The 144179-nt window shown below is 44.2% G+C and overlaps 1 protein-coding gene across 1 annotated transcript; it reads right to left on the bottom strand.

The window, feature by feature from the left end:
• Window positions 1–31396: 31396 nt before the first annotated feature.
• On the bottom strand, window positions 31397–118687 carry LOC138301608 (chitinase-like protein 3). The gene is made up of 12 exons (XM_069242122.1): window positions 118564–118687; window positions 115848–115877; window positions 111449–111653; window positions 104446–104502; window positions 81667–81832; window positions 79749–79873; window positions 70603–70726; window positions 70314–70499; window positions 49234–49356; window positions 46481–46624; window positions 32626–32764; window positions 31397–31461 (listed from the first exon to the last, which is right to left on the bottom strand). The coding sequence occupies exons 1-12, from the start codon at window positions 118685–118687 to the stop codon at window positions 31397–31399; spliced, it is 1488 nt and encodes a 495-aa protein (XP_069098223.1).
• Between the last annotated feature and the right edge of the window lie 25492 nt (window positions 118688–144179).

The raw sequence follows: 144179 nt of genomic DNA, 5'->3' as shown, positions 1-144179 counted from the left end.
AGTCACAGAGGTCTTGTGAAGGAGGTGGGGGGTCGATGGTGCATGATCAGGGGTTGGTGAGTTCTTTGACGATGCTGAAGAGCTCTTTGCTGTCGTGGACATTGTTGTCGGTGCAGTCTTTGTAGAAGGATCTTTTGGTGGTCTGGATGAGCTGGTGGTGTTTGCGGGTGGCAGTCTTGAGGGCGGCGAGGTTGCTCTCTGTTGGTTCGTGGCACCACTTCTTGATTTTCTGGCATTCCCGCTTCAAGGACTGAAGGTCAGCAGTGAAACATATGGCCTTGGATCTGGTGTGGTTGTTTGGGGATTTTCTGAGCCGAGCCAAGGTGTTGGCTCAGTCGTCTAGCAATTGTCTGAGGTTGAGGGCAGCTGTGTTGGGGTCGGTGGTGCTAGGTGGCGGGACCCGGGCGAGGGTCGAGATCAGTTGGTCTTCCGAGACCTTGTTCCAGCTGCGGCAGGGGATCTGTTGTGGGCGGTGGTGAGCGGTGGGTTTCTGGAAGGTGAAATGGATGCAGTGGTGGTCGGTCCAGTGAAGTTCGGTGGTATGGCTGAAGGAGACGTGGCTGCTGGCGGAGAAGACAAGGTCTAGCATGTGGCCAGCGGAGTGGGGGGGCATCATGACCAGTTGTTTGAGGCCGAGGTTGGCGAGGTTGTCGATCAGGGGGGTGGAGTTGCTGTCGTTGGCGTTCTCAAGGTAAAAATTCAAGTCGCCGAGGAGAATGTAGTCTGAAGAGGCAAGGGCCTGGGTGCTGATCATGTCGGCGATGGAGTCCCTGAACTAAGGTCAGGGGCTTGGGGCCTTTAGACGAGGGTTCCTCTTAGGGTGTTGTTGGCGTTGATGTGAATCTGGAAATGTAGGTGTTCGGCGGTGTCGAGGGTGTCATTGGCATTGGTTGAGATTCTGATGGTGTTCTTATGGACTATGGCGATCCCTCCTCCTGGTCTGTTGGTGCAGTCACAGCGGGTGATCTTATAACCTTCGGGGATGGTTATGGCAATATCTGGATCGGAGGAGGGGTTCATCCAGGTTTTGGTGAGGTAGGCGACGTCCGGGGATGATGAGGTGAGAAGGTCCCAGAGTTTGACGGCGTGCTTGTGGACGGAGCAGGTGTTGAGGATGATGCAGCTGAGGTGATTGTGTGTGGTTGTGACGTGGTGTTTGGTGGTTTGGCGGCAGGCAAACTTGCAGGACCGGCAGGAGAAGGGTCAGTGGGTGTGCGTTGGGGTGGCTTGGACGCAGGTGGTGGAGTGGCCTGGGTTGAGGGCATGAAGTTCGTTGGCACTGTAGCGGTGATGGGTGGCGTGGGGGGAGTGCGGGCCAGGGGGTCTTGCGCTGGGTGCGGTCCATGCGCAGATGGGTGCAGATGGGCTTGCCTCTGGCATGCCAGCGGGCGCCATTAGAAGGGGAGGAGCAGCTGGGAGGCGGGAGCGGGGAGCGAATGGGAGCGGCTGGGGGCATGAGGGGGACGGGGACGCAGGGACTCTGGGACACAGTGGCGAGAAGGAGCGGCTGACAGCTGAAAAACGGGGGAGAAGCACTCGAAAAAGAGCGGCAAATAAAGGCACACAGACAAAAGGCATAAAAGCACAGAGACGGCACAACCAAGAACAGATGGCACACAAAAAGACACAAGACAGAGACAGATACAGTAACAAACATGTAATACTCACAGAACCCACTAGACACCAGGGATGAGGTCCTTAAACTTGCAGCAGTAGCGAGGGCGGGGTGAATGGCACAGGCACAGTTAGGTGGAGCTGCGCGGCGTGTGGAGCGAGCTCCTAGCCTAAAAGCATGTCAGGGGTCACTCAGAGCACTACGCAGCAGGCGCCATTAAGAAGGGCAGGTGGGAAGGAGGAGCAGCTGGGAGGCGGGAGCGAATGGGAGCGGCTGGGGGACTGAGGGGGTGGGGCCGCAGGGACGCATCGGCGAGAAGGAGTGGCTGAAAGCCGAAAAACAGGTGGGAAGCGCTCGAAAAAAGCTGCAAATAAAGGCACACAGACAAAAGGTGCATAAGCACAGAAACGGCACAAACAAGAACAAATGGCACAGATGGCACACAAAAAGACAAAGACAGATACAGTAACAAACAGGCAATACTCACAGAACCCACTAGACACCAGGGATGAGGCCCTCAAACTCACGGCAGTAGCGAGGGTGGGGTGAAGGGCACGGGCACAGTTAGGTGGAGCTGCGCGGCATGTGGGGCGAGCTCCTGGCCTTAAAGCAGGTCAGGGGTCTTAACTATAATGCAGAGATCCACCATATTGTGCTACCTTCAGCATGTCCTCTTAGAAAATACCATTGCCACAGAAAAAGGCCTCCAAACATATTAGTCAGAATCACAGCCACACATTACACACCGGGGGAAGTAAGGCCCAAGTGGTAGCACTGAACAGATTTTCAACATTAAGGCATTGCGATAAAAATCTCCCCATAGGGTGGCGAGGGAGGAGTTTCCACCTCTATTGTGGGTGAAATAAACTACAGACCCACAGCTCAGAAGAGCCTGTTTCTCTGCAGATGGTGCATACAGAACAAAGACTATCATAGCAAGCAAATGAGGATATACTGGGAGAGGGAGCCACAGTTATGATTTGGGACAGTATCGCCATGCTGGCTCAATATGGGGGATTTGATTTGGTTTGATGTGAAATTTGTAAAGCGCACAAATGCCCAAGGGCATGTTGGTGCTAACATTATCCTACATCTAACCTGATACCTTAAACGGGGTGGCCAAGATGGTGTCTGCACTGGTTGCATAAGACCGGAGCTCCAATTGGGCCTGGCAATTATCCTGTAATACAGGCTGGCGTCCATACTCCAAAGGCCCCTGAACAGCGCGGCCAGCCACCGGAGCCTCGGTCAAACTGAGGGGGCCAATTGAGCGGTGGTAATGGAAGCGGCTGTCAGGCCGCAGACGAAAGGGCCACTGGGCTGCCAGCGAGACACGGCTGGGAGACATGAGTAGAGACGGAGCCTGGGGTGGGAAAGAGGCGGTTGGAAAAGGTGAGCCCGTGCTGCACCCTGACTGAAGGAACGGAACCTCGGCCCTTTCCCCTGTGACTCCGGGGTGGTGTTTTGACCACCCCGGGCCTAGTTGGAGGGCAGGACAGAAGAGGTGTAGGAAAGTACCATCTTGCCTGGCATGTTACCCCCATATTTCACTGTATATATGTTGTTTTAGTGTATGTGTCACTGGGACCCTGCCAGCCAGGGCACCAGTGCTCATAAGTGTGCCCTGTATGTGTTCCCTGTGTGATGACTAACTTCTGAGGCTCTGCTAACCAGAACCTCAGTGGTTATGCTCTCTCTGCTTTCTAAATTGTCACTAACAGGCTAGTGACCAATTTCACCAATTCACATTGGCATACTGGAACACCCTTATAATTCCCTAGCATATGGTACTGAGGTACCCAGGGTATTGGGGTCTCAGGAGATCCCTATGGGCTGCAGCATTTCTTTTGCCACCCATAGGGAGCTCTGACAATTCTTACACAGGCCTGCCACTGCAGCCTGAGTGAAATAACATCCACGTTATTCCACAGCCATTTACCACTGCACTTAAGTAACTTATAAGTCACCTATCTGTTTAACCTTTACCTGGTAAAGGTTGGGTGCTAAGTTACTTAGTGTGTGGGCACCCTGGCACTAGCCAAGGTGCCCCCACATCGTTCAGGGCAAATTCCCCGGACTTTGTGAGTGCGGGGACACCATTACACGCGTGCACTGGACATAGGTCACTACCTATGTACAGCGTCACAATCGTAACTCCGAACATGGCCATGTAACATGTCTAAGATCATGGAATTGTCACCCCAATGCCATTCTGGCATTGGGGAGACAATTCCAGGATCCCCCGAGTCTCTAGCGCAGACCCGGGTACTGCCAAACAACCTTTCCCGGGGTTTCACTGCAGCTGCTGCTGCTGCCAACCCCTCAGACAGATTTCTGTCCTCTTGGGGTCCAGCCAGGCCGGGCCCATGAAGGCAGAACAAAGGACTTCCTCAGAGAGAGGGTGTTACACCCTCTCCCTTTGGAAAAAGGTGTCAGGGCTGGGGAGGAGTAGCCTCCCCCAGCCTCTGGAAATGCTTTGATGGGCACAGATGGTGCCCATCTCTGCATAAGCCAGTCTACACCGGTTCAGGGATCCCCCGGCCCTGCTCTGGCGCGAAACTGGACAAAGGAAAGGGGAGTGACCACTCCCCTGACCTGCACCTCCCAGGGGAGGTGCCCAGAGCTCCTCCAGTGTGCTCCAGACCTCTGCCATCTTGGAAACAGAGGTGCTGCTGGCACACTGGACTGCTCTGAGTGGCCAGTGCCAGCAGGTGACGTCAGAGACTCCTCCTGATAGGCTCTTACCTGTGTTGCTAGCCTATCCTCCTTCCTAAGTAGCCAAACCTCCTTTTCTGGCTATTTAGGGTCTCTGCTTTGGGGAATTCTTTAGATAACGAATGCAAGAGCTCATCAGAGTTCCTCTGCATCTCGCTCTTCACCTTCTGCCAAAGGATCGACCGCTGACTGCTCAGGACGCCTGCAAAACCGCAACAAAGTAGCAAAGACGACTACTGCAACCTTGTATCGCTGATCCTGCCGCCTTCTCGACTGTTTCCTGGTGGTGCATGCTCTGGGGGTAGCCTGCCTCCTCTCTGCACTAGGAGCTCTGAAGAAATCTCCCGTGGGTCGACGGAATCTTCTCCCTGCAACCGCAGGCAACAAAAGACTGCATCACCGGGGTCCCCTCTCAGCATGACAAGCGTGGTCCCTGGAACTCAGCAACTCTGTCCAAGTGACTCCCACAGTCCAGTGACTCTTCAGTCCATGTTTGGTGGAGGTAAGTCCTTGCCTCCCCACGCTAGACTGCATTGCTGGGTACCACGTGATTTGCAGCTGCTCCGGCTCCTGTGCACTCTTCCAGGATTTCCTTTGTGCACAGCCAAGCCTGGGTCCCGACACTCTAATCTGCAGTGCACAGCTTCCTGAGTTTTCCTCCGGCGTCGTGGGACTCCCTTTTGTGTCTTCAGTGAGCTCCGGTTCACTCCTCTTCATAGTGCCTGTTTTGGCACTTCTGCGGGTGCTGCCTGCTTCTGTGAGGGCTCCCTGACTTGCTAGGCGCCCCCTCTGTCTCCTCATGCAAGTGTCAACATCCTGGCCCCTCCTGGGCCACAGCAGCATCCAAAAACTCTAACCGTGACCCTTGCAGCTAGCAAGGCTTGTTTGCGCTCTTTCTGCGTGGGAACACCTCTGCAAGCTTCTTCACGACGTGAGACCTCCATCCTCCAAAGGGGAAGTTCCTAGTCCTCTTTGTCCTTGCAGAATCCACAGCTTCTACCCTCCGGTGGCAGCTTCTTTGCACCCTCAGCTGGCATTTCCTGGGCATCTGCCCAATCTCGACTTTGTTGCGACTCTTGGACTTGGTCCCCTTGTTCCACAGGTACTCTTGTCTGGAAATCCACTTTGGTTGCATTGCTGGTGTTGGTCTTCCTTGCAGAATTCCCCTATCACGACTTCTGTGCTCTCTGGGGAATATAGGTGCACTTTACACCTACTTTTCAGGGTCTTGGGGTGGGCTATTTTTCTAACCCTCACTGTTTTCTTACAGTCCCAGCGACCCTCTACAAACTCACATAGGTTTGGGGTCCATACGTTATTCGCATTCCACTTTTGGAGTATATGGTTTGTGTTGCCCCTATACCTATGTGCTCCTATTGCAATGTATTGTAACTATACACTGCTTGCATTACTTCTTTTTGCTTTTACTGCATATTTTTGGTATTGTGTACATATATCTTGTGTATATTTGGCATCCTCATACTGAGGGTACTCACTGAGATACTTTTGGCATATTGTCATAAAAATAAAGTACCTTTATTTTTAGTATATCTGTGTATTGTGTCTTCTTATGATATTGTGCATATGACACCAGTGGTATAGTAGGAGCTTTGCATGTCTCCTAGTTCAGCCTAAGCTGCTCTGCTATAGCTACCTTCTATCAGCCTAAGCTGCTAGAAACACCTCTTCTACACTAATAAGGGATAACTGGACCTGGTACAGAGTGTAAGTACCCCTTGGTACCCACTACAAGCCAGGCCAGCCTCCTACATTGGTCGTGCAGCGGTGGGATAAGTGGTGGGATAAGTACTTGCAACTACTTACCACTTTGTCATTTTGTACTTTTCATAAGAGAATAATATACAAAACAAGTTCAGTGTATGTACACCTAACCAAAAAGTTTTGCTTTTATTCTCTTACTCTATTTGCTAAGTGCTGAAAAGTACGTCTAAACTTTCTAAAAGTTTCTAAAAAGTTGAAAAAGTTTTTTTTTCTGTTTCCTTAAAAAGTCCTTAAACTTTTTCTTTCTTTTTTCTGTCCCTAAACCCTTTTCTATCATGTCTGACACAGGTCCTACTCTTGATCTGGTCAGCTCAGCTTATGACCACCTTAGCTGGAAAGGTTTGAGGAGTCTCTGCATTGATAGAGGTTTAGAGGTAGGGAAGAATCCCTCTAACATGCTTATTGAAAATGATAAGGCCTTAGCTGGCACATCTGTTGAGAAGTTAGGAGATGGTTCACACTCTGACTCTGGGGCACCCCCAGTAAGAGTGTTAGATGGCAACCTTCCCAATCTGCCCCTTAGCAGACCACCTAGCATAGCTGTTACTAATGTGAGCTGTCATCACAGTAGGGATGTTATTCCTGCAGGCCAGGTTGTTAGAGTGCCAACTGTTAGGGACATTTCACCCTCTGTTCATTCACATCATTCTTCTGTGTCAAAGCATGCCCAACCCACCCACCCTGATGACAGAATGTTAGAAAGGGAGCTCAATAGATTTAGAGTGGAAGAGTCCAGGCTGAAGCTTAAACAGCAACAGCTGGCTCTAGACAGGGAATCTTTAGACTTAGAAAAAGAAAGACAGAGGTTGGGGTTTGGACCCCATGGTGGCAGCAGCAGTATTCCAAATAGTAATCCTGTGAAAGAGCATGATTCTAGGAATCTGCACAAGATAGTTCCCCCTTACAAGGAGGGGGATGACATTAACAAGTGGTTTGCTGCACTTGAGAGGGCCTGTGTTGTACAGGAGGTCCCTCAAAGGCAGTGGGCTGCTATCCTATGGCCATCTTTCAGTGGAAAGGGTAGGGATAGGCTCCTTACTGTGAAGGAAAGTGATGCCAATAATTTTACAGTTTTGAAGAATGCACTCTTGGATGGATTTGACTTAACAACTGAACAATACAGGATTAAGTTCAGAGAAACCAGAAAAGAGTCCTCACAAGACTGGGTAGACTTTGTTGACTATTCAGTGAAGGCCTTGGAGGGGTGGTTACATGGCAGTAAAGTTTCTGACTATGAAAGCCTGTACAATCTAATCTTGAGACAGCATATTCTGAATAACTGTGTGTCTGATTGGTTACACCAATATCTAGTGGACTCAGATCTGACCTCTCCCCAAGAATTGGGAAGGAAGGCAGACAAATGGGTCAGAACAAGAGTGAACAGAAAAGTTCATACAGGGGGTGACAAGGATGGCAAGAAGAAGGATGGTAAGTCTTCAGACAAGGGTGGGGACAAATCTAAAAATGAGTCTTCATCAGGCCCACAAAAACACTCTGGTGGGGGTGGTGGGTCCAAATCCTCTTCTAATCAAGTAAAAAAAACATGGTGCTATTTATGTAAAGTAAAATGTCATTGGACAACTGATGCCAGTTGTCCAAAGAAAAGCACCAAGCCTCCCACTACCACAACCCCTACTGCTACACCTAGTGCCCCTAGTAATAGCAGTGGTGGTGGGAGCAAACCTACTAATAGCCAATCCAAGGGAGTAGCTGGGCTCACTTTTGGTAATTTAGTTGGGGTTGGTCTTGTTAGGGAGACCACAGAGGCTGTGCTAGTCTCTGAAGGTGCCATTGATTTGGCCACCTTGGTTGCTTGTCCCCTTAATATGGATAAGTACAAGCAACTTCCCCTAATAAATGGTGTTGAGGTTCAGGCCTACAGGGACACAGGTGCCAGTGTTACCATGGTAATAGAGAAACTGGTACACCCTGAACAACACCTACTTGGCCACCAGTACCAAGTGACAGACGCTCATAACAACACTCTTAGCCACCCCATGGCTGTTGTAAATCTCAACTGGGGGGGGTTACTGGTCCAGAGAAAGTTGTGGTTGCCTCAGATTTACCTGTAGACTGTCTACTAGGGAACCATTTAGAGACATCAGCTTGGGCAGAAGTGGAGTTGGAGTCTCATGCAGCAATGCTGGGCATTCCTGGGCATATTTTTGCTTTAACCAGGGCTCAGGCCAAAAAGCAAAAAGGACAGGGTGACTTGGATCCTGGAAAAATTGACCAAGTGCTCCCTAAAGCTAGGGTTAGTAAGGGTAAATCCTTACCCACTATCCCTCCCTCTACAGATGATTCAACTTCTGAGCAAGAAGAATTTGCCCCCTGTGCAGAACCTTCACCAGAGGAGCTGGAAGCAGACACTGCTGAGCTTTTGGGTGGAGTGGGGCCTGCCAGGGAGGAGTTGAGTGTGGAACAGCAAACCTGTCCCACATTAGAGGGTCTACGACAGCAAGCTATCAAACAGCAAAATGGGGATGTCAGTGACTCACATAGAGTTTACTGGGAGGACAACCTCTTGTATACAGAGGCAAGGGACCCAAAACCTGGAGGAGCCAGGAGATTGGTCATTCCCCTGCAATACAGGGAGTTCCTCCTAACTCTAGCCCACGACATTCCCTTGGCTGGACATCTAGGGCAAATTAAAACATGGGAAAGGCTTGTCCCCCTGTTTCGTTGGCCTAGGATGTCAGAGGACACAAAAGATTTTTGTAAGTCCTGTGTCACCTGTCAAGCCAGTGGCAAGACTGGTGGCACCCCAAAGGCTCCCCTTATTCCACTGCCTGTGGTTGGGGTTCCCTTTGAAAGGGTAGAGGTTGACCCTCCTACTGCTTCAGGCAATAGGTTTATCTTGGTGGTAGTGGATCATGCCACAAGATATCCTGAAGCAATTCCTCGTAGGACCACTACAGCACCTGCAGTGGCAAAGGCCCTCCTGGGAATCTTTTCCAGGGTGGGTTTCCCAAAAGAGGTGGTATCAGACAGAGGTAGCAACTTTATGTCTGCATATTTGAAGGCCATGTGGAAGGAATGTGGTGTAACATACAAATTCACCACTCCTTATCATCCACAAACAAATGGACTGGTAGAGAGGTTTAATAAAACTCTCAAAGGAATGATAATGGGACTCCCTGAAAAACTCAGGAGGAGATGGGATGTCCTGTTACCTTGCCTCCTTTTTGCTTACAGGGAGGTACCCCAGAAAGGAGTGGGCTATAGCCCCTTTGAACTCCTATTTGGGCACCCTGTAAGAGGTCCTCTAACACTTGTAAAGGAGGGTTGGGAACAACCTTTAAAAGCTCCTAAGCAAGACATAGTGGACTATGTACTCGGCCTAAGATCCAGAATGGCTGCGTACATGAAAAAGGCCAGTAAAAACCTTCAGGCCAGCCAAGAGCTCCAAAAGCAATGGCATGACCAGAAGGCTGTTCTGATTCAATACCAACCAGGACAGAAGGTGTGGGTCTTGGAGTCTGTGGCCACAAGAGCACTCCAAGACAAATGGAGTGGACCCCACATCATTGTTGAAAAGAAGGGAGAAGTCACCTACTTGATTGACTTGGGCACTGCCAGGAGTCCCCTTAGGGTGCTCCATGTCAATCGCATAAAACCCTACTATGACAGGGCTGATCTCACCCTGCTCATGGCAACAGATGAAGGACAGGAAGAAGAGAGTGACCCTCTCCCTGATCTCTTCTCTTCCACAGAACAAGATGCTCTAGTGGAAGGTGTAGTTTTGGCAGACTGTCTTACTGCTGAGAAGAAAGACCACTGCATAAATCTCCTGGGTCAGTTTTCTGAACTCTTTTCTACTGTGCCAGGCACCACTTCTTGGTGTGAGCGCACTATAGATACTGGAGACAGCATGCCAGACCATGTCAGGGACTGCATAAAACAAGAGGTTCAGAAAATGCTTGAACTGGGAGTGGTTGAACACTCTGAAAGCCAATAGGCCTCTCCTGTGGTGCTTGTACCAAAGTCTCACTCTAACGATGGGAAAAGAGAAATGAGGTTTTGTGTAGATTACAGAGGTCTCAACCAGGTAACTAAAACTGATGCTCACCCTATACCCAGGGCAGATGAGCTCATAGATACACTGGCATCTGCCAAGTATCTAAGCACCTTTGATTTGACTGCAGGGTATTGGCAGATCAAGTTATCAGAGGATGCTAAAGCAAAAACTGCATTTTCGACTATTGGAGGGCACTACCAATTCACTGTAATGCCCTTTGGTTTGAAAAATGCACCTGCCACTTTTCAGAGGTTGGTGAATACAGTCCTGCAAGCGTTGGAGGCTTTTAGTGCAGCATATCTAGATGATATAGCTGTCTTTAGCTCCACCTGGGATGATCACCTGGTCCACCTGTGGAAAGTTTTGGAGGCCCTGCAAAAGGCAGGCCTCACTATCAAGGCTTCAAAGTGCCAGATAGGGCAGGGGAAAGTGGTTTACCTGGGACACCTTGTAGGTGGAGAACAGATTGCACCACTTCAGGGGAAAATCCAAACTATCATAGATTGGGTTCCCCTACAACTCAGACCCAGGTGAGAGCCTTCTTAGGCCTCACTGGGTATTACAGGAGGTTCATAAAGAACTATGGCTCCATAGCAGCCCCTCTTAATAACCTCACTTCTAAGAAAATGCCTAAAAAGGTATCGTGGACAACTAGCTGTCAGAAAGCTTTTGTGGAGCTGAAACAGGCCATGTGCACTGCACCTGTCCTAAAAAGCCCATGTTACTTCAAGAAATTCATTGTTCAAACTGATGCATCTGAATTAGGGTTAGGGGCAGTCTTATCACAACTCAATTCTGAGGGCCAGGATCAACCTGTTGCTTTTATCAGCAGGAGGTTGACCCCTAGAGAAAAGCGTTGGTCTGCCATAGAGAGGGAGGCCTTTGCTGTGGTCTGGGCACTGAAGAAGTTGAGGCCATACCTGTTTGGCACTCACTTCATTGTTCAGACAGACCACAAACCTCTACTTTGGCTAAAACAAATGAAAGGTGAAAACCCTAAATTGTTGAGGTGGTCCATATCTCTACAGGGAATTGACTATACAGTTGAACATAGACCTGGGAGTACCCACTCCAATGCAGATGGACTCTCCAGATATTTCCACTTAGACAATAAAGACTCATCAGGTCATGGCTAGTCTTATTGTCCTTCGTTTGGGGGGAGGGGGGGTTGTGTAGGAAAGTACCATCTTGCCTGGCATGTTACCCCCATATTTCACTGTATATATGTTGTTTTAGTGTATGTGTCACTGGGACCCTGCCAGCCAGGGCCCCAGTGCTCATAAGTGTGCCCTGTATGTGTTCCCTGTGTGATGACTAACTGTCTCACTGAGGCTCTTCTAACCAGAACCTCAGTGATTATGCTCTTTCTGCTTTCTAAATTGTCACTAACAGGCTAGTGACCAATTTCACCAATTCACATTGGCATACTGGAACACCCTTATAATTCCCTAGTATATGGTACTGAGGTACCCAGGGTATTGGGGTCCCAGGAGATCCCTATGGGCTGCAGAATTTCTTTTGCCACCCATAGGGAGCTCTGACAATTCTTACACAGGCCTGCCACTGCAGCCTGAGTGAAATAACGTCCACGTTATTCCACAGCCATTTACCACTGCACTTAAGTAACTTATAAATCACCTATATGTCTAACCTTTACCTGGTAAAGGTTGGGTGCTAAGTTACTTAGTGTGTGGGTACCCTGGCAGTAGCCAAGGTGCCCCCACATCGTTCAGGGCAAATTCCCCGGACTTTGTGAGTGCGGGGACACCATTACACGCGCGCACTGGACATAGGTCCCAACCTACGTACAGCGTCACAATGGTAACTCCGAACATGGCCATGTAACATGTCTAAGATCCTGGAATTGTCACCCCAATGCCGTTCTGGCATTGGGGAGACAATTCCATGATCACCCGAGTCTCTAGCACAGACCCGGGTACTGCCAAACAACCTTTCCCGGGGTTTCACTGCAGCTGCTGCTGCTGCCAACCCCTCAGACAGGTTTCTGCCCTCCTGGGATCCAGCCAGGCCTGGCCCAGGAAGGCAGAACAAAGGACTTCCTCAAAGAGAGGGTGTTACACCCTCTCCCTTTGGAAAAAGGTGTCAGGGCTGGGGAGGAGTAGCCTCCCCCAGCCTCTGGAAATGCTTTGATGGGCACAGATGGTGCCCATCTCTGCATAAGCCAGTCTACACCGGTTCAGGGATCCCCCAGCCCTACTCTGGCGCGAAACTGGACAAAGGAAAGGGGAGTGACCACTCCCCTGACCTGCACCTCCCAGGGGAGGTGCCCAGAGCTCCTCCAGTGTGCTCCAGACCTCTGCCATCTTGGAAACAGAGGTGCTGCTGGCACACTGGACTGTTCTGAGTGGCCAGTGCCAGCAGGTGACGTCAGAGACTCCTCCTGATAGGCTCTTACCTGTGTTGCTAGCCTATCCTCCTTCCTAAGTAGCCAAACCTCCTTTTCTGGCTATTTAGGGTCTCTGCTTTGGGGAATTCTTTAGATAACGAATGCAAGAGCTCATCAGAGTTCCTCTGCATCTCGCTCTTCACCTTCTGCCAAAGGATCGACCGCTGACTGCTCAGGACGCCTGCAAAACCGTAACAAAGTAGCAAAGACGACTACTGCAACCTTGTATCGCTGATCCTGCCGCCTTCTCGACTGTTTCCTGGTGGTGCATGCTCTGGGGGTAGCCTGCTTCCTCTCTGCACTAGGAGCTCTGAAGAAATCTCCCATGGGTCGACGGAATCTTCCCCCTGCAACTGCAGGCAACAAAAGACTGCATCACCGGTCCTCTGGGTCCCCTCTCAGCACAACGAGCGTGGTCCCTGGAACTCAGCAACTCTGTCCAAGTGACTCCCACAGTCCAGTGACTCTTCAGTCCAAGTTTGGTGGAGGTAAGTCCTTGCCTCCCCATGCTAGACTGCATGGCTGGGTACCGCGTGATTTGCAGCTGCTCCGGCTCCTGTGCACTCTTCCAGGATTTCCTTTGTGCACAGCCAAGCCTGGGTCCCCGACACTCTAACCTGCAGTGCACAGCTTCCTGAGTTGTCCTCCGGCGTCGTGGGACTCCCTTTTGTGTCTTCGGGTGAGCTCTGGTTCACTCCTCTTCGTAGTGCCTGTTTCGGCACTTCTGCGGGTGCTGCCTGCTTCTGTGAGGGCTCCCTGACTTGCTGGGTGTCCCCTCTGTCTCCTCATCCAAGTGGCGACATCCTGGTCCCTCCTGGGCCACAGCAGCATCCAAAAACCTTAATCACGACCCTCGCAGCTAGCAAGGCTTGTTCTGCATGAGAACACCTCTGCAAGCTTCTTCACGACATGCAACATCAATCCTCCAAAGGGGAAGTTCCTAGTCCTCTTCGTTCTTGCAGAATCCACAGCTTCTACCCTCCAGTGGCAGCTTCTTTGCACCCTCAGCTGGCATTTCCTGGGCATCTGCCCAATCTCGACTTTGTCGCGACTCTTGGACTTGGTCCTCTTGTTCCACAGGTACTCTCGTCCGGGAATCCATTTTGGTTGCATTGCTGGTGTTGGTCTTCCTTGCAGAATTCCCCTATCACAACTTCTGTGCTCTCTGGGGAATATAGGTGCACTTTACACCTACTTTTCAGGGTCTTGGGGTGGGCTATTTTTCTAACCCTCACTGTTTTCTTACAGTCCCAGCGACCCTCTACAAACTCACATAGGTTTGGGGTCCATACGTTATTCGCATTCCACTTTTGGAGTATATGGTTTGTGTTGCCCCTATACCTATGTGCTCCTATTGCAATCTATTGTAACTATACACTGCTTGCATTACTTCTTTTTGCTATTACTGCATATTTTTGGTATTGTGTACATATATCTTGTGTATATTTGGCATTCTCATACTGAGGGTACTCACTGAGATACTTTTGGCATATTGTCATAAAAATAAAGTACCTTTATTTTTAGTATATCTGTGTATTGTGTCTTCTTATGATATTGTGCATTGGACACCAGTGGTATAGTAGGAGCTTTGCATGTCTCCTAGTTCAGACTAAGCTGCTCTGCTATAGCTACCTTCTATCAGCCTAAGCTGCTAGAAACACCTCTTCTACACTAATAAGGGATAACTGGACCTGGTACAGAGTGTAAGTACCCCTTGGTACCCACTACAAGCCAGGCCAGTCTCCTACAAGAGGTGCTAGGCTTATCTGATCCACAGAAGGAGGAAGAGACTGTGCAGGTGGCCAGCACCCCCCGAAATAACTCTCCACCCCCGGCCAACCGTACACCTGGAGTAAATGAATCGCCCACCTGAGCTCAGGCCCTTGGACATTGTTTGGACATTGGTTGGCAGGGTGGCCCTGGTGGTGAGGGGGAGACATTGCGAGCCCTGATGGAGTCTGGGCAGGTGTGCTTTGACTCTGCCGCGGCCTGGGGCACTGCTAGGCTTCTGGACGCAGCAACCCAGGTAGCCGAGGGAGAGGTTCAGAGGCTGCTGGTTATCATTGGTGACTGAGACACTATTGTTGGGGGCACTGCGCCGCACCTTGGGCTCGTTGCTGCACAGTAGCGAATCCTGCGAACTACCTCGCTACGGATGGTGCTACCTTGCGGATGACCTAGAGTAAGTGCTTTGCCACACTACCTTGCTGCGGGCGGAGGTCTACCATGATGGGGAAATCTAAACTACTTAAATCATCAGTGGCGGGGTCAGGTGAGGGTCCACACTCTACTAACCCATCAGACTCCACATTGGAAAGTCTCCGCCATCTTGAAACTACGCTTCAAACACACTCCGTGAAGTTTGACAAAGTGCTACAAGCTAACCTGGATACACAAACTTCTCTTGAATCTCAGATTGACGCAATCTCTACAGAAGTGAATCTACGTCACGCAGATCATCGTAAATTAGTGGAAAGGTTGGAGGAGGCGGAATCCACTCTTGCCATGATGCGGCCAACGGTGCAAGATGTCCACACCCGGCTGCAGCAAATGGAAGATGATATGGCTACATTGCAGCAGAGAGCCGAGGACGCAGAAGGGCGCTCCAGGCACAATAATATTCACCTATTGGGTTTCCCGGAGCGCGTTGAGGGCCCCAGTGTAGAACTTTTCCTATAAGACTGGCTCACAAAGGCGGTGTTGGAGGGCAAGGTACCAAAATTCTTCTCCATCGAGAGAGCACACTGCACACCGGGTCGCCCTCTGGCGCCCGGGCTTCGCCAGCACTAATAATAGCACAGCTGCTTAATTATAGGGACGGAGACTTGCTTCTGCAGCTGTTCTGAACTCTGGCAATATGACAATGCTCCAATTACAGCATATCCGGACTTCAGCATGGCGGTGCAACAGCGACAAAATTCCTACATTAAGGTGAAACAACGTCTACGAGAGGTGAATTTTAAAAATGCCTCGCTGTTTCCGGCCAAGCTTCGCGTGATAGATGGTGAAGTAAGTCTTCTATTCACCGGAAGACGTATGGGCCTGGCTGCACGCCAAGAATATAGCAAGCACGTTATCGAAGACTCAGGAGCCCAGAAACTGGCTGACATCCACATCCAGGACTCGGAAGAGAAGATCACTCAGGGCTAAACCGACTAAGGATCAGGCAACCGCAGAGCAGGTGCGGGCGGTCTCTGAGGCCTCTCTCTGCAACACAAATCCGTACACGGCCCTGCGGGCTGAGCGTGCGACTAACTCTGGCTCTGATACAGGTGGCTCTGGTACTCCACTCCACATAGGGCCACAGTTCACTCCAAGATCCGCAGACGACCGGTGAAACTGTTCCTCAACCATATGGTATACACGCAGGAAGATCCCACATTGGTCTCGTAGCAACAGATGATCTGTAAAGCCAAGGCCCCAGCAACTGTCTCTTGTTGTACACGGGCCCACACTGAGCACGCTTGGTTCCTTCCTTGACTTTGCCCTTAGAGAACTGTTCCATAAGGACCTGCTTGCCGTAAGGCACTGACTAGATATTTGCTGTTTGTTTCTCTACTAAGGGCGGCATGGTGTCCTTAAGCACTCAGGCATGGGGAATGGGAGTTCTTTATGATGTTTGCTTTATAAAGGTTTATGTTACTGTCTGGAATACGCGATCGTGGCATGCGAGAAATGGAGGGACCGGCCGAGAGAGGGGTCAATAGTATTGACTTGTTTTTGCATAATTGTCCATGGTGCTCATGAGTGCAATGTATAATGTCCTCACATGGAATGTTAGGGGTATAGCAGCGCCACATCGTAGGCACAAAATATATGGATACCTCAGGCGCCACCATATCCACTTTGCTTCTATTTAGGAGACCTACCTCACCAAGAGTGAAATGGCCAAGATTTGCAAGAGATGTGTTGGCCAAACCTAGGGAACAGGTTATTCATCCTATGCCCATGGTATATTAATCTTGGTTGCGCCTGAGGTTCCATTTATATCTGTTAGACTTGGCATCCTTGGAATGGTCTCCCCTAACTTTTTGCCTCTGTTTCCCAGTTTGTTGATGTATGCTGGACTCTGTTTTTTCTGTTTTTGTTACTCTGGGCACTTTACCTCTGCTATCCCATACTAAAGTGCAAGTGCTCCTATGTAAAATGTATGTGTAATTGACTTTCCATGATTGGCATATTTGATTAACTAGTAAGTCCCTAGTACAGTGCACTAGAGGTGCCCATGGCATGTAAATCAAATGCTTCTAGTGGGCCTGCAGCACTGGTTGTGCCACCCACATAAGTAGCCCAGTAAACACGGCTCAGATCTGCCATGGCAGTCTCTGTGTGTGCAGTTTTAAACTATCAATTTGATTTGGCAGGTGTACCTAGTTGCCAGGCCTAAACCATCCCTTTTTATACATGTAAGGCACCCCTAAGGTAGGCCTTAGGTAGCCCCAGGGGCAGAATGCAGTATATTTTAAAGGTGGAACATGTACTTATGTGTTTTACATGTCCTAACAGTGAAATACTGCCAAATTTGTTTTTCACTGTTGCAAGGCCTATCTCTCTCATAGGTTAACTTGGGGGTTGCCTTTAAATATTATTTAAGTGCAGATTCCCTTTGGGAGCAGATAGAAATGTGGAGTTTAGGGTCTCTGAACTCACAATTTAAAAATACATCTTTTAGTAAAGTTTGTTTTTAGATTGTGTGTTTGAAAACGCCACTTTTAGAAAGTAGGCATTTTCTTGCTTAAACCATTCTGTGACTCCGCTTCTTTGTGAATTCACTGTCTGGATCAGTTTGACAGTTGGGCTGTTTGCACCTCTCTCTAGACAGTGACAGAAAGGGAGCTGGGGTGTAGCCTGCATATCCTGATGAGCCATCTATGCTAGGAGGGAGGGGAGGAGTGGTCACTCACACCTGAAAGGGCTGTGCCTGCCCTCCCACAATGCAGTCTCCAACCCCTGATGTGTGTCTGGGGTCTGGCCTGGGCAAGACAGTATCTTGAAAACAACAGAGATTTCTCTCATAAGTAGGCCTACTTCAAAGGTGGAAAGGGGTATAAGAAGAGCCCCCCAAACCCCTGAAAATTAGTTCACTTCTGGAATCAAGAGGAACCTCTACCAAGGAGAAAAGCTGATGAGAAGTACTGCCCCTGCTTGTGACTGTGCTTTGTTTGGCTATCCTGCAGTTGCTGCTTCTGACTGTGAAAGGGGACAAAGACTGGACTTTGTTGTGCATTCCTGCTTGAGAAGAACCTCCAAGGGCTTGAACTGAGCTTGCCTTCTGTTGTCGAAGTCTCTGGGCCATCAAAGACTTCCTCTGCCAGCACCTGAACTCTCTGCTAAGACTCCTGCCCTGGCAAGTGGTGCCCGATCCAGTTCCTGGGCCCTTGAAAGGTGAAGTTGGCAGACAAGAACTGAAAATCCAAGCACAGACTGCAGTGCGGGGAAATTTTCGATGCACCTTCTGTGACGCGGTTGACAAACGACATGCCGCCGGCTTTGCGGCTGAAATCAATGGTCCACCTGCATCACAGCTGGAAAGTCGATGCAATGCGGCTGGAGAAACAGGTGTGGAAAATCCACGCAAAGCCTGCCCAGACACGAGATGCCTGTCCAGATCGACACATCACTCTCTTGCGGGAGAGAAGAAACGACGCACGCCGATCCGACTGGAGGAGGAACGACGCACGGTCTCGCTTGCGCGTGAGAAATCGACACATCGCTGGCATTTGTGATGCACACTCGCCCGTGCAGCTTTATTTTGACGATACCCAAGTACTTTTGTGGAATAACAGCATTCTCACTGTATTTTTTTAAGGATTAAGACTCTTATTCTTTTGAAAATTCATACCTTGTCTTGTGTATGTTGGATTTTTGTTTAGATAAATATTACCTATTTTTCTAAACCTGTGTTGTGTCATTTTGTAGTGTTTTTACTGAGATACTGTGTGTGTTGGTGCAAATATTTTACACATTGATTCTGAAGTTAAGCCTGTCTGCTCATGCCAAGCTACCAAGGGGGCGAGTGGGGGTTAGCTGAGGGTGATTCTCCTTTACCCTGACTAGAGTGAGGGTCCTTGCTTGAACAGGGGGTAACCTGATTGCCAACCAAAGACACAGTTTCTAAACCAATCCAATAGGATATTGTCAGACCCTGATGGTAGAAATATAATGGTAGAGGCTACCTGAGACGGTCGTACTATATATTTGGTCTCCTTATATGCCCCCAACACTGCCCAAGCTGCCTTCATAGACACCCTAACCCCTGCCAAGTTGGCAAGGCCGCAGGTCCCGGGATTTTGAGGGGTGACTTTAATTGTACACATAATTCTGACTGGGACCGATTGTTGCCCCCCATGCCAGGTTCAGCAGGGGTCTCAGCAAATAAACATTTCCAACAATGGACTGTGAACCTGGACTTCCATGATGTTTGGAGACTAGGATACCCTGATGAAAGGGAATATTCTTACTACACTCCAGGTACATATGCATTTTGATTGTCTCCTCCGCAATTCTGAAAATTGGCCAATAATACATAGTTCTGAATACCTTGGCAGAACTCTATTAGACTGTAAACCACTTAAGGTCACATTTCGATGGGGAAGGCCACATCCAGTAATCCCCTCATGGCGCCTTTGAGTCGAGGCTCTCCAGGATGCGGTATATCGCACCACATTAGCTTCAGCTATCTCTGCTTATTTTCAGGAAAACTCGGGGATGACTAAAGGGTTGGAATGGGAGGCCATGAAGGTGGTTATGCGGAGACATTGTATCTCCACAGCATGGGGCGTCCGCTACACACTCACACGTAGTGGACGTGAATCAGAGAAGCTTTTATACTTGTTAGAAATGGAGGCGGTCACCATACCGACTGTGTATCAGAAACTGGTGGCCCAGCGCCGACACTACTGGGAGGAGCTCAATAGACTAGATGATCTAGATTATAAGTCCTATGTGGCCCACCAACACGCAGATGGAGAAAAGCCAGGACATTTATTAGCATGGCTGCTGAAAACAGAGACGGCTAGGACCATGACAGGGGCCATGCGTGACCACATGGGGATTGTCCAGAACACTCAGGCAGACATTAACAAAGTATTCACTAAATACTACAAACAATCATACACTGTCCCAGAGGCTCCTTCCTCATTATCTGCTTGGCTTTGTGCGGGGTTGCTTCCCACCCTGTCCATAGCGCAACAGCAGGAGCTGGAGCAGTTCCTTCAATGTAAGGAAATCACATTGGCAATTCAGCAAATGGCACAGGGCAAAACACCAGGCATGGATGGGTTCCCTGTTGAGTCTTATGCGACCTTTGGATCCTTTTTAGTCTCTCATCTCCTTGCGATCTACAATGAGGCACATCAGGGTGGTATACTGCCTGAATCGCTTTGGGAGGCCTTGATCGTTGTGCTGTTGAAGCCTGGTTGGGACCCCTTAGAAGTGAGCTCCTGTAGACTGTTGTCAATGCTAAACCTAGATTATAAGATCTTAAACAAAATTCTTACGAACAGGCTTCTCCCTATAATAAATACACTTATACACATTGACCAGAGTGGTTTTGTCCCATGGAGGGCCACACACTCCAATATTAGACGGCTATATCATAAAGCGGATGCCCTAACTGGGGGGCAGGTCTGCCAGTGGCGGCCTTGTTGGATTTTGAGAAAGCGTTTAATACACTGGGTTGGGAATATTTGATACAAACCCTCTGAGCTTTCAGAGTAGGACCCAACTTCCTCAGATGGTTTAAGCACTATATATGGATCCGAGAAAGCATGTTCATACAGGCCACTACATCTCGCGTTCCTTCTCCATAGGACGGGGCACCCAACAGGGTTGCTCCCTATCACCGGTCCTGATTGCATTGGCCATTGAACCACTGGCTATAGCACTACGTTCCAGAGGCCCGGAATGGGGCACTCTGTTAGGACCCACACAGCACGTCATATCATATGCTGACGGCATTCTTATATATTTATGGGATCTCGCCACCACACTGCCACATTTATACAACTCACTCACGCACTTTGGGTAAGCTGCAGGCCTTAAGATAAATTGGGGCAAATCCTGCATATTCCCATTGCGGAAGGTGGCAATAGAACACCGTGACCAGCTACAGGGAGGACGACTCCCCTGAGCCTTTGACACCTTCCGTTACTTAGTAGTCAATATTTTTCATATGTCCAGGGACTTGGTGGAGGGAAACCATGAGGGGGCATTGTAATTTCTATGACAGTCAATGCACTTATGGATGCGCTTGCTTTTGTCTCCCATGGGCAGGGCATTGATAATTAAGATGCTGGTGCTCCCTCATTTGTTGTATCTTTTTGCTGCTCTTCCAGTGATGACGCCCAAGTCCTTCTTCCATTCTCTACGAGTCTGGAGACGGCCCTAGTGTGGGGATCGGCACATAGGAGAACCTCACTGATAATCCTAGAGAGACCCTGTTCAGAGGGAGGCCTGGGAGTTCCTGATTTTGAACTATACTTTGCTGCAGCACAGCTACAATGGCCTATGTGCTGGCTAACAGATACTGGAGTGGGAGAGGTGCGTCTGATGAGAGCTAGTCTGCGCAATGACAGCCTCCTGACAAGGTTGTTTTCTTAGGATGGGCGGGTCTGTGGACCTGGGCTGCTGCTACGCGCGGCCAAACTCACCTGGCCACGTTACATAATGTCCGATGGGCACCACTCTCTTATGCACCGGAATTACCTTAATGGGACCTACCAGTCATAGGTAGCCTATTGAGTACACATAACGCCGCCCGGTGGAGGGAGGCTGGGCTGACACACTTAGGTGATTTGTATCATGATGGTGTCTTACTGTTCTTTTTGGACCTACGGGAGCAACATGATATGGGGACGGGCCTCTTTCTTACTTAGCCATCAGAGCGAAACTTGCTAACATATCGCCCCAAGGGACATCTGAACCTCCAGTACGTGCAGGGCTACAAAGCATTGTTACGCATCGCTTGGACCGTAGAGCTGTATCGGCTCTATATAAGGCACTTTTTCAAGGGAAAGGTAACCCACCATCTGAGAGCAGGGCACAATGGGAGGACTTCCTAAACATAGAGGTCACCACCACACAATGGGATATGGCCCTCATACAGGTCAAGCAGGTTTCTCGTAACGCACGTTTGAAATATACACAATTTAACTATGCACAACAGGCTTACCTTACACCCCACCAGCTAAAAAAAATATTTCCAGGGACATGTCCTAGATGCCCTAGATGTAACCTCAAACTAGCCACTTTCATACACATGGTTTGGGAATGTCCGCCACTTCTGCAGGCTTGGACTGAGGTCATGACACGGATATCCGAAATTGTAGAGGTCCACATCCCAACGACCCCACTTAATTGTCTTCTGAGAATATTGCCACATACAAAACTCAATAAATACTACCTGAAATTCCCTGATCTTGAGACAGTGCTCTATAGGCGTCTAATTGCCAAGCACCGGAAGGCACCTCATCCCCCCAAAATAGATCATTGGTTGCGAGTGAATCACAAATGGATTTTGGCGGAAGCTAAAGCCATGGCTCATGACCGTCTGCAGCACGGTGGAGACACTGCCATTACAACATGGGGTCTTTACAACACCCGTCTACATACTAATTGACATCCATGAAGAGACACCTGATATTACAACGCGATTGACACCACTCACATTTTGACGACTATGTGTGTTCACTTTTGAGGCTTTTAGAATGACCATTAAGATAGCTACGCCCAACTTCTCGTTAGAAGTGATCCGTCACCTGGGGATATTTCGCTAACCCCAAGGCTCCCTCGCAGTGAGTAGAACACCTCCTTCCCCCACTTTGTTTTCTCGCTCTGAATCCTAATACATATGTGATAAGCCATGCTGTCGAGATGGTTTATTTTGTTTTTATATCGTAGTACTGTTGAAGCTATGTAATAACATTCTGTTATGTATTGAGACCTATTGGCTCATCCTGCGACACTACCGACATACAAGGATCACACATTCCCCTGCACGTGAACCGAACACCCCGAATAATGTACTGTGCCTTTACACTGCTCCTATGTGTATGTTGCTGTAAATTTTGAGACAAAATGCCAATAAAGAAATATTTTTTTGAAAACTCTATAGGGAAAACGAGAGCAGCCAAGATTTTAAATGCTTGCAAAAGCTGAGAAAATTGGCCTGACTTTTGAGATGCAAGGGTGATCTGTTCCAGAGGTTAAAGGTGGTATAAACAAACCTTTCTTAATTCTAGGAATAATCACTGAACTAGAGGCAACGGATCGTAGCAATCTTTTAGGGGAATACCATCTGAAGTTACTTTTAAAATACTTTGGTCCGGTTCCACGCAAAGCTTTATATGCCAGCCATAGGTCCTTGAAGGCAATCCTTTTCCTGATTGGGAGCCAGTGAAGCTTCGCAAGGGTACCCAATACCGACTTAAGTGTGGGTATTTTCTTAAGTAAGCTGCAGCCAGCATTCTGCAACATCGGTATCTTGCTAAACAACAACAATCAACAACACCTAAGAAGGAGTAAGACGTTAATAAAGGGAAACCCTCAACTTCCCAATTTCTAATACAAAATATACACAAGGGAGGGTGGACCCAAACTCTCTAAATTCAGGGCTAGATTTTCAAGGCCCTAGCGCCACCACAGCATCACTTTTAGTGATGCTCCGGTGGTGCTGTGCAGTGCACCAAATTTACAAGGTGGAGCTAAGCCACTTTTTGTGGCTTAACGCAGGCTTGTAAATGTGGGCCCCTCTGACGCAGTTTTCAGTGGCAGAGTGGCATGCAATGGGTGTTGCTGTGGGCATTCCACCTCAACACCCATTGCTTTTGACGCTGCCACAGATTTACTAGAAGGCATAAATCTGTGGCAGCGCCAAAAACTAACTCCACCCAAAGGGTGGAGTTAGCATGGCACAACAAGGAAGAATACTTTTATTCCTCCTTGTTTTTTGCTTTTTCCAAGTGTGCTGCATTCTGCAGCACACATAGAAAGAGGAAAAGGCCATGAATGGTTATTTATGTCCAGGAAGTTGTCCCTTCCTCCACATACTCATTCAAAAATTATGATTTGGTACTTCTATGTGTGCTGCATTTTGAATCACCATTGTAGATTGTTTATGTGCAGGAAGGGCCATCTTCCTTCACATAAACAATCACGTCCCTCAACGCAGACACCCTTGCACTGTGGTGCAAGGATGCCTGCATTGGCGCAGACTGCTTAATTTAGCGTTGGCGCAGGTGGAAATAGAGGGGTGCGCCGTATCCTTGTAAATACGGCGCATCCCTGCATTTCAAAACTGGTGCAGTGTGACGCTGCTATTTTTGCCACAGCACCGCGCTGCACTTTCTTGTAGATTTGACCCTTAGTTCCTTTCGCTAGACTGTGTGACCTTCCAAACATCTCAAATGAATGTATGAGAAGCACCCAGGTAAATTAGTGCTCATCACATCACCTGGATATATTCGGATATATTTGTATGGTCCTCACCCACGGGTACCACCCATGGCCTGCTTCATCAATGGACCCTCACTCTGTAACCTAGTGTGATTGCCTGGGCTATACACATTTGTAAGCGAGTACTACTAATGTTGAAAGGCAAGGGATTTGTATAGTAGGTTAAAATGGCCTCATGGAATCTTCAGATATGCTTTACTGGTCTACGTCTCGGGCAAGATTAAAAACTGTGAGATAGGGATAACAATGGTCCTCAACATCAAGAGGTCGCCATATTTCACCCGTTTCACTGCTCCAAAGTGTCAATCGGCTTTCATCAGGACCAGAAAACCATCTAAATCCCTGTGTAGAATTTCAAACTACTGCAATGCTTCTAACAATTTTTAGGAAGCAAGCATGCAAAATACCATACAGTAGGACGTTCTCCTCAATATGATCATAGCTAAAAGAGAAACTATATATCAAGATTGTATGATAATTGGACATTCCAACTTTCAATGTCCTCTCACTAAGGTACAATGACCCAAAACTAGTGAAATGTAAACATGCAGTCACTCGTGAGTCAACTCTTAGAACTTCAGTGAATGTTTAAAAAGTCACAAATATATACAGTTAAAAGTCACAATACGTCAAACTCATCTGATATAATTTCAAATAATAGTGAGAAACATCCACACACATGTAGTGCCAGGAGTCAGTTTACCTACATGGCCTATTTATTTTGATTTTGTTCAGTAGGCATCATAGGGAAGTGCAGGGGGCAGTCCCTGTAATCACACACTGAAAGGAACACATAGAAACATGCAACTGAGATATGTGGAGATTAATGTCACAAGAAATTTCTGAGTACTTGTGAGAGGAGGCACTTACTTCATCAAGGGATCGAGTCTGTAATGTTACCTACATTACTCCCTGCAGCCCTGCATCTTAGCTTACCTCACTCTCAATGGCATTTAAAAGCATTCAGCCCCATAAATCATGTGACTAAGAAAGCACGTGACCCACTATAGGTCGTGTGCCCGAAGGGGTAAAGCCCAGGGGTAGCAATTATAAAGATTGCAGCCAATATCATGATCGCCCCAGGAAAGAAAAAATGCGGATCCCCCCCACACAACCTCACACCCCCCTTGGGGGAGGAGGTGAGAAGGATCAAAGAGAGAGAGTCGGCTCCCGATCTTGATTGCCAGTCATTGCATGTTTACGCGGTAGACGCACACCCAAAGGACTCATGGGAGTTGAAGTCCTTGGGCTCGCTTCTGGTCCTGAATCTCCTTGCTTTCTACCAGACTCATACATGGAACACATTGCCAGATTTAAGGTGCCCGAGATTTATTTTCTAAATATTCAGTCCCCTAAGCATCTCCCTACACAATGTGATTACTGTCAATATCACCAAATTATAAGTGCCCTCGATTAATTTGCCAATGGGGTCGACCTGCCCCCATACTCAAAAAATGATATGAGACCCATTTCAAGATAGGTCATGTATGGACATGTTTCCGGATCGGCAGGGCACTAGAGCGCCATTCTAATGTTTTGGATGTTGCACCATTTACTATGTCATGAATCTTGTGACACCAAAAATGCCTTATGTGTAATACCTGTAGTCTTTGATGACAACCATCCATTAAATGTATGCCCACTTAGAGAGTAAAAAGGAAACCTTTCTCATGTTTACTGGACAGCTAATAACTGAATTTTATGAATTAAATAGGACACCCAACGGCTATGTATATACTGTAGATATTCTTCATTTGAAATTGTATCTTTCACGAAATTTATATATTTGTATAACTCTTCAGTAGTGGCAGGAGATCCACCTCTGTTCTTTTTCAAAAAGTATTTTTTCTAGGTTACTAGTGTCTGCTACTACCTGTTCTAGAATAATCCAACTCAGGTCGTTTACTGTATGTTTATTGGTAATAAAATGCTCTGTCATTTTGGTACTGCTGCTTCTGCAGCGTATGTTCGCTGATTCTGGTGCTCACTTTTCTAGCTGTCATCACTATGTATTTCAGGTTGCATGGACAGGTGATTATGTACAATACTTGTTTAGTGTTACAGTAATGTGCTTCCGGAGTTACCATGGGGTTCACAAGCCAAGATTAATTTCTTTTGTTGGTGCAGTAAGATGACATGCACTACATTGACCACAGGGATAATGCCCTGTAACTTGTGGTAACCCAAAAGCTGTCTCTATGGTGTTCACAGGTTTCAGGTCCTGTCTTAGTCTTATGTGTACCAAAGTATCACTTAAGTTTTTGCCCTCTTATGGGAAAGCAAAGAGTAGTCCCATTGTCTTGTTCCTGTGTTCAAAATTCGCCAGTTGCATCTGATTATCTTTTTGATGTGACCAGATGCCACATTTTATACAGTCACACATACTAACAGTGGATCAGTCTTTTGTCATGTCGGGGTTTTGAATAGTGCCTCATGGTTTTGCGTCCTTTCTCTCTTCCTAGTATGCTGAATTATCCGTTCTAGATAGTTACGCACCCTAAGTTTAGCTGGCAGAATATTTGACTGATGTCTAAAATCCTTGACCAGGCTACAATCTCTCCAAAGACGGAGGAACTGACCATAGGGCAGATTCTCTCATAAGGGACGTGGGTGGAAACTATCAAATTTTAGAAAATTGTTACTTGCTGTGGGCCTGTGATAAGTGTCAGTCTGGATTTTGCCTTCCTCATGAGAAATTGTTACATCCAGGAATGTCAATGACTTCTTGTCCATGGTGTGCGTGAACTTTAAATTACTATACTGACAGTTAAGCCAGGAGACGAAAGCCTCCGCTGTGTCCCAATCACCCTTCCATATAACAAACACATTGTTTATGTAGCGCTTTCACATAGAAATGTGGGTACTGTAGGGTTTACTCTCATGTAGGATGTGTTTTATTTCCATGTTGTACACATACAACCCTGCTACTCTAGGAGCGAAAGTGCTCCCGATAGATGTTCCATGGGTTTAATTAGAACAGTTCTCTAGTGTCCTGCTGATCAGGTAACATGTCCATACATATACTACCTTGAAATGGGTACCATATCCTTTTTTAAGTACAATCAGTTTTGGCAGGCAGACCCCGTTGACAAATTAATCCTGGGCTCCTATAATTTGGCAATATTGACTATAATCACATTGTGTATGGAGGAAGAGATGCTTAGGGGACTGAATATTTAGAAAATAAATTTTGGGCGCCTAAAATCCAGCTATATGTAGCATATATGAGTCCGGTAGGAAGCAACAATATACTTTCAGGACTGGGAGTGAGCCCAAGGACTTCAACTCCCATGAGTCCTTCGGGCATGCACGCCTATCAGGTAAGCACAAGACGACCAGCAATCAGGATCGGGAGCCGACTCGCACTCCACTGTCTTTCTCTCCTGCTTCCCCGGGGGTGGGGGGTCTGCATTTTTTCTTTCATAGGGCGATCTTGATATTGGCTACAATCTTGATAATGGTTATTCTTAGGGTTTACACCTTCGGGTGTACGATCTACAGTAGGTCACATGCTTCCTTAGTCACATGATTTCTGGGGCTGAATGCTTTGAAACGCCATAGAGCACGAGGTAAGCTAAGATGCAGGGCTGCAGGGAGTAACGCAGGTGACAAAACGGATGCCATCCCTTGATGAAGTAAGTGCCTCCTCTCATATGTACTCAGATGTTTCGTGTGACATTCATCTCCACATATCTCAATTGTCTATTCCTATATGTTCCTTTCAGTGGGTGACTACAGGGACTGTCCCCTTTGCACTTCCCTAGAATGCCTGTAGAACAAATAGGCCAGATAGGTAGACTGTGACTCCTGGCACTACATGTGTGTGCATGTTTCTCACTATTATTTGAAATTATTTTCAATTGAGTTTGATGTATTGTGCCACGCACCCGCCCACCACCACGGACCCAGCACCTCACCCGATCCTGAACTCCTGGACCCCCATCACAGAAGAAGACACCCAAAGACTCATGAACTCCATCCATTCAGGAGCACCTTCGGATCCGTCCCCTCATCATATCTTCAACCTGGCCAGCGCCACCATAGCACCAGAGCTCTGCCTAACTATTAACCGATCCTTCTAAACCGCTACCTTCCCATCAGACTGGAAGCACGCCAAGATCATCCCACTGCTCAAGAAACCCACCGCCGACCCAAGGGAGCTGAATCTCTCTGCTCCCTTTCCCAGCCAAAGTAACGGAAAAGGCTTTCAACCAGCAACTCACTGAATTCCTCAAGACACACCAAATTCTAGATTCAGAAGCAACCACAGCACTGAAACTGCACTCCTAGCACCCACCGACGACATGTGCATCATACTAGAGTGCAGAGGTAGGGCCACACTCATTCTCCTCGACCTCTCTGCTGTGTTTGACACTGTATCCCACTCCACCCCCTGCGCCAGACCACACAAGGCCGGCATCCAAGATAAATCACAGAATTGGATCAGGTCCTTCCTCATCGGAAGGACACAGAGTGTCAGACTACCGCCGTTCATGTCAGAATCCAAAGACACATGCTGCGGGGTGCCCCAAGGATCTACATGGCCCCGCTTGCCAATATCATCAAACAGCATGGGCTAAACATAGCCTCCTACGCCAACGTGATGCCCAACTGATTCTCCTCTCCCTGTCCGAGGACTCTGAAAAAGGCAAGAGATATTTCCACAGCGGGATGAGAGCAGTCACCGCCTGGATGGAAGCCAGTTGCCTCAAACTCAACTCAGACAAAACAGAGTTTCTCGTACTCGGCTCTACCCCTTCTGCCTGGAACGACTCCTGGTGGCCCACTCCAATGGGAAACCCCTCTGCCCCCATGGACCATGCACGCAATCTATGCATCATCCTGGACTCCTCTCTATCCATGACCCGCCAAGGCAATGCCATCTTATCATCATGCTTCCACACCCTCTGACTCCTGCGAAAGATTTTCAAGTGGATATCCTCCGACACAAGGAAGACAGTCACCCACACACTTGTCACTAGCAAACTAGACTATGGCAATGCACTGTAGGCCGGCATCACCAAGAAACTACAATCAAGACTACAAAGAATCCAGAATGCAGCAGCCAGACTCATCCTGTGATATAGTGATATAACTTACCAAGAGATGGCCCTCCTTAACACATGATGGAGAATCTGACCCTCTAAATTAAGGTAAAAGATTTCAGAGACTGTTATGTGAGTCCAATAAAATATAACACAGAGAAAGGGAGAGAAATACCATGTTTTGATACCTGCTGTGCTTCTTTTATAAGAGCAGGGGATATTATTTTAAAGTGATTTACTGATCTTGTAAATAGGATTTTAATATATGGTATGCTACAGCACACTCAGTGGTACATGAGACACTATGTAGTAACAAACATATTCATAATACAGACAACGTTTAGAATAAATTGATGGTGCTAATAAGTAGTATAATCTTTGTGTATTTGTTTTCACTGTAGGAGTTATGGGGATCTCAACTTTGGGGCCCACTAAAGCAGAAGAGCCTAGCAGGCAGTGTCTTTATCTGTTTTTTTTGGGATTCGTAGAAGAATGGTCCTGAGGAAAGCCAATGACCCTTATAGGCAATAGTAGGCTGAAACATGTCAACATTACATATGTGAAGGACACATCATTTTTTCCCGTCACATCACACCTTATTTTGGTTTTATCCATACCCTATATCTCAGTTACAATAAAGTTGCACTTTAGCTGGGTTACAGAGATATTTTTAGATCACTTTTTCACTCTCACCACACTTTATAATTCATTCTTCATGGATCCATAATCGTTTCCACCATCTGAGTGGAAACTGTCCCTTGGTTAGAGGAAAGAGAAGACCCTCTATGATGATGCTATCAGCTAAGAGTATACCAGAGAAAAGACATACTCATGGTAGAAAATAGCTGGTGAGGGTCTCCTAAGGTAGAAGGGACTCCACGGTGGACGCTGAAAGAAGTAGCTTCTCATGTTGATATTTAAAGATTGCTGGTTTGGAAGCTGAGTGGTAACCTGATACTGCTTCTACCTCTCTTTTTTTGATTTTGGGGTATAGCATTCATACACCTATTGAACCGATCAACAACCTCCTCCACGTTGCTTGAAATCAACACAACGATCTGGGTATTTTCCACATATGCTACTGATGTGAAACCTAACAAGTGAATCTAGAGGGGCTAGAGGGGCCATGTAGATATTTAAAAGTGTACGGCTAAGTGATGACCCCTGGGGATCCAAGCAAGGCAGGGAAAAAGATTTTGAATCAAATTCTCCATGGGCCACTGTCTGTTCACTGCCTGTTAAAAATGAGGAAAGAAGGTCTAAGGGGAAGCTGGTGATCTCAATCTCTGCCACCCACTCCAGAAGGACCGAATGGCTCATTTTGTCAAAGGCTGTGGATAAATCAAAAAGGACTACGATAGCCTTCCCACCTTTGTCCATGATGAGTCTGATCTCGTCCGAAATTTTCCGCTGTCTTGGGATCAAGGGAAGGCTTTTTCAATAGTGGAAGAATTTAAGCTTTCTTCCATTCGGCAGGAAAACCGCCCTTTTTGATAGTGATAATGAACAGAGCTGTATTATGTATTACTGTAGGTGGACAGGGACCCAATGGGGCTCCTGATTTAGTGTGCCCAGTTAACTCACCCATTTGATCAGTTGTCAACAGGGGAAAGTTGCAGAGATCAGTGTTATTCAAAATCTGCAAAAAGGTTTTCTGTATATTAAGTTCAGATGAGGATCCGGTAGAATCAAATTCACTTTAGACTACTTCCACTTTGTCGTTAAAAAGTACTGCAAGTTCATGGCAAAAAGCCTGGCTTGGGAGGAAGATTGAAGCACATGAATGCCTGAACCGTTTTAAAACGCTCTTTTGAGGAGTTTGGACAAGGTTGATTTTCTCATTATAGTATTTAGTTTTTTCTTCTTTAATTAGCTTTCTTCGTACTTCAGAATTATGGCTCTGTAACGCATTCTCTCATTTTCACTGCCCTCCAATTTTTTTTGGCCGGGAACATTTTTGTTACATTGCCCTTAGTTCAGGAGAGAACCTAACTATTTCTAAACATTTTCTGTTTTTTTTTTACCGGCACCAGTTTGGAAACGGCCACATTTATCCATTCAGTGTACCTTGCTGCTGCTTAATTCGGATCTTTAGTAAGCAGCGAGGAATCAAGGCTATCCTCCCGATCTTTATAATTCATCTTATTCCAAGCACAGCTCTTTTTAACCTTCCCTATAGAATTTACTGCAGGCATTGAGGCCGATAAGTCTAATCTAAAATGGACTGCCTTATGACCTGACCAGATGATCGGTAGTTCTGCTTCTATTTTAAGATTAGACAAATTGGAGAAAATGTCATCCAGAATATGGCCTGCTTTGTGAGTAGCAGTGCTCATCAACTGATTCACATTAAGACAGCTTCAATTTTCAATCAACTGTACTGAATCTTTGTTATTAAATTCATCTAAATTAAAATTAAAATCCCCTAATACCATAAAATTAGGGTAATTAATGTTTTCCCAATAGTGCTGCGTTAAGCATCTAATAACTTGGCATTGGGGCTAAGGGGCCTAAAGATTAAAAGACCACAAAACATGCACTTTTCAGTTCATTTGCATTTAAAAGAGAGGGCCTCACTATCTGTTAAGTTTAAGGTTTCGTAGGTTAATTCCAACAGATTATGATAAACTATAGCTATGCCTTCACTGCGTTTACCAGCCCAGTCAAGCCTGCTTATAGCGTAACCAAACAGAAGTTCTGCGGAAAGGTCCGGGTCTGAGGCTTTGTCCACCCAGGTTTCAATCAGGAATAGTAGATGGGTGGTATGGTGCTCTAAAAACTCAGAAAACTGATAATTGTGTGAATGAGGGAAGGATAATTTATCAAAAAGCAACTCAAAGTACTTGCTTTAAGATCAGGACTAAGCATGTCTTGTCAGAAGGCAACATATTCTCATGCATAACATGCAGATCCACATGTGGATCCCTAGTCTTGGATGAACTTCAGCTCCAAATTTCCACCTGCTTTCAGGAAGTAGTAAATGGCAGCAGGGGATCGCAGCACGTAAAGCAGGGGCAGGGATGGTGTTGTGGGCCAGGAGAGGCTGTAACTAGGCTGTTGGGGGTGATGGGTGGTGCGGAGGGGGCATTCCATGCTCCCACCATGAATTAGACAGGCATCGGGAGGGGGCCCGGCTGTGTTCATGACCCCAGTCACTGCATGCAGTTTTACAGGGTGTGGATCTACAACTGGTAAAACTGAGCCATAGCTCCTGCAACTGGGAATACCAGCCTGGGAAAATTGCACCCAGTGACCCCAGGTATGGAAATACTGGGTGCATCAGAAGCACCAGGAAAGGTATTCCCCCCAACGATACTTATCCTGGCAACTTCTATTAAGGGCCACAGCGCACCACCAGCAGTCTTAAAGGTGCTTAGGCTACGGGAAGGAAAGGAGATTGACAAGTTGTAAAATTGCAGATTGGTAAAACTGACTGTACAAGGTTCATTCTTATACAGACTACCACCTCGACTTTTACCTAAACCACTTTTGTCAGATGGGCAACAAAGTAAGATGTCATAGTTCTTGTGTGGGTGGGTCATATGCATGCTGTGCTGTATAAGAAACCTCAACATAAGCAGACCAATACCTGTGTCCAGACCCAGCAGGTCCTTCAGCTTGCTCGTCAAAGGATACACTCCTTTGTTACAGAAACGGCCATTAAAGTCATCCATGTCCAAGCTCCAAACCGCGGCACCGCCAAAGCCATTTTCAAGTAGGAATTCAACCTGAAAAACAACAGCACAACTAGTTTACATATGGGGTACTATCCGATTCATGCCAAAGGCAGGCCTTTGGCAGAAGCCAGCTGCTTACCCTGCAGTGTGACTTTGAAGCCAGGCTGCCTTGATCATAAACACTTGGGGGCATATTTACAAGCCCTGTGCACCACTGGTGTGTCAATTCTTTTGACACTCCGGTGGCGTACAGTGCAGACTCATATCTACAAGGCCACACAGAGCCACCCTGACTGGCTTTTCATGGCCTTGTAGATACAGTGTAAAGAAACGCAGCACAAATAGCTGCATTGTCTCACACTGCTTCAGGTAGGTGTACCCTGGGCGTTGCTGTGGGTGTTTCCACTCAACACCTATGGATTTACAACATAAAGTAAATCTGAGGCAGTACCAAAAACGTACACCTCCCCAGAGCAGGCGTAAAGAGAAGAAATGTTTACATTTCTCCTCGTTTTTTCCTTTTCCAAATGTACTGCATTGCACAGCACACACAGAATGAGGAAACCGACTCTTGTGATTGTTTTTGTGCAGCCAGGTGCCCCTTCCTGAACAAAAACAATCATAGCAACAACATGGACACCCTTGCATCATGGTGCAAGTATGCCTGTGTTGGCACTCGGCTGCAATTTCTGCGCCTTCTGAAAGGACAGGAATGCACTGTGTCTTGTAAAACCGGTGCATTCCTGCCCCTTCAAATTTGCATAGGACAGTTCAGCAAAATGACTTGCTCTGCTGCCCTACACCAGTGGTTCCCAACCTGTGGTCCAGGGACCCCTGCGGGCCTGCAAAGCCTCCTCAGTGGGTCCATGACTGCTTAGAAAATTAACTAATATCAACAGATTAATAAAGTTTCTATAACTATTGTTGCTAAATCTACAATTGAAAATTGTAAAATGTACTGTAAATGTCAAAGAATTCGAAATTGGAGGCTAAAAATTAAATTAGTATCCTCAGATTGATTCGTGGGAGCAGTGCATGTGCTTCAAACAGAATATAGGGGGTCATTCTGACCCTGGCGGTCCAACTGAAGCACCGCCAACAGGCTGGCGGTGCTTCCAATGCCATTCTGACCGCGGCGGTAAAGCTGCGGTCGGCCCGCCGGGGCCGGCGGTTTTCCGCCGTTTTTGCCCCGGCTGGGAGAATCCGCCAGGTCAGCGCTGCAAGCAGCGCTGCCCTGAGGATTCTGACCCCCGTACCGCCAGCCTGTTTCTGGCGGTTTTCACCGCCAGGAAGAGGCTGGCGGTAAGGGGTGTCCTGGGGCCCCTGGGGGCCCCTGCACTGCCCATGCCATTGGCATGGGCAGTGCAGGGGCCTCCTAACAGGGCCCCGGCCCGCTTTTCACTGTCTGCCTAGCAGACAGTGAAAAGCGCGACGGGTGCAACTGCACCCGTCGCACGGCCGCAACACCGCCGGCTCCATTCGGAGCCGGCTCCTGTGTTGCGGCCCTCATTCCCGCTGGGCCGGGGTGCGCTAACTTGGTTAGCGCCCGCCGGCCCAGCGGGAATGTCAGAATGGGGGCAGCGGTATTTTGGCCGCATGGCGGCCAAATTGCGGTTCCCACCTTGCGGCGGGTTGGAATCACCCCCATAGTATGGAAGATATGTGGCTGCACTTGAATTTAGAACTATTCAATTTACATTTTTTATTTGTTTTCATTTTGTCTGTTTGCAAATTTTTAAAAAATGTCATCACTTGTGTATGTGTTTGATGGAGTGTTTTTTTCTGTATTTTTTCTGTATTGTTTTGTGGTTCACATCAGCAACAATATTTAGGCCTGGGTCCCTGGCTTCCAGTAATGAGTTGGGGTGGGGGGACCCCCCAGATTTCAATAATGATTCAGTGGGGTTCCCTAGGCTCTAGTAATGATAAAGTGGGGGTCCAGAGAAGTCAAAAGGTTGGGAACCACTGCCCTACGCCAATTCTTTTCAAATAAGGACCCCCGCTGTCTAGTTCTAGTAGTAACAGTTCTTGGGTGCTGTGTGATGTGTGTTTAAGAGGAGTGTGTATTTAGGACACTGCTTAAGGCACTGCGCTTGAAAGTCTGTCTTTAATTAAATGTTTGCCACCTGTCAGTATTGGCATTGTAAGACCTCAGGGTATCTGAGACACGCCATTTAATTTTAGGATTTGGTAAGGGACAGGCGAATTAAAACACATCATTAACCCGCTACTTTTCCAGTGGCAGGTGAAAGCGATGTGTATTTGGGTTAGAATTTACAGGAATTATAACTGGTTTCATTAATCGGATATGGTAAATTGGATACACTAAGTAGGACTCTAAGAACATATGTGCAGTGCATATACAATCAGTCGCTGCTTGCGGTGTTAGAGGGGGCGATGCAGCGCGCGGGGGGAATATTAATAAAATTGAAAAAAAAAAAATAATAATCTGACCTGGGCCGCTGCCTGTGGAACTGCGCTGCTCCTCCGTCTCTGCTACCGGCTGCAGGCACAGGCTCCCAGCCTACCCTGTGGCCAATCCTGACGCTACTCAAAGCAGTGTCAGGATTGGCTGGGAGCGTCCAGGCAGACTCGGAGCCTGTGCATTCTCTCTCCAGCACAGCAACTGTTTTGCTGGGCTGGAGAGAGCCCTGTGCGCATGTGTATTTGGCCGGTTGTTTCGGGCCGGCCAAACACACTTGCGCACTGAGGTGACAGCACGGAGCACTCCCCTCTGCTTGTCACAACCTGTGGCCGCCCCTTTCACACGGAAGGGATAATAAACACAGTTTCTGCAAATCCTTTCACAAGGAAGGGATAATAAACACAGTTTATTATCCCTTCCTTGTGAAAGGATTTGCAGTTGTTGCTGCTAGCGGGGGTGGGCGACGCTCCTCTGCCCTCATGTAGGAGCCGCCCCTGCATATAATGTGTGTTAAAGCCAGTGCTAGCTGTGTGCGTGTTGTGTATGTCCCTCGGTATAGAATTACATGCCGGTTTGTCAAGGTTGAAGCAGGAACGCGTGGGCGTTTCACTGCTTTAGCAGCTGGACATGCTTACATGGTTAGCCCATATTGCTAAGTGGAAGACAGACACCTTAGCTCTATCCAACGTGCTTGAGGAAGACAACTAGACACAAGAGTCTCCTTTCGTGCTCCCATCACCTCAGCGCGTTTCATTGCTACTTGTTTCATCTAGCAACTAAACATAATATAGAGGTTCAACCTAACATTCTCTAGGTCACATGGCACATTGTTTAAATGGATGTGTGTCACTTTGTATAGTACTAGGAGAGGAGCAGTTGTGAAGGAGCGGTGGAGCTGACTGTAGGACTGCAGGAGATGGAGATGTGACTGAAGATCGCAGTGCAGGGCTGGAGAAGCAGAGAGCCAAGGAAGATAAGCATTTGCAATGCAGCGGGCTTCACGTTTGCCCAAGTTGGAGCTATTTGCGTTGTAAATTCCTAACTGAACTTTTACTTTTCATTTTATGCGGCAAGAAAATAGTTGACAAAAGCGAGCCGATTCAAAGAGCCATGGCTGCCATGCGCGCGAAGGAGAGACACAAAAGTAAAAAGAAGTTTGCTCGCAGTCAAACGTATCAGCAAAAGTGCAATCATCTATGTAAAAGGGTGGATGGCCAAGGAGGTAACAAAACTGCCCCAAGGACGGGCAAACGTAAAGCATTTACCAATGATAAAGTATTTTTGAAAGGCAAGCCCATGAACCAGGGATAGTGATGGGTGTGGTTAAAATCCCACAGTGAGATTACAACAGGCCAGAGCGCTTGCACGCTCGACCTAAAAAACACAAACAAAACAGGAAAAGAGAAGGTGGAAGCAAGCAGGGGAAGCACACGTCAGAAGCAAGTAGACAAAAAGGAGCAAAGAGACGATGAGAGCTAAAAGCAATGATGACGATGGTTTGCTTATCAGTATGTTCTTTCTTTCTTTCCTGGCTTGGGACAGGATTAACAAAAAATAATGGTTCTCCTGATGAAGGTTCCTTTGTTAAAAATAAAAAAACATCCTAAAGGTGGCCTCAATGCATCATATACCGTGCTATGCGGAGCCATTCATAAATAACTGTTAAAATAAAACGGCAGTATTCCATCAATTGAAAAGACAATAAGAGACAGGCTGTGCGTACTTTATTATATGTTTTGTGGAATAGTTTTTGTCTGGTATGGACAGTGACTTTGAGTTCGTTGCTCCTGTGTTAGTGCTCTGAAGGTTATAAATGATCAACTTGGTAGGAACAACAAATATTTGCGAGTTGTTAGACAGTATTTGCATGCAGGAAAAAACAAACAGTGTTTGACAGATGAAACGTTAAGAGATCAAGAGTTTATTGATCTAAGTTAGTACATCGACGATTTGACCCCATTGGCTAATTGTTATTTGGTCATTATCGGGGCAAATACTTAATTTCGAGCATCTGACATTAGATATGCAGGGTGCGGACTGATTTATTTGGCAGTTGTAATTGATTTTTGAAGCACCTTTCACGAAATACATTAATGAACAATTTTTAATACTTAAATATCCAGGTTTAACTCTGGTAGACAGCATATGGTCGGATGACTGCATAAATATATTTATCACATATATATATATATTTATAATGCGCAAAATATACTATAAGTATTCTAGTTTCGTTGAGGGGTCTATAGCAAGATAAAAATAGGGGAATAAAATGCTGTACATTTGCAAAGGTAAAGAATATTTACAAGAAATAGCAAAACAGTTAGTGCCAGTTTATTAGTAAGGCTTTTTTTTTCAGAGTTGTTTTTGAAGTAATTCCTTTTCTGCTGCCGCGAGGCTTTAGCCAAAGCAACATCACAAAACAAACTAAAATGATGGACGGAGTGTTGAAACTTTTCAAACACTCACCCCAGTCACAGATCTGGGTTTAATCCATCGTTATTATGCTCGCCACGTCACCCCAGTTTGGACCCAGCCATAGGCAAATCAGTCTTGACCCTGTTCGTCATGGGAACAGTCCAGCCCGAACTGCTAGGCCAGGTCCTCCCTGGACAGGAAACAAGCATCCTGGGACGGGTTTCAGGGTATCACCCTTCATCAGCCAGGCTAGCCTGAATCCAGAGGCTTTAGCCAAGCCAGGTTATTCTTTTCTATTTCTGTTACAGAGCTTAATATTGCCATTGGAACCGGGGTTTTGTTCTGCTGTGGTTCCTACAAATAGATCTGTGAGGTACTGGGGGAAATTTTTGAGATGCTGAGTTCCAGAAGGTAGAAGGGTTTTTATGGTAACCATTTTATTGTGAAGCACAGGAGGCTATATGGTCATGTTTCATTCATGCTAAATGTTAGTCTAGTATCTCTGTTATGAATATTTGTAGTTTGCCTGAATAAGAAGGACCCATTGAAAGAAGCCGAGCAAAAAGCAAGCTCTGTATAAAAGGGGCAAGTGGGCATTTTCTGTTATTGTTTCGGTTTGTAGGGTGAGCGGAAGGCTAGAATCAAGCATATTTCCAAGGCTAGGTGCTATTTTTACAGGTTCTGAAGGGGGTACTAGATCAGCTGTCCTCTTGAAAAGGATAATTTCTGTTTTTTTGTTCCTATTTCAGATTCTCTGATTTGATTGTACTGAGACAAAGGAAATTTCTGCTCAATCATATGTTAGTAGGTGACAGACATGGGGAGAGAACTGTAGATTCTGACCTGTCTAGTTTATTACAATTCCACTCCAGTGTCATTTGAGCACATTTGGAATTTTAGCCAATTTGTGTGCTTACACCTATTAGTGGAGGACTGTAGGTCTCGAAAAATAGTTGGCAGAGTTGAGCACCGTAGTACCCCGTTTCAGACCTGCCAACTCCTGAAACTTTTTCACCTGTGAGGAGGGGGCGGTCCCAGAAGGGGTGTGGCTTAGCGCCTAGCTAGGCCCAAGGCACCATTAAATTCACTTCTTCAAAGCATAGATACCAACATTTTAGAAGAGGAAAGTGGGAAATTTTACAAAGATAATCAGGAGAATGTATTTCCCTTATTGACATCTATTGAAGTAGAGGCCATTTTAGTCAGGAACAGACAAAATAAAGCTGTTTTTTTGGGTTAAAGTATCAGGAATCTCCTGCCTGAATCGGATCTATTAGCATATATGTCAAAGCTCTCCTGCCTCCGCCAAAACCAAAAACAAAGCTTTTGAGCATGCTGCTGATGTCCTGGGGAGGTTTCACATCTTGTAATGGATATCCACTGAGCAGAACCTCCAAGCAATTAGCTAGAAACCTGCTCTCTGCAGGGGTTACAGCTAATTTTGTGCTCACCATGTGTATCTGCTCCTCACCGGTTGACCGTGTGATGGGAGTCAATATTGCGTAACACACTGTAGCACCATGTGAGTTGGTAGGTCTGGCTTTTGTTGGTGTACTTGCATAGCAACTACCCTAGCTTGGCGTGTTGTCTCCTGATTGAAAGAAAAGATCTTAACCAGTGCGAGTTTCTTTCTTGAATGCCAAGTCTTAGCCCAAGTGAAGGAGTAATAAGTCATGGTCAATTCTATTAAATAAATAAAGTGTATAAATGTAATATTAATACTGTGGTCTGCCTTGAATTTATCCCTGTGGGGTAAAGTCCTAGTTATGAAGATGACTGTCCTCCCCAAATTTAACTACATCTTTGGAATGTTACCTCTAGCTATACTGGTTTCCTGTATACCAAACATACAGTGCTCAATCTCTCAATTCATTTGGGGTTCAGAAAGTCCAAGATTAGAGGGTGCTAAACTCTACTTCACAACAGAGAAGAGAGGCTTACATCTTCCACACTTGGAGAGTTACTGGCTGTTGCAGTAAATGGCACATGCTTTGTACTGGTTGCCCTCTTCTAGGGCTACACCCTTATGGGTGGTGATGGAATGTCAAATTTTACAGTCTTGTAGAGATCTGGCTGTCTATTACAACTCCAGACCTTTAACTTCTCCCTTCAATACCCTTATCATTCACATGTACCAATATGCATGGCAACAAGCTCACAGACTGGTGCTAGTCTTGAGTCATATTCACACTAAAGCCCCATTATGGCGCAATACAGAAATTACAATAGGTGGGGAGGAGATTTACTGGCCTATATGGATTACTCAGGGTATTCACCAAACTGAGGTCCTTGTCTCATGGTTTTAATAAGTCATTCCCAGATCTGAGATCGGAATTTGAGATTCCATCCTCCCAATATTGGAGATACACTCAATTGTTCCGTGCCCTAACACATGGCCTGGGGAACGAGCAATACTGACCTCACTAGCTCACCCATTACTCAATATATCCAAACCCAGAGAAACTTTCTTTAGGGGGACTATCTCGGGATTGTATGCAACATTAATAGACTTGTGTCCATCCCCACATCTGTAGCATTCCATATCTGGTAGGAAACTTGCCTTAGCACATAATTCTTGGATGATGACTGGGATAATTTGCTGGCAGAATGTGATAAAGGACTATGCAAAGCATGCCGTAAGATTAGTTTTTTTTTAAAATCCTGCACTGCTGGCACTAGTCCCCAGTAAGGTTGCACAATGCCCACCTTGCCGTGGACTCACGCTGTTGGAAAACTGGCTTCCCGGACTGTGATATGGTCTCTATATTATGGAAATATGACCTTCTGAAGGCCTTCTGGTCACTGGTTTGGGATCATATCAGAAGGGGTCCTAGGGGCAGAGAGACCTATGACAGCCCGGCTGGTGCTCGTACACGATACTTCCGATTTTCCTTCAGTAAATGAGCACGTTTATAGATGGCTCTCCATCGCTCTTGCAGTTGCTAAATTGGTGATATTGCGTCTTTGGAAGTCGACTCAGATACCCACTCTACAGACCTGGTTGGACAACATGTATGATATGGCATGTTTTGAACACCTAATTTATAAGCTAAATGACAAATTGCAGATATTTGATGAGGTTTGGGGCTCTTTTCTTAAAGATTGATATGTCAAACGAAACTATACATTTAAGGTGTTTACTTTGAACAAGTCTCATTTCATATTTCAAACAGACCCCTGTGCTTTATTCTTTGGTCTCCTTCTCCTGAGATTTCTCCAGTCTTTGACCACCATGTTGGATATGTTTGTTTTTATTACAAAGAAGATGTAAATTGAATATATTTTTTTTTTATTTCTTAACATGGGTGTTAATTAGTTCCTCATTTCTTTCTCCCTGCGAGAGGGTGTTTGTGTTTTATGTTTTACTTTCCCTTTTCCTTCTCCTTTTCTTCCTTGTTGGTTGTGGTGTTCCCTTTTTTCTCATTTCATCTGATTTCAGTTATACATTGTTAATTGTTTTAGAGAAGATATGGTCTTCAGTTGGAATTTGGGACTAGCATTCTACTTTGTTGACATTCTCGCCCTGCATGGTGACTGACTTGTGTATTTTTGATTGTACAATACTTGTAGTAGCAATGAGAAACTCAATAAAGAATTAGAATATCGAATACTGCTGTTTGGCCTTTATTGCAGATAAAAAGTACTTCTTTGATATTCAGAACTGTTGTATCTGTGAACTGTTTGGCCTAAATCTGAATTGGTTTTCTGGGAGAAAATTATTTAATTCAAGGTAGTCTTCCAGATGTGAAGTAACTATGGGCTCTCTGAAGAGAAAAAATAGGGTGGAGATGGGTCTGTATTGACAGAAGCGGTTACATCACATCCTTTTTTTTCAGCAGACGTATGGTAGCATGTTTTAGGTCTTCTGGGTAGATCCCTGCCAGACCCATTTGGAGAGACAACAAGCAGACGGGGGCTTCTGTGCCCTAACTGGGGTGGTTGAGGTTGTTTTCCACTGGTGTCCTGAGCTACACCCTTATGTAGCTCTGCAAACTGGACCAAATACACTCTTTCCACACTTAACTCACAAGGTAGCTAGGCAGAGGAGAGAAGGGCTTCTCAGGGACTTAGTGTAGGGGAGGAAAGACTCAGAACTCGATAACTGATCATCAGTCCCAATAAATCACTGTCTAGCTCAGCGCTTGTCTTTTAAAGGAAATAAATTACTTTTAACATCACAACAGTACAAAATACTACACAATCAGATACTCATCAGATTTAGGGTTAAACAACTTCACCTCTACACTTATAATGAAATGCTTCACCCACCCCATACACCTTCTGAGTCTACGGTGTCCCCTCGCCACGACTACCATAAATCCAGTTTAAGCAAATTGAGGTGAAGGTGCAATTTTAACTAAGTGGCTGCCTCTGGGCAACTGATGGATCACTTTGTATTGTTCTTTAGCCCAAGACGATTTTACTGATAAGGATAAATTATTATCTGTGTTTGGCTTTGCTTGTGTTTACAGTCTCTCAGTTTCTGTTACCTGCTCTGCAAAGGACGTGGCCTGGGGCATTCTGACTGATGTGGGTATCAGCTTACACTGGTGAATGTTTTGGTGGCACCTCTTTGTCTCAAAGGTGGTCCCACTTCTCTCTCTTTTAGATTGCTTCAGGTGTCAGCTTGGCAGATGGGACTGGTGAGGACTGGCCTTTGGGAAATACAACATCTGGACTTGGTGTCCCTGGCACATGTGGCCTCCGGGCTGTGCAGACTTCCCACTTCAGTGGTGCCTGGTTCCTCGTGGCTGCACTGCTCACTGGCAGTGGCAGCACTGCTCACTGGCAGTTGCAGCACCAGTCCTCTAAGTGTAGGAGTGGCAGTTGGCAAGGATTAAAGCAGTTACACTTCTTCAAGCAGTTCACCTCTACTCCAGGACACCAGACAACCTCTTACAGCACTGGTCACTTGAGATGGTGATCCCATTGAATAATCAACTTCTTCTGGGTGTCCCACACACTGGAGGCACAGCTGGGATTCTCCTCCAGGACAGTCTCTACCATTGCAGGCCCAGGCACTGTCTTTCCCTCTCTAAGCAGGAAGGCAGGCAGCTTTCTAGGCATTAGGCAGCCCCACAGTTTCTCCAGTAGGTTTCAGACTTCAGGTGATGATCCTCACATCTGAGAGACTGACTGTCAATCAAGTTTCTGCCCTGGTCTCACAACAGTTCTTCAAGAACTTTGGTGGACTTTCTTTCTTGGTCAAGAAGAACTTGGACTGGAACAAATTGGGGTGGTTTGGGTCTCACTTTTATACTTGCTTTCAAGACAGGAGATGTGGATCCACAGTTTCAGAACTACAATCCAGCAAGGCACCAAACTCCTTCTGACAACAGGAAAGAAAAGCAGGTGTAGAATCCAGAAGAAAAGGACCAAACTATCAAATTACCAAATATCAGAAACAAACATAGCAGCGAATGGGTGAAGAGCATGACAAAAACCAGGGAACGAGAAGCCTTGAAAAGTATCCTGCTCTTGAAACTCTTCCTTTAAGAAGAAACTAATGTCACAGGATAAAGTTCCACTGCATCTTGGGTTGGGAGGCTCGAACATCCTCTAACGGACTGAATGCTATATTGGGAAGAGCTGTTTATAAGGTCAGTTCCTGCCCCTTTCCAGGAAAACATTGTGTTTGTTCAGCAATGAAGAAGAAGTTCAGGCTTGGCATCCTGTATTCCTTGCTCAGTCCTGAAGTCCCTCAGTACCATTCACACTATGTGTGACTTGCAATAACCCCCTATTGGTTACCACAAGCGCAGAAGCACTAGAATGATCCAAGCAGCAATGATGCTCAACAATGCATTGATGAAAAGTGCGAAGGAGTGTAATGCTCCTTTTCTGTCTGCGCTCAAGCGGTTTCTTGTGAGCTCTTGATACTGTCTTTAGCAAAGACTTTAATATAGCACTAACAGTATGCCCCCTCCTGAAGCTCAGGGTTTTCAGGGTGCTTCGGAAAGAAACTGAAAAAGCATATTCCAAAGGGTGCTCTCTAGATCAAAAATTGAAGCCGGCCCCAAAATATCTGGGAATCACAAATGTCTTTAAGCTTCTATTGAGATTGTTGTTGCACCATAACTGGTTGAGGTTCAGATGGAAGCCAATTAAAAAAATGGAACTATATGGCTTCAATGTACATGATGTAATGCAGTATGAATTTGCTGTGTGTTAGGCAAATTAAAAAAAGCCACAGGACAGATGTCCGGAAGAGTTAATGCAACTAGACAAAAAAACATGGTTTAAATATAACTAGCAATAAATGGACTGAAAGAATATGGGAAGAAAATCAAACCTTCTCTCATAGCAAAAGGAAACAAAATTTGGGCTTGATTTGGCAGCAAAGTCACAGCACTCCTTCAGAGCCATCTGTATTCCTTCGTATGTGTCGGCTGAAATAGTTTATTTCGTCAAACTAAGAGTCTCTTTTGATGAAGGTCTTCTAACTCCTCCAGACCCACCTATTAGTGTGCCCTGTTGATCTTATCTAAAACAAGACAGAACTATTTTAACAACATGTTGAGGAGGAATTATAAACTGCAAATAGGTGGGTGATCATGTAGAATAATTATGGGATAAATCCTCTGATAACACATTCTTTGAATTAGGAATAAAACTGATGATAAAATCATACTGTTCAAAGAAAAATGCCCATCTAACTTGATAACGATTATTTCTGTCTTGAAGAGTTCTTAAATATTGCAAATTCTAAAGGTCTGTTTGAATTGTATCTGTCTCTAAAGTGCTCAGCAAAAAAAATACCTATATTCAGTACATGCCATCTTCTTGGCTAAGAATTTTCTTGCAGGCCCTGAGTAATTGCCTCCCGACAGAACATGAGATAGCTAAAAGACAAGATGTTCATGTGCATCGTATTTCTACTCTTGTAACAGAGCTGCTCCAGCCGTTCTTTCAGGGGTGTCTATTGTTACACTCGGCTCATTTGATGTAGCAGGATGTTACAAAATTGGCACCTGAACGAACAGCTATTTCTGAAAGCATTTTCATCTTGATCATCATAGCAAACCCTTTCTTCATATGTTCTTTTTTTTAAAACACATCTCATAATGTCACTATGTTTGCAAATTTCTCAATAAATTGATGTCAAAATTTGCAAATCCAGGGAATCTTTGAAACTCTTTAACACATGTGTAATGCCAACCCAGAATAGCTGATACCTTCAGATCGATAAAAAGCCTAGAGGCAGTCATTCAAAACCAAATGTCTTTCTTCTGAAATTTACACATCTCCTGTTTACAAGACAAATGATGCTGCTGATGTCTTGACAACATAAAAGCCACTGTTCCTGATGTTTCACCAGAGTCTTTAAAGACACCTTGAATGTCATCCAAAAAGAGCAATTCAAATGTATTCACGACATCAGAGAATAGTGAATCCATGAAGCACCGAAAGAGAACCGGGCAGCTCAAATGGCATTGCATAATATTCAAAATACCTGAAAGGGGTACATATAACCACCTTCCACCTATCACTTTCTTTTATGCACAGCAGATTATAAGCCCCTCATGAATTAAGTTTAGTAAAGACTCATGCTCCATGAACGGACTGCAAGATGTCCTTCGTAAGAGGCTAAGAAAACCTATTCTTGTTCATGATCTTAATGAAGCTACTATAATCAATATAAAGGTCTATCTTCTGTACAGAAACAAATTTACTCCAGCAGGTGTAAATTAAATCTCTCCAATTGGACCTTACATCAATGATGAGCCATCAACAGTTCTAATCACTTCAGGGCTCGTCTTATGTATTGTAACAATATAATTTTTGGTGGCTGGACCTGATCAAAGAATATTCCATGGGCACCACTATCCAACAATCTAAAGTTATTAATGGACTTCCTATCTTCTATTTGCATAAACGGTAGGAGGGAAAATAATTATTAGCATTAATAATTGAAAGTCCTCTACAGGGAAGCCAGAGCACTTCTGTATCTTTCTCTGGAGAAGATTGAAATCTTCCAGCATTTGTCAAAGGCGATGTCTAATATCTGGTATCAGCTCAAAATATGCATAAACCTGCCTTACACCAATGCTCTTTCTATCATTCATATGACCCCTCATGGTACCAACTTGCATTGGCTTTTCCTATGACAGTAGGTCCGCTGAATTCTCAAATGGACCAGACAAAGAAACTCTATAAAAATTACAATAACTTCCCCTAGAATGTCTTCTTTTCCTCTCTTATAATATGTGTTCATTCATAAAGATAAAAAAAAGTGCTACACAGTGATCGGACCGATTTGACTTTAATATCCTCCTTTAGGCCATGTCAAAACAATGTCATCTGAGTTCTATCAACCAAGGCAGTTTCAGCTGCTAATTGATGCAAAGAAGTCACATAAGTCAATAAATCCACTGTTCTTTGCTGAATATCACGCAAGACATCGTCAGCACAATTCTCCAAAACAGAACATTTAAACATGTTTTTACAGACTGGTAGGAAGACTTCATAAGACTGCAAACAAGCTTCTGAGTTGATTACTAAAGAAGTTGCCAAAGCCAATGCTGATCCAGAAAGGCAACTAAAGAAGGGACCCACGTTGACATGATCTTGACCAAACTCTGCAGGGTGAAAAGCAAAATGCACTGTAAGAGAGTCCAAAACCTTTCTTAGGTTTACTGGATCCCCAGAAAAATGAAGGGCACTACTTGGATATATGTAGAATGTGAAACCATGGTAGGTCTATTTGCTGAATTCCTAAGGTGTAATTCCCAAGGTGTAATTATGATCTCTCTAGTGCTACGTCCTGCAAAGGGTCCATAGCATTACCAACCCTCTGGAGCCAATTGGAGTCACAATCAGTCAAGGAGTGGAATCTGAGAAAGTATGTTGAGTACCCTTTGTGACTGTTTGAGGAAAGGGCAACTCCTCACAGTTGCCATTGTGCCACAGTGCTCAGAATAATATACATGAAAGGAGTCAAGCATCTCCTTAAGAGTGACCCAGTCAGAAGGCAAAAACACAAGGGGTATAATGTTTCCTTTGACAATCTGGTAGATCTTGACTGAAGATGAAGATAAGAGTAGAATAATCTGCCTGGCACGAAATTCTTCCTGAAACCAGGAAAGAGAGAAGAGCCAAACAAAACGAGGAGAAGTAAATATAAGAAAATAATCCAAACTGCTAGAAGCAAAAATTAGGAACATAAATAGTAGAAATGGAGCAAAGATCATGATGACTCTTGTAGTGCTTCCTTCATATATACTGAGATCACAAGAAAATAATCTACTGCATCATGTATTGGGAATCTCAAACATCCTCAAATGGTCTGACCACCATTTTAGATAGGGCTGTTCATAAGGATAAATCCTGTCCCCAATACTGGTATGTATTCAACTGTAGCAATGCTACTGTTTGCAAGTAGATGGAGGGGAGGCCTTTCCTCAGACGTAGGTGAGCAGAAAACGTATAAAAGAGTGTATGAACTAAAAGAGCTATCTAGAAAAGATGGATGAGTTAAGAGTGTTTGGTATAGAAAGGGAAGATTTAACTAAGAAATCGTTTCAAGTAACTAGATTAAAGTTGATGGAAAGGCTTAGTGCACGCTAAAAGTGAAAGGTACCTTATTAATAATCATGCGCTAGATATACTTGTGGTACCTGAGACATTGCTGAAAGAACTTGCTGGTCTTATCTAAAAATGACCACACTTCCTGGTTTTACTACAGTATAATGAGACATGATAGTAATAAGGATAGACCTGGTGAGGCAACTGTAATAGCTTTTAACCATGTTAAAGCTACTAAACGTATGCTTGAGATTGTTGGCAGTGCTGAAATTCTTGCAGATAACTACTGGTCTGAACTAATTCTTCTTTTTTCATTATTCTAGTCCATCACCCAACTACGAATGTCAGTTTGCTTGTGGGCACTTTAATGCTTGTTTCTGGTCCAGGGAGGACCTGGCCTGGCAGTTCGGGCTGGACTGTTTCCATGGGGAACAGGGTCAAGACTGATTTGCATATGGCTGGCTCCAAACTGGAATGGCATGGCAAGCAAAAAAACTGATGGATTAAACCCAGATCTGTGACTGGGGGTGAATGTTTGATTTGCTCTGCATTCCGTCCATAATCTGTTGTTTTTGCATTTGTTGCCCCAAGTGGGAAGGGTATGCCCAGACGTGGGTCCCATGCTTGCTATGCCATCAGATTCAAGCTAGCCTGGCTGATGAAGGGTGATACCCTGAAACTGGTCCCAGGATGCTTGTTTCTGGTCCAGGGATGACCTGGCCTGGCAGTTCGGACAAGACTGTTCCCATGGGGAGCAGGGTCAAGACTGATTTGCATATGGCTGGCTCTAAACTGGAATGGCATGGTAAGCAAAAAACCTGATGGATTAAACCCAGATCTGTGACTGGGGGTGAATGTTTGATTTGCTCTGCATTCCGTCCATCATCTGTTGTTTTTGCACTATTGAACACAGTTTTTCATTTTGGAAAACTTCAGTGAGTTTAGACAGTGGTCTCATGAACCACTTATAAGTCTCCCTGAAGCTGCTACTCCGCTACCCAAATTGGAAAGTGCCCAAAAGTGCCGCACCACCCTTTGCAAAGCAGTAACCACCCAAATCTCAGAGCTAATAATGATCAATGATTTGTGATCGGAGATATGGTTGTAAACCATTGTTACATAGGTTATTGAATCACAGTTGGGAACTGTGATTCAATTCCCAACATCTCTATTCTAAATTCCAATTTGGTAATGATTTCTAAATCTATCTTGCAATTCAGGAAATATTTTAGTACATATGTAAAAGAGCGTTTGTGTTTGTAAACCCTGTATTTGACCAAAACGGATATATTTGTATATTTGGCCCTTGGTTCTGAAGCCACGAGACCATTATGATAGGTGATTTTGTCATTTGGACTGAGGCCTCAAACTGTATTGTTATGGACCTATGAATATCTAAGGTCACGCTCTAGAACTTACATCAGACGTCTTCAAACGGAGGGGCCGGCCCCCCTGGGGGAGCTTAAGTGATCCCAGGGGGGCACCAGTCTCTGGACAAGAGAAGCATCATGCTTTGTTTTAAGAGATAAAAAAATGAGCATCAGTAGGCCACTTTGTAATGGGCCGTTCCTAACATCTTTTTTCATATATAGCCTGACTGGGAATATGTGCAAATGGGGTAAGAGAACTTAATTTCAATGTTTAAATATGCTTATTTAAACATTGCCAATTTACCAGAATTATTGTGAAAAATGGAGGAGAGGCCTGATGATTTGTTTTACATGGGGGCGCAGCATCAAGACGTTTAAAGACCACTGCCTTACTTTCTGCACTCGACTGGACGAGGGTTGAATCAAAACACTAGTACCACATTGTGCCCAGGTCTATTTTAAAAATGTTTCAGGATTTAAAAGCTAGAGAATGCTATTGTAATTATGCTGGTGAAGTAGCACTTTATTAAATTAAGCATGCTAAATGCTCAGAACCATACATGCAGTGATATACTATGATTTGCTCAGAGTCCCACAATCTGGAGTCAATTACCAGAGTGAGGATTTGAACCTGTATCTCAAGTTCAAATATCAAGACCAACATATCCACTGGACCATATTCTCCTCAATTTCAAGAATGAAAAATACAACTGAGGCACAGGACATCTGTTGGCTACAACCATCACGAGGGTGTTGTGTAAAGTGAAAGCTGCAGGTAGACTTACCTTTAATTCAAAGCTGAGCTGGTCATCATAGCCTATCCACTGGTTCCCATAGCAGGCATACGGGACCTGCGCATCCCGATTGAACTGAAATGAAGTTGAATTTCCCTCTGGGATTCTGCAGATCTACCAATGTTGCATCAGTCACAGGAATTGTAGGGGAGAGAATAGGATTAGGTTAGACATGTAAAGCAAAAATAGGCAGGTGAAAATAAAAACGGGCAGTGAGATTGGACTCACCCAGACTTCAGAATCATTTTGAGTTCATGAAATTGCAAGGTATTTTAAAGATTATCAAAACACAGGTAAGTGCAAAATAATGGCACAGATGGAAATGTGCAATCCTGTATAATTTGCTTACTAAATATGTTTTTGTTCAGTTGCATCACCACATTTATTGAGGAATGGGCAGTTCCATTCTGAATTTCTGGAGCAAGAATTGACCTGTGAAGGCAGCAACACTTTCCACTGGTTGTTTAGAGACTACTTATGTGAAATTACTGTTGGAGCATACATTTTAGGAATGCTTATAGTGACCCAGACATCAACAGAAGGTGACAAATTACGCTCTATGTTAACAGCCTAACGTAGAAAGCTGCACTCACACTATTTTAAAAGTGTTAATGTTTTCAATTGTGGTAGTCACAATTGTGCCTACCAGATGTAACAATGTGATAAGATATAACTAATGCCAAAATATATTTCAGACTCTAGACTAACTGCTACTATCAAAGCAAATTTGTTTTTCTAAAGTTTAATGTGTGATTTATGAGTTTAAATAGAGGTGTGCATAAAATTAAATGCACTTTTCTGTTATAGCTAATGTGATGCCTTAGCAAAGTTTTACAATTTATAATTACATGTTTTACTTATTGTGATGGTAAATTGTTATTGCTGAATTTACAAGTTACATCTTATGTGTGTTCTATTAACAAATATATTAATGCATTTAATTTTCTTGTGTTAACATAACTAGGCTTGACGAGCTTGTATTTGCAGTCATATAAAGTGATGAATCATTGTTCTTTGTAACGTGACATTTTCCTCTAGGTTCAGTTCTTATGAGTAGCAATAGGTTCTTTGTTTGATTGTACAGAGGCTTTTAGTTTAGTAACTTTGAAAAAGGAACATCCAGGCCTGTGGATATAACGTGAAATAATTTGTTTCAACTAACATGCGGATTCACTTGGGACTGAGACAAGTCCATTGTACACCCTGGGAAGAAATTGGATTCCTGCAAGTGAAAATAAATAGTAAGAGTACGGTTTGGATTCACACCGAAAGAGGAGATGATCCCTTATCGAACCTGAGAAAATACCAGACTGTTGCAAACTGACATTTTATTGACTTTTGATTGGATGATGCCTCTTTTATGTGATGTGAGGCCACCAAACTGACAAACCAGAGCCATTTTTGTGTTTTTCAATAGGGATAGACTCCATAAGTTTCAGTCAGTCTTTCTTTGGCTCTTGAGAACTCTTGACTCTCTGCACTTACCTGATTAGGCCTGACTGGACTTTGCTAATGAGAAATCCTTGAATGCTGTCCCTTGGAGAGGTATAGCTCCCTGCTAACTGCCATTTTCCTTGACATGTCCTTTTTGATTTGCTTTTTTAGAATAGAAGCTGGCATGCTGACACTCACCTATTTTATTTTTCTAGTTAGTAATCTATAATCCTAGATATATTCTTTGAACATTATTTTGTCTCTTTTGTATTTTGCCCATGTGTGTCTGTCCCTACACATGTATTTCATAATTTGGTTAACTGCAAGGCCAACCTATGTCCAACCCAAATTTGCACACTCCGCTTAAATGAACTTGACTAATGTTGATGCTATCTGACCTGAGATATATTTCAGTGCTTCACATTGTTTCCTTAATGATATGTACTGCTCTTCTTGAATGCTTTATTGCGTTAAAGCTAATTCAATTAAATTAATTTTGACACTTTGGGCAGCCAATGATGTTGATATATCTTTATAATCTGATTTTGTGCACAGTCTTCAAGACATGACCTTCGTGGTAGTAAAAGAAAGCTTTATAACCTATTCATTGATTGGAGTCTCCTTCCACTGCCACATTGGTCAAGGTGGTTAAATTGTTTGTGTGGCAATAATGTACATTTGTTTATGGTTCACAACACTCTTTCTGGGTCAAAAGGTCCGTCGACCTCAGTGAAGTGTTTGATTTCTGTGAAGGATGAAAAACCTGTTTGCACATTGCAGCTGTCATTCTTCTCAGCCATCCACTCTAGGTCCTGTCGGGTTTGCTAAGTGTGTCGCATAATTGAGGCAATCCCTCTTAATCTCCTTTTTGATGCAGCTAATGCTGTCTGTGCAGTTATAACCTATATCCCTTAAATAGTCTGAAGCAGGATGCACTGCTGCAAGTGAATTACTTGAGTTAGGTAGGCTGGAAATGGAGCATGCTGGATGAGCCTGACACTCCTGACCCTTGTTTAGTTTTTCAGACTCAGACACATAAACATACACAAATGTCTGTCAATCACCAGTCAGTGTCAGTATCTTGGGAACTTCATCAGTTCTCAGAATATGGAGGCCCTTGGACATTTTCTTCCTAATGGCAAAACCATCTCAATATCCCAGGGGCTCCTACAGAGCTTTTGTGTCATGGCTTTGATGATGCGGCTATATCTTGTATCAAAATGTTGCATAGCAATGCTAATTTAAAGTGGTTGCTTTTTCCTCTTCTGTACTTCACACTAGTACTTTTCTGCATATATAATTAGCCTGATCCTGGCTACATTAAACTGCCCTTCTTGATTACCAACCTCCTCTTTCCTCTATACATCGGACAATTAAGGGGTAGATCTTATTAATGCCTCAGCCTGCTAACCATATCTTCTTTGGGATTTTACTTCACAACCCACACTCTTTACTTTAATGGAAGGGGCTTCGGTAAAAAGATATTAGGGTTTTTGCATACTGGCATGTAGAAAAGAGGTGCTTCTCAACAGAAAACTCTACAGGCCACCACTTCCTGTCTATTTAACAGCAGGTAGACTCAGCCCTCCACCCTACCATGTATCTTTTAACATTATGCCTGAGGAACACTCCAATGAGGATTCTTCTCCCTCTCAACTCCAACTCCACCAGGCTATTAAAGACTTGAGTGCCCCTTAACGTCCTTCGTAGATAAGGCCCTCAAAAGTTAGTGCTGGCTTGGCGCTCTTCCTTTCCCAGTGTCTTGTCTTTCTCCTCCACTGATGCTTGCCCCATCATAACCTCTCTAAAGCACAGCAAAGCACTGTGAAAGTATAACAATCATCATAATGTTTCCCCAGAAGACCACAGTGCTGCATCTCCAATGATGCCCGAGAATCTGTCCCAGCTGAGGTCCAAATTGGAGTGGATAATTGGGATGTGGCCATGACTGATGATGATGAGAATTAATCCTCCTCTTGTGCCTCAATATGCATCAATGATTTTAATGTCAATTCTCTGGCTGTTTTACATCTTGCCCCTTACCAAGATGCTGTCTGTTCCATCATTTACACATATTTTCTCTTCCTCCCTTTTCTTTGTGTTGTCTCTGATATTTAAGAGTACATTCCTTGCACTTCTTCCTTTTGCTCATCAGATCAACTTGTTCTTTCCTGTAGAGTTCCTCAAAATACGGTCTCTTGCATTACTCTATCTTTCTGGGCCAAGCTCACCATGGCTTCCACAGGTATCAATACTGCCAAGCTCAGAGCTCATTCCCCCCACCGCTCCCTAGTACAGTGACTGTCAGAGCTTTCTTTGCTGGACCAAGACTAGTGGACATTCTTAGGGCAGCCGACTGGTTGAGTGAAGCATCCTTTAGGACATTGTTTCTTAAGCCACTTGAGCATATGCTTCATTGTCTTGTCTTGGGATAAAAGCTTCAGTGAAGAGAAAATCTGAGATTTTATAGAAGACATTGAGGAAAGCGTAAGATTTCCATTCTTCTCTTGTTTCTCACTTACGGGTTTCAACCATGTATCTCACCTTTCCCCTCCCCCCCCCCCAGGTTTCTGTGCATTGTTGTGTTGTGGTCTCTTTGTTTGTCCTTGATGTTCTTGTTTTATTTATTCCTCATGAATTGTTTTTCTCAAAGTTCACCTTTTTAGGTCGAGCACGCAAGTGCTTCCGACTTGTTGTCTTTCTCTTGGGCTTTTAACCACACCCATGTCACACTCATCACTTTCATTTGGGTGTGGGCTTACCTTTTAAGATTCCCTTGATTTCATTTGTGAAAGACATGCATACGTCATGCCTTTTTTGGTGTTTAGCCCTCCTCAAGTGCACTGGCCCACTACTGAAAAAATACGAGGCTCCATGTTTTCTGCATGGTTTCTGGACTACTTTTTTATTTTATTTCCTACACAGCATGATCTTGCTGGGCAGTAATCAAGCACTTTGCATGGCTACCAGTTTACTTCTACTGTTTATCCAAGCGCTGCTTGGCGAATTCAAGATTTTACACAGCGCAATCGCATAAGTTTTTTGTTTGTTATTATTTTTTCATTCCACGGGATAGTCAATTTTGAACGCGCTGCACTGACTTTAAAAGATCACACTGTTCTCCCATATTTCCAGTTCCTCCCTAATGCTAACATCCATCCCTATGTTAGCTTATAATTAGGGAGGCAGACTGCCAGTATAGGAACACATTTCAGGGATCAAATAGTGCCTCTATAAGAAGAGTCTTTTTGTCGAGGGGACCTCTGAGAACGCTTTTACTAAAATCTACATTTCTCTCTGAAATTGCATTCTTATGGCACAGTCTGTAGTGAATGAGAAAGGTTTTAACGTTTTCTGTAGTCAAAAGGCGCGCACAAACAAATGAAGACAAAGTGTGTGTGTCACAGTAGGGTGCCTTGAAGCACATCACATCGAACCTACTAGCGCTAAAGAAAGAAAGACTGGAAGACAGCCTCTAAAGCCCCAGGATAAACATTCCTCATTCTCCTTTGAATAGGCTACACAGATTTTGTTGACTTATTGAGTCCCAGCTGTAAATGGTCGAGCCATCCTGCAGCTTTAATTAAGCTACCAGAGGGAGCTGGTTATCAATTAACACTTCCTACAAATTATAAGTAATATTATAGACTTGGTGGGTGTACTTCAGCCGGTGCTTAATTTGTAAATAAAAACGTGCCGTGCCCAAAGCCCTCCTCTTAAACACGCGGCTGCTGCAATTAAATGTGAGAACATGGAATACTAAGGCAGCTTAATCCTGAAGCCATCTCGGGCCTCTTCAATCCATATAAAGCACTCCCTGCCCCTTCAGCTCACTCTTGCAGCTTTCTACTTTCTCCCTCCTTGACGCTTTTTTCTTTTTCTCTTCCTCCATCTTTCTCATATGTGTCTTTTGCTCGCAGCAAATGCTTGAGGCAGAAGCATAAGCCCCGGACCTCAAAAACAAGTGCCGGTGCTGAGCAACGGAAACAGCAAGCACAAATTAAGCACTGACTTCAGCCGGTGAGAGTACAGCCTGCCTCCGGCCCTTTGGTTAAGCAGAAGAGGGTAGGGTAGGAGGAGGAGTGGAATTAAACAGATAGCAGTTTTACTGCGAAAGAAAATATGCTTCTTAAAGACCTGAAGATTGCTTTTTATGCACAGTAATCAATGGCATTGTCCTATATTTTCACATATTTACTTCGCAGAGCACACAGAAAGCAACTTAAACCCGCCAAGGAGATTTCAGTTAGTAAAGCCTTTATGTTGTGTCCTTTACGAAAGCGTCGCAGGCGTGGATAATGAGCAGTGTTTTGACTTTAAAAATATTAGGTACAAGTTGATAATGTATTCAAACATGAAAACACCCTATTGCAACGTACCGTACGGTCTGTGATAATTTTAATTGGCTTAATTGAGATGCAGGGCTCTGGTTACTGTTTAATTCCTTAATATTTAGATAAAACGAGTCAAGTACTTCGACATTTCTTCAATTAACTTCGATCTTTTTCAGCTTGAAAGGGCTGCCATAGAAGACAGGCAGACAGTGAGTGAACTGATGAAAGAATAAAAGCCCCTCATTATAGTCTAAGAGATGACATTGGTTGATGTATCCTTTTGAAAGTTGAAATTAAGTGTTGTTGAACCAAACTTAAGCTGTGATAATTAACTCAATTGCTATTGTAATTTATTGTTAACTTGTTATGCATGCGTTAGCCATTTAAAAGGATCAACAAATACAGGATCTTCAACAAATCAACCCCAGAATCCCCCAGCACATCTGGAAGATTTATGTTCCACTGAACTCGCATACACTTTTTTTTTTTATCAGAAAGAGGTCAACTGAATTTAAAGGCGTTACCTCCTTCTTGGTCTTCCTCCTCCTCCTAGTCCAAACCTGAGTGAAGTGAGTCCTGACACTGAAACAGATATTCATAGATTCCAAAAGTGGAAAGAAGGCAGGTTTCCCTTCCATGTAGTGAATACTCTGTCTATTCTATAATTGAGGCACTGTGCCTTCTACCTATACACAGACAATCCCTAGACACTTTCCTGTTTAGGGTCGAGCCTGCAGGTGCATGCGCAAGCGTATGTGTCTAACTTGCAAGACTCTGTTGTATGCAGTAAAGGGCTTCGAGCCCGCCTGTTGCTCACCATTTGATGGTTTGCTTGGCACTCTTCTTTACAGCCTCGTAATTCGCCAAGGCCTGCCTGGCATCATTTCTGTTCCTCTGTGTGGAGCAGGGATTAAGCACTAACTGATTCAACTTAATTAGTGCCCGTCCGCTGCTCCCGCCATGATCAAGGTATTATTTTGTTCTTTTTAACTTCTATGGTCCCGCAAACAGAAGGCAAAGTACAGTTATGCATTTACAATGCCAATAGCTCCAACTAATAAATGAAAGACCTATTACATTGCAAATGCTTGCTCCTATTGCTTAGCCTATTGATTCTTCTTGTCCTTGTCTCATGTCTGTTCCTTTTTTTCAGATCCGGCAAAGCCTCATCGTTTTCCAGATGCATCATGGATCTCTCCTTCCTGCAAGTCTCACGTACTTCTTCCCTGCTTACTGTTTTGATACTGTCATAAATCCATTCCTGAAGCTACAATCCGTCCTTCGCAGTCAGCAATAAGAAGGCATTGCTTCTGGAAGGGCTGTTTTACCCCACTCAGTACATTTTAAAGCCTTTGTGAAATCACATCTTATTGCCAGTACCAGGAGTTAATCATATAGATTTTTTTGCATCTCTTTGTCTTTAATAAAATTTCAGATTTTCCCTTCACAAAAGCTAGGAAAATCCCCATTTCAAAAGGGGACTAGTAGATTTAGAAATGTAAGAGCCACTGCATATTGATTAGTTGCCATGAACTGTCAAGTAACATGCGGTCAGGTGAGTGGAGCAGCAGCCGTCCTCTCACTGGGGAGCAACATCACAAAGCTCAATTATCTCATCAATGTTAAATGGGCTTTCTGGTGAATGATACCACAATATGTAGCAAAACCCAAGCTCACATCATCAAACCAAGGCACATCCTAGGGTGTGATGAAGCAGAAAATGAAGGTTTTGATTTATTAACGCTTAAACGTAGTGCTGCAATTTTTGATTGGACAATTTGAAGCTAACCTATGAACCCTCCAATGGAAGACCCTACTGGATTCGAACTGTTGTCTATAAAACCCAGGTGCACGAGAAGAAGGTAGCCATTACGCCCTTTATTGGACATCCCGCCATTTTGCAGACTTCGTAGCTATTATGGCCCACTTTGCTGCGACGCCATTTTGAAAGAGACTTTGATGCTTTCTCTAATCGAGAGAAAGAGACTTTAAATGATTCTGGCCCTAGAGACTTTAACTTTGATTTGATCCCTTTGCATGAAGTAGTAGTTTTACCTTGCCGCCGTGAGGCAATTGCCCCGTCCACCTTGCCCCTTTGCCCCGTCCCATGCCGATCGAGACGGTACCCATGCTGACCGAAGAACGGTACCTGTGAGACGAAGACTTCCTTGTATGCTGATCGTAATTGGTAAATATGAAAGGAAAATTGTAAAATTGCATTGTGTTTCTTTTAGGTAACCAACTGCTGATTTTGACAAGATCCCTAGTTAGGAGTTTTTCTAAATTAATGTTACTAAATTGTTTTTGCATGAAGTCCCACATGCCGATGCTAATTAGAGGTTAGATGAGGATTCCTTTTGTTGCACGATGCAATTTGAGACCTTGTTATGCTGACTAAATGTATGCAATTAGTTCATTACAGATTATAGTATTAGTGATTTGCATTGCTATTATCGAATGCCTTGTGATCCAAATGCTGAATAGATTGCACTTGTTTCGCCGCTATGGACAGCTATTAATGTTCCTTTACGTTTATCATTTGGTGTTGAGACACATTTATATTGTGCTAGCTTTGTTAATATAGGGAAATAAATTCACTAACTTTGCAATAAACTGGTGTGGTTATTCCTGACTGAAAGGTCAGGGCTCGCCGAAATGTATTCTGGATTAATTGTTAAGTGTTATGTTGATCAAGGTATTGCTTATGTTCGTTATTGATTATTGATTTGATGCAGGTGACCGATTAAGAGTACAGAGAGTCCCACTTAGTCAAAAGATTCATCGGCCTAAAGAGCGTCCGAATACAGGTAAAATTACTAGTACGGACCGCTCTATCAGTAGATGGTAGCAGAGGATGGTTTCGTCTTTTGGGACCCTGTACCCCTAGAGTACATGGTGTTGAATTAACGAGTATGCATTTTGAGACCCCACTCGATAAGTTGAATTAGATTTTCTTGGGTAAAACAGATTGACAGAATGATGATGGGCTAGGTCCACCGCGACTTTCCCGGGATCTCGGAGCTTGCGAATGGAGAGAACGGAGGTGTGGAATCAGCGTTGGCGGTACTAGTGATGGTATGAGTGAAGTTAGGGTTTTGCGCTTGCACAGCTTATTGCCGCAGGGTGTGTGAAAAGGTTGTGAGGATTTTTTTTCTTTTTACAGGATAGCGGAGGTGCGACTCCGAGTGTAGAAGTAGAGAAGTCGTCGAACTTCATAGAAATAGCGGAGGTGCGGCTCCGAGTGTGAGAGTAGGGAAGTCGTCGAACTTCATGTGCGTGTGGCGCTTTGTGCATAAAAAGGTCCACGTGGTTGTTGTTGTTGAGACGGGCCCTGCGAGGTCAAGAGACTCCGGAGTATGTTGATCTATGTTGTGGTCTGGGCGGTTTAGTAGGTTGATCGGGCGTGGTCAACGAGTCGGTACGTGTGTTAAGGGAGTGAAAGAAACTTCGACTTCGGGCTTTGACAAGATTCTAAGTGCACTAGAATAGATCATTGACAAGTTGAGAGTAGGTCTGCGGGTCAGATTTGCTTGCGAATGTGGGGACTGAGAAAGACGGAATAGCGGCCGAGGCTAGTGAAAGGTCCCTAAGGTCCTGAAGCGACTGTGTTACCCTTCCTGTAGTAAACCGACAGATCTGTTTTATTTTTTTGTAGCTCGCGATAAATGCAAAAAGTTGTTACGAAAAGAGGTGAGTGAAGGAGGACTAGCCGCGAGGCTTTGTCAGCCGCAGTGTGTGTGAGTTTGACGTCACTAGGAGCCGCGCTGGGATAGGTTGGTTGGAGAGAAGGGTCGCGCACGGATTGGACGCAGTCCGTGGGACTCGTTTGGAAGGGGAAAGGCAAGCGAAGAGTATTCCGGGAATTAAAGTCACCTATTGATTGCAAACTTTGTGAAATAAAAGACGAGAAAATGAAATTCTTTAAAGCATTTAGGAGTGCGATGAAGGGGGAGTCTTACATTAAAGTGAGCGTAGGAGAGGAGACGCCGCCCGAGGGTACACCACCTTACATTGTAATGGAAGAGAAGGGGGTAGCTCCGTGCCTTTGGCTAAAGCAATGGCACAAGTTGACAGAGAAACATGGGAGCGTAGCATTCCCGATCCACGGGACATTCAATATAAGGATTCTAGAGAATTTGAGATTCACGATGTACGACATGAAGGTGCCTCCAAGGCCAGCACAGTTTGAGGCTCTAGCAATTTGGGAACTGATGGCTAGACAGCAACAGCAAAATAAGTTCGAGAACAGGATAAGGAAAGTAGAAAAGACACTAGCGGACGCTAGGTGGGATAATGCACAGAAAGTGTGGAGGTCAGATGTACTGCAGGGGATAAAATTGTTCCCGGCAATTACTAAGGAAGAAGAGGAGACAGGTAAGAAAGCTACCTGTAAGACAAACAGGAGGTGTTCCAAGGATAGAGAGGACGAGGAAAAGTTGAGAAGAGAAGAGGAGTTAGAGGATGAGGAGCTAATAATGCAATTGCTGAACGACCGTCCACCACCTTATGCAGAGAGTGGACAAGGTCCAAGTACCAGTTCTGCCCCTCCGGCACCGGTACAGAACAGTGAAACTCAGAGTTCAGGAGCAGCATCGGGATCTAAGGACCCGAGTTTACTGTTCACCCCGCAGATACCGCAGGTTAGGAGAATATATCCAGATGTGCCCATGTTGAAACCAGCAGAAAATTATCAGCCACAGATGCCAGGGTACTACAGCAGTGACAACAGTGGAGGGATGATTATAGATCCAACCGTAAGAGGAGTACAGAATGGTCACAACCAGACATTGACACAAGCTGAATCAACTCAGTTTTTGATGCCTCAGAAGCAGATGCAGGGGGGAAACGCACATGCTCAAATGACGGGGAGTCAGATGGGCATGCCGGCAATGATGACCCATGGTGTGGGAATGAACATGCCTCAGAACATGGGGAATGGACAAAACCCAGATGCGATATCCCTACCCATTACTGTAGGTCCACCGGTACCTTTGTACAGTCAGCCTAATCTAGGTATGAGCGGTCAGGGATCAATGCTGCAGAATGGGACAGAGAGGAGGTGCATAGAAAACACCCCAGGGATAACTCCGATAGCGGCTCAGCCAACTGGATCTGGGTCCTTGATGGAGTTTAGTCCCATATGTGCTCAGTCGACACTGGTGAGGTCGAGTCCCCCACTGATAATACCTCTAACATCGAATACTGAAAAGTTGCCGCAACCATCAATGGCAGTCGATGTGAACGCTACACTGATGGGGTTGAATGCGCAACAGCTGACACAGTGGTTCAACAGTCTAAATTCCACACAAAGCTCAGACAGTGGGAAGGGAGAAGATTATATGAACAGGATGAGGTTGAACATGGAGGCACAAGAATTGGTGGAAGGGACTATGGGTGTGAATAGGTTGGAGTCCTACTCGGAAGAAGAGCTGAGGTATCTGTGTCCCAGGATAACAAAAGAAGTGAACAAGGTACACAAAAGCTTGCAGGAGGTAGCTGACAAAAACGGGGTTGATATAGACAAGATGAAACACTTGAGCAGGAGCTATAGGTTGGATTTTGGAACCACAGATTTTGAACACATGAGGTCAGCAGGCATGAAGGCGCACCTTAGAGAATTGCTGCAGAGTGCACAAGTGTGGAGGTGCTTAGACAAGTGGGAAAGCAGATGGGTAAAGAGAAAGGAAAAGAGGAGGGACAGTGCTACAGAGCTCAACGAGAAAAGACCACAGAGTAGTGAGGCAGTAACCATGTTGCCAATGAGGGAGACAGCAGGGGGAAAATTAATACATGTACCATGGCACAGAAGCGACATTCAGTCATTTACGGATGATTTTCCCAAACTGAGAGAGAAGCCGATTGAATGGTATCAGCAGACTGATAGGTTTGTGAAGCTTGCAAAATGTCTCTGGGAAGACCTGAACACTCTCTTTGAGATTGTGGTTCCGGCAGATTTGTGGGAGGATTGCAAAAGAGCTGTAGGTTGGCCGACAAGTGAACCAGAAAGAGACAGGGAGACGGGTGCACCATCACCTATGGTGATGAGCTTGTACTACAAGGTGATTGAGCATTTGAAGACGAAGGTTGCCGCGAAAAATGTGGACTGGCAGAAGATCGATCGAACGGCCCAAGAGGCTAAAGAGTCGATTCATAGTTACTATGAGAGGTTGTTAAAGGCGTTTAAGAACTACAGTGGCACAGAGACAATAGAGGCGAAGGACATGCTTCATTTTGTGTTCAGATTTGTGGAAGGGGTGAGACCGGAGATAAGCCAGATGATAAAGTCGCATTTGATTTGTTGGCAGTCGAAACCGATCGATGAGGTGTTGAATTATGCGAAATACTGTAGCGACGAAATTGAAGTGAAGCAGAAAAGGTTGAAAGAGAAGGTGATGATGATGCAACTTAAAGCAGCTCAGACAGGTCTGCAAGGTTTACAAGGGATGCAAGGGTTCCAACAACAGGTACCGCAACCGCAGCCGCAGTTGCAGGGAAACATGGCGTTTCAGCCACAGGCCAGAGGCAGAGGCAGAGGAGGTTTTGTGAATAATGGTCCGGATTTGAACACTGTTGTGACGGGTGTGCAGGCAATGAAGAAGGTGATGCCGTGTCACGTGTGCGGAATTGTAGGTCATTGGAAACGCGAGTGCCCGATGGTGGTGCAGGAAGGTGCAGGTACAAGTGTTGGTCAGCAAAACAATGATGTCAATGCATTTCAGACAATGCGGGGACCGAAAATGAGAGGTCCAAACCCAAATTTTCAGACCGTAAATCAGTTGCAGGGATTACAACCTATGCAGCCGCAGCAGATGCAGATGCCTCGTATGCAGATGACGCAAATGCAGCCGATGCAACAGCAGTTACCCATGGTACCTAATCAGCAAATGCAAATACCTTTGGCACCAATGAGTCAGCAGCAAGTGATGGTTCCTCCACAGGTCTCGGGTCAGGTAATGAGTACAAATGGCACAGTACAGCAGTTCCCATTACACAGTGAGAGTGGAATAAACAATGTATGGGAGAGTGAAAGTTCAGAAGAAGAAGGAGATTGTGTGCTTGCAGCATCCTTGGAAGTTGATCAAAAGGGTCCGTACGTAGAGGGAAGAGTAATGGGTCATCGTGTTTCATTCTTGGTTGACACAGGGGCCACACGTTCAACTGTTAAGAGCAGTGAAGTACCAAATTTGCCACTCTCAGGGAGGACAGTTCAAGTGGTGGGAGTAGCAAACAGGCACCTGACGAACCCAATAACAGATCCGGTACCAGTCAGCATCGGTAACTATCAAGGGGTGCATCAGTTTGTGGTATGTGACTCAAGCCCGATAGCACTATTAGGGAGAGACCTATTGTGCAAATTGGGTTGTTCGATCATGTGTTTGAACGAGGAAATAACAATCCAGACGAGCAGTGATGGGGAAGAAGAGGACAGTGTAGAGGGGGATGAGATGGAAACTGTCGATGAAGAATATCCTCTGATTTGTCTTTTCCCGATGATAACTGAAGAAGATATTCCAGCTGAATTACGGGAAACAGTAGGAAAGGAAGTGTGGGATATGACAGGGAAAGAGGTGGGATTGATGAAAGGAGTGGAACCAGTGAAAGTGACTGTAAAGCCCAATGCAATCTTTCCCCAGACCCCACAATACCACATGGCACAAGACACCCTCATGAAAGTTGCTCAACTTATTGACGAATTTGTAAAGCAGGGAGTACTGAAAGAAGTGTTAAGCAGTCCATGTAATTCACCAATAATGGGACTAATAAAGCCAAGTGGAAAGGTCCGACTTGTGCAGGACTTGAGGAAAATAAATGACATCATAGTCAAGTGTTGCCCTGTCGTGCCGAATCCGGCTGTGATAATGTTTCAAATCCCTTGCGATGCCGAATGGTTCTCAGTCATCGACTTGTCACAAGCATTCTTTTCTGTGCCTCTTCATGAGGACAGCCAATTCCTCTTTTGTTTCAAGTTCCTAGACAGAGTATACAGTTGGTGTCGAATTCCTCAAGGGTTTTCTGAGTCACCGTCAATCTTCAATCAGATTCTAAAGAAAGATTTGGAAGCATTAGAATTGCCATTCGAGTCAACCCTAGTACAGTACATTGATGACTTACTGGTTGCATCAAAGACAGAAAGTGGCTGCACAGCCGATACCATTGCTCTGTTGAACCATTTGGGAAGGAATGGACATAAGGTGTCTCCTTCCAAATTGCAGTTCTGCCAGAAGAAAGTGAAATACTTGGGTCATCAGATAGAGAAAGGGTCACGGAGAATAATGAAGGAAAGAATAACAAGCGTACTTCAAATGAGTCCACCCAAGACAAGGAGGGAGGTGAGGAAGTTTTTGGGAATGGTGGGCTACTGTCGCCAGTGGATTCCCAACTTCTCGACTCTAGCAAAGCCTTTACTGAAACTGACCCAGAAGGATGCTTTGGATCAAATTGAACTGAAAGGAGATGAGATGGATGCTTTTGTTGAATTGAAAGAGTGTATGTGCAGGGCTCCAGCTTTAGGTATGCCTGACTACACAAAGCCTTTCACATTGTTTTGTCATGAACGTGATGCATGTTCTTTGTCTGTCTTGACCCAAGCCCATGGTGGCGTGAACAGACCAGTAGCATATTTTTCAGCTACTTTGGATCCGGTCGCAGCAGCACTCCCAGGGTGTTTGCGCGCCGTAGCAGCAGTTGGTATCAGCCTCACTCAGAGTGAAGGAATAGTGATGGGACACCCAGTAACAGTCATGGTCCCTCACTCAGTTGAGATACTTTTGACCCGCTCCCGAACGCAGCACATGACTGGAGCAAGACTCACAAGGTATGAAACGATAATTCTGGGCTCACCGAACGTGCAGCTGAAAAGGTGCACTACGTTGAATCCAGCAACCTTGCTTCCTGGAGAGAATGCTGAAATTGAGAACGCTGAAGACGTCGAGCATGACTGCCTTCAGGTGACTGAATTCTGCACAAAACCTCGACCGGACATTAAGGATACTAAACTTGATGAAAATGACCAAATTCTTTTTGTTGATGGTTCATGCCTAAGAGACGGGATGGGGATTTTGAAAGCAGGATATGCTGTATGTACTGTAACAGGTGTCTTGGAAGCGGGATGGCTTCAAGGAGTCTATTCTGCACAAGTAGCAGAACTTGTAGCCCTTACCAGAGCATGTCAACTGTCTGCATTGATGAAAGTCACCATTTACACTGATAGTCAATACGGGTTTGGGATTGTGCATGATTTTGGACAACTATGGTCACAGAGAGGTTTCCTGACTTCTTCAGGATCCCCAGTGAAAAACGGAGAAAGGATAAGGGAATTGTTACACGCCATTCAAGTGCCAGCCGAAGTTGCAGTGGTAAAGTGCAGTGCTCACACGAAAGGACAGGACTATGTTTCTCTGGGAAATGCATATGCGGATCAAGTCGCAAGATTTTGTGCCTTGAACTGTATATTACTCAGGGACGAATGGAATTCAATAAGTGAGCCAGAACTCGAACCAGCTGAAGCATTTGCCTTAAAGGTCATAGATACAATAGATGAACTAAAAGCATTGCAGAATAACGTCAGGGAGGATGAGAGAGATTCCTGGATTAAATCACAATGTATGAAGAGACCAGACGAGTTATGGGTTTCAAATGAGGGAAAATTTGTTTTGCCAAACAGTCTCTTATCACAGCTTGCGCGGTTCTATCATGGGCAAGCTCACCTAGGGAGAGATGCCATGATAAGATTGTTCAAAACTGATTGGTTTAACCCCAGATTTCGTCAAGCTGCAGAAGCAGTTTGCCATCGATGTGTCACTTGCCAGCAGATGAACCCAGGAAAGGGAACAGTTGTGAACGCGAGCCACATTGGTAGGGCAAGCGGACCATTTAGTCGAATGCAAATGGACTTCATTGAGATGCCTGTGCATGGAGGTTTGAAGTATGTGTTGGTGATTGTGTGCATTTTTAGTCACTGGATTGAGGCATACCCCACACGTAGAAATGACAGCCTTACAGTTGCAAAGCTATTGTTGAGGGAGTTAATACCACGTTTCGGATTCCCGATCTCTTTAGAATCAGATAGGGGAAGTCACTTCAATAACGAGGTGATAAAGTTACTCTGCGAAGCGCTGAACATTGAGCAAAAACTACATTGTAGCTATCGCCCTGAAGCATCAGGACTGATGGAGCAGATGAATGGTACACTGAAATCAAGAATGGCGAAAATATGTGCATCGACAAATTTGAAATGGCCTGACGCATTGCCCTTGGTGCTAATGTCAATGAGAAACACCCCCGATAGAAAGACTGGATTGTCTCCGCACGAAATTCTCATGGGCAGGGCTATGAGACTTCCTGCAGTTCCCGCAAACGCGCTTTTGAATATTACAGATGATATGGTGTTAGACTACTGCAAAGGACTGGCTGACGTGGTTCGCTCTTTCTCTCACCAGGTGGAAGCAACCACCTTGCCACCGATCCAAGGTCCAGGACACGCACTGAAAGCAGGTGACTGGGTCGTGGTAAAGAAGCACGTGAGGAAGTCGTGTCTGGAACCCCGTTGGAAAGGCCCTTTCCAAGTGATCCTGACGACAACTACCGCTGTGAAGTGTGCGGGGGTTCCCAACTGGATCCACGCCAGTCACACAAAGAAAGTGTTGTGTCCCACAGATGAGGAAGTTGAAGCGCTGAAACTGCCAGTGCCTGATAAAACAGTGCTGAGTGCTGAAACAGAACAAAACTGAACTGAAAGCGAACAGGCAGAAGCAGGAGAGAGAGAGATATTATTGGAGGGCGAAGAGTCCGACTCACTTGGGGAAGACCAAGGAGAAAGTTCAGACAGCGACGAAGAAGCTGAAGGTGACAAAGAGCCTGAAGCAGCTGAGGGTGACAAAGAGCCTGAAGCAGCTGAAGGTGGCAAAGAACCTGAAGCAGCTGAAAGTGATACAGAGCTTGACGAAAGTAACGGTGACGAAGGGCTCGAAAAAGGTGAAAAAGCAGGAGAGCCTGATCAGAGGAGGGCTTTCCCAGAAGAAGACGATACCGAAAAAGAAAAGGAGAACGTGATTGATTCCCCAGAAGGAGGGGACAAGGCAGAACAGGACGAAAAGGTTCAAGCTTCCTCAGAAAAGGTCGCAGGTCCAACGAATGGACATGGTGCAAAGAGGAGACTAAGTATATCACCAGTAAAACAAAGGACTGGAGAAGGTTTGAACAACGGAGAAAGGCCGAAAGAGAAAAGAAAGGAAGTGTCTGTCGTGGTACCAACCTCAAGTGAAGAAAAAGACTTGACAAAAGAGGAAAGTACCAGCGAAGCAGAATCGAAAAGAGAAGCAAAATTGAAGAGGAAAAGGATACCGAACAGGAGATATTCCGGTCCTGAATGGGCATATGTAGTCAATGACGATTGGACTGACGAGTTTGTATCTCTAAGCATCGAGAACGAAGAAGAAGAGATACCAATAGAAAAGAAAAGTTTTATGGACAGTGTTGATTGAGAGGGTGATAAATGACATTGCCTGATACAATATAGAGTGATAAAACCAGCTGAGACATTGCTAAACCGGATGAGACATTTGCTAAACCGATAAAGACTGAGTTATTGCCGAATTGAGACAAATGCTGCTAACCGATAAGTGACTGGCCTCCTGAAGAAGACGGTGTGAACATTGCGCTCGTTCAGCTTTGTAATTGAATTGCTAAGTAGTTTTCTTTATAGGTGCTTCTAGCTCTCTGATTCTATACAGATCATGACGCAAAACAGTAGAAAGAAATATTGTAAATATGTGTGTATAGGCTTAATAATTGCATGTGTAATAATAATAATGGCAATTGTACTCGGAATGCATGGTAAGGGTGAGAATGAGAGGATTGATGCTTCTACTTTTGCTCCTGTCACTGTCACTGAACTAACCGCATTGAAAAGACTAGAATTAGATGAGAGGCTCTTGCATGATAAGAAGGAGCTTTCGTATAATGTTTTCTATCGCTTGCTAACAGAATATGTTGAGACAATGGACGCGAAAGATTGTTATGTGTGTACACAGATACCGACATCAGTAAAGGAAGGGGTGACATATCACCACATGCCTCTTACATATGGGATTACATGTAGTATAGTAATGTCTAGGTTTTATGGTCAAACTAACATACAGTATTTTTATTCGAATTATGATGTTATCTTTGCATATGTTCCTATAATAGCGCAGCTAAGCCAGATTGCTAAAGATTGGGATGCTAAGATAATGAGGGAATTTTTCGAGCCAATGCAACCTTTTGAAACGGCTCACGCTCATAGGGAAAATCTTACCTGCTCGCTCTCTGCAGTAGAAATAAGCTTTTTAGATCGCACAGATGATAGAAGGGCACAAATGAATGCGAAATTAGAGAAAGAGCTACATAAGAGAACTTCAGTAGATAATTATGATTTTGCTGCAATAAAGACACAAGGGAGAATAGCTTTAGATGCTTGGCATGTAGGGAAATTCTGTATATATCGAGGTGAATCTTATTATGACAATATTTTTGTAGGAGCGAGTGAGTGTAAACACACGTTTATCTTTAAGGCCAAATGGACATTCATGATGAACGGACTTGACCCTGTCATTCCAGGTGTATATTACATTTGTGGGTATAATGCCTATTATCGTCTTCCAAAGGGATGGTGGGGGAGATGTTATTTGGGTATAGTGTTCCCAAAGGTTTATCAACTGGATGACCTATCGATGATTCAAAAGACATCTGGATCCCATCGTATCCAGAAAAGAGAGACCGCAGCTGCTGTGGTAGGAGATATATTTGGAGCCATGATTCCTTCATTGGGAGTTGTGTTGAATTCCATCAAAATAAGAAAGTTGTCTACTATAGTGGATAACATGTTGACAAAGTTTTCAGGTGCTATAATCCTGATAGATGCTGAACTTGCAGCGGAAAGAGCTATGACTCTTCAAAATAGGCTTGCTTTAGACATTCTTTTAGCAAAGGATGGTGGCGTTTGCAAAATGCTTGGTGCACGACACTGTTGTACTTATATTCCCGACAATAGTGTGAAAATTAAAACTATGCTTGCTAATCTAACAAAAGAAAGTGCAGATTTGAAGGAATTGAAAGAACCAGGAGTGTGGGAGAAGGTTGGAAAAGGACTTGCTTCAGTGGGACATTGGATTGGGGGAATTTGGAATGGAATATTGTTAAAAATAATAGAGGGAATTTTAATAGTTATAATTTGTGTATTTGGAATTTGGGGAATAAAAAGGGGAATAATAATGATTATGGAAAGAATTAAAAGAAGAAAAGAAGAGAAAATAATGAAAAGAATGGCTGAAGAATACAAAGCGCAAACTAGGGGAACCAAAAGGAAAAGAGAACTGACAGAATTTTAATGGAATAAAATTTGTGGGCATGATTTGTGTGATGACTAGTAGTCATCAGAGGAGGGATTGATGAAGCAGAAAATGAAGGTTTTGATTTATTAAAGCTTAAACGTAGTGCTGCAATAATCATGTGTGACTTTAACCGAACTAATAAAGATTGTACGGGGACAAAATGTGCCCTTAGAGTAGTTTGCCAACATTTATAAGCGTGCTTTATATAACGTGATGTATTAGAATTGCACTAATCCGACATAGTTATAAACGTGTGCTACGATTTGCTTGCTTGAAATGTTTTAGCTTAGCATAACTTTAGCGGAGGCTTTGGCCTAGTTGCCTGGTCTCACGGTTTAGATGCTCGTATTTTTCCAATGTGCTATTAAACGTGTATTTTTTGCTTGAAGCTGTACTTTTCCACTGAGATCGTTCACATGCTTATCTTAAAGTTTCGTGCCAGCCTGGCATATTTTCTCTTTACTCCAGGTCGATTTGCAGGTGCGGACAATGGAGGCTCTGAAAGTGAGCTAATTGGTATAAAATGTTGCAACTTGCGTACCCATCTCCAAGGATAATGTATGCTTAAGTAAAAGCTTGAGAACTGTCATTTTTGATTGGACAATTTGAAGCTAACCTATGAACCCTCCAATGGAAGACCCTACTGGATTCGAACTGTTGTCTATAAAACCCAGGTGCACGAGAAGAAGGTAGCCATTACGCCCTTTATTGGACATCCCGCCATTTTGCAGACTTCGTAGCTATTATGGCCCACTTTGCTGCGACGCCATTTTGAAAGAGACTTTGATGCTTTCTCTAATCGAGAGAAAGAGACTTCAAATGATTCTGGCCCTAGAGACTTTAACTTTGATTTGATCCCTTTGCATGAAGTAGTAGTTTTACCTTGCCGCCGTGAGGCAATTGCCCCGTCCACCTTGCCCCTTTGCCCCGTCCCATGCCGATCGAGACGGTACCCATGCTGACCGAAGAACGGTACCTGTGAGACGAAGACTTCCTTGTATGCTGATCGTAATTGGTAAATATGAAAGGAAAATTGTAAAATTGCATTGTGTTTCTTTTAGGTAACCAACTGCTGATTTTGACAAGATCCCTAGTTAGGAGTTTTTCTAAATTAATGTTACTAAATTGTTTTTGCATGAAGTCCCACATGCCGATGCTAATTAGAGGTTAGATGAGGATTCCTTTTGTTGCACGATGCAATTTGAGACCTTGTTATGCTGACTAAATGTATGCAATTAGTTCATTACAGATTATAGTATTAGTGATTTGCATTGCTATTATCGAATGCCTTGTGATCCAAATGCTGAATAGATTGCACTTGTTTCGCCACTATGGACAGCTATTAATGTTCCTTTACGTTTATCATTTGGTGTTGAGACACATTTATATTGTGCTAGCTTTGTTAATATAGGGAAATAAATTCACTAACTTTGCAATAAACTGGTGTGGTTATTCCTGACTGAAAGGTCAGGGCTCGCCGAAATGTATTCTGGATTAATTGTTAAGTGTTATGTTGATCAAGGTATTGCTTATGTTTGTTATTGATTATTGATTTGATGCAGGTGACCGATTAAGAGTACAGAGAGTCCCACTTAGTCAAAAGATTCATCGGCCTAAAGAGCGTCCGAATACAGGTAAAATTACTAGTACGGACCGCTCTATCAGGTGTTTAATATTAATGATGCAGGACGAAGAAATAGAACTCTTATAGCTGTGGATGGCTCCTTTAAAGCCTTCAAGGGAAAGCAAACTGGGCAAGACAAAATCAGAAAATGGTAGAATGGCATTGCTGCACACAACCTGAGGGGACTTGTATGCATATATGTAGTATCTGTATAGTGCAAACCTAGCCAAAAAGGCAACTGAGGGTCTTTGCTAAACGTGGTAGAAATGAGAACCTGACTACATTCAAAGTACATATTTTAATGATTACCTCATAAAAGGCCAGGATGCCGGCTTCTTCTGTGTAAGATCCAGCTGATCCATGCCCACTGGCTGGAGACAAAACAGTGCAGTTGGTGATCGTGCTAAGTGTGAAGGTTCGGCCATACGTGGGGAATCCCATGAGAAGTTTCTTACTGCGCATGGTGGAGTTTTTCCAGTGCTTCATAGCATACTCCTGGGGACAGAAAATTGGAAGACTTTAATTTGTGATGCAAGTCGGAGGCTCAGCAAAAGACCGTGAGAGGACTACATAAATAGATTGTGGAGTGGGGTCTTACACAATTGAAGTAAACAGAGTCTCCCTGGCCAGTGGGCCATTCGTAAAGGGGGCTGTGATGTGCTGTCATGTTTTCCCAGCCTCCGTGGAAGTTGTAGGTCATCACACTGATTAAATCTAAAGATCTTATAGGAAGAAGAAGACACAGAAAACCACAGTGATTTACAGCCTACTTCTTTAACAAACATCTAGCGCTATGAATGTGTAGTTTTACCTAGCACACAACATTGTGACCAGTGTGTCTCAATGTAGACACAGTATTCACAGGGAAAAGCAGTTGACTAAAACCGCACTTTGTGCTACTTGAGAAATTAAACCAACATTAGAACTTGAATCTGCAAGTCAAATTATAATTTTTACCACTAAGCACCATATCGTTATAGTCAGGGCCACTGGAATTATGTGCTTGTGCGGCTGCAGCATTTTTCACATAATTTGATGCATTTGCCAAGTAATCCATCATCTGTTGCATAATTTGCAGATGATAATGAATATAAATTACTTCTAGCTCAAGAGGTTCAAAGGTTACTCAAAATGGGTGACACGTTGCCGCACAGTGACACATATTGCAGCTCAGTATAGAGCTCATAGCAAAGGTTGACAGGTCACCTTTCTGATGCTTATTACTGTGTTTGGGTGTTAAGATGATACTAATGAGGTGCAATCATTGCCCAAAGTTAACTAGTGTAAAAATGAAAAAAAAGTGAAGTAATATTATCACAAATGTGCCACGTTACGCCACATAATTTACCTTTTCTTGCTGCATAATTTACTCAAAACTGCCACATAATTTGGCCCTTCCCTGCTGCATAATTCCAGTGGCCCTTGTTACACTGCATCTTTCTATGGCTTACTAAAAAGACGAGAAGCTGCAGAGGTAAGAGCTTTATTTACATCTTAAGATAAAGCTATAACAGTACTAGAGAAGCAGCCAGCAACCGCCACTGAAAGCCCCAACTGAATTCCACCGCACTTTCATTCCATCGCACTGGGAACGCCAACATTCCATAAATTAAGACCGAACACACCTTCCCCCCTTACAACATTCCACAACTAAATTATATGTTAAATTAGAAACATTTAAAATAAGAGTAAACATTATATTCACCTAATAGCCTAGAAAAACTAGTGCAAAATTCTTAACAAAGAAAAATTCAATAAAACAATAGAAGTAAAATGACAATAGATTTCTTGTTTTTTTAAATTGTCTTTATTCCACTAATTTACATCCTTTAATCTCACCACTCTCTTTCTCGCCTACATCACTCTCTTTGGCACTAAAAACCTGGAGTCACCTTTGGGTAAAATCCTAGAAATCATAATCACAAAATCCACATCTGACACTTTAACATCCTTTCCACTCTGGCACCTACTTTGTGCCAGCAGTCTTTTTTTCCAACTTCTTCCACTTGAGGCCTGGACATAGAAAACTCCCCCATCCATACCCTTAACATTTTAAACGAAGGAATTCTGCCTCTCAGCAACACAAAAGGTAATTTGTCAGTGTCACAAATGGGAGTTGTCCTCACAACCCACAACAGTTTCCTCAGCTTCAAAATACAGTTCAACCTATTGGCCTTGGCTTGTTGTTCATGGTCCTTGTTAAAAACTGGGGGCCTCATTACAAGTTTGGCAGTCTGACTAGCCAACCGCCAAACTCGCAGGGAAGCCATCACCGTCATACCAGTGGCATCCTCCCTCCCCTAAGCGTATTACAATGTTCCAGCCGGGCTGACCGATGGCAAAATTGTATTACGCATTCCCACAGGGCAGACTGGCAGGAACAGTGCTGCGGTATTGGCCTCGGCTCCCTGTACCGTAGCACCAGATCATACAGTGCGCATTCCGATAGTGCTGGGCAGGGGGGGCCCTGCACTGCCCATGCCATGGGCTTGGGTAGTGCAGGGATCCCCTGTGGTCTCTGGCACTGGCTTTCCACCAGCCTTTCTGTGGCAGTGTGACCTCCATGGAAAGGCTGGTGGAAAGCTGAGTTGTAATCAGCACGGTGGTGCTGAATTCAGTGCTGTCATGGCTGAGTACAACCCAGACTACCGTCAGCCCATCGGCAACAATGTTCCTGGTGGGGACACCAGTCCCCTGGTGGGTCAGCCCACCAGGGTTGTAATGTGGCAGTCGGCCCACCCCGATTGCGGTGGTCCGACCATCACTGCAAAACTGGCGGTCCTCGGACTGCCACACTCGTAATGAGACTCTGAGTATCTACTTGGCAGAGGTATACACCCTGTCAAAACAAGGACCACAATCTTAGTCAGGGTAAGTCACAATACAACCTAAACTATCCTGTGGTAGCTTGGCACAGAGCAGGCAGGCTTAACTTGGAAGGCAATGTGTAAAGTATTCGTGCACAAACTCATACAGTAACACAGTGAATACACTGCAAAAAGTACTCCACACCAGTTTAGAAAAAGAGAATGTTTATCTGAATAAAATAAGAGGAAAATGTCAAGAATCCAATATTCACAAGTCAAGATATCACTTTTTAGAGCTTCAAGAAAATCTTAGTCCATAGGAATCAATGGATGTACCTTTTTGGCACAAAGTACCTGGGATGCGTCAAAAATAACAGCACAGAGGGCCACGGAGGAGGTGATGTGTCAGAAAGTAAAGTGATCCGTCAATTTTTCTAGTGCAGCAGAGGTGATATGTTGATTCTTTCTTCGCGGGCAAGGCGGTGTGTTGATTTCTGGGTGCGCAGTCTTGGCTCCTTACTGCAGTGTGAGGATATTCTGGTGGCCTGGGATGATGCATGGAAAATTCAAAATGTGCTGCAATGATGAAACAGGCACTGCATGGATTCGGTAGGCGCTGCTGTGATTTTTCAGCTGCGAGACAGTCGCTGTGTCGACTTTGCAGTTGCTGTGTCAATTTTGCAGGAGTTGCGTCAATTTTTCCAGTGCAGTGGATTTTCTCTCCCTGGTGAAGTCTTTGATGGCCCTGAAACTTCTTAACAAGAGGCAAGCTCAGTCCAAGCCCTTGGAGATCACTTTGGGGGGAAGGCAAAGTCCTTCTAGCAAAGTCAGGAAGCAACAGGCAGCAGGGCAACAAGCAGAAGAACAGTCCTTCCAGAAAAGCAGTCCAGATGAGTCATTTGGGCAGCACAACAGTCCTTCTGATGGAGTCCATTTGTAGGTCCACAATTGTCTGACTTGAGGGGGTGACAGACCCAGTATATGTATATCCAAACGTGCCTTTGAAGTGGAGGAGACTTCAAAGAGTTGTTTTGAAGTGCACCACTACCCCTTTCAACTCAGTCCTGTCTGTGAGGAGAACTATGGTGGGTGATTGTTCCTTTGTGTGAGGTCAGGCTACCAGCCTTTGAAGTGTAAGTAAGAGCCCCTCCACCCTTCCTGTCCAGGAAGACCCATCAATAGTCAGATAAAAGCAAATGCTCCTGAGTGTCCTGTGTTTATGGCTGTCTGGGTGAAATGCACAAGGGGAGCTGTCAACCAGCACAGACCAGACATGGATTGGAGGCATGCTTTAAGGCACAGGGAGCAGTAAGTGCAGAGAAATGCCTACTTTCTAAAAGTGGCATTTCTAAAATATTAAGGATAAATCCAATTTCACCAGTAAGCAGGATTTCTCACTACCATACCAAACATAACAATGTCACTCTTTTCAGATCAGAAATTACCTCTTAAAATTATATAAGGGAATTTCTAATGCTGGCCTATGAGAGGAGCAATCTTCACTGTAGTGAAACGACTTTGAGAGTTTTTCACTAGCAGGTCATGTAAAACTTACAAGTACATGTCCTGCCTTTTACTTACACAACGCCCTGCCCTGTGGGCTACCTAGGGCCTACCTTACTGGTGACTTAAATGTAATAACAGGGGAGATTAAGGCTTGGCAAGTAGTTTTAAGTGTGAAGTCGAAGTGGCAGTGAAACTGTACACACAGGCTTCACAATGGCAGACCTGAGACATGGTTAAGGGGCTACTTATGTGGGTGGCACAATCAGTGCTGCAGGCCCACTGGTAGCATTCAATTTACAGGCACTGGGTCTTATTACTTCTAAGCACCAGTTTACCTTTATTCTTTACAAATTCATAACTCAAGTTCTACTTATTGGATGTTTGTTGTTTTTGGTCTTGCTTTATTTCTTAAATTAGGTTCTATTCTAGGTGTGTATCTTTTTGTATGGTGTTTTCACTGGTTTACTGTTTGAAGTGTTGAACAAATACTTAACACATTGGGGGTTATTCCAACTTTGGAGGAGGTGTTAATCCGTCCCAAAAGTGACGGAAAAGTGACGGATTTACCACCAGCCGTATTACGAGTCCATTATATCCTATGGAACTCGTAATACGGCTGGTGGTATATCCGTCACTTTACCGTCACTTTTCGGACGGATTAACACTCCTCCAAAGTTGGAATAACCCCCATTGTCTCTTAAGTTAAGCTTGACTGCTTTGTGCCACGCTACCAGGGGGGAAGCACAGATTAATTTAGAGTGTGTTTGTGGCTTACCCATGATTAGGACTGTGGTTCCTGCTTGGACAGGGTGCATAACTCTGCCAACCAGAAACCCATTTTGTAACAATCTGGTGGTAAGCTGAGGTCATGTCCAATACACTGAAAATGTTTCCCCCTATGAATGTGGATAATATTTCTGTGCTATTAGAAAGAAGATGTCTATCCACCCATATGTGATTATTTAAATCATATAAATCTGCACACATGTGCAATGACCCATTAGGTTTGTGGGTCAAAACTATCAGAGCTACCTAATCAGAACTTTCTGTTGGGTCAGTGACATCCTGTGTATAGAGTTTATCCAGTTCTTTTTTTAACTCCGACTTCAAGGCCCAAGGCACTCTACAAGCCTTGTGCCCTGCAGGACAAACATTGTCAACAACCCTAATTGTGTGCATAAACCCTTTAAACAAACCATACTTTCTTTCAGGATAAGCACTGTCCCATTCATGTTTCTAGATTAAAAGCATCTTGACATGTGACATATCCTTTTCTTAATATAACCTGGTCAGGGTTATTGAGATCCAATAATATACCCACATTCTTCTGGTCACACCATCCGAATAGGTAGACATTGTCCTTTGCCACATATACCACATTTACCTTCACACTATCTTTAAACTTGAGAGTTGCCACAAATTCACCCACTACTTTGATGGATTTGCCCCCACACCCATCTGGATGTATTAATGAATTGTTTAATGTACATTTACTAAATGATTCTCCCTCAACCTTTTCACTGATCAAGGTAAAAGGAAACCCAGAATCTGCCAGGTCTTTTACTTACACCCCATGAATTCCCAACAAGTAAAAAGGACATCTTACCATGTTCAATGATACCCACAAAACAGACTCAGCATCAAAATCATTTGAAGTTGTCCATTCAGGAAAACCCACGTTCTCAACATTTAATACTTCACTCTCACCTCATGTGCAACATCATTATGACTTAACTTGCTTGCCTCTACTTTGCCTTTTACTTATCGATCTGCAAACCCTAGCAAAACGCCCCTTTTCATACACATAGCACATGTACAATCAATGTCAGGGCACACACTCACATTCCCCAAAGGAGATGTACTCCCACACCTACAACACCCTAAACGCTTTTGCTTATTGTTCTTACATTAATCTTTCTTTCCTCTCCCCCTTCTTGTGGTTGGTGTTCACTCCCCAAAAAAGTTAATTATATGAATTGCTATCCATTAAAGTAATTTGTTCTATAAACGATGCTGTGTTTTTAATTCTGGCTGCTATTTGTGTGGTGTTCCCCAAAGTCAAATTGGGAATTGACAACAAAGCTTACTGGTCATTTATATTATTAGTTTTTTTCCACTAATAGATCTCTGATCATCTCTTCTTCAAAGGACTTGTATTCACAAGATATAGGGAGAATCCTCAATGCTCCCAGAAAGAGTGCCACAGATTCTCCAACAATTTGAACTCTCTTGCAAAACTTGTGCCTCTCCATAGTAACATTTCTCTGTGCTTTATATATTCTGTCTAAAGATTTGATGTCATAGGCATACTCCATCACCATCACACAGAAGAACAACTTCTCCTAGGATATGTTTTAAAATTTTCCAATCCCTCAGGACCCAAACAATGCCACAAAATGCATTTTTTTCTTATAGGACTGTCCTTCTAAGGCATTTAGATATGCCTCAAAGCCTTCTTTCCATTTTTCCTAATTCCATTTAGGTGCTACAGATCAGGTGAAAATTGAGAAGGAGGAACAATGGATTGCTGCATGTTCACTGAAAGGCAGTGCTGGAGAATAAACTGTTTTAAAATCCCCAAACTATAAAGATGGCAGAGTACAGCATCTAATAAAATACATTTTTATAAGTTAAACACTTGTGCAAAGTTGCGAAGTCAAATACTGAGAAATGCTGAAGTCTGGGCAATGTCAATCAATCAATCAATCAAACATTTATAGAGGGTGTCAAATCACTCATGAGGGTCTTGAGGCAGTGGAGCTGTGTGCTGCTACATGGACGAATGATAATTCGAACATCCAGGTCTTTAGTTCTCTTTTGAATCACTGGAGTAATGGTGTGGTACTGAGGTGATGGGGAGGTTGTTCCAGGCTTTGGCTGCCAGTTGCGAGAAGGAGCGTCCTCTGCTGTTGGCTCGATGGACCCGTGGGGTGTCTGCGATTGAGAGGGAAGCTGACTGTAGGTGTCTGATTGGTTGGTGGAAGGTCAGGTGTTTGTTGATGTATGCTGGTCCTTTGTTGTGCAGGGCCTTGTAGGCATGGGTCAGCATCTTGAATTGACATCTCTTCTGAATAAGGAGCCAGTGTATTTTCTTTTAGATGGGGAGTGATGTGGGCCCTTCTGGGGAGGTATGAGTCTTGCAGCTGAGTTCTGCACTGTCTGGAGCATCTTCAGGAGGAGTAATGTGATTCCTACATAGAACCTGTTTCCGTAGTCCAGTCTGTTGGTGATGAGGGCCTGCGTGACAGTCCATCTGGTGTCTGCTGGGAGCCACCTAAAGATCTTGTGCAGCATGCAAAGGATGTGGAAGCAGGTGGATGAGACTGCATTGACTTGTTTCTTCATGGATAGCTTGCTATCCAGGATGATGCAGAGGCTGCAGGTGTGGTCTGTTGGGGCAGGGGGTGTACCAAGCTCTGCCTACCACCATGTGTCAGTCCATGGCGAGGTGTTGTTCCCATAAATGAGGACTTCCATTTTTTCGGTGTTGAAGTTGAGACATTTGTCCTTCGTCCAATCTGCTATGTTCATCATGCATCTATGGAAGTTAGCTTTTGTGGTGGAGGGATCGTCGGATAGTGAGAAGATAAGATGTGTGTTGTAGACGAGGGGAGATGCTGTTGAGTTTGTGTGATCTGATGGTGACAGCCAGGGGAATCATATGGATTTTGAAGTGGGTCGGGCTGAGGGATGATCCTTGGGGGACTCTACAGATGATCTTCTTGGGCTCTGAGGTGAACGGTGGGAGGCTCATCCTTTGAGTTCTGCCGGTGAGGTACAATCCATTTGAGGGTTTTTCCTTGAATCCTAATGTGGTGGAGTCGGTTGATCAGGATGTGGTAGGAGATGGTCCCAAACGCGGCGGACAGGGCCAGGAGGATGAGGGCTGCTGTTTTCCCACAGTCCAGGAAGGCTCTGATGTAATCTGTGGCTGCAATTACAGCTGTCTCAGTGCTGTGGTTAGCTTGTAATCCAGATTGGGAGGGATCCAGGAGGTTGCGGTCTTCTAGGTGTTGGGTGAGTTGCTGTTTGATTACTTTCTCAAGGACTTTTACTGGATAAGGGAGCAGAGAGTTGGGCTGGTAGTTCTTCAATTCGGCTGGGTCGGCGGATGTTTTTTTCAGGAGGGGCATCAATTAAAGAGGTTTCCAAACTCCAGTAAGGAGCCCACGGTGATGGAGGTATTCAGGACCTTCCTGAGCTTGTCGCTGATTGCCTTGCTTCTGAGGTTGAAGACGTGGTGAGGGCAAGAGTCCATGGGTGCTCGTGAGTGTACGAAGTTCATGATAGATTGGAATGTAACCCAACTCATGCGACTACTTGTGTGAAATCGCAGCTTCTATGCTAAAGTAACAGTGGACGTGCAAAGCACAGTTATCCTGACTCAAAATGGTTTTTGTCACTGCCCATGAAAAAGACTCGAAATGGCGGCCTGAAATTACATTGTTGTATCTAAACAAAGAATGCACCCAAGCCAACATGGCACCTAACATAGAGGTAGAGCTGGTGATACGTGAAGGCGTTGAGCTTGAACATACACAAAGGGAAGTGCAGCTCAATACTAGCAATGCCTCTCAAAAACCAGTACCTGCAGAAAGAGACCCACAAACTCCACTAATATACTGCACAAAGACCAAAGGCTCGGAGAACCAGGATCCAAGCACGCTTTAAGACTTCATCCTGTTATACTTCTTCTCACTAAAAAGACACAGTGCTGCAGAGGTAAAAGTTTTATTTATGTCTTAAGATTAAGATAAAACAGGACGAGAGAATCAGCCAGCAACCGCCACTGCCAGCTCCAACTGACCTCTGCGCGTTCATTCTATCCCCCTGGTAACCCCAACATTACATAAACGAAGACCCAACACTTCGGTTTGGATAACTCAAGCTACACAGATGGGTGTCTAACTACCCACTCCATTGCTTACCCAGCTATAACAGTATATGTTCCTGACAATGTATATTGTTTTTGGGCCACAATCTGCACAGAGTTCCAGCATCCTCAATGCCTGCCTGTTTTACTGAAGTAGGCATGCTTAAAATGGGCATTATAAATGACTCACCAGAGGAAGATCATTCAATAACTTAAGGAAGCTTGATACACCTGGGGCGAAATCAGTAGCACATCAGTAATAAGTATAACCAGGCCAAAACTTCGAGTTATAATTGTGATCTCAAAGCTATAACAAAACATGCACATGATATCTAGTAGCTTTGCGAGTTAATATTTAATACTGAGAAATCGATATAGAAAACATTTTGTCATAGAATCCTAAAAATATCCTACAGGAAGGCTTTTTGAAAATATTGTCAGCTTTAATTATAACAGCCTTTCTCTCCAAGCACCAAATTTTACTAGTAGAAAGGGAAAATCTTTTAGGTCGGCCCAAATGGCTTCTAAATACAGAGCAAGCCATCCCATCACACTTACTGCGACAGCTCAGATATTTCATAGCCAGCTTCAATGGTGGCCTTCTTGGCAGATACAGCTGCAGTGATCATCAAGCGAGGAATTCCTTTTTTTGCCGATTCAAACTGAAAAGCTGCCATCATTTCCTAGGGAAAAACAATACAATTTAAATATCAGAGGGAGAGAACTGTGTATATGTAAGTAAGCACTGGGTTCACACGTCCACCCCTTTTACATCAAGGGCAGAGGCAGAACAGACCCTTGATGACCCTTAGTGTTCCTACATCTAGATGCCATACCTCAAGGTGTAGTGAGCTGAAATATATGTACTATTAGCTGCGGAGAGGTACACAGGAGCTGAGCAGTTAAAATATCCCCCAACAAGACAATACGCACACGGAGCATAGGCTAATTATTACTATTTGGGTTTGAAACCAACAATACAAAGGTAACAAAAAAATACAAACAATGTAAAAGCATTACAGCTGCTTTTAGGAGTACTGGCCAGAAACAGCTAGATGAACTTACATAAAAGTAAAAATAGAAAAATTGTAATTAAATATAGAAAACATATCACTAGGCAAACACTTTATTACATTTTCGTTTGAGCTCTTTCAAAATAGTCCTTTGCACTGCCATCAGGCACAGGTTGTTTAGCAATGCATGTACAACTTTCAGAAGGTATATAGTTTTCATGACTACAAAATTGTGCCAGTAGCTTCATGTAAATAGCTTCAAAAAAGGCATCCATTTTATTGTTAGATTCATTTACTTTTAATTTTAAGTTTAGTTTGCTTTTGCTTGATATTGTTTTATATTGGTTATATTGAATTATTATTTTTACGTATATTGAACATTGAAATTCAGTTTTTTTTACATTGGAACGTTGTTTTGTTTAAAATCAAATACTGCTATAGTGTACATTGAAGTTTTGTTATTGTTGGTATTAACTTTCAAGTTTCATTTACACTTAGTTTACTGTGAAATATTTTCATATACCAATGTTTATATAAAAGTTCAGCTTTGAGTTTTAGTTGTATTGATCCCTTTGCATCATTTATATTGAACTTTAAATTAGTTTATATTGAGCATTTAGTTTGTGACACTGATATGTCACTAAGGGCCAGATGTATCACGAATGCCTTTTGCGAGTCAGAAATAGCGATTTTTAAGAAATCGCTATTTCTGATTCGCAAAATGCAATGCATCACATTTGCGATTCAGTAATAGCGATTTCTTAAAAATCGCAAATGCTATTACTGAAACTCAAATTGCGATACCAGCCTCATTCACACCTATGGGCCTGTAGGCCCATATTTGCAAACTTTTTGCATTTCCAAAATTGCGATTTCTTAACTGGAAATCACAATTTTGGAAATGCAAAACCCCAGGGTGCTGGGGGCCTAAGGCCCCCTCTGCTGCACCCCAAAACGTTTTTTAGGACATGTTAGGTGCACACATGCCAAAAGGGCATGTGTGCTTTACATGTACATTTTCAAAATGCATTTTGAAAGCATTTTTAAAATTTGCACATGGTTGCCACCAAGTTCAACTTGGTGGTTAATAGCGATTCCTTAATGCCCAGTTCTCATTAAGGAATTGCTTCTTACATGTGCTTAAGAAATCGCAAATAAGGAATCCTTATTTGCGATTTCTTATTTAGAGAGTCTCAATTTGCGACTCTCTAAACAGGGTCGCAATTTTAAGGAATCACTATTTTAGCGATTTCTTAAAATTGCTTTCAGAATACCTTTGGTACATTCTGAAATGGCTTTTTGCATTCGCAAATGGGCATTCACACCGTTTGCGAATGGAAAAAGCTTTGATACATCTGGCCCTAAGTGTGTCACTTGCTTCCATGATACAATTTGCCAGTGGCTAGTGGACAAACGGTTTGTGACAACAAAGAGACACATGCATTGTATGTCAGGTTTCTTACTTGAACTAGGAGCGTGAACCTGTTTTTGTCCTCTGGAGGACTGACACCTGACCCGGGATACTGAAAATGCAGATCAATCCCATCAAAGTTGAACGAACGCAGTAACTGGATTACAGAGTCAATGAAGATGGCCCTGTTACTGGAACTGGATACCATTGTGGTAAACCTGGAGAGGAATTAAATTGTGTTAATCTAAGAAAGCAGAGGATATTTCTCTAGTACCCTCGCATAATGGTCTTTATGTGTCAAGGAAGTGCCCCTGTCCATCGTACACACTAATTAGTCCCCCAGTTTTACACACACAATCACTTAGAAACACTGCTACCCCTCTCTTAGAATACACAAATGATTCTCATTTTGAAATCTCACATCTCATACTGTACCTTTAACAGTATTGACACAAACTCCTGGAATCTTCTGCTCCATGAAAGATGTCATTAGTGTAGTAATTAAATGATGTGTTTGCTTCTCCCTCACATCTTTGTCACATTGACATATGTCTAAAACCTGCATTTTCTTTTACTAGTCAATACACATCTATCAAAATGCCCTCAGGTGCAAGCAGCTCATCCAGTCCTGGTCTTTCGATTTGAGTACTTGCAGTTTTTCTTTTCTTCAATCTCGACTACAAACCCCAGAATTCCAGGATAAAACCAGAGATGGGTAAGCTGCCCGTGACTGACGTGAAACCGCTTGCGATCTTTGCCATATAAACTCATACTCCGACCCTCACCCTCTTCATGGACAACAGGCACCTTCCTGTGGGTTGTATTATACAGTTTATTTTCACTTGCCACTTGACAACACCTTACAGTAATTGCTGACATGTGTGGTAGGGTTTCTCTTTATATTTATTTCATATTATCATCTTCTGTATTATCAATCCTCCTCCTTCGTCCACTTCCTTCCCCACCTCCTTCCTCATCATCCTCTTTCTCTCATTTCTCACCTTAGGGCTAACACCCAATCTCTCATTTATCTATATGGTCGTGCTTCACCCTGCCTGCTTCATGTCCCAACATCCCCTATCCTTTCATGTTCATTGCTCACTTACTCTGTATCCCCTGTCACTTCTGTATTCTCCTATTATCTCCCCTCTTTCCTGAAGATCTATCGACCTCCCTCTTCATAACCTGCCTGTTGAAAACTGGAGTATTGGATGAGGGAGACAGGTACCCACATCAAGTAATAACAACAGTCCTTGTCAGGGTAAACCTTCAAAGTCACTAATATAACCTGAGCTTAAACCCCGAGCTTAAACCCCGCGTAGCTATGGGACAGAAAGGGCAGTCTTAACTTACAGAAAATGTGTAAAGTATTTGCACCTAAGCGGAGGAGCCACCCCTGGATTTACTGAAATTTGCTCCAAACCTTCATGGTAATCACTAACCAGGCACCTACATAACCGCTTCACAGTAGCTCTCCCTGAACACTACACTACACCCCCTCTGAACAAATTATCCACATCATACTATATTACTTACCATCCCACCTCTATAACCACTTAATAATGCCCACAAACTTATTCTAACATTACACCATCAGGCCTACAAACCAAAATAGGCTTCTGCAACTTCCTAACCACGAAAATACCTCTTCTTAACTAATATATCACACCTCTTATGATGTACTGGTCCACACATCCTTCTTAACCACTATGTTGCACTTCTATGTTACCACCAGAAAAGACTTCCTCCTGGATACTGCACCACAGCTCTTACCTAACCAATAAAGTAAACGTATACAAAATCTGTTCTGTCCAGTGTTCAGAAAGGTTTCCAGCTTGTTGACCCCAGCCAGTGCGTAGGGCCTACTGCAGAGGCCCCAGATCCTATGTGCTTATTTAAAATGGCGTATGCTCATTCCCTGTGCAGCCTGTTAACGTGCAACCGTCCTGACAATTGGTAAATGGCTAGGCTGTCGTTCAAAGATGGGAATTCTTAGTACTGTTGTAAATTGACTATGAATGACTGTCTTGACTTTAAATTGATTGTCGACAGATGGGCTCAGCACTGCCTGGTAATCTGTGTATTTGTGATATGAGGGTCGAGAAGGGTGTTACTTTTTGCCGTGTAGCTTAACATTTCTGCTTGCAACATTTGCCTGTAGCAATGTATCAGAATGTACCACAGCTGTGTGTCTGCTAAAATTATATTTCCACTAATATCGAACAGGAAGTGCCAGCTCCAGACTTAATTTATCATGTAGGCAAGCAATATGAATTCGGAAATATAAAGTCCAAGTGTGAACTTAGACCTAATGTAACTTTGTGGCTATAGTGTTTACAGTTTATCCAGTCACTGCAGCTATGGATAGAACCCTTCATTTTAAAATTTATATGCTTTTTATTTGTGCTTATAATGGTCTTTAAACCACAAGGATGTGATTAAAAGCATGGAGCTTTTGAACAGCTGTCAGCACGTGACAGAAAGTAGTGAGTTCTCATGATAACACCCTACCATTGTGTTCCAAAGGGTGCAGTGAAGAAAAAACAGGACCTCTCTAAAGAAGATTTGAAATGGACATGCACAACAGCTCAATAACTGTATGAACACAGGCACTAATATTCTTAAAGCACCAGTAACCTCATACCCACAATCCTACAGTCACAGATTACTCGTAGGTCTCCTGTCTTGGTTTTCCTTCTCATAGCTGATGTATATCAGTGCCCATCCATAAAACAAATAAAACAGGCTACACTACTGTAGGACACTGGCTCTTGTTGCAGTTACCCCCCAACTTTTTGCCTGATATTGATACTGACTTGACCAAGAGTGTGGTGGGATCCTGCTAACCAGGCCCCAGCACCAGTGTTCTTTCCCTAAAAATGTACCATGGTTTCCACAATTGACACACCTTTGACACACAGATAAGTCCCTTGTAAAATGTACCAGTAGTACCAAGAGCCCTGTTACCAGATAGGGTCCCTAAGGGCTGCAGCATGTGTTGTGCCACCCTAAGGGATCTCTCACCTTACACAAGCACACTTCCATTGCATATTGTGTGTGTTGGTGAGGAGAAAAAGGCAAAGTCGACATGACACACCCCTCAGGATGCCATGCCCACAAACCACTGCCTGTGGCATAGGTAAGTCAACCTTCTAGCAGGCCTTACAGCCATCAGGCAAGGTTCACTATACCATAGGTGAGGGCATAGCTGCATGAACAATATGGCCCTACAGTGTCTAAGACCATTCTTGGCCATTGTAAGTGCAGTGTAGCCATACTGAGTATGTGGTCTTGGAGTTTGTCATTACGAACTCCACAGCTCCATAATGGCTTCACTGAATACTGGGAAACCCCCACTGATGCCAGCATGGGATTTATTAAACAATGCACACAGAGGGCCTCTTAGAGGTGTCCCCTGTATTTTACCCAATACTCTAGTGTAGGACTGACTGGCCTGTGCCAGCCTGCCACTAGCAGACAAGTTTCTGACCCCATGGGGTGAGGGCCTTTGTGCTCTCTAAGGCCAGAACCAAAGCCTGCTCTGGGTGGAGGTGCTTCACACCTCCCCCCTGCAGGAACTGTAACACCTGGTGGCGAGCCTCAAAGGCTCAGGCCTCGTGTTACTGTGACCCAGGGCACTCCAACTAGTGGAGATGCCCGCTCCCCGGACAAAGCCTGACTTTTGGCTGCAAGTTCAGCAGGAAACTTAGGAAAAACAAGGAGGAGTGACCACTTCAGCTGGGATCATCCCTAAGGTGTCCAGAGCTGAAGTGACCCCCTCCCTGCAGAATCCTCCATCTTGATTTGGAGGACAGGGACCAATAGGGTTAGGAATGTGCCTCCTCCCCAAAGAGAGTGGACACATGGAAGGTGTTGCCACCCTCAGAGACAGTCACCCTCAGGGACAGTAGTCATTGGCTACTGCCCTCGGTCCCCTGTAACGCCCCTAAATCTTGTATTTAAGGGCTTCCCTGAACGCAGCTCACCAGATTCCTGGTGACCTCACAAGAAGAAGGAGGACTGCTAAGCTGAAACCCCAGCAGAGAAAAAGGAAGACGACAACTGATTTGGCCCCAGCCCTACCGGTTTGTCTCCTGCTTCAAAGAACCTACAAAAGAACAGCAACGCATCCAGATGGACCAGCAACCTCTGCCAAGCTCCAAAGGACTGCCCTCATCCAAAAGGACCAAAAACTCCTGTGAACAACAACCCTGTCCAAGAAGAAACCAACAACCTAGGACTCCTCCCTCACTCCAAATGCGTGAGTTCTAACCACTCTGCACCTGACGCCTATAACGCTTGTCCAGGTGGCCCAACCAGTTCGAGAGGATCCCCAGGCTATTCTGAGTAAGGTCCCACCTGGGTTGACATCTCCACCCCTCCGTGAAGATGCCTGAGATGGCATCCCGAGGAGCCCCATACCGCAAAAAGCTCTGGACGAAGCTATCCGATGCTGAAAGACCCACTGCACCCGCACTGGAGAAATCGACACCCAGTGCAGCCACATTCAGCAGGCGACCCTCCTCCCTGTCCAACCGGTGGTGTGCCCGAGACACCCCCCTGGACCTCAGCTGCAGCCTCTGAGTGATAATGGAGTCCCTTCATAGACCAGCATTGGAAGCCTGAAGTCCTGTTTGCACGCTGCACCCGGCCGCCCCTGTACCGCTAAGGGTGTGTGTTTGGTGCATACTTGTGACCCTCCAGTGCTCCTCTAATCACCCCTGGTCTGGCCTTTGAGTCGTGGGTACTTACCTGCAGGAAGACCTGATCCTGAGTACCCCCGTCTCCATAGGAGCCCACGTTGAAATTGTTCATCTTTGACCTCTGCACCCGGCCGGCCCCGTTTTGCTGGTGGAATGTGTTTGGGGTTAACTTGAACCCCAACCGGTGGACTTCCTAAAACCTGAGACTGAAACTGTAAGTGTTGTACTTAACTGCAAATCGAACTAACATTTCTCCCCCCCAGGAACTGTATCTGAAAATTGCAGTGTCCAGTTTTAAAACAGATTATTGACAATATTTCAAAAACTGTATAACTTATCGATTTCAAACACAGTACTATTGCTACATATGTGAAATATTAATCTATTGAAGTACTTACCTGCAACTTGATTCTTGTGGTTCTAGAAATAAATTAAGAACATATATTTTTGGTATATAAAAATCATTGGTCTGGAGTTAAGTCATTGGGTGTGTGCTTCTTCGATTGTCTGTGTGTGTACAAACAATGCTTTGCACTACCCTCTGATAAGCCTAACTGCTCGACCACACTACCACAAAGAGAGCATTAGTATTATCTACGTTAGCCTCTGTTAAGCCTCTGGGGAACCCCTGGACTCTGTGCACCCTATATCGCATTTTGATATAGTATATACAGAGCCAGCTTCCTACACTTACTAAGTACGAATATTTGGCAAGTGGCAGAAGACAAAGGAAAGCAAGCATTGACAAAACAATCTGATCTGGCTTTATGTGTGCTGCTTTGTATACAGACAGGCATGCATAAATGATGCTTTCCTGCAACAGCACATTCAAGGCATACATATTGGCCTTGTGTTGGGCCTAGCCCTTTCTGCAGGGTCACCCTCACATTTTTTGCCTTCCCCCATCTGTTTTTCTGAATACCGTTTTGTTGGCATTAGAACTCTGTGTACTTTACCACAGCTATCCAGTTCTAAAGTGCTTGCTCCTTCAAACATGGTAAAACCGGGCTACAACTAATTGGCACATTTAATTTACTTGTAAGTCTCTAGTAAATGGTACTACATGTACTCATGGCCTGTAAATTAAATGCTACTAGCACTCATTCTGCCACCCACTTAAAGTAGCCTTTAGAAACCAGGCATATGGAAAACAAGATCCGGCATTAAAATCTTCTCCTACATTGCTACTAAATCATGGAATGACCTGCCGCTACACATAAGAGCCTCCTCCTCACTTAATGAATTCTGCAAGAAACTGAAGACCTGGCTTTCTGAGTAGTCAGCCAGGCCCTACATGTGCCTAGACTCACCTGCGCAGCATCAGAATACACTCCTGGGTGATAGTGGGCTCTACACATATGCATAATATAACATAACATAAAATCTGTCTCAGGCCTGGCACTGTGGCATGTAGTGCAGTTTTAATCTGCCAGTTCGTCATGGCAAAATAAACCTTTTTTCAGGCCCAAACCTTCCTTTTTATTACATATAAGTCACCCCTAAAGTAGGCCCTAAAGGCTCGTAGGGCAAGGTGCATTGTATCTAAAAAAGAGGACATGTTTAAGTATTAATTTATTTATGGTTTTCATAGAGCGCATGGGTGCTCATAAGAGTGTCCCGGCGCTATGATCAAAACATCAGCGGTCAGAAACATACAGAAATGTTAAAATACCTGGTTAAACAGCCATGTTTTTAAACCCCGTTTGAAGGAGCTCTCCTCTTCCCTGGCATGTAGATTACGGGGGAGAGAATTCCAGTTAGACGCGGCCAAGGAGGAGCCGCCCAATTGTTTCCTCTTTCTCTTGGGCATTATAGCCACTGGGGCATATGAGGAGGGCAAAGCTCTTGTGGGGCAGTAGTGGATATGTTTGTTGGCCAGATAACTGTGCCCCTTCTTTGTGAAATGCTCTGTGGGCCATCATTATCCCTTTAAAACAAACTCTTTGGTGAATCCGCAACTAATGTGATTGTGTTTTCGAAGATTTAACAGGTGGGCTGGAGCCTCTTGAGTTGATACAGTGGGACGCTCCAGTACAAAGCATTAGCATAATCCAGCCCTGAGGTTATAACCGCATGGATAACCATTTTCTGGCGCTGTGCTGGACGCAAAAATAAAATACATTTCAAGGCTCTCAAAAGGCCAAAGCAAAATCCTATCATGATGTCAACCTGGAACCTGAAGGGCAGTTCATTGTCAAACTTTACATCCAAATTACGGGCCACCTTAACAGGGGAGGGAAGAGAGGGAGCACAACTTGGTCAGAAATCATTACCCCAAATAGGAGAGGGGGGAACCATAGACAAATACCTCAGTCTTACTGGAATTAGTTTGGAGATTATTCTGTCTCATCTACTTAAATACTGCTAAGAGACAAGCCACAAAACAATCCTGGACTTTGGGAGTATTCTTATCTCAAGTAAGGATGATTTGTGTGTATGTCAGCATAGGACACAACCTGAACTCCAAACGACTCCACAAGTAATGCTAGAGAGTTCATAAAGACGTTAAAAAATGTGGGGCTCAGGGCTGAAACCTGAGGTCCTCCAAAGCTGAGAGTTGTTGGGTCAGAAGCAAAAGGTGGCATCCAGACTGACTGACTTCTGTTCAATAAAAATGATCCAAACCATGCCAAGGCGGCCTCACCTGTCCCAATCTTACTCAGTCACTGAGTAAGGATAGGATGAGAGACCATACTGAAGGCAGCCGGTAGATCTAAAAGTGAAAGGGCTGCCTGCTTCCCATGGTCTACTGCTAGCCTGATGATTTCAGCTACTTCCATAAACGTCGCTTCCTTACTATATATCAGGAGAAAGCCTGACTGAGATGCCTGCAACAACTGGTGCTAATAAGTTTCTCCAGTATTTTAGAGAATGCTGGCAAAAGAGAAATAGGCCTATAATTGGCCAAAAAGACTTATCGCCGGTGAGTTTTTTCACTAGTGTGCTTACGTTTTACATGTCCTGGTTCTGAAAAATCCTACAGTTGTTTTTTAGTACTGTAAGGCCTATCTCTCCCATTGACTAGCAATGAGTTTCCTCGTTACATTTGCTACAGTACTAACTTTGGATTGGGATCAGAGAGAGATATGCTGTTTAAACTCAAATTCATGGTAATTTAAAATCCACTGTAATGGTATAGTCGAATTTTCAGTCACTTTTCTAAAGTTGGCATTTTTTTGTCCTAACCATTTGATGCCTGAAGCCTGCGTCTTCCGTCACATGACTGTGAATGGGTATGCAGCTGGTTTTGTGTATTCCTGCCAGACAAAGACACAAAAGGGGCTTAGGTGTAGTCAGAATAGGTCATCCTGTCAGGATGGCTCAGGGCAGAGCTGTGCCCTTCCCCACTTAAATTTCAAAGGGCTTTGCCTCCTGCACTGAATTTGTATGTATTTTTGTTTATGTAATTTTTTCATTACATGATGCTGGCAAGACAGCTAAATGTCTTGCCAGGTCAAATATAAAAAGGCTGTTGCAGTGGGGAAAAAACAAAAAAGGATTACTTTGAATACACAAAGCATATATGAGATACATGATTGTATGTGAGATGACTCAATGCACTTTTTAGATGAAAAATAATTCATGCAATGCACTGCAAGTAATCCATAAGAGAGGGAATTATAATAACAGACAACAGCATGATATAATCGAATAATGCTCTTGTAGGCAGGACCAGATGCAAGTCCTAAAAGGGTGCAGATACTTCTCTGTTCAATGCAATACACACAAAAAGAAAGACCTTCAAACAATGAGCAGTTCCGATGAAAGGTGTATTGAGTAAAGGCCTTTATTCAGCTATCCACTAATACATTTAGGATTTATGGACCCATAAAATCAGGCAAAGAGCTAACTGATTCTGATATGGTCATGTTTTGGATGTATTTTGGGCAGGGGTGTAGCTCTAGGGTGGGGGGTCTGGGGTGTTCCACCCCTCTAAAAATGTATTCTGTAGTAAATGGATGGGTACAAGTGCTTTCAGTCAGGTAATGTGAAGTGTCTGTTGGATTTCACCTGGATGTTTTACATGCCCATACTGACAAAAGAGAAACACACACTTGAAGGCTTTAGAAAATATTGATGAGTTTGAAAAACTATTGTGTTTTAAGTACCTCTAACAGTTCGTCATCCTATCTCTTTCCAATGTCCCTTCAGCCCTCCTCATGTCCTGCTTCTCATATAATGTGCTTTAACAAGATGTCCCACAGCGTAATTGTTGGGAGATCTGAAGCTCACACTCCCCCAATTATACTGACCAGGATACGCTCCTTATTTTGAGACTGTATTCACCTATAAACAAATATGCATGAACACATCCACAAACAACTCACGCAAAAACACACACACACACACTCAGCATTACATTTATGATGCTAGATAACTTCCTATTCAGGTAAGCCCAATATACAATGGCACACATATTGGGCGGGTGGCCGATATAAGGAAGGAAAAGAACTACACATGGAGCCATATTTGTGATATAGCTTGCTGAGTTGAGGTATGTGTTTTAATGAGGGACAGAGAAGTGTGTTATACTGTGAGATATTCCAAGAAGGGAGTCTGCAGTTAGATTATGCCATTTCTTTAGAATGTCACGTTGTGTACAATAGTTCACTTTTTAGTTTATTTTTAATGTGTCATGAGGGTATGGCAGTGTGGCTTGGGCATGTGCTGTGTCTTCATCACATTCTCTGAGATTATTCTGGTCCTCATACCAATGAGTGGACGTGTTACTGTCCCAAGATTTTATCAAGATGTTACAAGCTTAACCCTTCTCCTTGTAATCACAGAAAATTAGCAGGGGCAGTACAGTGCTCGTCAATTCCTAGAAGGCTATCTGTGGGCCTGCCTGCCCCTTTCACCCACTGGACTGAAACAGAGATTGGGACAGGTAAGCGCAGATGAATGAAAATAGGGATTAATATTCTTCAAACTATAAGCATATTTCATGGGCATATTCCATTATGTGTCACCTTTACTGATGCCATGGCCCTTTATAGTGGGCTGCAGATTTATGTGGAGTGTCATGTTGACAGACGTATCCCCCAGGACAAAAGTGCTCCCAATGTAGCTGGTAGCTCCTAGTCTCTGGCACACAGACTGGGTTATCAATCCTATGTCCTCCTAACAACTTAAATTGGGGGCCAAGGAAATTTGGACTCATTGGTGCTGCCAAGTACTCACCACTTTTGAAGGTGCCAGGCACATTTACTCTACTGCAAAATCACAGCCAGACCACATGAATGTAGGTGTGTCATCCTTAGAAATATACACCAAAGCAGGAATAGGAGAGCTGAGAGACCAAGGAAGAGGATAGAGAAAACCCAAACAATGGAGTCAGCCTGGCAGCTGTTTCCCACCTTTAATTGAATACTGAAGAATTGTCCAGATCCCAGGACCTTGAGACAATGCAGTATCATTTGTGTCCTTAATCACTACACTAAGAGACCACATGCTTTCACAGAGAGAGTACAGTAGGAGAATGCAGAAAGTTCATTGATGTAACAACAGGTCTATCCTTAGCAATATTAATCTAAATCCCACAAATTCTGAGATCTGAACCCTCAATCACTGTCCCCATGGATTCCTGTGCCCAGCACTCACTGCATTCACAGAGACCCATGCCCCTTCATCAGCTGCAGGAGGAAAGCAGAGCATGAATCCAAATTACTGATCAAGCCAGTCCCTACACCAGGAGACACAGAAGAAATGAATGTCTTGAGCTACCCAGGAAATTAGGAGTCAGATCTTCACCTTTGTGCTTAAGATGAAGAGGTCGTCCTCCTGCCACAGTGAACTACATTGTCCCTGCTTATAAGCAGATTGATAAAAAGAACCATTTGAGCCAACAACTCCAGGTAGAACACACTTGGTACACTTGGACTGGGCTGGACCCACGCCCAAACCTACAAACTCATTTTAGATGGAAATGATGTTGCTTCAAACTGCATTACCACATTCACTATGCCCCAGTATCCCTGAGCATGAAATTGAGGACAGTGTTTTAGCTGCCAGAAGTAGTACCCCAGTAAAGCCTAAAATAGCTGATTGCTACTAAGCCTTAACAGAGTTGAAAAGAAGTGCAGGAGACTTCAGAGAGATACCAATAGGTACCCAGTGGTTAAGGCCCCTCTCAATGGATTTTAATAAAATGTAGCAGTGCCAAGTGCACCACTCCATTGAACAGCATGTGCCGGTGGAATGAAGGTTGTTCATGAAGGAATATTCACATGATCTCCTTAAAGCAACAGAGGTAAAACTGATCAATGTAATACATGTGGCCTGCTGTTTATCAGAGAGGGTGATATTAATCAGTGCACACACCTTTATAAAAGCTAACATGCCATGCACTAACATCTTTGTTTCATTCACGTTCTAGGAAATGTAATAAAATGTCTGTCTTTTGATCTCTGTGGTATTAGAGTGCTTTTTGTGCTGAATCAGAAGTGTTTCCAAGAGTTGCGGGTGAGAGTGAGAACTGACTTTGAGTGCCCAAAAAGTGAGAGTTTGTGCATGCTCATTGCAGAACAAAGGTGATTGATTTGAACTTGAATGAAGGTAGGTAAGGAAATGACTCAGGTTTTATGTGGGACCCGGTTGTTGGAGGGACTGCACATGGAGCCCCAGGTTGTTACCTTACAGTTGACTTGAATGCCATGCTAGGTCTAGGAAGAGGGGGTTGTAGCTTCCTAGAAGCCCAGGTCCGATAGCTGATGCACACTAAGCCAGTCAGGTGGCACATTGCTCCGACTGTGAAAGTGTGTTTCATAACTAGAAAATACAGTGCAGAGTTTAATTGGACTCTTATGTTTGTAATTCAAGTGGTGAGCAGACTGAGTTTGCAGAAACGTACCTGTGTGTGTGTGGATGTGTGTGCGTGTGTCTGTCGGGGTGGGGGTGAGTGGGTGAAGTAGGGAGTGTCAACGATAGGGTCTGTGTTTTCATTTGTTTGTGTGTGAGAGAGATCACTGAGCTTGAGTCCTGGTCCAAGGGCCTGGATCATATTCCATTGGGAAGTATGTGAGCACCTCTTTTCTAGAGGGTTGAGTACAAACATGCCTGCAGACTAGGGACCTAATTTATATGTTGGCAGAAAGGGAACTCTGTTGCAATGGCGATGGTGTTGCCTCCCTGCTATATAGTGATCTGAGGTTTAATCATGGCAGATATTGCTCCATCTCCATGGTGATTAAACTCCTCTAAGGACCATCAGAGGCAGGCCTCTAATTCAGCCCACCTGATTTAGATGGGTGGAATTATAGGTCAGTTTTCACTGCCCGTAACCATCAGAAACACCCTAGTGCTAAAGGGCAGTGAAAATTGCTAAATGCTCCTGGGGGGCATTTTTATTTTATTTTCAATAAGAAAATCCCACTTTGGGATTTTTTTTTCTCTCACAGTACAGATTGGTTCAAGGCTCTGTCATGTTGATGGAGTCCTGCACCAAATTGCTAAAAGGCAACAGTTCCTGCCAATGCTTTAGAAATTACTGCCAGCCATTTCTAAATTAGGGAGGCAGCACCTGCATCAGGGAAACTGAATAATTGACTCTGTCACCCTGGCAGGGAAACAGACCGTCTGCCTAAATATAAATCGGTCCCTAGGTCTCTTCTCTGTTAATAACTTTGAAATTTTGATGTTGCTCAAAGCCTTCCAATCAGCGCATGGGGTAAACCTGGTGTGAGTGACAGTGCTTGTGTGTGGCTGATGGTCCTTCTGCAAAGCAGGGAGTATCTGTGTAGGAAGTCAGGTCGGAACATGCGAGGATTAAGGCCTCACTCATTCTTTGGCTCCCAAAATATGATACCATATTGCCCTAAGTGCTTTACACTCCCTTTTGCAATCTTGTCTGCACATCTCTTCCTTCTAACAACTGGATTAACCATTAAGCAAAATAAGTGTGTGCTGAGCGCATCAACGGAAGGGGGCACCACAGAAATGTTCCATTGCCGGATTTGTCATGGACCATATGTAAAGTACTGCAAATGGCGCAGCTCATTTCTGACAAAGTAAATATTTCTGGTTACTTTAGATTGTTTGTCAGTTGATTCAACATCAGATCTATCACATATAGTTAAGTGTTATACTTAGGTACTTAAAAGATGGACAGCCTATTGAACACTTTCTAACCTTTCTCGAAATAAAAAGCCATACTGGTGAAAAACAAGACTCAGTCATACTGAACTTTATAAAATAGTTGTAGAAGACAATATTGTGTGCCTTTTCAAATATAGACTTTTGCTCAGAAATTGCTCAGCTGAGCTTTCATTTTCTCAGTTGAAGTATATTAAAAATCCCTGCTGAGCAATTATGCTACTGGGCAGGCTGGATCCCTCATCACTACTAAATAAAGAAGCAAACGTGTTACGTAAGCTTAGTTTTGTGGATCTGATCAAAGCCTTTACAATTAGAAAAGTAGGGGAAAACTTAAATAAAGTGTAAGTATACAAAAATAAGCATTTTTTTCTATCTTACTGTAACTTTTGTTTCATTTCGAAAAAATAAAATTCTATATTACGGTTTATTGTTGTTTATATTTTGAATTAGATACATACGGGTGCACCAAAATCTTTTAAGTGCTTATGGCCTCTGAAGGTCTTAATCCGGCCTTGCTTCTAACCACTGCACATCACCTACTTGATGACAAATACAGTGCATATTGGCATCAGTAATCAAATACCCCTTCATTAAATTATATGAGATTGGTCTGTGAGACCTCTCAATCTGGCAAACTTCACCAATATTAGTTATTAAGTTCCACTCAGAAGTTCTGACAACATGGAACTAGCCGCCTACATGTGAAACTACTACATACCACACTACTTAGAGAACCATTTGTCACTAGAAAATGGAGGCAGTCCCATCTCCCGAGTACTTCTGCCAGTGAAAGTTTACCAGATATAAACTGGCTGCCTCTGCAGGGACCCCCTGGCCATCTAAAGATGTTATGGAATATTTTGTATTCATTATCCCAAGCATTGCAATCTCTCATTGGAGTGTTTATGACAAGAGTGCAGCACACCCCTTTCAGACAGCTGCTTTGCTCCCTTAAAAGAAAAACAACTGTTTAAGCCTCTTCCCTCACCTGGGAGGGTTCAAGAAAACATCCAGCCTTAAGACAAACTGCAACAAAGCATACTGGGACCTATCAACTTAGAATCATGATCATCTCATAATCAAAGTGGAGGGACAGGGAATGGGAAAGGCTCGTGAACAGGGACAACAAAGAGTAGGGCTAGGATTGCTGGTACATACTGTGGGTATTCCCTAATAGAGTCTATTCTGCGTTGTAGTCCTTAGGACATGAGCAGTAAGAAATTATAATGAATACACAGCAGTGTATACAACAGAAAACATGACATTTTCATTTAGAAGAGTCAATGCCATCAAAAAAGGTTGTAGTTCAAAACGTCATCCATGAAGAAGGGGGTCAGCATACAGCTTGTAATGCCTGTTAAAGATGTTAACAAAGGCCCACAGGGCCTCCTTTCAAATGCCCCTCACATTTGCTGATAAAGCTGTACCATACTGTGGAATACTCTGGACCCACCAGAGGTTTAGGGACGCAGTCAGATCGTGAGCCAGATAAGTAAAGAGATAAACCCAGTTACCAGAAGATGCTGAGATGGACTTTTTTTTCTTGCCTGAAAAGCCAAAGGAGACAAAGCAGAAGCTCAATACTCAAAAATCCCAGTGTGTTTCAGGTATATGTTGACAGCTGCTCCATATCCAAAGGAACACAGAGACACCGTCCTGCAGTCTTCTGATGGAGCTGAAAGTGGGAAACCAGCTTGATGAGAGTGTGGAGGCTTGGGTGCAGGTCTGAGCTCTGCCGTCTGTGAAACCTCCTTCTGATATACTGACAATTCTGAAAGAAGCGACACAGTATTCAACCATGGACTGAGTAAATACCGCTTTTCTTTAAAAAAAAAAAAAAAAAAAAAAACTCAGGAGCAGAAGTTAGAGCTGAACTGGAATCTGCACCTGAAAGCAGTGACCAAAGGAAGGAAGGAATGAGGTAAGGGCTAGGATCAACTCCTAATTCTTCACCTTGGAGACTGTGTCCCACCCATCGTTAGAAAAATAATGGTGGAGTTTTGTGAAGGTGGCAGCCTTCACACTGTTATGCATGGGTTATGTAGCTCCTCTGGTCAAGCATCAGCAGGCTCGTCTCATGGGCTCTGTCAGGATCAAACCTTGTTGCAGCTGTCGACAGACCGAATAGTGACAACACTATCCCATGTCCCCATGATCTGCACTGGACGCCTGCCTAGTCTGCTTTCCCTTTCTAAATAATTACTTTCCGGCCATTCCTGGGAAACATGTCAGAACTAGCACAGAAGCGAAATTCACCAGCACCCACCAAAGGCACAGCCTCATTTGAAGATACAAACTTGACTAGGGCTGGATGTAATGACAGTCTTGCGCTTGTCTTTCTTGATGGTCAAGTAAAGCATAACTCCTCTCAGTAGCCACGAGATATCTTGCAATAGAGTTTACATATAAGAGATGTGAAGTGTGTCCTTAAGAAGGTCACAAATAGGAGGGAAATGCTCGCCGCTAAGCCCCATTTTAGTCAATGACGATGGTACTTGAAACAAGGCACTAAAACTGTTATTTAAGACTTGATAAAAAGCCATGGAGGGTATCAGATGGACGATTGAAGAAGAATCTACCTCCAGAAGGGAAAGAGAAAAAAACAGGGGAAAAAATAAACTACGTTGTCAGTGAATGTTATGAAAAATAGGGCTTTGAATCTATTGCGACGTGTCCATTTCTAAACATGGATTCTTTAAAAACGGTCTAGGCAGAACATGACTGTTAAAAATTGGGTTTTTGGTTGGCAGTAAGGTTTCTCCCTGTCCAAGCAAGGACCCTCACTCTAGTCAGGGCAAAGTAGAAACACACCTGGTTAACCCGCGCTCACCACCTTGGTAGCTTGGCATGAGCAGAAAGTCTTAACCCAGAAGCAATGTGTAAAGTATTTGTACCAACACACACAATAATACAGTGAAACACTACAAAATGGACACCACACAGGTTTAGAAAAATAGTAAATATTTACCTAAGTAAACAAGACCAGTGCTACAATTTGATGTTATGCGGAGTCGTGATGGTGTTGTTTCCCACAATGCAAAGCCACTGGAGTCATTTACAGACTCACACGGACCCTCAGGTACAGTACCTTAGCAAAAGTGTGGAAAACAGACCAGTGCATGGAGTCGGGGAGCAAGGCGTCGCTGGATCCAATGTGGCGTCGGTTCCGGTACTGTGGGGTGAAGGAGCGGAGGTGTCACAAAGAGGTGTCGGGTCCTTGCTGTGGAGCGGTGGAGGTGAGGCGGCATCAGTTGCAAAGAGTCAGTCCCTGGGCACCTCCGGCAAAGTTGAATCATGGCGAAGTCACAATGCTGCAGGGCGACCTCACAGGGTCGCAGTCACATCACAGGGTCACAGGCACTGTGACGGAGTCGGGTGTCATGAACATTGGTGCTACAGCATTCCGATCTTGTGAGTCCTTGGTACAATCGGAGTCGGTGACGCGGGGCCTACGATGTCGGTGGAGTTGTTGCGCTTCTGCAAGGTCCACGGCTCCAGGTGCAGGTGGCGTCCTTATGAAGTCACACGGCGTCATCTGATGTTGTTTCACTGGGATTTCAATCAAACAATCAGGAATTTGTAAAGCGCACTACTCACCTGTGAGGATTTGACCAGATTTGACCGGATATTCACTCTCAGGGTCCAAGGAACTGGAATGGCATCCTCTGACAAGCTAGAGTCGACAACAGGCAGACTCAGAGACTGGTTGGTGAAGCCTTTGCTGTCCCTGAGGCTTCAAAAACAGGAGGATATCTCTCAAGCAGGAATGCACAACAAAGTCCAGTCTTTGTCCCCTTTCACAGGCAGAAGCAGCAACTGCAGGATAGCCCAACAAAGCACAGTCATGAACAGCACTTCTCCTCAGCATTGAGTCGGGGAGCAAGGCGTCGCTGGATCCAATGCGGCGTCGGTTCCGGTACTGTGGGGTGAAGGAGCGGAGGTGTCACAAAGAGGTGTCGGGTCCTTGCTGTGGAGCGGTGGAGGTGAGGCAGCATCAGTTGCAAGGAGTCAGTCCCTGGGCACCTCCGGCAAAGTTGAATCATGGCGAAGTCACAATGCTGCAGGGCGACCTCACAGGGTCGCAGTCACATCACAGGGTCACAGGCACTGTGACGGAGTCGGGGTGTCATGAACATTGGTGCTACAGCATTCCGATCTTGTGAGTCCTTGGGACAATCGGAGTCGGTGACGCGGGGCCTACGATGTCGGTGGAGTTGTTGCGCTTCTGCAAGGTCCACGGCTCCAGGTGCAGGTGGTGTCCTTATGAAGTCACACGGCGTCATCTGATGTTGTTTCACTGGGATTTCAATCAAACAATCAGGAATTTGTAAAGCGCACTACTCACCTGTGAGGATTTGACCGGATTTGACCGGATATTCACTCTCAGGGTCCAAGGAACTGGAATGGCATCCTCTGACAAGCTAGAGTCGACAACAGGCAGACTCAGAGACTGGTTGGTGAAGCCTTTGCTGTCCCTGAGGCTTCAAAAACAGGAGGATATCTCTCAAGCAGGAATGCACAACAAAGTCCAGTCTTTGTCCCCTTTCACAGGCAGAAGCAGCAACTGCAGGATAGCCCAACAAAGCACAGTCATGAACAGCACTTCTCCTCAGCATTTCAGCTCTTCTCCCGGCAGAGGTTCCTCATGAATCCTTGAAGTAATCTGAAGTCTGGGGTTTGGGGTCCAATACTTATACCCCTTTCTGCCTTTGAAGTTGCCCAATTTCAAAGACAATTCTCTGTTGTTTACAGGATCCTGCCTTGCCCAGGCCAGGCCCCAGACACACACCAGGGGGTTGAAGACTGCATTGTGTGAGGGCAGGCACAGCCCTTTCAGGTGTAAGTGACCAATTCTCCCTCTACTCTAGCCCCGATGACTCATCAGGATATGCAGGCTACACCCCAGCTCCCTTTGTGGATCTCCTCTAGACAGTGACACAAACAGCCCAACTGTCAGTCTGACCCAGACAGGGAGTCCACAAACAGGCAGAGTCACAGAATGGTTTGAGCAAGAAAATGCCCACTTTCTAAAAGTGGCATTTTCAAACTAACAATCTAAAAACCAACTTCACTAAAAGATGTATTTTTAATGTTATGGTGTTTGGGGTCTCTGAACTCACAATTTAAAATCAATATATGTTGAATCAATATATGCCAAACAGGGGTAAACCAATCATCAATACAATTTACACAGAGAGCATATGCACTTTAGGGCTGGTTAACAGTGGTAAAGTGCCAGAGTCCTAAAGCCAACAAAAACTGGTCTGAAAAAATAGTAAGAAGAAAGCAAAACGTTTGGGGATGACCCTGCAAAAAGGGCCAGGTACAACAATGACATCACAGGAAAGGAAGGGGCACCATTTTTGGTTCAGAAGGTAAGTTGCAAAATACTAGAATGCCAATCATCCTGAATTGGAACAGCTATAGGTTCGCCCTGGTACTTCTTCACAAGTGAATGGCATTGTTCCTGCCTGGCTCTTACTGGACACCTTCCTTCTCTTTCCGGCCCTCCTTTCCCCATCTGGATATGCTGGTGCAGTGAAAGCCACTTCTGCAATACCCTTGAGGATCTTCATTTTCATGACTGCTCCGATCCAGCCTAATGGGACTATATGAGGTCTTGCAATGGCCACTAACTTGGGCTGAGCAGTGGAAGATGCCTTGCTGAAATGAGCACGGGAGGGCAGCCCTTAACAAGGCAAGCCAATCCGTTTTCCTTGGCGCTGTGGTTCCAACCATGCAAGCTGGCATGCAAGCCCTACAAGCAGGTATAATAAGGCTCCTGGTCAAAAGTTATCAAGAGTAATAACATAAAGAGAGGCCCTCTGTTTATATCTGGGGCGGGGGAGAGGGTTCTCACTGATGGGAATGCACGTTGGTAAAAAAACAATAGAATGGGCTAGCAATGAGTTAGTACTCAGAGTGCATACTGAAAAAAAGACTGACAAATTGATAGAAAGGATGACAGGTACTGCCTATGCTCACCACTTTTCATGCAAAACTCAAATGCTCCAGCAGCCACTGCACCTTACTCAGTTTCAAACTGGAGGCTTCTTTAATGAACCGTATTGTTCTGATACTTTACCCTTGGGAACCAGATCGCTGTTCTATCCTGCTTGCTCCCTAAAAGTGATATCACAATTGCTGCAACTTCTGTCTTCCAGATCTTTATAACTGTTTTTCAGTTTAAAGGTGCTTATGACCAGTCGCAGCTCACGGGAGGGAAAAGGAGCTGCGGGTGATGGGGGAACCAACAAAAAAAAAAAAAAGAAAAGAAACTTACCTTTCTCCCGTGCCGCGCCACTCCGATCTGCTCCAGTCTTGCAGTGCAGACACAGGCTCCCAGCCTGCCCTGCATCTAATCCTACCGCTGCTTTCATGCTACCAGCAGCATGAAAGCAGCATTAGGATTGGATGTAGTGCCCAGCCAGTGAGAGCCTTTGCCTACTCTCCAACTCGGCAATGCGTTTCTGGGTTGGAGAGAGCCTCGTGCGCATGTTGGCCCGAGATGGCCAGCCAAACATGCATACGCACTGAGGCGGAGTGGTGTGCCCCCCCCCCCCCCCCCTCTGTTCCTGTGACGTCCATGGCACCACCACGTTTACAGTAAAAACATAATAAACATAGTTTATTACGTTTTTACTGTAAAAGTTTTGCAGCTGCTGCTTCTGGCAGAGGATGACGCTCCTCCGCCATAGCCGACGAGCTGCCCCTGTTTATAACAACATATTAGGTCTTCTAAATCCTCTTGGTTTTGTCCTTGTTCCCTTTTTAGCTTTGTATGCAATGTATTATCCGATTTCTCACCAAGTATCAATCCATCTCTCTCTCTGTCTCTAATCCTGGCGATTTCTGGTCAGCATCCTTGCGTTTCTATCACACTATGACCCTGTACGTGCCTACGAGGTTTTTGCAGTCAGGTGAACTTTTAACACTAAGAGGGTCATTCTGACCCTGGCGGTAAAATCCGCCAGGGCCAACGACCGCGGGAGCACCGCCAACAGGCTGGCGGTGCTCCCTTGGGCATTCTGTACCGCCGCGGTCAGAAACGGAAAACCGGCGGTGTACCGCCGGTTTTCCGCTGCCCTGGGGAATTCTCCATGGCGGCGCAGCTTGCTGCGCCGCCATGGGGATTCCGACCCCCATACCGCCATCCTTTTCCTGGCGGTTTTGGCCGCCAGGCACAGGATGGCGGTATGGGGTGTCGTGGGGCCCCTGGGGGCCCCTGCAGTGCCCATGCCAATGGCATTGGCACTGCAGGGGCCCCCGTAACAGGGCCCCACCAAGATTTTCAGTGTCTGCTATGCAGACACTGAAAATCGCGACGGGTGCAACTGCACCCGTCGCACCCCTTCCACTCCGCCGGCTCCATTCGGAGCCGGCATCCTCATGGAAGGGTGTTTCCCGCTGGGCTGGCGGGCGGCCTTCTGGCGGTCGCCCGCCAGCCCAGCGGGAAACCCAGAATAGCTGCGGCGGTCTTTTGACCGCGCAGCAGTATTCTGGCGGTTCCAGCCCGGCCGGCGGCTTCCGCCGCTGGCCGGGGTCAGAATGACCCCCTAAGAGCCTCTCACTTAAAAAGAGCTCGCTTTGGAGGCAGAACTTCTAGAATGTTCGGTCCCCATCTTTGGAATGTTCGCTCTGTGGTCTTTCATCATCTTTATAACTTTTTTCAGGCTAAAGGTGTTTATAACAACATATTATGTCTGCTAAATCCCCTTGGTTTTGTCCTTGTTCCTTTTTTTAGCTTTTTGTGCGCTATAAATAAATAAATCAGGTTCCTTCTGTTCATTTAGGTATTTAAAGCACCCCTTAAGAGCTACCTTCTGGCAAGGAAAGACTAAGGTTTATCCTAACCTCCCACAGTTGTCAACAGTTGTACATATATTGATTCAACAGTTTTCATGTGTATGTCTCCCTGTGCTCATAAACTATGTGAAGTGCTTCTATGGTATACTTCTATGATATAGTCTCAAATTATTTTTTTAACAACCATTGTGCTTATGTTACTATGGGGCATATTTACAATCCCCTAGCTTGACCGGCTTCATTGGCTATGTGTCTGCAAACGAGCCATCTTTCACTTAACTGTGCCACACACACGAAGCACTTTACAGGAATGTTCCTATGCTATTGCTAAACAAAGTCAACTTTTACAAACCTACCCAGAATCTCAGATCTTCCAGTAAGACCTTGTTATGTTGCAAAAGAATCAAGAAACCACAGAAGGGTGAACACTCAACTTCTTAGCCTCCTTTCATTGGAATAGGCTCCCTCAGGATCTATGCATTGTTTCAGACTTGTTGACATTTAGGACAAAAATTGGAGACATGGCCATATCCACTTTAGATCTTAATGGGAACCAATAATTGACTCAGTCTAGCACTGGGATATCCCTCTGGAGAGGAGTTGTGCACTTTACAAATACCAAATACAAATACTAGGACGCACCCTTTTCACAGAGGTCACAGGTGAATAGACCATAGTCACAAAATGATCAGCCTGAAGAGAACAGAAAACTCTGCCCCTCCCACCATTGCTAATATGCCCCTATATTGATCTCACCACCTGAAGGCAACCATTTTGTAAAGTGCATGGTGCCCACACAGGTACCCAGTGCTCTGATCCTAGGTTCAGGAACAAGACTTTACTAATGAAAAGGTAGACGAGCCATGCCTTGGGATGTTTCCTGAATGTCTCTTGGTTGTTGGTACCATAAGATACAAGAGCTCCAGAGCCTGCAGTAAGAAACGAATCTACCTATGCGTTGAGAAACACAACAATTAGGAATCATCAGAAGGAATAGGAAGAGCAGATTACACAAATAGGACTGCATTTCTTGAAGCACAATTGTACAAAGAGTGGATCAGAGCAACATGTAACCAAATGGCAAAGTCCCAAGCATTTAAACGTTATGCATTCACCCCACTGATAGCCAATGCAGACCTAACTGGCATGTACCAACTGAATTTCTGTGAGTCATGCCTAAAATCTGTTGTGCAGTGCATTCTGAATAATGTATAAAGACCCCAGGGAGGAATTATGAAGGCAGATGTGGATGGAACTGGCATAGTCACCACGAGATGTGATTATGGTTTGAACAATCATTTTACAACTGCTTGGAAGAAGCAATGTTGGCATTTTTTAAAAGATCTTTAACAAGGAAACCATCTGAACAAGAGCTTGTTGATCTGAGCTTTGAGCGGCCTTAACAATTCAAAGAATTAATAAAAATAAGTTAAACAGCACCAGCGCCTACCCTAAAAAAATTAAAAAAAATAAAACAGGAGATACCAGGTTCCTCAATGTACAGGGAAAAAACTAAATTGCGGCCCACATACAGCTAAGATCCGAATAGCAGTGGGGTCTCTTTGTAAGTAAATAGTTGTGTTCGTTTTTGTTTGCGCAGACAGGTGGTTCTGCGAGTCTGCTCAGAATCTATTTCGGTTTTCACCTGAAGATGAGGTCCTTGCAATTCCTCCCTTTAGTTCACTACAAACAACCTGTATATTGAATATTGCAATCATAATGAAACAGCACCAAGAGCTGAAGAAATGTGAAAGTAAGGTGTGTTTTATTTGAAAATCCGTTTTTCATTGTATCTTTGTATTTTACCGTTTAATCTACAACCTTCTGTAATTCTGCTGCCCTTCAATAATTATCAGGTAAACATTGACTCGCTGTTAATATATTACAGTTAAAATCGAAACAGATGGCAAATGCATGTGATTACATTGTTACACCTGAAGGTCGAATCTTAATGCCTCCGCAACACGAGCTATTTTGCAGTATTCGTGTTGGAAGAAGCAAGTTCAAAAGGAGCAAGTTATTGTAACTGAATTCAATAAATCTATACACATAGGGTTTCCTTGTTTGTGGTCAGTAAAGATGCTAGACCCCTGAAATATATACATGATGTAGATTATTCTTTAACAGTCTAAACAAACACTACAGTAAACTCTATTTAAAATATACACTCAGCCTAATGGACCTTCTGGTGGTAAGTGGTGGATACAGAGCAATAGATGGAGCTTTACCTGGTCATGTCGAACTCATCTCCTCCGACCGCCAGGAGGGTGAGTAGCCTTAGGTTCCTGTGGGCCACAAAAATACGTCATCAACATTCGTCCTGTGGCTGCAGTTATCTAATCACTCCAACAGCCCCTTAATTATTTGGTAACAGTAAGAACGCTGACTGTCCTCTAAACAGACATCCTGTAAAATATACCTCCCAATGTTTGAGCCCTAGCAGCCAGTCATATTGTTCGGCTTCTACTATTTGGTTGTGACGTCAAACCTACAACCTTTTTCAGTAGGGAGAGGATATGGCTCTCTGTGACTGGAACAGACTGGGTTGAGTGGTGGGCCTTCATTTATCAACCCGTTGTATGTTGGTGCCTAAATTCAACCAGCTCAACCAAGACTATAGCTACCATAATGCATTAATTTGCACATATTTGCAAAAATGATAAATAATCTTCAACAAAGCACGTCTAGTGCAGATAGCAGAATGACTTCCGGCAAGCAGAGTGCACAGACATTTCAGCTTAGTTACAAAGGTATAGAGTAGACAAGGATAAACATAGCGGATATGTGAGTAAGACAGACTCATGTTTACAATGTTTCATTAGTCACAACAGATTGACAACTCCTCTTGTTTACATTCCATTTATTTTACTTCTGTTGGTTGTATATGAAGTACTCCAAATGACTGAGACCTGGAGGTTTTATTTCCCTCAGTGTCTTAATAGTTGTCTTTTGGTGCTCCTGCAGTAGCCTGCCAGAGTCACTTCCATGAGCACTTGGCTGCTACTTTTTCACATTAATGTGGATTGTCAAGGGGAAAAAAACAGAGGTTTAGGCAAGCAGTTCAGGACTCGTGAATTTAGACGCTGTTTCTGCTTCATATTAAGTGCTTAGACTGACCTTTTTCTGGCTGTATTTGAATCATAAAAAGCAAGAGTACAGGTATGGCAGTGTTTAATTATTTTAGCCAAATAGTCTTAATACTTTCCACTCCAAAAGTCTTTCAATGGGCACACTTACTATATAGACTGCAAATAAAGTCACTGTAGGTGAGGGTATGCTGATTATTAGCTACATACTTATACAATAATACCCATTATTTTAACATGTATATGAGAAAACTAAGCAACTTGTATGTCTATGCATTCTCTTAAATCTCAGTACACAAAGCCTTGTTGAATAAACCCAGGAATTGGTTGAAGTGCCACGTGTTACATGAGGTCACTTGGGTGCTGTGGACTGTCTACTAGTGACCATGGTAGATTTAATAGTATTCAGGTAGAGGGGGGCACTGTGTCTCCTGCAAGAGGGGGGCACATATCGCCCTCTTGCAGGAGACCCATCTCAATGTGGCTGAGGGCGGGTGCTTCACAAAAGGTGGCGGGGTCAGATTTACTCTAGGGCGTACTCGGCCTTTGCCAGAGGGGTTCTGCTATGGATACGACTGGGGTGCCCTTTAAGAAGATGAATGAACTGATAGAATCTGACAGGAGATATGTGGTGGTCATGGGGCGACTTCAGGGCGAGATTTGGCCATAGTTGGGAATCTATGCTCCTATGATGGTTCAAGAGGGTTCTTTGCTGAGTTGCCCCAGGTCCTGGCCCCATATACCATGCAAGCTATGCTATTAGGAGGAGACTTTAACAGTATTGGTGATCTGTTTTGTGATCAGTCCCATCCCCTGCTGAGTGATTCCCAGGTCCTCCACTTGGCTTGTACAATTTTAGAATGGCAAAAGCAGTGGGGGTTGCTGGCTTTTTGGAGGTGACTGCATCCCCTAGTGAGAGAATACTCATTCTACTCTGGTATGCATGAGCTCCATGTCCAACTTGATACTTTCCTGTGCAGATCTGGGGTCCATGGGGCAGTACACAATGTGGAATATCTATGTAGGACAATCTCAGACCACAACCCAGTCCTGCTGTCCCTGTATTGGGAGAGAGAGCATCCCCACATCCCTGATTGGTGACTGCATGTTGAGGAGTTGGAGGACTGTGTGTTTCAACACAACATCGGCAAGGCAATACAAAACTACTTTGAATAATACGGCCACTGCTACCTCACCCCTGATTGAGTTGTATGCTTTTAAAGCAGTCTTCTGTGGGGCACTGCCTTGCCAAGGTGGTAGAGGTGTGGGTTGTTCAGTGCTGTTGGCTGCTCTGCTTACAGCGAATTCATACACGGGCGCCTTACTCACCACACCTGCCGTTACAATGGCTGGAGCTGGTGGCTCGGGGTGGAGCCCTGCAGGGGCTCGTGGAGTCGGCTGCCTATGGGGTGACTTGAATATGGGATCTATTCAGGGACGGGGACCTTTTCCTGTTTAAGGACCTGTCAGCAGAATTTGAGCTACTGGGGTGGAGGGGTGCAATTATTGTTGCACTAGACTGGGGTGGCAACAATTAGAAGTCATTAGAGGGCTGGTGCCGCTGAACCCCCTACCCATAAATGCTGCCAGTTGCTTTGTACTAAAAATGGCCTTAATAAAGCGGTTGCATGTCTCTATCGGGCCCTGCAGGCTCATATTTTTAACCCTCTAGCAGACCTATGGGAGAAGTGGGAAGGGGACTAACAATTTAAAATCACTGATGCAGATTGGGCCAAGATCCTTCAAAATACCCCTTCAGTATATCGAAATGCCAGGTTTAAATTCATATATTTCTATTTTTTGCACATAGCTTATCTTATGCCTGCCAAAATCAATAGGTACTACCCACGGCCGAGGTAACCTGTCCCAGATATAGTAAAGATCGGGCTGAAATGCTTCATATGGTGTGGGCCGGGCCCTCCCCCAAACTGGATTTTAAGAAGAAGTGACAGGCTGTACTAATGAGATTACCCATCAGATGATTCCTTGTACTCCTGTGGCCTGCTTGCTTGGTGGGTTCCTGCACCCGACTAAGTATAAGACCACTACTACATTTATAGACCTGGCTCTGATCCTGGTGAAGCAGGAAATAACATTTCATTGGAAGGTCCCTAGGAGTCACAGGATAGCCAAATGGAGGGAGGACCTTGTTAAGTGAGCAGGAGTTGAGGGTGCCATTTTACTTCGAGAGGTGAGGAGGGGGCGTGGCTCAATTGATTGAGCCAGAGCCTGGGAGCATCTGGTGGATTGTCTCAAGGATGCTGAGCCAGACACCCCAGTCGGGTCCCTACTACCTGCGGAAGGATTACATGGGGAGACTGTGGGGCTCTGGACATAGAGGAGAACTGGTGATGGTATTCAAATGGGACGGTATGGCATGAGGTGTGGGTTCAGGGGATAGGGTGGGGAGTATGTTATTTTGTAGCTGGGAAGGGCCTGGTTTGTATCACATTATGTGCATTGCTTTTGTATCCTGCGGTATTATGCTTGAAACCTTTTCACGACTAATGTACATTGAGTACTGTGTTGACACCAGGATTGTGTTAATTATGATAATGAAATAAAAAAGCATCTCCTTATAAGGGTTTCAGATAGAAGGAATAAAATACAAAGCACGCTCTGGCAATCTTGTGGCTCTTGAATGGAGATGAAGATTAACACTGATGCTGGCACCAAACTCCCACTGATAACATGGAAGAGAAATAGACCCAGGCATAATAACCAGAAAGTGAATCGAGAAGAATTTCCAAGTGCTAGAAACAAAAATCAGGGACAAAAACTAATAGCTAAGGAGTGCGGAATGTGGAAAGGGATGTTTATTAATTTGGTTCACATCCTTTTTCTGGAATTCATGGCATTGTTATGGCATGATGAAGAAGCCCAAGTTTGACATTTCAGTGTAATCTATTATGTTGTACGGCATTTCAATCTAGCATAGGGTTCTGAATTATCATATATATTGCATTGCTGTGTCGGAGGAAGGCACTGCATTACAATACTAAGCAAAGGCTGACTTGCATTTTCTCTTTAGACCGAGAGTGTTTCATTTACTCTGAACTCCCAGTGACAAGGGGGTTTTCCTGTGAACCAATAAATCACAATTATCTAAAAAAATAGAGAAATGTTGAGTCTGAGTAACAAGAAGGTCCGACATCCGTGTCCTCATTTCACACCGACTAGGTTAGGAGACCTGAGAGGCCGTTGTACTTTCTTCTAACTTTCCCGATTAAAAAGAAAGGGAAAAAATGAGTTTAATCATCTGATGAAAGTCACTAAATTATTGTAAACTCTTCGGGTCATTCAGATTTCACAGCAAGATCGGCTCAGCTAAACTGGGGAACGAAGAAATACCAGGCTAAAACGGCAAGGGAAAAATGTACGAATTGGTGGATGTTAGCGCCAACCATTAGCAGAAACTCCGTCTGCAGAGGTACCCATACAAATCGCCTTGCCCATTGCCTCACCATTCTGCCTAATGCAGCAGGTGTCTCACTGTGACATCTCAACGATAGTCGTGATACAAACAGGGGAGATTACCACAACTGAACAGAGAATTAAGGACCTGATGGTAAAATCAAAAAGACAGATTTAAAGTCCCCAGTAGAGGCACCACAAATGTGGGGAGCTCGCAGACACAGAATGTAATCCACTTCTGTGTCCAATTAATCTCTCTCCTTCCTTCAGACAAACTGTGCTAGTTACAATTTAGGCTGCCTCTCACAGAGGACTCTTCCAGAAGGCAGAGTCCAAACAGGACATAACTAGTCTCCGCCCTAGAGAAAAGAGGCACCATGTCCAAAAACCACCTGCTGAGTTTAGGGTATTTCACATTTCTTGCTACTTTTCCCCAATATGTTCCTCACAGACAAAGTAATCCTGAAAGGCCCTCTATTCCTCTGGTTAAAAGGGGGTAACACATTTGTGAGAGCTGAGGATTTAAATCGGCTAATTGTAAGAAATTGGGGTTCTCAGTCAGATTTCATTGTAATATGTTGCAGATGAAGTATTCTTCCAGGCTTTCTGACCTTCCACCTTTGACATGAAACTGTTGGTGTGAACATTGAGGCTTTTCTACAAAAAAACGCACATAAACTACCCTTCGGTCTCCCACAAGTAAGGGATGCTTCCATCATCTCCCCTTCCAGATTATCGTACTTTCTTGGCCTCACATTGAGTTCTAAGATTTTTAAAGATTTACCTTTGTACACTAAGGCCAATAGGCCAAATCCTGAAATGAATTGAAATTGGCCCTAATGCTGGTTTCCAAGACTAGCCAGTGAAGGTCTTGCAGGACTCAGAGACAATCATATTTTCTTGTCCGGGTGGTGGGTCTAGTAAAAGAGTATAGTAAAATGTTTAATATTTCCTGAGGCCATGGAGCTCGCTGCCTGCTGATTTTATTGTATGTTATTGGATTTCTTTGTAAAATGGGAGGCGGGGCAGGGTCCAATCAAACTCAAACATTTTATGTGTGGAGCTTGAGGTGGAGTGAAGCTATTTACCGATAGTTCATTTATTCAAGATAGATGAACTTATTTACATTTTTGTGTCAGTATCGGAAATTCCAGTTTTTGGTGATAATCACATGAGGGTTGCTTGACATGTGTCATATGCTTAGTGGTAAAATGACTATCCTTAGAACCAAATATATAGTCAATAATGAGGGAGATAATGTAGTTCTTAGGCCACAATAGGTCATTTTGGCGGGTAGTGAACTATTTTAGATCTGAGATTTCTGTTGCTCTTAGAAGAAGTAAATCAGTCCAAGACCATGCCCGGTAACCAAAGTCCCAATCAGAAGCAAGCCAGCCTTAAGTAAATGCATTCACACCCACACCTTCAGGGGCCATATGAGAAGTGATGCTTAAGAAATTACTAATAAATACAAAAATAAAAAATTAACACGTGATGCTATATTATCCTGTCACAACTTTTATCATTTTATATATTTATCATTTTTGGATTATATAAAAACGGTTAAAATATATTTGACATAAACAAAATATAAACAATCCGTTGTCCTCTGTGGGCTCTGAAAATTGTTCACCATTTCTTTATTGTAACATTATTTTTAGGGGCTTGGTCTAAAGGTTAAGTTAAATGTCAAAGCAATGTTGACATATTTCTTTCCTCTGACAGTCAAGGAGAAGGCAGAAAATCCTAAATAATAACAGAAAATGATACATTACAAATACTTTAAGATATACGTTCAGAGGGCCACAACGTTTATAGTTTCCTCAATTCAGGGGCAAAAGGGTAAGAGCCACCTCATGTTTCACAGCATGAAAAGTCCTATGAACAACAGACCTGTCTACTCTGGTTTCCTAGGTTTTCAAAATTCAGGTATGTTTTTTTTAGATCTGTGGCCAGGTAAAATCTGAGTCTGGGGCATCAGGTGACTAGGCCTCCCTCGGAAGGAGGCCTCGTTTAGCCCCTATGATCCTCTGATACAAATTAATTTGAGTAGTAAATAGAGACAGGGGAATACCTCCAGCTTTGCTCTCTCGGATGCTTTCTTTGGTCGTCTGGTCCCCTGGCCTGTACCACTATCAGTGCATCTGCCGCGCACTGTAACAATGGCTCAGCTTACACACATTGAATACGCCTCCTCTAACAAAAGGCACCTTCCGGACAAAACTCCCCAGTCAATCAGAGGTTTTCATGGACGTCATTTAGGGGTCGCCAGGGGTCGCACCTGAGACCCCTGGCTTGCCCCTTGCGACCCCTGGCACTGCTTTTGCGACCCCTGTAGACCGAGGTGGCAAATTCAGTGCCAGGCACATAGTGGCAGCTCGTCTTTATGGACGTCAGTTTGGGCTCCACTCTTTGTTTTCTGTCTTTTTTATCACACTAATAGCGAATAATAACATATTATTCACTGTTAGTATAATTAAAATGTGAATATGCCCTTCCATGCCATGGTAAGTAAACATGCTTTCAAATGTATGTTGTGTGCATTCTTGCGGGTGAGAATGTGTTTATGTGAAAGAGTGTGTCTGTAAGCGTGACTTTGTGTGTATGTGTAAGTATAGGTCTGAGAGTGAAAGTGGAGTTTAAAGAGCACGTGATGTCACTTCCGCTACTCCTGGCATTTGGGTGAATTGACGCCCATGGCGGTTTTCACTGCAACGAAACCCATACTGACCGTTTCTTGATGTTGTTGAACAACACATAGAGATCGCCGTCAGACAGGTCTGCAGTTGTAATCTTGTTTTCTTCTATGGTGGCAAAAGCATAGACCAGATGGGTGCAGAGGCAGGGGTCCGTATCAGTCGGCATCAATCTAGCTGGGCCAGATCGCCTCCAGGCCCGGTCTGAGTAGTAGCAGAGCAGTTTGTAGGCACCTGAGGCTGGGAGGGAAGAATATTGTTGGTTATAAAGACTAACCTCGGTATTGTTCTTGAGAAAGCAGAGGAATACTGCCTGTGCCATAATCCGCGATTCCTCGACGCCCCTGTCTATAACCTAGAGCACGGAACTAGCTCCAAAGAGAGTTGCGCTCTTTTTAGTGAGCATTTTATTTTTATATGGACAATCCTGATTTGTAGATTCGAAAATAGAACAGTATATTGTGTGTGACGTCCAATTACGATCAAATTACAGCAGTGTGCGTGTGACTGGCAACTCAGCGATAACAGTATGTTACTTGGTTGCCTTTTGCCGGTAATATGTTACACATATTTGAGACACAGGGAGAAACATTTATATACTTAGAAATAAACGTTTTTAGTCAAATTCCTATTCTAGGATTTTAACCCAGGTTTGCAAGAACAAGGGTTAGTGACTAAACACTTGCATCTTACTTTGAGCGTCGGGCAGAGAGTATGAGGGGCAGTAAGCACATGGCAGATAGTGTGAGGGGCTTTCAGCACATGGGTAGGCAGCGTAGGAGCTTGGAATACATGGAGAGTTACAAGATCCTGCAGTGTAAGGACTTTGGTACATATGGACTGAAAATGTGAGAAGATCTGGGGGTTACTGGATAGACAGTGCAGGAGATTTAGGACACTATGAGAGACAGTGGAAGAATCAAGTAGTGTATATGGAAACCAGAAGCAGGGGTCCGTGCATTGAGTGGCATCTCTTTCCTCAAGGTCTTGTGGCTGTCACTGGTCCTTAAGGTAGTAACTGACATTTACCAGTAGTATTCAAGGTCCATACTCAAGTGTGTCAACGTCTCCTGTTTGTGTTGCGTCTGTCGTGAGATAGCAGGTCAAAGCATTTACAGGCTGATGGTCGGACTCAGAGTTTGGTGGACAGTGTACGCTGTCCGCAAAACGCTCAACCTGGGCCTTATTCTAATAAATGGACAAGAATTAGTAACTGAGATTATGATAGAATAAAGTAGCACTCAGAAGAGGTATATGTACAGCGAAAACTAATATTTAGAACACATTTAGTTATTTCTATGCTCAGTAGATGAATAAAACAGGAAATGGTGTGATTACCAAAACAAGGCAGAAGTTCTTTCAGCCTTCTGGTGCCAGGATTAAACCCAAATGTTCTTCTAGTACTTTAAGCACGGTAAGCATCATTCTCCTGGCAATGACCATAAGGCAAAAGACAAGGCTGGGATTTATTGAAATACTGGGGCTTAGCTTGATCAGTAAGGGGGGGGGGGGGGGGGGGTGGTGAGCCTCAAATCTTCCAACAATCACGCTGGCGTGCAGTGTTAGGAATACTAAAAAACACAATATTTTTTAAACAACCTACATTTTAAAAATCTTCATAACACAGAGAGAGAGAAGGTGGGCGAAAGAGAGAGAGAGAGAGAGTGGTGTGTGTTTGAGAAAGAACATTTATTAGAGGGGTGTAACACCCCAAACGCCCTCCATTAAGCTACGCCGCTGCTGAATAGTCCCAATATGTCTGCAGTTCACATGCATATGACTCTCTGTGATGGAACTGTGAGCTAAGTATAGTTCAGTACTACAACTCTACCAGCACTGTACCATTGTGCCCCATGGTCATTTTAACAATTGGACGATCCTGATTATAAGCAACATTCTCCAGATAATGCTCTGATGTCACTGGACAATGCTCACATTTATAGAAATAAACTCTAAATCTCATTAGCTGCCTCACAGACAAGCATGTCTGTGAATGAAAGGTGACACTGTAAAACTTGATGTATAAAAACACCCCAAATCCTACTAACAGTCCTGCAAGAAATTGGGCTACTAGTTAAGAGTGTTAAGCACTCATATCAAGTAATAGTCAATCCTTGTCACATGGAGAAGCCATGTGAGGACACTCAGGCACAAGGACAGCCAATGAGAGGATAATTGGGGCCTCAGCCAGGCAGCGTGAGGGGCTTGTGAAGAACTGTCTGTGCGAGAAGACTGGGGGCACACAAGCTAGACTGATGGGGATTTTGTGACACATGGATAGACAGTGCTAAGACGATGTAGCACTGGAACAAAGTGTGCAATGATGATGTGGCACATGGACAGAGTGTGCAAAAACTATATAAATGAGCCTGATAACTTGAGGGGGATTTGGCACTTGGACAGGAATAGTAAAAAGTATGTGTCACTGGGGCAGGATATGAAGGGTCATTGGAGTAGAAAGAATAGAGGACGTGGCCCCTTAACACATGGTGTAAAGAAGCTGTGGAGCACATTTGGTGTAAAAAGATGTATGAAAGACAACGCAAAGAGGATGTGATACTAGCACAGGTAGCACAAAGAGGATGTTGCCCTGAGATCAATAGCGTGAAGAGGATGTGATGCGCAGACATATAGTGTAAACAAAGTGTGGTGTCTACATAAACAATGTAAAGTGGATGTACCACTGAGGCGGACACTGTAAAGAGTATCTGTTACCAGAACAGAGAGTGTAAAGAGGATGTGGTATTTGGATGGCTTCTTTGAAGTGAGTCACAAGGACAGGTAATGTAAAGATATGACACACTGACAGATTGTGTAAATGTTGCACTGAGAAATACATTGTAAACTGGATGTGACATGTGGACAGATAGTTTTAAAATGATTTGCCACTGTAACAAATAGTCTAAAATGGATGTGGCACCGGGACACAGTGTAAAGAGGATGTGGCACCGGAACACACAGTTTAAAGAGGATGCGGCCCTGGGACACACAGTGTAAAGAGGATGTGGCCCCGGGACACACAGTGTAAAGAGGATGTGTCCCGGGACACACAGTTTAAAGAGGATGTGGCCCCGGGACACACAGTTTATAAACAACATGGCACTGGGACACAGAGTCTAAAGAGGATGCGGCCCTGGGACACACAGTGTAAAGAGGATGTGGCCCCGGGACACACAGTTTATAAACAACATGGCACTGAGACACAGAGTCTAAAGAGGATGTGGCACCCGGACACACAGTGTAAAGAAGGTGTGGCACTGGGACACACAGCTTAAAGAGGATGTGCCACCAGGACACATAGTGTAAAGAGGATGTGGCACCGGGACACACAGTGTCAAGAGGATGCAGCCCCGGGACACACATTGTAAAGAGGATGCGGCCCCGGGACACACAGTGTAAAGAGGAAGTGGCACCGGGACTCAGGGTTTAAAGAGGATGTGGCACCGGGACTCAGGGTTTAAAGAGGATGTGGCACCGGGACACACGGTGTCAAGAGGATGTGGCACCGGTACACACGGTGTCAAGAGGATGCAGCCCCGGGACACACAGTGTAAAGAGGATGTGGCACTGGAACACACAGTTTAAAGAGGATGTAGCACCGGGACACACAGTGTAAAGAGAATGTGGCACTGGGAAACACAGTGTAAAGAGGATGTGGCACCGGCACACACATTGTAAAGAGGATGCGGCCCGGGGACACACAGTGTAAAGAGGATGTGGAACTGGAACACACAATGTAAAGAGGAAGTGGCTCCAAGACACACAGTTTATAGAGGATGTGGCACCCGGACACACAGTGTAAAGAGGATGTGGCACCGGGACACGCAGTGTAGAGATGTGGCACTGGGACACGCAGTGTAAACAGCATGTGGCACAGGGACAAAGTGCACACTGGGACTCAGTATAGCGAGGATGTGGTAACAGGACACAGTGTAAAGAGAATGAGGCATCAGGAAACACACTGTAAAGAGAATGTGGCACAGGGACACAGTGCACACTGGGACACAGTGTAATGACGATTCGGCATTGAGACAGAAAGTGTAAAGAAGATGTGATACTCGGGCAAATAGTCTAAATAGGGTGTGGCTTTGGGACAGGTAGTATAAAGAGGAAGTTAAACTGAGACAAATAAGGTAAAGAAGATGTGGGTAGAGATGATGTGGCACGGAGAAAAATGGTGTAAGGAAGATGTGACAGACAAATCGCATCAAGAGGAAGTGGCACTGGACAAATAGTCTCAACATGATGTAGCACTGGGACAGATTGTGCAAAGAGGAGGTGACTTAGAAACCGATGTAGTATTGAGTTTTGTGTAGGACGTAACTGGGTTCATACACCTCACAGGACCACGTGTTCACCCCTCTTTTACACTCTCCCCGACACGAAACACAGGTTCGAGCTCTACAATAGACAGATGCTCCATGTTCTGCTTACCTGTCTGTGCGTGCAGCAACAGCGCCACTCCTAGAAGAATGGGAAGAGGCCATGAGAAGCGTAAAGCAAAGAGAAAGGAAGAAAGTCATTCATCGATTTGCCACTTGTCAATGTAGTCCGATTCAGTAGGTGACAGCCCGTAAACCAGTTTCCCGTCTGTAAAATAAGCTGCTCATGAAGCGCCACATCCATGTAAATCAACCACATCAACATAGTGGCGCCCGGGGACGCTAGCCCTAGCCACTGTCCACTTACCAGGCTTCCCCTGCCGCTAGGGTGGCCCCTGCACTGGGTCTCGTTGCAGTGTCAGCTGAAGATTCCCCCTAATACTCCTCACCGCACTGTTCAGCCACCTTTACTCCTGTCCTACAGCTGTCTTCAGGTCATTGCTGTCTTTAAATTACATCAGTGTATTTCACATACATTGGGGACTTCGCTGTACCCAAACGCTCCAAAATTAACCCGTTAGGACAGTCTCATTATTACACTAGGAAAGTGAGAGTTTGTAAACACCAGCTTCCCTGTTAAAAACTATGCAGCAGAAGAAACAGTCTGACATTTGATCTCTGTGTTTGAAGCGAAGCACATGTGACACAATAAATACAGAATTTAGAGGCATTTCTCTATATTGCATGGACTTTGCAGGCCCACCACAAATCACTCAGGGGGGGGCTCAGTTTGGGAAACACTGCTGCTAACTGATTTACAAGCATATGATTCATAGACTGTGTAATATGTGTGATGTAAGTGCTCTGAAACCCTGCACTGTTATGAGTAGGGCTATAAAACAGATTAAATGCATGTAAGAGGGAGCTATGGAGATATAAGGTGCCCTGCTGGAGAATAGTAGTGAGGGAATCGAAGGAGAAGGAGGTCATGGATGTGCAAAAAAAGATTGATGCAAGGGGGCCACCATTGCTAAAGCTGGCCTTGTATGGTGCTTTGATCTGGCCATTTGTCTCTGCTCCATCAGCAGCGTTTTAGGACATGGGCAAAGTGGGCAGTTACTATGGCCCCCCCAATGAAAAGTGAACTGTATCTCCTTGTAGCTCACATCTGTCTATATATATGAACCTCTCTTCTCTGTGCCTACCTCTAACACTGGGTTTCTCTTTGCCCAGTATTATCTCAACATGTTTTTAATTGGGTTCACGGAAAGACATATTTTAATTGTTTTGGGGTGATGCGGTTCCAAAAGCTTAATAGTTATCATGCAGACTACAATAAGCACAAAAGTGGGAAATACAATTAAAAGTTGTTATGAATAGGGGTCCTCGAAATATGGCTTGCTTGTGCCACCAAAATCCATACGACGACAATGTGCTCCACGACCTTTCTCTTTCTCCGGCCCTTGCAGGGAAGGGCTAGGGTTAGAAGTCCCAGAAAATGAGCGCAGTATCCCGAAAACCTAGATATAATGGATTAACAAAAATGACATCTGATAGTTGCATCGAGTGTACCCACTCGCCACATTCCCGTACCACTGAATTGGCATAGTCTACAGCTCTATGTGTTCAGACTATGAATACCGCTGTGTGTGCCTGTCTGAAGTCATTTTATAGCTGGCCAAGCAAAAACCTTTTTTCATGAACACTACACAGAGTGCGGGCTATGAATATGTTCCTTAGCCATCGACGTTTTGGGATCAGTCCACTTCAATTTTTTTAATGTGTTTTACACATTTTGGATGATCATCCTATATTTTGCACATAATTATATTGCGCAGTAGTAAATGACTTGAAAAAGGAGTATTTTTCTGGAATCACAGCTGTCCTTTTCAGCTTTGCACAGGAAAAGACTGCCCTGCACCCCAGCCCCTTTGTGCTGCACCCAGCACCAGTTGATGAAGCATTAACAAGAGTGCTGATAGTTCCCACATGTAAGATGGCTACCATGTGAGACAGCTACAATCTTAAATGAGGAGATTCCCCTCCCAATTGAACATAACCCACTGCACTGAAGCGGTTACCAAAGTCAATGTGTGTTTTCGAACAGAGTATATCAGCAAGAGGCGACATTTTGAGTGGTGGCACAGCTGATAGCTATGAGTGCTCTGCGGGGAACTGGGGACAGGACAGCTAGTCAGCAAGAAAAGAAAGAAACGCGGCCTTCTTGGGGAGGAGACATTACTGAACTTTTGTTTTATTCTATGCCCTCCTCTTCTGTCAGTGTATGACTGACTTCATAGGACGGGGAAAAGGCATGGCTGCCAATCTCACTGACACCAGTAAACTTTTCCTAATGCCCAGTCCCATGTGCCCACTGATGACCACTCAGCATCCTCCCACTGTTGCTATTCCCTGTGCACTGTTGGCACTTATGGAACTGTCTTTCTCTTTGGGTGTTACTTCTCTGTCTAGGGTGACTTCAAGGTGTGGGTAGCTAATGTGGGGCATTTGTATTTCTATGATAAAGTGTGACCTATGCCTGTTGAATGTCCAATGCTTAGAGAGGGTTTTGAACGGGCCGTTATAGAGGATAACAGAGTACATGCATTTTTCAGGTGTTTTGACAGAATATCAGAAACAGAAATATCGTGGGACAAAATATCGTGTCAAGAATATCAAGGACACAAGTATCATGAAGGTGCATTTGTATAGGTAAGCACATATTTACCATATATAACTCCACATATATGTATCTTGATGACTACAGACTCCTACAGGCCTCTGTCTATCTTAAATACTGAATATAAGTTCATCAGTAAGGAACTGACCCGCCGCCTGCTCCCAGTTCTTTTGAGACTCTTGCACACAGATCAAAGTGGCTTTGTTCCACTTTGTAGTACGTCGTTGAACGTACGCCGGCTGTTCCAGTTGATGGATGAGACAAAGCGCCATTATCCCCATGCCGGCTGCCTGTCCCTAGACATATGGCAAGCATTTGATACCCTTAGCTGGGATTATATGCTAGCAACTCTGGAGGTGTTTGGACTACCTCCAGAGTATATCCATATATCCGTTAGATGAAGCTACTATATTCGGACCCCAAGTCCAGAGCTAAGACTGGCTCACATATCCATAGCTCCACCTCTTACAGAATACAACAAGGAACTAGACAGGGTTTCCCCCATCTCCTCTTTTATTTGTAGTAGCTTTGGAGCCATTCGTGCAACACATCCGCCATTGCGCAGGGGGGGATCGTGCTATGCCACACTACCCACTCCATTTCACTTTACGCAGATATGATCCTACATTATAAAGATTTGTGGGAAGATATGGGGTGAGCGGCACAGATATTATCTCAATTCGCAGATATTTCTGGGCTCCAAATTAATGCCGACAATTCTTTTAACGACAATTACCCAGAACTGTTGATTCAGTTTGGACCCATGACCATTGCTACAGCACCCGTTTTTTCCCGTTATCTCGGGATCTGTATATACCACGATCACACGGTTTAGTTAGAAGGCAACCGAATGCGGGCCAGTCTCAAGTAGATTTTTGGACCACTCTGCCCCTTTCAGTATCCAGTAGGGTGGTATTAGCGAAGATGGTGGTATTACCATATGTTTTTTACTACTTTATTAATCTGCCACTGCTGGTACCGCCTTGTGTATTCCACTCGTCAAACTCCTTGCTGACTGACCTTATCTGGGGGAGAGGCCGCCCCCGAATCAGCATGTCAAAGTTGCAGTTTCCCCCTGATGAGAGGGAACTCGGGCCCTGATTTTAAGGCCTATTGCATAGCGGGACAATTGCACTGGTTATCTTACTGGCTGTCTGGCCATAATCTTGGAGAAATCAATTACACGGCTGCAATGCTGAGGGGACTACTACACCGATTGCTGTGCCCGAACCCCCTAAGACACCTACAGGTACTACTTTGCTGTTACGCATTGCCCTGGCATAATGGAAAATGGCGATGAGATATATAGCCTCATTGGTCCCATACGCACCAAATGTGCCACTCTGCAGGCTTCCCACTCCCTCAGGTACTATAACAGCCTCAATGCTCTGGGTCTGGGACCAAGAGGGAGTCCGATCCATAGGAGACCTGTTCAAGGACGGCATATTAATGCCACATTCAGACTTTGTGCAGGCTCATGGGTTGCCAGAGACTCTGTTCTTGACCCATGCTAAAATAGTAGGCTATGTTCACTAATACTAAGCGCCTGACGGCCCAGAACCGGTACCATGAACTCCTTCAGGCCCTTTATATAATGGGATATGGTAGGCACCTTACCCTATGGTTGTATCGGGGACTCCGTGCGCATCTCAACATATAGTTAGACCTGCTTAAAACAGAATGGGCCACCTACATTGGGCAAGACATTACACCTAGGGCATGAACCTTTCTTCTGCAATACTCTAAAAAGGTATCCCACAATTCCAGGTTTAAGCTGATACACTTCTTCCTCTTTCATCGAGCATATCTTACACCACATAGGCTCAACACAATATACCCTTCTGCCCAATGCCCTAGATGTCATACCCACGAAGCCAACCTCACACATATGATTTGGTCATGCCCTTCCCTCTCACAGTACTGGTCCAACATAGGGGCATCATTAACAGACCTCACAGGCGTTGGTATGGGGCAAACACTAGAACTATTTATATTAGGCTTATACCTTAGACCCTGAAGCTCTTAAGTGACTTCCAGTCGTGACTTGGAGCAAGCAGAAATGGGCGGGGTGTCACGCTAGGAGGCAGGGAAATAAAACCTAAATAAAAAATAATAAAAAACACTCACCTCCATCACTGCCGCCGCACCGCTCCATACGTCCCTCTGCAGCAGGCACAGGCTCCCAAGCCTGCCCTGCAGCCAATCTTGACGCTGCTCAAAGCAGCATCAGGAGTGGCTGGGAGCGCCCAGCCAGGGCGCTCCCAGGCAGACTGGGAGCCTGTGCATGTGCTCTGCAGCCCAGCAACTGTGTTGTTTGGCTGGATAAAGCCTACAGCGCATGTGTGTTTGTCCAGCCCGAGACGGCCAGCCAAACATACATGCGCACTCATGCATGCACCACCTCAGTGGTTGTCACAGCCTGTGGCCCCTCCCCTTTAAAAATAAATAAATAATAATAAACACAGTTTATTACTGTTTTTTGGTAAAAGAATTGCAGCTGCCACTGCTGGTGGGGAAGGAGGAGGGGGCAACACTCCTCAGCCCTAGTGGAGGAGCCATCCCTAGTGACTCCATGCTTTGTGGACCTGACTACGCTCTTAGCGAAGGTGCAGTTAGCAAGGCATTGGAAGTCACCCCGGGTTCCTCCAATTATTTCCTGAAAAGAAAAGGTGCTGCACTGGGGCCAAGCTGTGAGCATGGCGCTCTGCTGCGAAGAATACAGAGGGCTATGACAGAAACCAATATCAGTGGAATGGGATGCTTTGTTAGAGTCATTTTGGGCGCAAGCTAAGACAGAGGAGTTGGAACACTAAGGTCCACTATGCCTCTCACGATAAGCCCTATACCTCTGAGATGGTCTAGTCTCCCAACCTTTTATCTTCCTGGCTCAGGAACCTCCCAACCTCACTCCTTCCCTTCCCCCTGCCCCCACACCAGTTTGCCGCTACGACATAGTTAGCCCTACTCAAACCTTGATTTTGATGCAAGTACTGGCCCCAATGTTGATTACATACCAGTGAGCTTAATAGGAATTGCAACCCACACTTACCAATCAGACTGACAGAAGTTAGTTTTTGAGGGCGGGTGGGAATGGGACAGTTTTACACAACATAGCATTGTTGGGATGTACTGATAGTGGTCTGGCTATCTGAACTGTACAAGCAATATAGACTGTATTATCTACCTACTATTTTGTATGCCACCATGCCTGACTATATAATCAAAGTGATACGTTTTAGCAAAATGCCAATCAAGTTTGTGCTAAAAATATCTATATATATTTATATATATATATATCTATCTATATAGGTATATATAGATATATTTATATATACACACAAATATATATATATATATATATATATACACACAAATATATATATATATATATATATATATATATATATATACACACATATATATCTTCAAGGTATGTAGATGTGAGGTTAAGAAGAGTAAATCTATATTTACTTTTTTGTACTTACCTTCTCAATATTTTGGCCCTTGATATTTCTGGCACAATACATTTAAGACACACAGTATTCTTGTTTTCGATATTCTGTCAGTGGTCCCATTTTGCTAGGGATAGCTCTAGTTGTTGCCAGAACCCATGTGATACCAAAAAAGAATACAGAGTGCTAATTTCAGCAGTGACACATTTTGCAATGTGTTTTGTATTGGTGAGTGGGCTACAAAAGAGGTCCGTAACACATATGCGGTCTCCATGCTTCCCATGATGTTGGTGCAAGTACAAAGCCAGGACAGCACGAGCAACCACATCTACCACCTCACAAGGACCACAGCAGCAAAAACAACTGTCACAACAGCAGCAACCACAGCTCTTGCAACATAAGTGATCACAGCAGAAATCAGAGCTGTCACCATGGCAGGGACAGCACTAGCTCCCCGCAATGGTTGTAACCACAGCAAGGACAACAGCAACAAAAGCAGCCTTAATCAAAGGGCCATTGCAGAGACAACAGCTGCCACCACAGCAGGGACAATGTCAGCAACAGTTGCTACTACAAAAGCCACAATAGATGCCACAACAACAGGATGAGGGGTAACATGAGTTGTTAGCACAGAACGGTACACAGCAGTAAACAAAGTTGTAAATTCAGAGAGACTACAGGAGTGATCAAACTGCCAACTTTGAAGGGACTTGAGCAGTGAACAGAGCTACAACCACAGCAGCTACTAAAGCATCAACCACAGCTACCATCTGGCAGCCTTAAAAGTAGTTGTGTTTGCCTCAGCCACTGCAGGGACTATATCACCAAAAAGGAGAGCACATCACTAGGCACAACAGCTGCAACCACAGCCACGTCTGCACCACCAACAACAACAGCTACAACGATAGCCATGAGCACAGCAGGAACTACAGTAATGAAGACAGCTTCCACCGCAACATGGATTATAGTAGTAACCACAACAGGGACAACAATAGCAAGCACAGCTGTAAATGCAGCAGAGATCATAGCTGCTACCACATGCCAGACAATAGCAGCCACAACCACAGAAACCAGAGCAGCTACCACAACTGTAACCACTGTGTGGACTACAGCAACACCACACCACCAAAAAGGGGCATTGGAGTAACAACATACAAGTCGTGGACTGTGCACTTCTCATTGTAGAGACAGACAATCAGTGTTTCTTTGTCCTATTCAACTTGTTAGCAGTATGAAGCATTTTTGTCCCTCTGGTTCCTACCAATATCCTTTCATGAGCTCGCCCATACAGTAATACATGTGTTTGTGCCCCATCTCTTCAGTAGCTATGACCTCCACCAGATGGGCTCCTCTAGTTCTCAAGAGCTACTAGTGACCTATGATGTTGGTGTAGTGGAGATTTAGCTGCTACCTTTGACGTCACAATGTTGATCTATACGTGACCATATTGACATTATACTGTGTGACTCGATAACAAGCTAACTGTAAAGTGGTGCACTGAAAGTATATATAAAAGTGCTTTCACTGTAGGGTAGTACTTAAACGCTTGTGGTATAGACATGTCAACTAAGAAATAATAATTTAATTTGAGATATTTCTTTATGTTAGGAAGTTGTTACACTTGAAAGAATAACGATTTTATGATTATTAAGCATTTAAATGGTATAGCTTAGGATTGAAAAATGTAGCTCACCATCATATTTACTGGTATGTATTAACAAAGTTATTACGTTTTATATTTCCTTCTAATATGAATTTAGACAATATTTATTAATCACAATGTTATTATTAAAAGTTTATATGTGTTTGTTTAACATGGATAAAGTGTGCCATTTTAATTCTGTTTTACTTTAGTCATGTTAAGGCCTGCTACGCCCATCTTCATGAAACGTGAGAAAGCCGTCTTCTCTTTAGCTAATAAATCATTTTTTTCAGATTTTGTTCAAATGAAATGTTAGTTTGGCAAAGATGTGCTAATGTTTTGTTAATAGAGAGTGAAAAATATGCTAGCATATGCATCAAGAATTTTCAATTCAATTAAGGACACAGAGGTGAAGATTATGCTTCTCTTCCTTTACTACTCCTTTTGACAGCAGCCAATAACAGTTTAAACATATCACATTGACATATTGAACATACTAACTACATATCCCTTTATGCACTTCGCCAATCCACCAATCATGGCTGAACCGATCCCTTAAATACATAAGGTAACATTGCAACTTCCTCTTTCTTTGCAGAGTCGCAGTCCATAATACGTGTTCAAACCAAAACTGTAACAACTGGATAGCAGAAAGACCAAGCTGACAATCTCCAATGGAGTGCGTGAAACCTCGCTCAAAGAAACCAGGGATGATTATGCCCCTACATGAGAAAAAATCTTCTGGTTCTTCTTATTCTGGTTTTTGGTGAGCACCTAAGACCAGATAGATGGTTACAATGCATGAAAACACTAACTAATATTAATCACGGGTGGGCAAATTTCATTATACATCAATAAATAAATTAAACATTATAATAAGCTGAATAATAAACATGATAATAATCATGATGATAGTTGGTAAAACAATTACAATTATATTATCAGGTACTAATGCCCTCAACTATAGAAACCTGGGTTGGATAATCTTCACCTCCGTATCCTTAATAGAATTGAAAACTCTTGGTGATTATGCTAGCAAATTTTTAATTCTATGTCAGGACCAGAGGCTCAGATTATGTTTAAAGCTGATTAATTACAACAGATGCAATGTCAACCACAGGGATATAATAAAATTGTTTAAAAGTTGTTTGCATAAAATTGTGAATAGTGGAACCTAGAGCAAATGATTTTGAAGCCATAGAATCCCTCACTAAGTGTGCCCCACACACTTGAGTATCAATACCAGCTTCCCTCATGACATATCTGAGCCACCTAGCTATAGTGGTTGAAGAAACTGGTTTGAAAGGTTTTTGCAAAGCAATCAACAACTGTCCGTTTAGGTCATTTCAAACTGATTTGGCACTGCATTCATAAGCCTTCAAACATTTAACCACACATAATTGATCATTATACAGAAAATCAGGATAATCAATACTTTTGGTAAGTATCTTAGTGTGTCTGGCAATTGAAAATGAAACTCCTTCTGGATTAAATACTCTACCTGCAATATCTAGTGCTTTCACATCAGCAGTTCTTCTGCAGGAGACCAGACAAAGCAACACAGCCAACTTGGCAGATAACTGTTTCCTTGTCAATAGATTATTCTGAGGCCATCTTTCAAAAAGACTTAGAATCATAGTCACATTGCACAAAAAGATATATTTAGGTTGCAGTGTGGTTAGTAACCCTGATACCTTTAAGTAATTTACATCACCGGATGCATACCAACAGAAACATTACGTATCTTCACATGTCCAGCTGTAATGGTGCAAGTGAATTTATTTGCTGACCTGCAAGAAAACTCTTCTGATGCTTTAAGCAACAGAAAATTGACATCTGCAATATCCGCTTTCACAGGATCCATGTGTAATTCCAGCCACCAACCCACCCAGCATCTCCAGGCTGAAGCATATAGTTTCTTGGTGGAGGGAGACCATGCTTGACTAATGAAGTTTGCAACCACATCCGAAATCCCTGTTGCCTGAAGCATCCCAGCCATAAGGGACAAATGATCCAACACTACCATTGGGTGGAGCTCACCCAGAGGGCCCCGGAGCATTTCCTGGTTCCAAGGCAGAAGTAGAGGAAGATTGGATGCCAATGCTAAAAGAATTGGAAACCAAGACTGTGCTTTCCAAACCGGCATCACTAGAACCACGTACACTGCCTGATGCTTTACTTGAGTTGCCACCCTCAGAATCATTGCTAAGGGAGAAAAAGCATAATTCAGAGACCCCGGCCAATCTTGGAGGAAAGCATCCATTGATGTTGCCCAAGGATCCAGCCTCCAACTGAAAAACCTCTGCAACTAATGGTTCAACCAAGAAGCAAAAAGGTTGATGCTGCAAGGCCCCCAAGTGCCCTGGATCAGTTAAAACAGCTGAGGATGCAATTGCCAATCACTGGGATCTACCAGATACCTGGAATTCCAATCCGCAGTTGCATTGGACTGTCCTGGTATGTATTCAACCATCATCAAAATCTCGTGGTCCAAGCAAAAATGCCAGAGGTCCTTGGCCATTTCCGCCAGGAGTTTGGATTTGGTTCCCCCCAGCTTGTTGATGTATTGAATCGCTGAGAATGTGTCCATCCTCAGCAGAATGCAACACAACACCTTTTTAGGGGTAGTACTTGAATAGCAAAGGATCCTGCAAGCAGTTCCAGGCAACTGATGTGCATACCTAGTTCTTGAAGAGACCATCTGACGCCTGTAGATACATCTCCACAACACGTGCCCCAGCCCATCGGCTGGCGTCAGACTCTCTAATGACCTCTGGTTGGGATACGAAAATATCCTTGCTATTCCACGCATCGACATGCCTCAGTCACCATCGAAGCTCTGCACTAACTTCTGTTGTCAGAGGAACCTGAGAGGTGTACACCAATCCTCTGCGTAAATGTTGAGTCCTGACCCTTGCAAGGCTCAGTAATGCAGAGGGCTGGGAAACACCACTTGAATGGATGAAGCCAGGAGACCCACCAGTCTCGCCATCACTCTTAGAGATACTGTCTGTTTGGACAGGGCCTGCTTCAGTTCCTTCAAGATGTCTCATAGCTTGGACTTGGGGAGTAAGAGCAGCGCTCTCACGGAAACCACCGAAAACCCCAAGAACTCTATGGATGGAGTTGGGACCAGTCTTGACTTGTCTTTGTTGATCACAAATCCCAGATCCTGTATTAAGTTCACCATCATTTGGAGATGACTGATCACCGACTCACGATACTGCACCATTATTAGAATGTCATCCAGGTATATGATCATGCGTGTTCCTTTTTCTCTCTGGTGAACTATCACTAGTTTTATAACCTTGGTGAAGCACCAAGGGGTGGAAGACAGTCCGAAAGGCAGCACTAGATACTCAAGTCACCAATTCCTCTATCAGAACTGGAGAATGCACAGATAAGCGTGTTTGAGGTCCAGACAAACCATCCAATCACCTTCCTGGAGAAGATCTCTCAGAAGATGGATTCCCTCCATCTTGAAGTGCCTGTAAACAATCCAGAAATTGAAGTTGTGCAGATTCAAAACTAGCCTTTGACCTCCTCCTTTCTTTTGCACTAAGTAGAAATTGATGCAGAAACCGTTAAGATAAGGTTCACAATATGCCACTGCACGTTTTCCCAACAACTATTTCAGAATCTGTAAAAGAAGCCTCTTGTTGGGAAAAAAACCAAAGGCATTGGAAGGCGCTGCTGAAAGGGAGTCTGATTAAACTCTAGATGAAAACTCTGAGGAATTACTGAGTTGGAAGCTTCTCCTCGAGCCTTTGTTGAATCTTGTTTGCTGTATCTGTGAGCTTGAGTTTTATTCTCATAAGGAATTATCTCTGACACTCCGTCGAAATAGCACAATTGGCATTCCCTAAGAGGCAAATCACTCACTGGGACCACCCACCCAAAATATCCAGTTCAATAACCTCTCCTTTCTCTTTGGCCCCAAAGTCTGAGAGATAGACTGGGGCTGTTGTGCTTGCTTTTAGACGCACAATATTCATAATCTTCTGAGGGTCTTTGAGACAAGGAAGAAAAAGCTTCATCATGAGGCCAGCCTCTGGATTTGCTCTTCACTTAAAGGGATGTATCAGAGCCTTCCTCTGAGGATTTGGAAGATGAAGGCTTCATGCGTCCCAGCCATTTTGCATATTGCTTTAATAGGGTGGTGATGGATTTCAATGCTGCTGCCAAAGCCTTGTTTATGGAGTGTTGGACGGAGGTGTCCAAGGCCTCAGTAACATCCTCCCCTGAATTTTCCCACAGCTCTTCCTGAGGATGATAATTGTCACCCAGCTCACCATCTCCCTCACCAGGAACCCTTCCACCGCGAAGACCAACCTCCACGCCGGACTCCTTGACACCGCCAAATGGATGACAGCAAGCCACCTCAAACTAAACTCCAACAAAACCGAAATCATCATCTTTGGCCCCAACAAAACAATATGGGATGACTCCTGGTGGTCCACCTCCCTAGGATGTCCCCCAACACCCGCCACCCACGCATGCAACCTCAGCGTCATCTTAGATTCTTCTCTTTCCATGACCCAGCAAATCAAGGCTATCACCTCCTCCTGTTTCAACACCCTCCGCATGCTGCGAAAAACCTTCAAATGGATACCCATAGAAACCAGAAAGACCAGGGCAAAGGGCATCAAGGGAGATTTCAAAGTAAAGAGAATGCACACCACTCAGAAAAAATAAATTATGTAGTGTCAGCCCAAATTATTACTGCCTGTGGGAAGGTGTCCACTCTGCGCTCAATGGAATTTGAAGAACACGTGTTGCCAAGTGAAACTGGTGCTGGCGATAGACACTGATGAAGAACTACTCATGTATCCCAATGCAGCCTCAAAGATAGCCAAATCTGGCTACACGGGCAGTCCTTCTGCTGCCATATAATCAGGCCTGAGATCAGGGAAGGTACTGATGATGCCAAATCAGGCAGTGGGACCCAAGACGGCTGCTTGTCAAAGGGAAAAAGTGAAGGGAACTAAGAGGGCTTTCCTCCCGCTGCGGCCTGGTGAGCCGAAGCTGATGCTCCCGAACAGCTCACGTGAGGGAGGAAAACCCCACCAAACAAAGAAGCGGTAAAGAACCTCTGCACTCAATAGAATAAACAATAGGCACTATCGCAATGCAATGACCTAATCAGCACAAACCTTGCACAATGAAAACGAAATTTCTTGAGCAAACAATGCAAGTAAGAGATCAAAGAAACAGTATTAATCTTGATAGCACTAGCGCAGCAAAGAAAGAGGAAGTCGTAATGTTACCTTATGTATTTAAGGGGTCGATTCAGCCATGATTGGTGGTTTGTCCAAGAGCATAATGTGATATTTAATTCATATGTTCAATATGTTAATGTGATATGTTCAAACTGTTTTCAATGGCTGCTGTCAAAAGGAGTAGTAAAGAAGGAGAAGCATAATCTGAACCTTCGGTCCTGACATAGAATCTGAGAAATTAACCTTGAAGACGCTACACTGAGAGTCCGACAATATGAAGAATGGCTCTGTTCTTACATTGTTTCAAAAGTTGTTCAGGAGAGCAAAGATGGATACCTTCCCATGATGGTCTTGGGAACTTATCTGGATGTTACAGCTGCCTGGGGGCAGCTCCTCTGTGAGAGGGGAGGAGCATCACCCCCCCCCGCTCAGAGTCAGTGAGTGAAAAACAAAAAGATAACAAAACAATGTTATTATCATTTAATTTATCACTGTCTGACTGAGCCATTGAATCTAGGGTGAGGTGGGGCCAAGCCATAGCAGGGTGGTGGAGTGGTGGGCACTGTAAGTGTAGATGTTGGTTTGGCCGGCTGTGTTAGGATGGCCAAACCAACATGTGCACTTACATTTCTCCAACCCAGCCGTGTTACACAGCTGGGTGGAGAAAAGGAACAGGCTCCCTGTATCTGAGTGAGTGTCAAACCAGACCTCTCAGGCCAATCCTGGTGTTTCTCTCATGCTTGGTATAGCATGAGAGCAGCATCTGGATTGAGAGCCTGTGCTTGTGCCCCAGTGACTGCCGGGAGGAGAGGAGCACTGAGGCAGATGGCAGTGGGACTGGAGCAGCAGGTAAGTTTTTATATATTTTTTATTATTATTCCCCTAAAATCCCCTTGCCCCACCACTTTAGATTGGTGGCAGCAGCCACCGCAGATGCCTGTCGTATGATGGATAATTGAAATCTTTCAATCAATATGGTGTTACCAAGGGATGAATCATTATTCACTTTAGTCTTTAATTTACCGTTTTCAGTTAGCTGGAGTAGGAGAAACCCCTTGGACTTAGAGAGGTACAGACCTCATTACTTTTGCCCCGCACTTTCCCAATTTCTGTTTAGAAAACTTAGATTTTCCCTTTGACCCATGAGAAGACTGTTGACCCAGCTTCTGAGATGCTGACACCTTCCCTTTTTACTTACTCTTTGCTTATTTTAGCCATATTTTATCCCAGATGCTATTTTTCCAATATATTTTTGTGCTTTATTACCTTTTCACTTTTTGTCCCCATGTGTTGTAGCACAGTACATGTCAAATTGCAACTTGATGCTTTTGAGGGATCCCCAGTGTTCGGTGGGATATTTAGAAGATTTGGGGCCTGATTTAGAGTTTGGTGGAGGGGGTTACTCTGTAACAAACTTGTTGGATAACCAATCCACCATATTACAATCCCATAATAGCCCATGGAGATCGTAATACAGTGGACGGGATATCCATCGCATTTGTGATGGAGTAACCCATCCGCCAAATTTTAAATTGGACCCTTAGCTTGCACTAATGCAGACACGCGTTGGACGATGCTTGTTTTCTGAACATCAAGTCCTGTTAATTATATTTTGTGTTGCAGTTATAGAGTGTTTAGATTGTTTTATGTTAGTTCACCTAAACTTTTTTTTTTTGTTTTGGTCACCATAGGGTGATACTGTATCTTTACAGTCTTGTTTGAGGATTGTAATTTCCATGTTATAAAACCCGTTGACTGTATTTCCGATTTAGGTTTTCATTGTGTGGCCAAATTGGTCATACTATAAAATAAATATTGATTGATTGTGATGTGAGACCCCCCCCCCCTGTTTCAGGTGGAAAGATTTGTCAACCTAGTTTAGAGCATACCTGAAAGTGCTCCACCAATGTTCAACAAGGATCCATCTTTTCCAGGTGACCTTCAACCTATGTATAGAACCTATGGGAATTCTCCTGCCATCCATGGAATCCGGATTCCCCATTATGCCAGCCACAGACACAACTGCACCTGAAAGTCTGCAAGATATCAACCGCCATAACAAATGCCTGTCCATCATCTAAGCATGTGTGTCAATTGTCAACATGAAATAACACTCAGTTAAAATGGACTTCATCATACTCATCAGCAATGTCAAAAAAAACAAATCCAAGATTGTCTCTTCCACGTGAGTGTAGAAGGATTTCCACCACAAGTGCATAACCCCTAACTTCAACCGCTGCTTTAATAACCACTTTACTGTGTTAAAAAAGCTTGGTTTCAACTCTCACTGCTATGGAAAGTCAAACCATATCTCCAGGAAGCATACTTCAGAGCCAAAGTTCAAGGCTGGATGTACCACATATGGATGGTGGCAGTGGTATACTTGTCACTATTTGTAAATCCATACTGACCACATTGAAGAGCATTCTCCACTCTGCTGCACGTCTGATCAAAGGCCTAAAAAAAATCGACTTCATCTCTTTATTGGTAATCGAAACTGATTGACTCTCCAAGTCTACTCTATGTACACCGACATGCTACATCACATAAAAAGGAGTAACTAACAGCTGTCTTCCTGAAGTTAAACGAACCCAAAACGGTAACTCTTCCCCCGAGTACAGGGGTAAAAGTGCAATGAACCTAAAATATGGAACAATATCTCTACGCATATCAAACTTGCACATTTGCACTTATAATTCTGAAAACAACTGAAGGCGCACATCCTTATACAAGAATCCTTCCATCAATAGGTACGTCATGACTCTCTCCACCACACTGGTCACACTTGGAGGAAATTCACACTCCTCTACCATCAAACGTTTAGTGAATTGCATTGTATTCTATTAAATCGGTAATTATGTATTATGCATGTTGTAATGCGATATTTTACTCACCAGTTAAGCTTATGCACTAGGGCTTGGAGCCACATAACCATTTGAAGAAGTTCTTATTCTGATTAGCCAAATCACACAGGCCTATATATAAGTCAAGCAGTTTCCTCAGACGCCTGTGTCTTTGAAGGGCTGGGGCCACTATTCAGCAAAAAAGACAAGCTTTGGCAAAGTCAGTAGGTCTAACTTTATTATGCTGATGGATGGAAACACAGTTATTCACAGATGTTGTTTAGCACATTAAAACTAACCCTATTGTCTTTGTCAATACTGGAAGGACAATATAAATTCGTGCATCTTTCTGTATAGCATGCATTGATGAGCTAAATAACTGAACATCACAAACAGTGATAAATGGGTGCACTTTTCAGTTGTAGAATACTCCCTCATGGATTCCAATTGAACTGCTTTGTAGAAGGTGGAATGATACATCAAATAACCAATAGCATGAGGTGAAAGGGAATATTCATCTAGGTAGAGCCAGAGCTGAGATATTTATATTTTTAACAATAGGTCTTGACAATTTTGGAAGGGTCGGAAATTTTTTGAGATCATGATGTTGGGAGCACCTAGCACAGGTCAGAACGAGGGGTGGGCAGTCACCTTCTACTGCTGTGCTTTTCTCCCTTACATAGACATCAGACAGCAAGAGTGTTGCAGAGGATTTGACTGACAGCCCCCAAAGGACTGAAGAGAGAGCGTAGAAAAAAAACATGAGCTTATGGTAAAGACTGAGTGATACCCAGCCTCCTTATATGCATTCCCAATTTTATCAAGGAAGGCAAATAATGCGCAAGACCATGTAGCTATTTGTCCAGGATCATACAATGTATTCTAGTGGGACAGAGGGGTGTGCTTCTGGTCTGCTGTTTGCAAGGTAGTTGTAAGAGTCACCTGGAAAGACACCGAGGGTCAGAAAGCTTGAAATAGCATTGTGACAAAGATCCAGAGGGTAGAACAGAGTACAAGAGGCAGTAGGTCAAACTTGTTTGGGGAAACAAACCATGGCTCGTGAAGGTGCCACAGTTGCCTGGCTTTGAGGCATGGCAGAGAACGGAAGTTTTTTTCCATAAATCGTACTTCTTTGCTGGACCAAGAAAGCATTAAAGACTCAGCCAGCAGGACTGAGATTTGAAGTAAAGCGCAGGATACAGAATAATTATTAGATAAGGTGCATTAACCCAATGTGCTAACACACCGAATAGGCTACAAGGGGCACTGGGGAACGAACAGTGGTAAAGAGTATCAGCTAAGTTGACTAAGAAGGAGGAAGCCGAAGTAACAGAGAGTGAAAGAAAAAAACAGACAGAGAGATAATTACAGAGGAGAGAAGACAAAGGAATAAAGTTTGGGTGAGAGACGGAGAGAGTCAAAGGCGGGAGACAGACACCTGAATACTGTGAGATGGTCAGGATAAAAAGGGAAAGAATGACCTCAGGCATAGAGAACAACAGAGTGGAGATGAAGCAGAGGGCCACGAGAGAGACAGAAAGAACACAGGAATTAAGCATGTACAACGGGAAAGAAGGAGCCGCCTGTAGGAGAGTGAAAAACAGTAGGAGGAAAGAAACAGATTAATAGCGTCAAAGAAGGGAAAAAGTGAAGAGGTGGAGGAGGCAGCCGAGACCTCAAAGTTCACTGTGAAATCAAATGTTAGAGGGAGTTTGAGTGAGAAATGAAAGGAAAGGAGAGTTTACAGGTAAGGAAAAGAGTCTTGCTCAAGTTTTAGACAAAGACACTCATTACCATAGGTCTGGTTAATTCTGCACCACACGCAAACAGCTTTTTATGCAGGTATCAGATTTACACGTTTAGTGGCAATGACCGTCTTTCCTGCATTTTCTCCTGGGTAGATTTCAGCAAGCCAAATTTGCCAAAATGTCTGGGCGGTGGGGCAGTGGGCTGGAATGACCTTTAAATTCGAGACATGAAGAATTTTGGAGCATATTTACAAGAAGGTGGCACATCAGCTATGATGTGCCACTTTTCTTGCGCCCCCGTGCATCTCCCTCACATCACCATGATTGATCCTTATTTACAATACGGCGCATCATGGCACACGTTAGCACAGTAGCATCAACATTTTGAAGATATTGTGGCACATTGGTGGACTACCACCAAAAAATAATGGCGCTAGTCCAGCAATGCGTGGGGAAGCCCACTTGTACAGGCTTTAAAAATTACAGGAAAAATGGCACAGTGAAATCTCGTAAATTTCACTGCACCAGTTTTCTGGGCCTCCTAACGGGGGAATGCCCCCCTCGTAATACATTATGCCTGGTGCAGCCATAATTTGACGCAAGGGGTTTGTAAATCTGGCATGGGAAAAGACCTCCTTGACGCCACCCTAGTGTTAAAAAAATGACACTTGGGCAGCGCAAGGAGGTGCTAGGGGCTTGTAAATATGCCCCTTAGTGCAAAAAGCACAAATCATGCATGTCATTCGTCATTTTCAGTGGGAAAACACAGAATAAAAGGAGATTATCGTTGGGGAAAAACCCCAGATCGGATTTCATTGGTGCGACAACTCGTCTGGGTCACTCGTTATGAAGGTCCAAGTAGTGAGGGTGGAGCTGACACATAGCAGCATCCAGTAAGTGAAAGATGGACCTGCAGGCATTAAGTCACATGAGGCTTCTGATACAATGCTGTACACCATCAATGACTTTCGTGCAAGCAAAAGCAGAGCTCTGAGTTACCTTTGGTATTTTCAGGAACAGAGCTCTCCACAAATCTGAGTTTTAGGATCAGAGCAGTGAACTGGAGTTCTAGACAGAGAACTCTGAGAGGGTGAGGGATTTAGGCGCAAACCTCATACTGAGCCTGAATTTTTGGAGAAGAGCTCATAGTGAGTCTACACAGTTCTGATTAATTATGTATTAAAAGGAAAAGGGACAGAACCACAAATAGTTTTGACTAGTGCTAGTATTTTTATCTTTGGTGGTAACTAAAGCATTATTTAGTGATGTAGGGATTGGCAGTTACTTAGTGTAGTAAATATCACAGCAAAATCAACACAACTTGTGAATTGAGCCTAACGTGATAAAAATACATCAGCCAGCCCAAAAATGTGGCAGAGGCCATGTCTTAAATTAACCCTTATAGTGTTTGGTTTATGTGGTCTGGTCCCTGAACTCAGTTTGATTTTAGGTTCTGACCTCTGTGTAAGTCTGGGTTGTACAGGCAGGGTGTGTATGTGTGGGAGGCTGTGGAGTTGTTTATCAGACCACAAAAAAGGTACCCCAGTGATCGGTATTTATTAGGTCTGAGCAATAACTGCTACCACAGGTTTTTCCTATCCAAACAGGGAATAATATTCAGATGTTCTGCTTTATGCACTAAAATCCACATGTACGGTTCTTCACCAGGCATTTACCCATGTAAATTTTGTTAAACCTTTTACCAAAAAACGATAATAAACTTTGTTTATTATCGTTTTTTGGTCAAATGGGCGGAGCCTCAGACTGATGACCATTAAGGGGGGGTGCACAGCACTCCCCCTCTGTGTACATGTATGTTTGGCTGGTCGTCTCGGGCCAGCCAAACATACGTGCATTAGTCTCGAGAGCATGCACAACAGGCTCTCGGTCTGCCAGGGAGGGCGCTCCCAGCCAATCTTGACGCTGCTTTGAGTAGCATCAGGTTTGGCTGAGGGCAGGCTGGGAGCCTGTGCCTGCAGCAGAGGAGTGGATGGAGGGGCGCGGCAGGGCAATGGAGGTAAGTATTATTATTATTATTTTTCTCAGAAACTCACAACCTGTCGGATGAGTGTGTAGACTGCGGAACTGCAAGGCTGTGTAGTCTTGACTTCACCTCATGCCTCTTTCGCCACAGCACACACTCTTCCCATTTCACTCTTTCAGGTTCTTCTTCCTTTGTCACTATTTTCCGTCTTTTTCTTTGCCCTTATTTCCTCTTTTGTGTTCCACTGTCTCCCACTATTGTTTAAAGATTGATGAGGAGAAGTCAGTGCTGGGGCCCAAAAATGAGTGGCACCACCAGCTCAAATTAAGCAATGGAAGATATCTCTCTCCTCATCTCATGTCAGAAGCCATTTTGTTGGAAGTTATTTGGGAGAGGTTGGACTGCACATTATACACTATCCCGTGCTGATTAGACAAAGAAATTGTGTCCAAATGTATTTGGTGAGGTCCTTGGGCATACATAAAAGAGTCAGGTATTCTGTCACCAGAGAAGGAAGGCATCGTGCCAGAGGGAAGGCCCTAAGACAGATAATGGTTCTTTCCTAGATTTCTCTGTCCTTACCTTGGGATTCCCAACAGCCTTACTTGTATGGATGGCCTTGTGGATGATGCATAGAGAAGTCCAGTTATGTGCATCAAAAGTGCGAGCCAGTGAAGTTTCCTGAGTACGTAGGTGATGTGGCCAAGCTTTCAAGTGCCTGTAGCCTTCGACAAGTACTAGCTAAACCTTTGCAGAATGGTGGAGGACTGCCGCAATCTGCTGAGTGGGTTCCACAATTGAGGGCCAAATCGGGTAGAAAAGTGATCTAGTGGCTAAGGTGTAACCTGTGAATTCCTAAGCCCTCTTGTATAATGGTGGCTTTACCACTTAAACAAATTGTGTGATCCTGGCAATCTTCCTATCACTCCCTCCCCTCATCTTCAAAGATTGAGATGCTGCTGAAACAAACTCAGCTTCATTATTAAAGACTGGAAAATAATTGGACATTTTATTACATTTCTTGCCAAAGTCTCTGACATGAAACATCATCACTAAGAGTGACCTTAAATGACATTGCAAGTGCTCCTTTGATCATATCGCTTTCAAATAAGTTGTGTTTAATTTGGATACACCTGCTTGGTATGGCATGCCCAAGTATTGACGGCTTTGTGTTTTTGTTCCAGCTCGGTGCGCATGGATAGATTCGCGGATGTTCGTATGTGCCAGGAATGGAGCTCACGGGAGGCCCTGTGCAAGCCAAGAGGGAGAAACACTGATCACGTTGTCAAGTGGCGTGTTCTGAGCAGTGCTTAATTTGCAAATAAAAACGTGCCGGTGCCCAAAGCCCTCTTCTTAAACATGCAGGTGCTGCAATTAAACACGCAGCTGCTGCAATTAAAGGTGCGAGCGCGGAATACCGAGGCAGCGTAATCCTGACGCCACCTCGGGCCTTTTTAATCCATTTACAGCCACTCCCTGCCCTGTCAGTTTACTCTTGCAGCTTTCTACTTTCTCTCTTTGTGACGCTTTCTTGTTTTATCTCTTCCGTCGTTTTTCCCATATGTGCCTTTTGCTCGCAGCAAGCGCTCGAGGCAAAAGAATAAGCACCGGCCCTCAAAAATAAGTGCCGGTGCTCAGCTCCGGAAACAACAAGCACAAATTAAGCACTGGTTCTGAGTGGTCGCACTGCGCAGGCGCTACCAGAGCCACTCTGTTCTAAAGAAAGGTGTAACGCGATGCATTCTTACCCTTACTTTTCGTGAAATCTTTGTCGCCTTGCTTCCATTTTTTGTCACTGATTTCTGCTCTGTGCACCTGGAACTTGTACAGGATTCACGTCCTAATGTTGGGCCTGGCTCTTTTCTCCTTTTCCTCCAGGAGTGGATTCGTGCTTGCTGTTCTCTTCATTTTCAGTCTTCACCTTCAATCAAGTATCACGAGATTGCAGAGGTTTTCCCCTTGTGCATTTTTCCTCCTACTTGGGACCCTTTTACAGACACTGCACACGTTTTCAAGTGTCCAGTCCCTGACAGTCACAGACTGGGTCACGTAACTAGCTTTTGTGACAAGTCGGAGGACCAGACAATGTGTCACAGCTTCAAATGTAAACAAAAGACAGGTTTAAAGAAATAGGCTGCAGTCACGGCTCGCCGCGCGGTAAAGGGGGGTTGGGGGAGGGGGGAATGTGGAGGGCACACAAAACAAATGAGACAACATTCATTTATTATTATTTTTTTTTAAATGTACCTTACTGCGAGCCGCCGGGCCGCTGGCTCCACTTGCAGGCACAGACTCCCAGGCAGCCCTGCGGCCAATCCTAACGCTGCTCTCATGCTGCTGAGGGAGACTGGGAGCCTGCCTCTGCCTGCTGTCTCCAACCCAGCAACACAGTGCAGGGTTGGAGACAGCTCAGTGCGCAGGTGTGTTTGGCTGGCCTGAGACGAGGGAAGTGCTGGGCACTCCCTATCCGTCTCTGTCACGCCCCATGGCCCCGCCCCTTTAACAATAAAATGATAAACACAGTTTATTATTGTTTTATTGTTAAAGGTTTGCAGCTGCTGCTGCTGGGGGTGTGGGGAGGGGGCGCTCCTCCTCCATAGCAGAGGATCCACAGCTGCTAGGCTGCCTTCTCTGTAAAATGTTAGAATTGCTAAAATGTTACAATTGCTGACTGGCAATGCTAAAAACACTGCAGGATGGTCGTGAAGTTCCAAGTAGTAGGTTGTGTTGGCCTTTTAAAGAACCTGAACTTCAGGAATTCTCTGAATTCCACTTGAAGCCAGTCCACTTCTCCACGCTATAATCATGTACTTACCACTTGCACAACCATGCTCCTCCCCTTACGCTACCTTACCCTCGGTCACCACAATATAGACATGACTTTACACCTGGAGCTACATCTGGTGTGAGCTCCTAGCGGGACTAGGACTACTAGAGGTGTAACACAGAACAACACGTATTTAGTCTTTTGTCCAATCCTTCTTATTCACAACTCTTTTTAGCAGATTACCAAGCTTGAAGGACTGGCCAATGGACATAGAATTGTTAACATCTGGTCGCAGGAGAAAAAAAGCTGTGAAAAGCTATTTGGCCATACTGAACGTTTGCTGCAGAGAGTATTGCTAACAGTAGTCATCGGGAGCAGCCCATGTGGCTGCCTTACCAACTTTCTTCATACAGTCATGCTGTAACAAAGAAGACAGTGGGTAAGTTGTTAACTGTAGATTGTATTAAGGGTGGTCACAATGCGTGTCTCAACTCAAAAGCCCAGGCATAACTGTTAGACAAAACATTCACTCCTTTAGCGTTATAGTATGGAGTGTGGTGATGTGAAATCATGGAAGACTCGTGCACAATGATGATTCATGAAGAAACTAACAGGACTGCAGCACATGGTTCTAGAGGTGTGACCTTCTTACCAGTTAAATGTCCTTCAGTGCATTCTTTATATGGAGAGCCTCAATACATGATCCATCTATTGGTGTAGACTACAGAAATGTGACTAGCAGGGCCTTACCACCAATGGTGAAGAAAAGGTTTTGAATTACATTTTCAGGTGTGATCCGTGAGATCCTTTCCAGTGCCAGTTTGTGAAGGAAAAAGAAGTGTGTGAAATGCAAAAAGAATATCTGAAAAGTATCTATTCAGATGCTGAATTCTATTTACTTTGATCGAGTCTTCATACAAAATGTAACATAGAACATCTATATACACAATTTGCAGATAAAATGGGTACATTCAAATTTTGTCAATTTTCTTTTATACGGAAACATAAGCCTTCCCTTTCAGTTCAGTCAATTCCTCAATCATTGACTATCAGTGAATAAGTGAATACCGGGGAAAATTAAACATGGTGCTCCCCAATAAAGACACAAACGTGTAAAGCAGTCTGAATGATATGAAGTACAATATTTATAAATATGTACAGAAAATAAGTATGTACAGTGACGGATGTATGAAGACAAGAAAAAGGAGCTAACAAAATTCTAAGATTTGAAGACAGAAATAGAGAAGAAACGAGGAAAGACACTGCAAAGCTCCCAAACAAATAAAACAACATGAATGTCAATTAGAGGTAGCTGGTGGATGTCAAAGAGGTTAGAGGTAACCCTAGCACTGCTGTTACTGCTCCTACTCTCAGGGGCCATGAAGCAGCTGCAGGAACAGAAATTATGTTTACTTGCTGTTGTTTCCACTACTTCCTCTCTCACTACCTCTCCACTAGTTAATAGAGGAGCCGAACCTGGATCAAAATGGCCAATTGTGTGATGTCATCAGGGGGTCAAAGGGTGGTAAAGTTACTTCATTTTCGTAAATCAATGTCCATACAAATCATTAAAGGTCCACAGTCCTGAAACTCAAGAGTAGGCATGATAAGTAAGATTTGATTTAATTTATGTTCATGGAGGTTTGCAGTTCTCATCAGAGAGCCTCCTCAAGGTTCTTTCAAAAGCATCACTTAGTAATATTTTCAGAGGAGCCCAGACTGAAAGAGCGTTTGGAAAGAGGAATGGGTACGTGGGCAGTACCGCCTAGTCCTTTAATTGTGTGGAATAAGGTAAAGTGGTACAAAAGAATACACCTGCATTTCACTGACTCCTCTGGCAGTGGCAATAGTTACAAGGAAGAATGCCTAAGAGGCCAACTTTTCGAAAATAAACTACGGTTTTGTGCCTGAAGCAATACTGTGAATCCAATGTGAATAAGTTTCAGTAGTAAACGTGTGAAGTATAAGGAGAGTGGAGGGGATGGAAAATAGGGATTGTTTACTGCTAAATGGGAGAGGTTTAGGGACATTTAAGAGTGGTTCAGGGTAGCCAGGCTAATAGACACACCCAAAATGAGTTAGCCTGTTGCCTCTTGCTATTTAGAAGCTACACTTCTTAAGTTACGACAGCTCTAAAGCTGCAAAAAACGGTGTAAATATACTCTGGCCCAGCCTTAGAGTAGCTCGAGCATGACACATGTCCACTGATAGATACTGCACCACACTCTCATAGAAAAAAAGTGAAGGCAGGGAAATAAACTGACACCGCATAGGAATTAATATTAAGAGAATGAATCCGTTTAAACCGTTATTTCAAACACACATATGTATATACATTTATATGTGTGGTAAAAATTATTTTCAATTAATTATATTTTATTATTTATTAATAAATGTGTTGAAAAATAAATTACACTTTTTATCTTTTAATAAAAAAATTGAAAATAATTTCAATTAATTTAACAAAGTTAACAAATTTTAACACCTAATAAATAAAAATGTTAGTCAATATTTGAATCATCAAATAAATAAATCTAATTAAATTATTTAATTAATACACATTTGATTTGATGACAATGTGTTGTAAGATTTTATTAGTTTGGTTAAAAATAAATATTTAAAATTAATGTATATGTTTTACATTAAAATCTAATTGATATTTCTTTCATAATTTCCTCTATAATCTCCCAACCGGAGATCTGTGCCACATTGGCAGAGATCTCCAGTTATATGTGCAAAATTACAAGTAATAACTTTACACTTGTGATTTCTGCTGTAGGAGGCACCACATGTACGTCTACACCCAGGTCTACATTTGGAAATGTTAAATAGCAAAAAAGTGTAGGGTGTGTAAATCTAGATGTAGTGGTAAATTTGCATGTAAGAAAATATACAATTGTCTACTTGCCTTTGTGAATATGCTCTGTTATGTAAGAGGCTAACCCTTAGAATCTTATGAAGCTTTATTGGGCAGCAGAAAAAGAGGTACAAAGACAACCTCAAAAATTTAACTGTAGGGTATGAAAAGTTGCAAATGCGAACAAGTTGGATGACAGCCAACTTCGCTTTATATCTGAATACCAAGCAAATGTGGGTCTTACTGTCTTTAGTACAAACCTAAATGTGCCTGATCACATTAGATTTAGAATGAATATGGGATTGTAACTGTTTACCTTTTGTCATTGTTTTTGGTCTTTGATTTGCGCGCAGTGGTCACTGGTGTAGACTTGTAGTGCTCTTGCCTTGGCTGATGGATTGAAAGATGGTACTTGCATACAAGGATCGAATGTGCATGGATTCAGAGAGTCCTTTAGTGTAAGTATTGGGTGTCATGCCTAAGAGCCAAAGTTGTGTTCTGCTCGTATCACACTAAACTTGGTGCTGCATTCAGGCATGATGATAGCCTAGAAAGGTTTATTTGATTGTATACGAGTCACGCTTTCATTACATGTCTAGGACGTGAATGGGTTGGGTGTGCCTTATATGGGAAGAGGCAGATGTTGTGCCTGAGGGCCAGAGTTTTTGTGACATGATCATGGTATGGTGACTCTAAGGGAATTGTATGGTGACCCTGAGGGCCAGAGTTTTTATGACATTATCATGGTGTGGTGACCCTGGGGGCATGCTGATAAAGAAACGTGTGTTATCAAGAGTAGAAATCACACTTTCGTACATAGTATCTATTTACGTCAGATATTTGGACTGAAGGCTAAGAATTCAGCGAAGATGATTGGCTTAGTTAGAAGCAACATAGTCACATCTGATTTGGGCAAAGATTTATTTTTTATTGTTATGTCTCTCATTTTGCCCTTCAAATCGGGCTTGTCGAACTGTTCAAATCAATTACCTGGATGGCAAAATTCAGCTGCATGTCACTCTTGCCTGACACATAATCCCTATTGAACATAGCTTCGCAAAAGTGACCAAGCTGTCTGTGTACAGTTATAACATGACTTCTCTGATTTTAGCTTAGATTGTGTCCACTTTCATTTTGGAGTAAATGATTAACCTTCACTCCACTCAGATTTTAAGATGTCGTCCGACTTAGATTGAATTCAGTTTGTGCAAATGTTGAGAATTAGTTAAGTATACTCACCAACCCACAGCAGGATCCTGCCCATTGTTCTCCTTCCCGCACTTCACTGGTCCCGGCACCTAAATCCTCTTATGCAAAACAAAAAGCAAGTTGGGGTGAAAGGCCTACAGAGTACAACGTGACCCATATTGCTGACCAATTACAAAGCAGGATACTACGGGGAATGAACATTTTGTTAATAAGAGCGCTTGAGTCATCTCCCTTTACTCTTTTTATTCTCTCATTTTCTCTCCCGGCCTCTTACACAATAGAATTGGGGGCCTAATGTACAAACATTTCATTCACAAAAAGTGGCTGCAGATTGCGCACTGACTCCTTGCAACTGGAAAGGGTTTTTCAGAACAGACCTATGTACTAATATGTCAGTTCACAAAATTACGAATTGGAATGGATCACAATTTGACCTACCTCATTATTGTGCACGAGGCACATCGGAAATTGTGACCTGCTAAAGTTGGCTAGAATCCCATAGATGTGGCCTGCTGGGGTCAGCAGACCACCAAGTCTTTGATTTCTTTTAAATAAAACAATCTTTTTTTTTTAATGTATCCTATTTTCCTAAGAAGAAAATGGGACACTTTAAAACATAAAACATGTAAGGTTAAACAAACCTTTTTTAAGAGTAGGCAGTGTTCCCATGGACAAGTTCATTAACTCACATGGAGGGTTCTAACAATCTTCAGGGGTGTCAGACACTACAAAACATTCTCATGTAAATATATAATATTGCCCTTAAAAATCATACAGTCCTTGACTTCGCTCTACACATCTAGCCTATAATAAGGTCTGACACCAATCAAACAAAGCAATAGTCATTAAACACTTCGAAACTAAAGAGCGTTGGTTAGATCACTAACCAACATCCAAAAGGTATAAATCACCTGGTACTGATGGCAAACAACTGTTTTCATAAATTATGCAGAATCTAGTGCTAGTCATGTCGGATATGGCATAAGCCAGTGGTTAATTTTGCACTTGAAGTACTGCAAAATGCCACCCTTGGGCATAATATTTTCATATTTGTATGTTGTAATTAAACTTCTTTAAGAAGGAACCAGGATTTAAACATCTAGACGTTTTCCATCCATGACATTCGTTTACTACATGATATGTTTCAGAAAGTCGGGGTACGTCAATTACAATTTTCCACTGTTTTATTTATGGTTCGTTCCCCTTTGCTTGGAGTCACAGGTGTGAGTACAAAGAGAGAGGTGCTTTCTGCTGGAGACCAGTGCCCTCACACTCAGCTGGAGATCTCTCTCCACATGAGATACCACTCCAGAAGAATTCTACGTTTAACCAGACGCAGGAACTCACCAGTAAATCCCAATGCTTTATAATTCACATTTCCCAGCCAGTGAAGGGGACAGCGTGCAGGAATAAGCTTGGTCATTCTTGGACCCACACATTGCCTCTGATTCCGAGCCCATAAACTCATGTCTATTGCTAAATCCAGTGTCCCTCTCCAGTTTCTGGTGACCTCCTAATGAGGGCCTAAGTGTATTTCACCAAAGGGAAAGTTAAGTGATAATTTAAAACTTTTTGCCCAGTATAGTCTCCCCCCTGGCTACACTGAGCTCGTGGGCCGCAGAGGGGGTTAATGGCCTCCATGTCCTTAATCTGTGACCTTGGGCGGCAGGCAGAGAGAGGACGGTGCGCAGAGAGATTGCCTCAGTACTTTATTCGACATCTGACATTATTGTACAAAGGGAGAAGAGGGTCTCCCATCGCATTATTTTAGGGGGTTTGCGGAATGTAACTCAGTCCGGCACTAAAGAAAGTGGTGTAAAAAGCTGTGGAGATTTGCACGAAATAGTGGCATTGTACTATGATACATTATTTTGAAACAGTTTACCAAAATCTCTGCGGGCATTAGTGGTTTGAAGTAATGAGGCAGGCTGAAAATGAGACAAGGCAAGTTACTCAACATGAGCTAGGACAGTTGAGTTAGGGGAGTTTCAATATAATTGAACAAAAGAGAAGGTTAAATGGAAGGCAGCATATGGTCCATGG

This window comes from Pleurodeles waltl, chromosome 6 (genome assembly GCF_031143425.1).
Source record: "Pleurodeles waltl isolate 20211129_DDA chromosome 6, aPleWal1.hap1.20221129, whole genome shotgun sequence".
Classification (NCBI taxonomy): domain Eukaryota; kingdom Metazoa; phylum Chordata; class Amphibia; order Caudata; family Salamandridae; genus Pleurodeles; species Pleurodeles waltl.
Note: the sequence above shows the minus strand (reverse complement) of the source record. Positions and strands in the feature narration are given on the sequence as shown.

Excerpts from the sequence above, each read along its gene's own strand:
- LOC138301608 (XM_069242122.1), bottom strand. The coding sequence starts at position 118,687 with ATGGCGCTTTGTCTCATCCATCAACTGGAACAGCCGGCGTACGTTCAA. Across the intron at positions 70,727-79,748 it reads GAAATATCTGAGCTGTCGCA|ATCTTTAGATTTAATCAGTG; the intron begins GTAAGTGTGATG and ends TCTTCCTATAAG. Across the intron at positions 32,765-46,480 it reads AGATGCTTGACTCCTTTCAT|GTTGAATTCCTACTTGAAAA; the intron begins GTATATTATTCT and ends GTTGTTTTTCAG.